The sequence below is a fragment of the Panicum virgatum genome, chromosome 9N (genome assembly GCF_016808335.1).
Source record: "Panicum virgatum strain AP13 chromosome 9N, P.virgatum_v5, whole genome shotgun sequence".
Classification (NCBI taxonomy): Eukaryota; Viridiplantae; Streptophyta; class Magnoliopsida; order Poales; family Poaceae; genus Panicum; species Panicum virgatum.
Window position 1 is genome coordinate 3,115,240 of NC_053153.1, and position 138,637 is coordinate 3,253,876.

The following is a 138,637-nucleotide window of genomic DNA, read 5'->3' on the forward strand; positions in this document are numbered from 1 at the left end:
TGTGTGTACTACCGTTATGGTGGGGGTGAAGGTGTTATATTGTGCTTGCATGTCGATGACATACTTATATTTGGGACTAGCACTGCTGTGATTAATGAGATCAAGTCTTTCCTATTTTGGTGTTTTGATATGAAAGACTTAGGTCCAGGCTGTCCATCAGATGTAATTCTGAATATTAAGTTGATTAAAAATGAGAATGGGATTACATTGAGTCAATCTCATTATACAGAGAAGGTTCTTAGCCGTTTTGGCTTTGCATACTGTAAAGTCGCTCCAACTCCCTACGACGCAAGTGTGAAATTTCGAAAATTCAAAGGACAGGGAAGAGATCAATGAGATATTCTCAAATAATTGGATCCCTTATGTATTTAGCTGGTGCGACCAGACCAGACATCTCTTATGCTGTGAGTAAACTGAGCCGGTTCACATCAAACCCAGGAGATGATCATTGGAAAGCACTCGAGCGAGTGTGTCGTTATCTGAGATGTACTTCAGATTATGAAATTCACTACTCGGGATACCCAGCTGTGTTAGAGGGGTATAGTGATTCCAATTGGATCTCTGATGCGGACGAGATCAAAGCTACTAGTGGCTATATATTCACTCTAACAGGTGTTGTAGTTGAGTGGAGGTCATACAAACAAACAGTCTTGACAAAATCAACAGCTGAAGCAGAACTTGTAGCACTAGAACTGCCACTAGTGAGGCTGAATGGCTTAGAGAGCTGATTATGGACTTGACTTTGCTTGAGAAGCCGGTACCACCCATCCTAATGTATTGCGATAACCAATCAATGCTAGCTCAGGTTATGAATACAAAGGATAATTGCAAGTCCAACAAGCATATTAAGCGAAGGTTTAAAACTGCCAGAAAAATGAGAAACTCCAGAGTAATAGCTGTGAGCTATGTGAAAACTGAAAATAATCTGGCAGACCCTTTCACAAAGGGATTATCACAGAATGTGATATATGTGATGTCTAAGGACATGGGTATGAGGACCATTTGAGTATGTTACACCACAATGGTAACCTATCCTATGTGATCGGAGATCCCATGAAGTAGGAAATAGGAAAAACAAGTTGATGGTATAACTCAAAGAGTACATTAAAAATAATAAAAATGTACCCATGTCCAAATGACAACTATAGTACTCTTTACTGCTTGGAAGGATGGCATTAAGCCTTAATGTTCTCCATTGAAAAGATATCAGCCAGCAGGATATTCTTGAAGGGGAACACCTACGTGAGTCTAACTGTAGGTCGCAGTTCTTGAGACAGGGCGCTCTCATTGAAAACTCACTAAAAGATATGGGAGTAGACCGTTAATGCTCCGGATAGGCGAGGTTGTTTTGGCAGCCAAGTATCAGTTGTGATTTCAGGTGAAATCTGTCCACATATGACTGAGAATTCAAGGCCTAGTCCATTCTTCAGTTGTGGAAAGATGAATCTTGTTATTCTAGATATTAGTTCAACCCGTATGGGACTCATAAAGAAAAATTGGTATATTAACGATGATACAACATATTTTAATGATCCTTTTGTCCTTCATTTCTTATTTTGGAATTGGTGGGGGGTTGTTGGAATTTGGTCCATTTATGACCCATTCAAGAGAATTCCAAAGCAACATATGGCTGGTTGGTATAGTCCCATACTACTAGTACAAATAAGTGGACACCAATTTAAATATTAGAGCAATTTCCATGCATTGAATGGAGCAGCCAAGAGATAGCATGTGTAAGGTTTTGCTAAACACACACCAACACGTGCGCGTGTATCCGCGTCTTTTCGCGTGTTTATCCGCGTGACTTGTGACTTGCGACGTGCGGTTGTGTGGCTGTAACTCAGCCAATATTTTGCCACTTGTGTCTCTCACATTTGAACCGCTGTGCATTGATTAGGCGCTAATCAATGGCCGGTTAATTCCATAATACCCAGCAAATTGCCATGATCATTCTGAATATGCTTTAATGTCTTTTATGGGCGTCATCAAAGAGAAAATGGCTCCTTGAAGGCAATCACGCCTATATAAGTGGACTGAAAATATTCAGGAAAATCCCTCTCAATTTCCTGCCATTCTATCGAGCTGCTGGATCTTGGCCCTTTTCTTGGCGTGCACCGAGGAGAAGGGTGAGCGGTATCTCTGAACCCTTGCCGTCGTGAAGCCTGCACGAGGGGCGGTAATAAGATTTATGGGCAGCGCAACTGCGTGACCGCTCGAGACCGATCAACTATGTTCTGCACTGCTACAATCTGCACTGCATCGTCTTTTCACGAGAATGGAGCACTAATCGGTAAGAGTAATCGAATTTAGCATGAGTATGTTTCAGCTCGTTTTACTCTGTCAGTGTTCAATTCTATTGGAGATAGCATTAGCACAGTTACTTCTATTTTACCTCAAATTGAAATCTGATCTCTTTAAACGCATATTTCCAACATTGGAGAGCAACCACCGTACTCGCCGTAGATCGGGCCGCCCAACAACTCCATGGTGAACTGAACGTTCTCCAGAAACTGGTCCATGGTGAACTAGGTGTTCGCGGAGCAGCTACCATACTCGTGGTACCCCTGGCCACCCAACAAGCCGTCCATGGTGTTCAGCTGATGCTGCTGCTCCTCGGCCACCAGGTTGTTCTACTGAAGCTGCTCCTCCTCAGCTGTGGTCACCAGTGTGTGTTCTGCTGAAACTAATTCACCTCGGCTGTCACCATGGTGTTCTGCTGAACCTGCTCCTCCTCAGTTGGGAACAGAGACTCATAATCTATGCCCACTGGCATCGTCAAGTACTGGTCGTCAGTAAGCAAGAGCTCCTTCATCTGGATTGTAGAAGGAAAACTTCACAGGTCCGGTGGTTCTGAGATTGTAGAAGGAATATCTGGATTAAAAGCCAACTGTAGAATTACAAAGAGGTGGATATGAATTGACAAATTAAAGACCAACTGCAGAACAATTAAATTCTAGATTGTGGCGGTAAGCACATTATAAATCCATGCTAGAATATCACCAATATACAAACACATTGATGACCTGAGACTAATGAACACAATAATAAGTATGAAAATAAACATGTACCATCGAAAAGAATAACATAAATGAATAGATCGAGACACAATGTTTGTTAACGAGGTTCGGCCAATTTGACCTACATCCCCGGGGCAATGACTACGGGCGCTCCTCCCCGAAAACAACACCACCACCGAGTCGTCTTTTACATCGCACTGCTTGTGCCCTTGTATTTACTAAGCTACACTTGCGCATCAAAACTTGCGTGCAGCTAAGGGCACATGCATCAGTTGGTTCTAGCCATTGCGACACATCAGAATCAGAAGGCGAGGCCCTCAAAGAAGCCAGCATCAGGCGGTGCCATTGCTGTCGGCGTTCCGTAGCATCCGCTGGATCTGCTGAACAACTCGTCCATGGTGACCTGGGTGCTCCAGGAGCAACCTCCGTACTCGCCGTACCCTGGGCCGCCCAACAAGCCGTCCATGGTGAACGGGGTGTTCTGCTGAAGCTGCTCCTCCTCGGGTGTCACCAGTGTGTTCTGCTGGCTCTGCTCCTCCTCGGCTGCCACCAGGGCCAGAGTGTTCTGCAGAAGCTGCTCGCCTGTCACCAGCGTGTCCTGCTCCTCCTCGGCTGGGAACAGGGACTCGTAATCTACGCACACTGGCATCGGCATGCCCATCTGGTCGTCAGTAAGCAAGGGCTCCTGCATCTGATGGTAGAATTCCTGATCCACGAAGGAGTAGTTACTGGCGCAGGTCTGCGCGTGGCTGATCTTGCTCGGCCGCGCCTGAGGGTGGTCGGCGGTCGCCTTTCTCTTGGAGGCAGAAGAGCACTGGGCCGCCGCCTGCTCGGACGAGGTGGGGACGTGGGGTTGGTGGATGTCGACGACGACGCCTTCAACTTCCCCTTGGCGAGAGAGGATGACGAGCGATAAACCTTGCACAGCACGTGGCCATCGCCGCCTGCTTCTTCATCGTATTCAGTCATACACCATCCCAAACGGTTGAACGATCTGCTCGAGCCCTCCTTGCGTCCGTAGGATAGGTTGCACAGCGTGGCGCCGGCCAGACCCTTGACGGGCTTCGGGCGCGTCTCCGAGTGCCAGCACGCGTCGCCGCCGGCGATGGCGCGCTGCCTGTGCCCGCTTGGTTTTCCTTGGGTGTTCTTGTACCGCTTGGGGCAGTAGAAGTACCATACGCTGCTGTAGCCTTCGTCTCCGGCGAGGTCGGTTCCCGGCACCGGCTCCAGGTTGGCGACGAGGTCCGCCGGGGCGGCGGAGCAGACGTCGACGCGGTGGACGAAGGTGAAGTCGACGGCGCCGGAGCGCAGGCCGCGCAGGAGCGCGACGGACGACGCGTCGTCGGCCGCGGCCATGTCTCGCGCTCTCGAGTTCTGGCGAGAGAGGCGGAGAGGGGAGGGAAGATGGAGATCGCAGGTGAATGTGTGTGGCGCAAGGCCAGTGTTTGTTCATAAAAGAGTTGGATGGCGCGTACTCGACCGTGTACAAACAGCAGTGGCGTCGATCTCAATCTACAGGCTGTCGTGGGTTAGTAATCGTAGTCGGACCCTGTACAAACAATGGAGGAAGGGAGTTTCCGCAAAACACGCGAGGAGATGAAACGACAAAGCGGAGAAAGAGCCAGGTCGGTACAAGAAAGACAGAGAGGAGGGGATCCCAGCCGTCGTGCTCGCTGTCAGGAGTTCAGCATTCTGAAGATCCGTACTTCTCGTGAATCAATAAAGTTTGCCTAAAGTCTCAAAAAAAAGAAAAAAAACGAGTTCAGCGTTCTGAAGATCCATACTTCTGTTCATGCAAGGTTCAGTTTCGTCAGAAACTATTGCATTCAGGCCGTGTTTGGTTAATGTGATGAAATTTTTTTCACAAAAAGACAAATGTATGTATGGAGTATTAAATGAAGTTTATTTGCGAAATCTTTTCACAGATGAGTATAACTTTTCGAGACGAATCTAATGGGCCAAGTTCCATCATGATTGGCTACAGTGATGCTACAGTAACCGCGTCTAATCATTCCCTAATCGTACGTTCAAAGACACCATTAGCTAAAGTAACTGCTACAGTATCTAATTGTGGAGTTAGTTTTATCATTAGACTTCATTTAATACTCCTAATTAATGGTCAAAGGGCCGAAAAGTTTTCATAAAAAAAATTTTGGGGGCAACCAAACACGCCCTCAGTTTTTTCAGGTTTGGGGAAAGCAGAGCAAAATCGGCGTCCACCGCCCGCTAATTTTTCTTCTCGAGACGCTAATGGGCCGTCCGTATAGTGGGCCTCCATCATGAACTGAGACGCTAATGGGCCGTAAGCAAACGGCCATGGTGACGCTGGTTTGGGGGCTTTTTTCATTTTTATATTTAAAAAAATAAAATTTCAAAAATATATGACAAATAGAGAAATTTTCAAAAATGGGTGCATGTCGCCGACAGGGGCCTGTCGCCCATCCAGTTGGTGACAGGACCTAAATGTAAAAAAAAATTAGGTCCTGCCACTTAGGGCGCATTAAATAGTGAACTTGTAAAATCAATATAAAATCGTAGAAAACTCAAAAAAATACAAACTCAACTGTTATGGATTCTATGTAATAAGATCTACAACTTTTGTTACATAAAGTTTTTCATTGGATCAATGTATATTGCTCTATTTTAAATACCAGTTTAATACACTTTTATTTAAATCTCAAGATCCATCCTTTGGATGCATGTCATCTTTGGGCACAGTGTTGAATATGGTGAGCATAGGCTTGTGCAAAATTGGTAGACCCAGCAAACATTTCTAGAATAAGTTTTTAAATTAGATCTTGCAATATGTCTAGTTTAAATGGGTTATTTGTCCATGCTGCTATGCTGAGTTTTAGAAGCCATAACTTTTACAATACTATTATTTTATTTTCTAAGAGCTATAGAAAAAGTTTGGTAAATTTTAGATAAGCACAACTAGACCAAATGAATTATTTCAGATTTTTCTAGGTACAAAAACTATTTTTCTTGATTTAGTGCATTTACCTTAGTCATAATTCATTTGGTCCAGTTGTGCTTACCTAAAATTTACCAAAATTTTTCTATAGCTCTTAGGAAATAAAATAAGGGTACTGTAAAAGTTATGGCTCCTAAAACTCAGTATAGCAGCATGGATAAATAACTCATTTAAACTAGATATATTGCAAGATCTAATTTAAAATCTTATTCTAGAAGTGTTTTTTGGGCCTACCAATTTTAAACAAGCCTATACTCACCACATGAAACACTCTGGCCAAAGATGGCATGCATCCAAACGATGGATCTTGATATTTAAATAAAAGTGAATTAAACTGGTATTTAAAATAGAGCAAGATACATTGATCAAATGAAAAACTTTATATAATAAAAGTTGTAGATATTGTTTCATATAATCCATAACAGTTGAGTTTGTATTTTTCTGATTTTTCTATAATTTTATATCGATTTTACAAGTTCACTGTTTAATGCACCCTGGGCACCAGGGCCTAAATGTAAAAATTTTTTTACATTTAGGTCATGTCGCCAACTGGATGGGCGACAGGCCCCTGTCGCCCATTAGGGGGGCGACAGGCACCCATTTTTGAAAATTTTCCTATTCGGCATATATTTTTGAAATTTTGTTTTTTTAATATAAAAATGAAAAAAATCGCCTGGTTTGGACTTGGTCACCGATGATCCGGCCGCTCCCCCAGGCGCGCGTCGAGCTGAGCCGAGTCCACGCCGTCGCCTGCCCTCCTGCCGGCCACGCTCGCCGCACGGCGCACGGCCGGGCAGGGTCGGCTTCGGCTCGGCCTCCTGTGCTCCTGGCCGCTTGTAACCTGTCTGACAAGTGGACGGGGTCAGCTCGGCCGGCGTGGAGCACTTGCATCGGCCAGCGTGGCGCGGTGCGTATACATGAGCGGCCAGGTGCACGGCGTCGACGCAGTTGTCCGGCGGCGGCCCACATCAGAGCACGCGACCGGTGGGGTGCGCCGCGGGCGCGCGTGGTGGAGCGGCGGCGGAAGGAGGCTTGCAAAGCGGGATGCGTCCGCGCACGGCGCCGTGCTGCTGGGCATGGACCTGTGTAGTGGCATGCGCGTGGCCTCCTCGACGGTGCCATGGAGGTGCGGCTGGCGGCGGCCTGCGCCGGGGGCCTGCTCGACGGCAGTGGAGGGAGGCTGCGAGGAGGCAACATGATGACGCGAGATGGCCGCGGCGCAGGGAGGCACGGCGGCAATACCGGCCCCGGAAATGCTACTATGCTTTGCCGGGATGTGGGCACGCAGCCGGGACGGGATTCTCAGGGCGAAAGCCTGCCGGCGGCGATGACGACGGTACCCGAGGGCGTCGTTCCCCTGTTGTGGGCGTCATCTTGAGCCCGTCCCTGCGGCGTAGTTTCTCTGGGTGAAAACCCTGTCCACTCGTGGGACGAGCGACGGCGGCGCCATTGGCTTCGTTACCTTCTTGGAGGCGTCGTTGGTGGAGACCCATCTTGGCTAGCCGGTGGATGCCTTAACGGTGGCTTGGCAGGGCGGCTCGATGCAAGGGGCAAGATCGAAGGGGGTTGTTGGATTCAGCGGTGGCGACCGAAATCATGTTGGAGGCCAGGGGTTGTCGTATGAGCGTTGGTTTTGGGCTGCTTGCAGCGGACCGCGGCGGCTGGCATTGCCTGGCAATCGTCAGTGCGGCGTGGGACTGCGTCGAAGGACGACGCTTGCGGCACCAACGTCATGGGACAATTTGGCTTGCAGCAGACTACGGCGGGTCGTTCAGCTTTGCTCGGCGATTTCGGTGTGGTACATCGTCGGAAGACAGCGCTAGCGACAACTTGGTTTCCTACCATGGCAGCGGTGGCTGGTACGCGGTCTTCGCAACGAGATGCTGTCGTCCGGAGGATGTGGTTCGGCTGTCGATGGAGATCGTGGAAGCGGGGCACCATTGTTCTTCATCCTGGTGGCGACATTATAAACGAATCCGCGACTCAGAGTACTGTGGCGGAAGTGGCGAGGCCCTGGCGTGCGGTGTCTTCGGCGAGGCGACTAGAGCGAGGAGGAGTCCAACGGCGGATGTGGCGAGGCCCCCGCGTGTTGTGTTTTCGTGGCGGCGTCTGCGAGGCGGCCTACGTGCGGTCCGGGTTCGGTGATTCCACCCTGCCAGTTGACGTACGATGTTGCAATGGCACTACGGCAGCAGGTCCCGCATGGCGGTGGTCTTCTCGGTGCGGTGCTGTCCGTTCCTTTCGTTTCCCTATCGATTTGGGGCCATGGCTCGACGGTGACTTCAGAAGATGAAAAAGATTGTTAGCTGCCGCGGCTATGCTTCTTTTCTGCCTCTGTTGCCTTGTGTATTGTCTGAGTCGATGTCCCAATCCGATCGGACTGAGTTGTCTCGTTTTTGACATGTGGTGTGGCTTGTGTCGACGTCCCAATCCGACCAGGCTGAGTTGAGTTTGGCGTGTGTTGAGGTCCCAATCCAATCCGCCGGTGTTGTTACCGTGACGTTTTTCTTTTTTCCTGATTATGGCCTCCCAGGGACATAATCTTGTATTTTTTCTGCTATATCAATAGAAACACACTCGTCAAGTGTTTCGTTCAAAAAAACATTAGCGTCGGCGGATGCGCTTGCGCACCAGGCTGCCGACCGGACGGACCGACCAGGCGACCAGATTCGTGCCGGCACGAACGGCGACTGTGTTCTGCATACGCGGCCGCACCACGACCGGCCAGGATTAAGAATTCTGGATCTGCGGATTCTCGCGCAGGCATGAACCGGCTTGTCGCCGACAGGACAAAGATTCGCCCACGAGCGAGCGAAATTAAAGTGTGTTAATTTCGCTCAGGGACTCGGCATCACAAAGTTCCAGGTACCCAACCCGGTCAGTCACGAACAGGACGTTGTCTCGTGGCGTGGGATTGCACGGCAAGAAACCAGAGGGCTACTTCCAGTTCCAGCCATGAAGTTGGGAGGACTCGCTGACTAGAAGGCTTCTCTTCCCAGACATGGCGCAAGCCGCAAGGCACGCGCTAACGTGCATGACGATTCAAGCTTCGTATGGTACTAGCTAGGAAACGGGACGTCAGTGCTAAGACGGCCGTGCCATGTTCAGACACCAGTCAATTGAGAATGCAGGCCTCCGGTCTCCGGATTTGAATTTACATATATTTTATTCGAAAGCAGTTGCATTTTAGCTCAAGTGAGAGCTGAACTTCGGATTACAACACACTAATGCATGCTAATTGCTAACTCATCGATGTTCAACGAATAGCACTGACGGCTAGTTGGCGAGTGGATGAAAGTACGAAACAACGCAGGGCGCTAATAAGCAAGTGAGCTGACCCCCAATGGATCATCGATCAAACCGCGTTTTCCATCATGGCCCTGAACTCGCGGAAGCTGATCCTGCCGTCGCCGTCGGCGTCGTGCGCGGCGATCATCCTCCGGCAGTCCTCCGGGCGCGCGCCCTCGGGCATCCCGAGCCGCCGCATCACGTTCCACAGCTCGCCGGCGCCCACGAAGCCGTCCTCGTCGCGATCGAACACGTAGAACGCCTCCCGCAGCTCGGCCTCGCTGGCGACCTTGGTCTCCAGCAGGTCGTCCACCGCCCACGCCGCCTCGCACCCGCCGCACGCCGCCCCCGCGTCGTCGGCCCCGCCGCCGCCGGGCGACAGCAGCCCGAGCCTCTCCATCACCGCCGCCACGTCGCGCCGCGACGCGCCCCTGCTCCGAGCGCACCGCTCGCAATGCCGCGGATCAGGTGCGACCACGCCGCCGCCGCTGTCGTCCTCCTCGTCGAGCACGACGCTGTCGTCGCGGGCGAGGAGCCGCACGACCGCCCGCGACGCGGAGCGTATGCCCCTGCTCGCCGAGGCGACGTTGTCGACCAGAGGCTGGATCTGGACGAGGAGCATGATCAGGAAAGATGACACCGACATGGCGAGGCCGCTGTGCAGATCAATCGTCGGCACCAGATCCCACATGTTCCGCCGCACCTTGTGAGAATAATGGATGGTTCCCGATCGAACTCGACTCCTAGCTCTTTGTGCAAGTAAGTCGACCTTGATCGAGCGAGCGAGGCACCTCCTGCGTGTGTTACTTCGTGGCTTCCACACGCATCCTGACTCTGTATTTATAGCTGCTGCCCGCTAATAGCTGGGGTAGAGTTAGATAGGATTAGCCGTCAAGGATAAAGCGACACCACCGTGCATGCGTCGCAAGAAGGAAGTTCGCGGCAATCGGGCGCGAATGATGAGCAAACAAACACCTCTCAGGGCGTCGTCGTTTTGTACCTGCCGTGCCGGTTCATTGGATTCCTGCCGGCACCAAGTTCTCGATGCTTTCCTACTGACTTAGGTGCTGGGGCTGCAGCGCACCGCGAACCAGGCAGAGGCAGGCGCGCGTTTCAAGTTAGGGCTCGAAGTTTCCCGGCAGATTCTGCGGCCACAGATGGCATGGCACGGCACGGCACGGATCACGTCCCCTTTCGTACGCCGAGGAAATAAAAACTCTGCTAGATCGAGTAGAGTGCTCGGTGTCCGCTCCGAAAAAGCCGTCGCGCACCGGTCTGCACGCCTGGTGCTCAGAGCTCAGCTCACTCACGAGTAGTCGCAAGGTCGCCCGGAGTTGCTGCTCCTGCTCCGCGTCCGAGCCGGTGCGGTTGGGCCACGGCCATTGGTCCGCCGGAAAGTCGATGACGCTTCCATCATTTTCCGTCGTTCTTGACCAAAAAAAAAAAGATGATGCAATTTCAGCTGTTAGTACTTAGTAGCCAGCAAGGGTACCCAGGCCGCGCTCGAGTCAAGTAGTCAACTCGCCCCTGGTCGCCGCGCTGCGCTTGAAGGACACTGGAGCTGGGAGAAACGTAACTGATGGCGCCCTGCTAGGACGCAGCGATCTAATATAGGCCTTGTTTAGGACCACGAGCAGAAGCGCGACGCGTAAACGCCAACGCGGCCGGAACATCGCTTCTGCGATTTTTCCTTGCGCAGTTGAAACTTCCGCTTTTTGCCTCGGGGGCGTTCCTCAAACGCGCGTCAGACGCAACCTGTTTGGCGGGATTATTTCCGCGTTTAACATTTAAGCGTTGCGAACGCGGTCCCAAACAAGGCCATAGTTGCACTTGCCTCTCCATTTCTTTTTCTTGACCTGGCCAGGCGACCCGTTCTCGCTCATTGGTGGTACGGCCACTAGACACTAGTAAAATGCAGCTACACTACAACCGACAGGCAATTTTGCGATCTGCATCTCTGGTTCTACGGGTGTCGCTACTTTACAGTAGTTTTCGTTATCCTCGAGCAGGAAATTGTCAAGAAATTTGGGAACAGGCAAGTTTGTTGAAGTGGATGGGAAGTCTCCGTTTACTAATCAGTAGCCATCATCACAGGTCACGGATGAGATGAGGCCGAACCTCAAAAGGAATTGGATCTCGAAAAGCTTAAAGCTATCATGAACTAGTCGTTAACAATCTAGATGTGAGTGTACATGCGTCGTGAGTGTCTGAATTGTACTGTATAATTTAAAAAAACAATCTAAATCTTGTACCTAACAATTATCTCAACCAAAACCACGAAATTGAAACAGCTGCTCCTGGAAACGGCTCATATGCAAAACGTTAAGATCCCCGCGCACACTTGGACTTGTAGGAGTGGTTCACACGAAATTTCACCCCAACCATGTCGGGTACAGTTATCGTCTCACACGCACGAAGAGCGGCTTCGTCGTTGCCCTGGCTGACTTGACGTCTTGACCGACCCATGGGTCTTCCAGGGACCAAGTGGGGAATGGGCTGGGCTACATACTTGCACCAGAAAAGGACAACTCTCCCGCCAATTCTATCCATCTTCCACTAGATTTTTAATAGATATATCTTCCACTATTTGAAATTCGTGCAACATATAGGATTGCATCTGATACCAGTAGTGAGCACAGCAGCGCCAGCATGCGCCGAGCGGGCGGAACGGAGCAGATATGGAGCAGCATAAGTGGAGGGATGTGGTTGGAAAGCTAACAAAGTTCCAAACTTCAAATCATAGTTTCTCTTAAACCATATATCCGATTTACATTCCATTTGAACCAAAATATTCTTTAAAAGCAATGGAGTAAAATAAGATATAATATAATATTTTATTCTTTATTTTAAATTTTAACATATTGATATACTTCCTCCGTTCCAAAATAAGTGCAATTCTAAGAATGAGCATGCAAACTAATGTTAGGATTTTACAAAAATATCATTTGTCTTTTGTGAGGAGTGGATGAGGTGGTAATTGTCTTTTGTAAGAATCTTTCGGAAATTGTCTTGTGTTTTGTGGTAAGTAGGTCAAAGTTGTAACTTTTGTGGGACAAATTTTGAACTCTATAGTTGCAATTATTTTGGGATGGAGGGAGTACTATCTTAACATTTTTGAATTGGTCATTTCAACATATGTAGTATACTATTTCAACATTTAATCTAAAATGTTGAATTAGTTTTATCCAAAGTGAAGGATTAATCTTTTTAGGATGTTGAGCCCATTCGAACAAAATGTTGAAGATGGTATTACAAGAATTAGAATAGAAAAATAGAAAGAAACTACTAGAGAGAAGCAAAGCACCTCATCAGTTCATGGTTGAGCCTTCCAGCATTGATGGCGGGCAGAGTACTAGAGAGATCAACGGCCTCCTGCTTTGCACTGGCTGCATGCGCGCGCACGTGCAGCTGCACGCTGGGGCGTACACGAACCCCTAACCCTCCGGCTGCAATCCGTTCCCCGTTTTTTCTCTCGCGCGCGTGGTGACGGCGCGGCGGCGCTACACGGCCACCACCGCGACGGCGACCTCCTCTCATCCGACGTCCACGCTCTGCGCCGCCTTGTCACCGGTAAGCGCCGCCCTCTTCGTCCTTCCCCTTCGCTCTTTCTCACGCTGCGCCCTAAAATCCTAATCCTAGCCGCCGTTACCCTAGAGCAGCACGGCGGCTCATCCACTTCTCTCCCAGCTCTCCAATTCCCCAATATCACACATCACAAACCCTAGCGCTCACCATGTCCACCCCCAAGATCGCGCTGGAGTCGAGATCCTCACTCGAGTCTGCAATGGTCGGAGGCGGCAAGACTCCGCGGGAGCGCATCCTCCTGCTACTACAGGACTACATCGGCTCGGTCGAGAAGTGTACGCGAAAGATCTGGGTTTGGGAGGGCAGGTCAATGACGCACCGCGAGGTCACTTATGTACCAGTCCTCTACAAGATCTTCGATGAGATCCTCGTCTACGCTGCCGACAATAAGCAGCGCGACCCGAGCATGGACTCCCTCTCCGTGGGGATCGATGTGTCCGACTGCCGCATTTGTGTCTACTACAGCGGTCAAGGCATCCCGATTGAGCGTCACCTGGAAGATGGTGTATACATGTCGGAGATGATCTCCGGCGACCTCAGCAACTGCGAAGATATTGCCGGCGGGAGGAACAGCTACGGGGTCAAGCTGGCCAACTTATTCTCCACGGAGTTCATCATCGAGACTGTCGACAGCCGCCTTTAGAAGAAGTACAAGCAGGTGACATACTTTGGCTGTCCCCTTCAGGTTTCATCACATTCTTGTTCTTAGTTTTCGGGATACTAGAATCGCACCTGAATTCCAAAGGCTTCTATTTTTTTTCTTATATTTCACAATCTATCCACATTATTCCTTTTTTTAGTATTTCATGGGTCCAAAAAACACTAAAAGGAACAAAATGAGAACTATAAATATCCTCCCTCCCTCACCAATATCAGTTTTTTTGTTTTTTAGGGGTCAACAATACACCAGACTACCAAAAATACTGTCGATTAGGGTAGAGAGAGGGATTGGATCCCCTTCATTTGGGTGTGAGGAAGGTGTATTTTGGTGATTACCCTAATTGGTGATGGGATTGGTAATCTGCTGGAGACTCCCATCATCAGTAGGACAGTTTTTTGGTATTACCTTAGGTAATGGATATGAGTAATCTGCTGGATATCTCTTAGAGTTCTTTCAATCCAGTAGTTGATATATATATATATATATATATATATATATATATATATATATATATATATATATATATATATATATATATATATGTTTTTCAGTAGAATTATTGATCATAAAAGATATGGTATTAGACCCAGCGACATAGTTTATGTTCACAAAAGATCTGGTCCTCAGCCAAGAGAATGCGAGGACCTAGCTGATGCCTAGGGTCACGAGGCTGGGTGCACCAAGATCACTTGATCACCCATGGTGTGACAGTGCGCGGCACAGTAAAGGCCATCATCAATGCCACTTTCCTTCATGCACCTGACATTTTCATGCTGAAGCCACGCCAAATGAACTTTGCCCTGCTCTGGTAGACCAGTTAGTTAGGTGCTGAATGTATAGTTCAGTGTGCATATTGACCCCCTTTTTTGTTGAGGGTGTCATGAACTTTTGCCCAAAATTCAGCAAACCTTCCCCATCTGAACTTATGGATGAGATATTAGAACAATCATGTGGGCTAGATGCGGCTGGAGGAATCCATGGTTCATAGGCGCAGATTAATAATCTCAACCGTAGGAAAGTAGTACGGAGCAGACTTATGTGATTCAATATTTTTACCGTTTAGGGACATCCTTCCATTCACATACAGGGCATAGTGACACTTTCGGATATTTTGCAGATTTTCTCTGAGAATATGGGAAAGAAGTCAGAGCCTGAGATCACAACTAGCTTGCTGGGGGCTAATTGGACAATGATCACATTCAGGCCTGACCATAGTCACAAAGTTCCTGGGTCGACCGGGTCGAGGAACGGGGTCGAGGGTCGAGGGTCGTCACTTTATGAAATTGTGGTACGAAGGGGGTATACCTCTGTGGAACGATAAATTATTATGTGGAACGTGACCCTGATTCATCCGGGTCGATATTTTCGGGTCGATGTGTCTTTAAAAAGACAAAAACTATATATGTGCTACTAATGAAGAAACTAATTTGCACAAGCATATAAGAAATGTATAAAAAGAGTACGTTTAGACCATAGTACACGTACTCGGCTCATTATCTAACAAAAACCACACCCTTAACCTTCTTATCCCAATTAAATCTGCTAGTAATAGGGCTGCGACCCCTCTCAAACCGGGACACGATCCAATCTTGAATGGGACACTGACCCTCTTTGACCCCGACCCTCGAATCGGAACGGCGTTCCCGGGTCGTGGGACGAGGCATCGACCCCGAATCCTGTGACTATGGGCCTGACCTTACCAAGTTTCACATGACCCACCTTGATGATGATATCATGGCCCTCATGAGAAAGAGAGTTGTTGATATGGTAGGCTTTCTAGGCATGACCGTACAGGTTATGTTTAATGGCCAGACGGTTCAACGGTTGGAGAGCTTTCCAGATTCCGTCTATCCATATCTTCGCACTGCTTCCATAGGCAGATATGGACTCCCAAGGTTTGGTGATAATTTTTCAAACAAACATCAGTTTGAATGTTGTTATGTCTGCAAGTTGAAGCTCATACAAATTGTGTCTCTAATCATTTGAGCTTTTCTTTCTTTCAGGGTCTGCCAACGGTTTAATGATCAGTTGGAGGTGTGTGTGACTCGAAGTGAAGGAACTTTCCAGCAGGTAAATGTGGGTTGGTGGGTTTATGAGCAAGTAGCGTATCATGATGTGTTTACAGTTACAACTTAAACAATTTTTTGTGTTCCAGGTCAGCTTTGTAAACAAATTTGCAACTACTGAAGGGGGGACTCATGTAGATTATGTGTCACACAAGATTGTTGCCGGTGTTGTGAGGATCTGTAACAAGCACTTCGAGATTGAAGAGTCAGAGGTTAAGAGACATTTATGGGTCTTCATTAATGCGGTCATCGATAATCCGAGTTTCAATTCACCGACCAGGGATGCCTTGGCCACTCCTCAAGAGAGCTTTGATTCAAGCTGTGAGCTTTCTCATCAGTTTCTCAGCAATGGTATGTGATGTTCTAGTGGCCTTGACTGTTGAAATTTTGCTATCTATACCACTCATTTCTTTATACTATTGCAGTTTTTCAGTGCATCATTGGCGGACTATCTCCCCATACCTGGAATGGATCATCAGAAGATAAGAAGGCTCAGGAAGAAAAGAGCGCTCATCAGCGCAAGAAAGCATCAGTCTGAGATAGGCTATTGTGGTTTGAGTTGTTAGGAGATCAAGTCAGTAGGTTGGTTATCTGATGGATGGATTAGAGGTGGTATTAGGTAGCCGGCTATATAATGCCAGGCCTGGAGATGAATGGTGCAAGGATTAATTCAGCAGATGAGTGCTGTCCTTGCATAAACATTGTTATATTTTCTGAGGTATCCAACCATACAGGACTGTCGGTTGCATGCAATTGAACGAGATAAATCATAAATCTGCAGTGCAATTTCTGTTTGTCTTTTTATGGGATTTTTTAAAGAAACCCGGTGACTAAACAAGCAGAACAAGCTGGCTGCATTGTAGTAGCGTTCAAAATAGAATGCAAACTTCACCATCTTGCACTTAGGGGGGCATTTGGTACGCTTGCCGGCTTGCTCACCTCCCCTTGCCTAGCGAGGCTGGCCTCCACCAAGTCAATCTGGCTCTCCCAAGGCAAAAACTTGCCCGCACAGACTCAAGGCACAGTACAACATAAGATAAAGGAACAGAGTGCAGAGTCTGGAACTCATTACTGTCTGGTGCTGCGGTGTACATTTCTGGCTCTTCAACAAAAATGCCTGCTGATGTTATAGCTGCACTAGAAGAAGTAATCTGTAAAGAACATGGTGTCAAAAAAGAGGACGCCTCAAAATGGCTCAGGGATCTAGAAAGGGTTGGTAGATTTAACATCGAAACTTGGTCATAGGTGATTTTTTTTATAATAAGGTCATAGTTGATAGTTGTGATGCTTCTGAAAACGATGGGTCTAGGACACACATTGGCAATGCTGCATCGTTTATTCTAGCTTTATTCCTTCTATTATTCCATATGTCTCATGACATGAATCCTTTGTTTTTTTTTAATGGTGAAGATGTGCCACAGGCACGGCGTCATGCACCGAGACCTTAAACCAGAGAACTTCTTATTTGCAAACAAGGAGAGTTCCCTGTTCCCCTCTGAAAGCAATTGATTTTGGGCTGTCCGTGTTCTTCAGGCCTGGTACGTTTCGCTGATAAATGAGCAATCACTTACTATTTGAACAAATTGCATTTGTTGCGCCTACATAAAATAAGAAAGTGAAGTGTCTTCAAGTATTTTTTCCTTTGTAATTTGCGCCGATGCATTTTATTGGAAATATGCTACACATTTCTTATACAAGAAAGCTCAATAGTTGCTTACGTCTTCTATTGGCTTCTCTGCTTCCATATGCAGGTGAACGATTTACTGAAATCGTAGGTAGTCCTTACTACATGGCTCCAGAGGTTTTAAAGCGAAACTATGGCCCTGAAGTTGATGTCTGGAGTGCTGGAGTGATACTTTTCATACTTCTTTGTGGTGTACCACCATTTTGGGCATGTATTTTCACCCTCTTATCTACAATGCATACATTTTTAATGGTAAGTTAGAACACCATTATAATCCTATAGTTGTGATGCTGTGCAGAAACTGAACAGGGAGTAGCACAAGCAATACGATCTGTGGTAGATTTCAAAAGAGAGCCATGGTCCAGAGTATCTGAGCCTGCTAAAGATCTTGTCAGGAGGATGCTAGAACCGGATCCACACACTCGGTTTACTGCAGCACAAGTACTTGGTAAGCATCACCATCACCTGTTCCAATTGAATCATCTATTTGGTTAGGTCTTGCTCCCTGCACTGCCCCTTCCGTCAGCACAGCATTCTCACATCCGGCTAAACCAGCCCCTAAAAAATGCATAGCATTTCTTAGTTACCATAAGCTCAAATAAAAATGTTGTACTACTCCACTACGGGTACTCAAAAAAAGAACAGTGGCCGAAGCTCTGGCAGACCATACTTGGGTTTCTGACATAAGGGCTGCTTTAAGTCAGAACGGCCTCATGGAATACCTCGAGCTTTGGGAACACGCTTTCAGAGTTTCATCTCAACAATTCAGATGACATACATCAATGGAAGTTTGAAAGCTCAGGTATTTTCTCTTCAAGATCAGCCTACAGAGCCTTCTTTGTTGGAACCGTGCAGGTTGAGCCTTGGAAAAGATAGTGGAAGGCTTGGGTTCCTAACAAATGCAAGAACTTTTTGTGGCTTGCTATCCGCAATCGCTATTGGACAGCTGATCAATTACAAAAAAAAGGGACTTCCGCACCCTGATCAGTGTCCCCTTTGTGACCAAGAGGATGAAACCGCCCAACATCTGCTCACCGTGTCTTGTGCCCACAACTTACAACCTTTGAACCTAGCTAGTTTTGTGCCCACTCGTTGAACTTTATCCTTTGCAGATTGGTGGAGGAAATCAGCAAGGAAAGTACAGAAGCAACAAGGAAAGGGCTTCAAATTGTTAGGTGTTCTAGAATCTCTAGCTCAAATGGAACCACAAAGGTCGCATGAAATCCAAACCTTGGTCACTATGACCTCTCATATTCATCTTTCTTCTTTCTTGCCTCTGTTCTTCTTCTTGTTCTAGCTGGCTAGGGCCTCGGGAAGCCCCTATGTATGTGTCTGTGTGCATGTCGGTGGTGCTTCCCCGGTAATGGCAACGTGAGCATGATCGGGTGCTTGAACGGGGTACCACCCCTTCTTTTATATCGCTGCTCACCGGGGGGAACCGACATCCCTAGGTCGGTTCCCGTCCCCGATCAGGACGGGTACGGGATGGAAACATCCCGTTCTCTTATCTTCATTTATTTATTCATTAATTGCTTTATTGTACATTCACTGTTAAGCTTACTGTTTAAGCTTTACAGATCATCATCTAACATTCACCCCCTTGATCGTAAGGCTTAAACTTATAAGTCCATTTTCAACAAAATGACGCACCAAGACAAAAAGATTGCAATGGTGAATCATAAATACCATTGAACCCAGTTGCTATAGTACGCCACCTCATATCAAATGAACTTCTTTAACTTAGGAGCTCCAAAACTTATTCCTTATGCTTATAGAAAACTTACGGACTCACATTTCAAAAGATGGTACACCAGATCAATCAATCACTGCAGTCAATTAAGTACCACAGGACTAAGTGACCATGGTTCCCATTCAAAATCAAAGTAACTCCTCTTAGGCTTATGGGGAGATGGGGTTATAATAGTTCCTGAGTGCAGTTAGTTTTCCTTTTATATATATAAAACATATACATTTATCCTCATATATTTATTCTTATGTGCATGCACCTTTTAAAAGAGGAAAGAAAAACAACATATTTCCAGAATCATAACTTGTCCCTTAGTAATAGGCTGCCTTTTATTTCTTATGCCGGCAATTTATTAGCCAAGCCTCTAAACATGATGCTCAATCTTTAGGACTTATGTCACATCACTTAATGCTTACATATTGAGCACCATAATCTTAGAACTTATTTTATGCTCAACACTTATGACAAACTTAATTTGTCAAGCACCACTTAGTCTTAAACATAGTTTATGTAGGCCTTGAATATTCATATTTGATTCTGGATTCAATCTTTCACAATGTCTTAGGTCTGGGAATACCTCTCGACATGTTAGTCGATCCAAAATTGCACTCTTTCGTTTAATAATTTCCGGGATAAATTGCTTAAAGCAATTTCTTATCTTTAAAATGATATGGATCAGGGACACAAATCCATATTTGACGGTGTACTATTCAAAACATGCCACAATTTAACTTGCATCTTTAATGATGCTTTTATGGAAAGTATTGGTTGAAGCCTTCCACATATGACTTCTCCCACAAGAGTGTTGACAATACTTTATGTGGAATTTTTTCTAGTATCAACACTTCTTGTAGCATAATTGTCCAAAATATTGGACTCTTTACTTGTGGACATGTAATATAATACCTTTGCATTTATGCCAATAAGGCAAAGTGTTCTTAATTGATTTTTCCAGAGGTCGAGTCCTGGACTTATTTCCCAGATATCCCGGACCTTTTAAGGATACTTAGGGCCTTTTATAACTTAAGTAAACACATAATACTTACGTCTGCCACAACATAAGCAAACTTATTGCCCTTAATGGGAATCAACCCATTTTCTGGACCTTTATCTTGGTGAACATTATTGTTCAAAACTTAAGAGATATCCCCAAGACAATCTTAGTATCCAGATGAAAGAAAATCTGGATTTTATGTACACAATATCCCTATTGTTTAAAACTTAATTAAATAACTTATTTCTCATTGTATTTATGTATCATTTATGGACTTCAATAGTTTTTCAAATGATGAGCAACAAATGTCATCAATTCTTTATATCTTATATAACATAATCAATCCCTTTCATTTTAAGTGGGATTGATCAAAGATCTTCATGTGGGCTTAAAAGCACCACAAGGAGCTAAAGCAAGTATTCATAAGTGAGCTTAGCTAATTTTCTTTTAATATTATTTTTCCTTGCTTTAGAGCTCCCTTCTAATTTTCAACTTAGTGACATTAGTGGTGAGATATGATACTGAAATAGTATCCAGTTCTAAGGCTAACATATAGCTCATGGTAAGAATAACATTGTTAATTAAATGATACATAAGAAACTAACACATGATAAACTTATCTTAATATTTTGTCAATATTTAATTCTTACCTGACATAAAGAAGTGGAAAATGCTTTCTTAATGAAAGTTCCACTCTCCCCCTAGAAATGTGGACTATACAATAGTACCATATTTCGAAGAACTTTCATAGCCTTTTATTAATATATATTCTAAGTAAAAATACCTATTCCAACATATAAGAACAATATGAATGTATACATTGGAAATAAACATAATTTTATTCCAACAGAAACAAATTATCTTTCTTTCCATAAATACAATTCTTTAAAACTTAGTATTTTACTTACTTAGAGACTCATCTTATTACCTTAGTCTCATTTTCTTTGATCATAATTATGCCCAGAGGCATATCACATTATCTTATCCTTATTGATACACAATGAGGAAAATAACTCACCATTAATGTCAAATGTGTTTTTAACATAACTTATCTTGAGGATTGCTCCCCCTGATTCTTACGTTTATCTAGAATTGAGGGATTGCTCCCCTTTATTCTGATATTTGTTTTAGATATAAACTCCTTTCATTACTCCGATTCAAAATCAGCTTTGGCCAAAAGATGAACCGGAATAACAAAATTTTGTAGTCACACATTCACCAATCAGCTTTGGCCAGAATGATGAACGTATGCCACACTTAACCAGAGTGTTATTTCTTTTGCAGCGGAAACTTTATTGAAAATGACTCATATGCATTGACATAATTTCTTATTATTCATATCACTCAATATTAGCTTAATCTGTTAAAACTTAGTTTATGATTATGCCCACAATTGCTTAAGAGCTCGCAACTTAGTAACTCAATTAATCTTAGTGACACATAACCATAAACAATTTTGGTCAGTATATAGTCATGAGTCACAAAAGTAATCATAATCTTCGAAGTGAGAATGACATATGACTACAAACAACTTTTAGTCAGTATATAGCCACAAGTCAATTAATCATGATATCCCGAGACTCTTTTAAGCAAATATGCATTTATCAGAGGACATCTTTATTAAAATAAACTCAATTTGTCCTCATATATTACTTTAGTATTCTCATCAACATTATTTGTGGCTCAATTAAGAAAATATTCAAAAGCCAGCTTTAAGATTTATGTCCAAAATTGAACTCACTAAGTATGCATGGCTTAAGAATAATATACTTTATTAATAAATTAAATCATGATGATCCATGATTGTAAAACCTGGGCCTGGGCCGGGAAAGCGCCGCGCCCGCCGGCCTCCCGCCGGCCCGCTCTACGGCCGCGCGCGCCAGCCGTCGGATCAGATCCGACGGCCCGTGTATCGCCCCCCGCCGTATAAAAGCAGCGTCGGCCGTGCACCCCCAAACCCTAATCTTCATTTTCTCCCTCCCTCTCTCTCTCTCTTCTCTCCGACAGCTAGTGCGAGCGACGGCGGCGAGCGGCGCGGAGCGCCTCGCCGGCGCCGAGAGAGGGAGACGGCAACACCGAGCTCCGCTCGCCGGAGTTGCGTGCCACAGATGCGGGCACACAGCTCCATCGAGCGTTGCTCGACGGTGCCCTAAGGGCACCTCACCGGCCGCGTGTAGATCCGCAGCAGCGGCGACGGCGAACTTCAGATCCGACCGGTGACCGGTCACCTCGGCCACATGGCGTGTGAGGGGTCGGCGCTGGTCGGTGCGGGGGGGTCGTGAGGCCGCTCGGGACCAGGTCCGACGTGCGCTCGCCATTCGCGACGGCCATGGCGGCGGCCATGGCGACGGTGGTGGCCATGCCGGCCCTTAAGGTAAGCCCCCCGACCTCCTCTTTAGTTCATAGGGTTAGGGTTTCTTAGGGTTTGGGGATTTTCTTAGGGTTAGGGTTTCGGCAGTGGGATTTGGGGGGTTTCTTTAGTGGATTAGAGTTTCGGGCTGCATGATTTGGGCGAAAAACATTATGACAGAGGCATGAACTTGTGCAATTAGAGTGCACAGAGCTCTAATTGGGCTCCAATTGATGCTAACCCATGCTCTAGATGCCATTGTTAGGTGTTCTAGGATCTCTAGCTCAAATGGAACCACAAAGGTCGCATGAAATCCATACCTTGGTCACTAGGACCTCTCATCTTCATCTTTCTTCTTTCTTGCCTCTGTTCTTCTTCTTGTTCTAGCTGGCTAGGGCCTCGTGAAGCCCCTGTATATGTGTCTATGTGCATGTCGGTGGTGCTTCCCCGGTAATGGCAACGTGAGCATGATCGGGTGCTTGAACGGGGTACCACCCCTTCTTTTATATCGCTGCTCACCAGGGGGAACCGACATCCCTAGGTCAGTTCCCGTCCCCGATCAGGACGGGTACGGGATGGAAACATCCCGTTCTCTTATCTTCATTTATTTCTTCATTAATTGTTTTACTGTACATTCACTGTTAAGCTTACTGTTTAAGCTTTACAGGTCATCATCTAACACAAATCTCTTGTCATTCTTGGTGCATGGATCCTCTGGAAACACAGGAATGCCTGTGTGTTTGATGGATCTGCTCCGAGCATCCCGACCGCTCTACAGGCCTTCAAAGATGAATCTCATTTATGGGTAGTAAGGGGAGCTAAAGGGCTTCTTGGTCTGGGGCTGGGAAGTGCTGCCTAGGTGTGTTTTAGTGTGATCCTTTGATCCCTTGTCAGGTTCTTTCTTTGTTTCTGTAACAGTCCTCTCTAGGAAAAACTTTTTCTCCTCTCATCACTCTGATCCAAGGTGGTGAGCTGGACTTGTAATTGGATCATTCTCTTCTTAATACAATGATACGCAGCTCTCCAGCGTATTCGAGAAAAAAAATGTTCTACTACACATTCATCACTGTGTTGTTATTATTACTGACCCACCTAGATACAGATTCAGAATCTTTTCTTCTTTAGTGCAACAATGGCCTGCTCTCCTACTGTTCGAAGGGGAGAGGGGGGGGGTGGATTCAAATTATAACCCAATATGCAGCCTAAATAGTTCCCAAACTCTGAAAGCTACACAATGCTTAAAAAAAGATGAATGGATTCTGGTTCCCTCTCATTCAAATTATCTCCTATCAGCAGTCAGTAGCCTATTGCTGATTACTTGCTTAACAACCACAGAAAAATTGATAACTGCAGGAGGCACAATAAAATATCTGAATGACAGGAATATGAAGTCAAACCATGCCTCTAAAGATAATCACATCATACAAGGATTGCACAAAATAAACTCCATTTGAATTAAAAGGCAAAACAATCGTATCACAGTTATCAATCGAAAAATCACCTCAGCTATGTTAACAAGTTCATTCCATAAATTCATCACAATGCTGTTTAATAACTGACACAAGATATCTTGATTAAAAAGAGTTCACAGTTTCTTCCATGTTTCAATTACCTGATGCTATCGAAGAGTGCAGCCACAATGGGCATGATGGTAATGGGTAATAATAGTCCTGCGTACAAAATTTATAGTCGTTTGGTGTTATTGTTGACGCAGAATTAGCCAACACAGAAGCGCGAGAACGCGCAGGATTGCAATGATCGCAACCAAACGAAGTACCCCGGCGACCGGTCAGACCGGTCACGCCAACCAGTCAGACCGGTTGGGCGCAGAGCAGCTTTGCGAAGACCTAGGGCCGCAAGCTTGGGAGGGACCCCGTCGGAGCTCGCAGATCTATGTTTGCCTTGCAGTCGGCAGGCCACCCAAGACGTCCTTGAAAAAGTCGTAGAGATGAGCAAAGAACAACACGAGATTGGAAAAGTTAGGGTTTGAGAAAAAAAAGTAAATAGTAGATTGATTTGATTTGATTGGGTAGAAGGACCTCAATCGGCCTGGCCTTTATATTTATAGGTCGGGGAGGACGTACCCCTTCTAAATCGAGTTACAAAAGAACTCTACAAAGCAAATCTAACCAGACTCAGATTACACATGACCAGACTGGTCTGACCGGTTGGCCCGACCGGTCAGACTGGTCGGCCTCGCACCTTGCCAATTTTGGCTGCCAACAGTAATATACTGATTGCTACATTCCTTGGTTGGCTGTAAAGATTAAATTGATATTATTTCGTGACAACGAAGAAAAGGATATATCATCAACAAGATATAAAGATCAAAGCATATACCTGAAGAATAGGAGGGATGGACCCGGACACATTCTGTCCACCTAAAGAAAAGATAGCACGAAAATGAAAACATTAGGAACAGGTGCACTCGATATAGAAATAACTAACATTATAATAATGCCATAAATAACTTTCAACTTAAAATAAGGTCGGTACTTCTGATAGAGATATTTAAAAGGAAACTTAGCAACTCTATCCATGCACAAAATAACAGGGCATCAGCGAACTAACCCCCCCCCCCCCCCCCCTAGCATGCCATGAGCACTCATACACATGCATAAATGCATCTGAATGTCATTTTCATTCCAGTTTCAAGCAAAAAAAAAAATCCTGAATCAATCGTCAATACTATTGAATTATGACAATGCATACTTGTGGAATATTCTAGAATATTTTGGAAAGCATAAAAGAGAAGATATTTGCCATGGAAGAATCTGGAATTGTTTCTTCATGGCAAAGTAAAGAAGAGTCTAGAACCTAGATATTTATGTATGGTAAGAAATATCTAGATATTAGGATAAGTATGAGAATATTCTAGAGTTGGATATTTTGGTTAGAATAGTGTGGAATGTTGCCACGTGGCAACATCATAGAGATCGTGTACTAGTATAAATAGGGGTGCCACCCCTCCCCCAAGTGCTATGACTTGGAGTGTCATTTGAGTCCTAGGTAGCATGGTAAGGTTGTCATGGTGTGAGTGTAGGTGTGTCATGGTGAGTCATAGGATAGCCACATAAAGAGACATAAAGAGTGTAAGTGTTATCTGTTGTATCATGTTGAGTTATGAATAAAGGTTTGAGTTCCCTTGTAAGTGTTAGTCTCCCAGTTTCTAAGTACTTAGTGTATAAGTTGTGATCTATCGTAGGTTGGCTCTGCCACCCGGAATCACAAAGGGTCTAGGGTTCATCGTAGGAAGGATCTGCCTCCCGGAAGCAGTTTTATTTGTTGGTAGGCTCTGCCACCTGGAAGCGAAAAGACAGACCTTATACACTAAGCAGCTAGAAATTAAAAAGGCTAACCGACTCTAGGGTGAGTTGGTGTGTTTTGGGTGTAAGTTCTGTGCATAGTGGGTATTAGGGGCACCTCGATTCCCAATAAATACATAAGAGCAGCTGAATGATATTGATTTGAAAATTCAAAATAGAATGACAAAGGGCAATCATGATTGAAGGCATAGGTATCAATGCCAGGAAAAATACTTAGCTAATCAGTATGAACTTGACGGGGGTGTAAACTCGGGACCCCTGACGGGCTTGACTCGTGCAGGGACAGCCCAACCAGTCTCCTGGGCCGGATGCTGCGCGGCCCACCAACCGGCGTAGGCAGTTGCCTTCCTTCATAAGCCAACACGGCTGGAGCCCGACCTCCTGGGACACGTGGAAGCTTCCCGACCTAGCGCCCTGGGTCAGAGCCGTACCGGACGACCCGGGCCGTGCGCTCCAAGATTGCCGCCCCGTCTGACAAGCGTGCCGGTCAAGACAGGCCCCCGCACAGGCTCCACGACGCATATTCCCCTTATCTCGCGGCGTAGACATAGGCTACAGGGCTCTCTGACAGAGGGATAGCGCCGCCTGTGCGGGCCCTGCGACACTATGGGAGAGGGCGTCAACGGACGTCGCCTCCCGTGCTGTAATGATGGTCGCCCCTGCGCACCACTCCATTACGCCAGCGAGCGTGACCGGATGTCCCCTGCCTGGCCTCGGTAAGGTACCCCTCACCGGGCGTGCTGTCCTACGGGTAGGGGCTACGCAAGGAAGATGTGAGGTAGCCCTGCAGGTAAGGAGCATAGGCCTAGACGGATAAGACCGGAGGTGATCCCCGAGCGACCATCCGAGTGACCAGGCCATCCCGACTGGCCTAGGATGGGACAACGCTTGGACAACTTGTTGCCCAAGAAAACCAACCGGACTCAAGCCTCCCCACTCCCGACTGACCGAGTGGGCCTCGACGACTGACAAGGACGAAGGACTCCCAGACGGAGCCCAGACACAACGCTAAATATATGCAAATGGGGGCCCCACCTTGGACTATAAAAGGGAAAGCCCCCCACGTAGGAGAGGGTTGGACTCCCAAGGGTTCGACACCGCTTGACACCGTTTGTAAGCTCCCCTCAGAACTTTTGAGCACCCGGGCTCGAGAGCAATAGAGCAAGAACACCATCCCACATACTGGACGTAGGGCATTTTTGGCCCAAACCAGTCTAAATCCTCGAGTCTTTGCGTGCTAGACCATATCCGATCAAGCGCACAACAAACGAGCAATCGACTAGTTTAGTAGTCGCTCATTTCCCGCAGCGACAGAACTACTAATACACAAGACAACAAGACAACAGTACATCAACCCCCACCACCCCACCAACCCCCCACCCACCCACCCCACACCACCACACACAAACTAACCCAAAGCTCACACCACGCGTGCATGCCATACCAGTTCAAAATAAATAAACATGCTTGCTTCAATTACCTACATGTAAGAACAGTGGATTGGAATTCATGGAAAAGAAAGAGTTTCCCCAGTTACCTGATGAATCTGAATTCAAGTAATTGGACAAGTCACAGGGTATGTAAGTTGTTTTTGAAAAGAGAGTTCTGTAAGTTGTTTTTGAAAAGAGAGTTCTTCGAGAGAGAACTGGTGAAACATCTTCAAGTGTCCGACTCTTGATGTCAAACATCATAACACAAAAATCTTGGTCCATTTGTTTGACCTTAGAAGTCATGTAAAATGAATTGCTACCATCCGTACTGAGGGTCGGGACAGATGTTTACAATGTCTTCAATGTAGTATCGCTGCCCCCAAACTCATGCAAAAAAAAGCAATATGAACTGGGTTGTTCACAATGATGTCCTTGACATCAACCAAACAATATTTGTGCCAAGCAGTTGATGATAGGGTCCTGCTCCATATGATGAGTCTCCAACCTAGGTACTTGTAGATCACCTCTTCCATGTCCTCCTCTGAGTCTTGCAGCAAATCATTGGATGATACATCGACCGGTAATATGTCATGAACTGACTTTCTTTCCTTGATCACGGGCATCCATTGGGCTTTGAAACCATCTCCGCAGAAAACAACATCACGGACTGGTTGTTCGGCCGGGAGCAACTTGGGCAATGGGATCAACTGGTATGTGGGCTTGTCCATAAACACGTCACAGACCAGAATACCATTCAAGAGATTGACAAATGCGAGCTTACTTCCTCCAACAGATATCACCTTTCCTACATTTGATATACGGCGATTTCCAAGAGCCAGCATGTTCTTGGTCCATGTGCCCCGCTCGGATTGGAACACATGGAGCTCGTGCGCGAGCTGTCCTTCGACCAACCTGAAACCAAGCGCAGCCAAGACGAAGCCATTGCCATTACCGTTGCTGCCACCACGGAGGAAGCCGACGGATGCCATGACCCGAACTCCGTCGAGGTAATTGCTGATGTCTCGCAGATGTTCAAATGAGGGCCGGCGCCCGCGCCCTACTCGATCTTGGAGCCGCAGGCGAAGCCGACGCTGATTAGGGCGAGATCATCCACCGAGTGGAGGATGCGCGGCTTCCCGAGGAAGTCAAATTTCTCCGTCAGGCCGGGACAGTGGACGCGGAAGTGCGAAAGGCCCGGCGGATCGGCGGCGAAGAAAGAGACCTTCACGAGTTACCCTGAGCTCGTCTGGGCCTCGGGTGTGGTCGTCGGGTTCCCGCGACTCTCGTCGTCGATGTCCGCCTCCGCGTCAAGCAAGACCCAGGTGGGGAAGCTGGATGTCCGCCTCCTCGTCATGGATTGCTCGATCGATCGGTGCTTGGGCCTACCCAAAAATTATGAACCCTTTTTTAAAAGGGTTGTTTGTAGTGTAAACAAGGGTGGTTTGGTACATTCCCTTCGCACCAATTTAGATCGGTTCCGATTAACAAAATAGATGGCTTCTTCCCCATCACCTGAAGGCCAGCCGGCGGCCGCTGCACGCTCCTCCACCGGCAGCCCATCCACTTGGTGCCACCGCAGTGGAGTTCCCCAACCGCCACCGCTCCCATGGCCTTGCTGCCGTAGGGGCTCGCTGTCAGGACATCACAGCGCGCTGGGGCTCTGCACCCTGGGCCTCCGTGTCACCGTGTGCTTCTACTACGCCCGTAGGCTCGCCAATACGCAGTCGTTCTTCTCATACCTTGGAAGTTGGAATCCATCCTCCAACTGGCCAGGTCTAGGCAGTGCGGGCACCGAAGGAGATGCGGCGGCAAGAGCCTGGGCGCCGCCGGCAGCGTGGGAGATGCATCAAAGAGAGTCGTTAATTAATATGTGCCGGCCGTCGATCAAACGTATTACACGCAAGGATTGGGTTTGGTGAATCGAACATACGAGCAGACACACCAAATGAAACTACTAAAATACCCTTTGCCTTATTTTTAGAGGCAGTTCCTGGCCCACAAAATTATAGGTTCTGGTTCTACATCTTAGTTCTTCGTAATAGGTTCCTTTCACTTTTAACCTTTGGATCTGGATTCTTGGACGGCTCTTAAAATTTCCAAGCACCATAAAATTTCTCGAATCTTAATTGTTGATGTGTCTGCATTATGTTTTGGCTGACATGAACCAGACATGCCCTAAAATTCTCATTGAGTTACACAGAAGGACTAGATGATTACCTTAGTTTGGTTGTCTGCTCAAATGAGTTTGTATGCATGTCTATTAAATCGAAATATGATGCTTGAAATTGACCATGAGTTTACTAACTGTATGTTTCAAATTATTCTGTCATTGCTTTTCTGGCAATGTCGAATGAATGGGCAGAACATCCATGGTTACATAACTCTAAAAAGATGCCAGACATTTCTCTCGGTGATGCTGTCCAAGCAAGGCTGCAGCAATTTGCTGCAATGAACAAGTTAAAAGAAGTACTAACGGTAGGGATTACTGCATGTTGGTAAAAAAAAAAGTTATCAACTTTCCTTATTGAACAGAAATTAGTATATATATATTTTTTTGCATAAAAAGTGCATTCTAAAGTAACTTAATTTTATTCTTAAACATCTGCAGGTAATTGCTGAGCATATGTCTGTCGAGGGAGCAGCTGACATAAAATGGATGTGAACAAGAATGGCAAGCTAACATTCGAGGAATTCAAGGCTGGGCTTAAAAAACTTGGAAACCAAATGCCTGACTCAGACCTTCGGATAATAATGGATGCCGTGAGTTGCTTATGAAAGATGCTGTGAGATGCTTGTGTGAGTTGCAGGTAATTACTTTAAATGCTCTGCAAGCTGGTGTTGATAAAAATGGGACCCTGGACTACGCGGAATTTGTGACTGTCTGTTCATGTGAGGAAAATAGGAAATGACAAACACATTCAAAAGGCCTTCACATACTTCGACCAGGATAAGAGTGGATACACTGAAATTGAAGAAAGAGTGACCGTTCGGGGTAATAGCACCTCGGCGCTGCGAATAATGGCACCGAGCTAGGCGCTGCGGATAATGGCACCGAGCTCGGCGTTGCGGATCTCAGCGCCGAGCGGTAACCTTTCGCGACGAATCTAATGACAGTAATTAATTCTTGATTAGCTACAATGATGCTGCAATGACCATGCTGTAATTACGCGGTCAAAAATCTCATTAGATTCGTCAGAGTTTCTAGCGCAAAATTCTAAAGTTGGTTTTGTAGACTGCCTTTAGAATTCTAGGAAACCAAACAAGATCAATAGTTCACTGGCGGCATGGTCAATGGTTCTGTAGAAAATAGCGAGATCTAACGAGAATTCAGAACCCAGCCAATACTCCACAACACTTGTGCTGAAACTTGTGACGTTCAGTTATTCTAACAAATTTCTCGAACACTGAAGAGCTGAATCAATGGCCCTAATCTGTAACTGGAATATTATGGTACAGCAAACAAAGTTTTTGGGCCAAAAACACATAGTATTGATTGACAATACCCCATGAATGGCCGTACTGGCTAGTGAGTCTACAAAAACAAATTGTGATCATCTATTCAGCCAAAGCCAGCTAAACAGATCGTGCATATCCAAAGCATTCCACTTGCCACCCAAAATTCGGTACCTCCAAATTGTGACCTTCAAAGGCCCAAGCACAGCTATCACCAGAATGAATCTGACGATGAACGGACCACAGCTAACTCATGATTATACCACAAAAAGGAGCAATACCTCAGACATCACCTGACTGGCCCAACTACAGCAAAATGCTGTTTTGGCGACCTCCTTTGATCAAAATAGAACACGAATGCCCTTGGACCTAGCTGTAACAGACAAACCCTTTTCATGTCGTATCTTATGACAACGGAAGAGCCAAAAAAGGAACAAATGACCTAACCAAAAGATACCAGATTATCCTCAAGTGTGACATTCAGGCCATATGAGGCAGCACCAGCAACCTTCCACCAACTCCATAACACAATGGAGTGTGAGTAACGAGGATCCGTAAAAGGCCCTTCCCTCCACAGAAATTATCTAGACAGAAGGGATTCCCACAGTAAAAACATAGAGCGCAATGTCACTGCTTACATAAGCCAAACAGCTAGCAGAGGAGATTAGTCTTACATTGATCACACTCTCAACTAAACTGGCAGCCGACTGATGCATGTTGAAGCCTTCAGGAGATGGTACGCACACTAGAGGCTAACTTTTATTTAAGATAAGTAAACATAGCAAGCACTAGCACACTACAAGCCACATAGTTTTCAGAAAAGAGAATAGAATATCTTGTCTTCTGGGGGTGCCAATTCAGAGATATGTACAGAAACTACAATATAAAGATGCCAGTCTCACATTTCAGATCACCTTCACCATACTGCAAGCCTGCATCCGGCGGTGTCTGCAATTTAGATGAAACTACTGAAGTTATCAAGCCCATCAATAAAAGGGTTGCTCTTACCATTGTTCATATCAATATGGTCGCAGTATTTATCATTACCTTCAGGTCTCAGAAGAGTGTGGAGCACTTTCATCATCAGATGGCGAGGATGGATCAGAGAAGAGTGCGCTCAAAGCAGAGAAGATAGGACTATCTGAATGGTTATCTCCATTACGGTTAGTACTTTCTGTATCACTACTGCTTGCAGCAACATTGTCTCCATCGCCGTTCATGGCCCCGGCACTGCTGGCTGATTCACATGGGTTCTTCGTCTCCTCAGTAGGCAACTGAAATCGACAAATTGGGCAAGAACTGTGAAGCTCCAGCCATGGAAGGATGCACTGACAGTGGAATTTATGCTGACAGGGCATCTGCTTTGCTTCTGCTCCCATCTCAAAATCCTCAAGACAGACTGAACAACCCAACACTTCCTTGATGTTCACAGTTGGCAATGCAGCTACCGCCTCCTTCTTGGCAGGTGGTGTGCCAGAACGATTGAGATCACTCTCTGCCAAACGCTGCAACAGAATATCTAAGCCAGGACCAAGAAAGTAATCCGCAGCTGATACACCAGAACTTGTGTTGCTTGATTCCTCTTGGTTGTCATCGCGTCCAAACGTTCCTTGGAGAATGATGGCCTCATTGTTAGAGTTGATCAGTATTAGGCTTTCTGTCCTCTCTCTCCCACGATTGCTCAGCCTCTCTATTGCCCTCTGCCTCTCCACCCTCCTCTCGACAGCCTGCCTCTCTGCCCTCTGCCTCTCCCTTCTTTCTCTCTCCATATCTCTCTCTGTATCACTGTCAGTGTCATCCAAGCCCCTCATGTCATCACGCATAGTTTGAATCAGCCTGGCAAGCGCTGACGAGGGCATCCTCCTTCGCCTCCTACTGAATAGTTCAAACTCACGGTCTGAATCATCCTCTTCATCATCCTCATCAGCATCAGCATCTTCCATGGCCTCCCTCCTGAGTCTTGATCTGCGCGAGGAACCCCCCAGCATACCAAAAAGCAGCGGAGCCAAAACGGAGAGGGAGCGATCAGACCTTGTGTTTGTAGCTGGTTCAAAGCCTTCAGATTCCATCTCTTCCACAAACCCACCCTCACAGCTAGGACACTTCATTTCCGGCATAGGATCGATCACCTCCTCACACATGTGGCACCAATACCTAACTCCCTGGTCTTCATCCATCTTGAAACAAACTCTCTTGACACTCTCTGTTTCGCTTCAGCAGTATCTTCCAGTCCTAATTCACCCCTGAATACTTATAGCAACCATCAAAAGCTCTACCGCGTCAAGGAGATGTCTTCCTTCCCTGGTCTGAGAAAGTTATCCTTGTCACCCTGAAACAAATTTCCCCATGAGCATCTGTACTTATTTACAAGAACGAAAACACGCACGCAAAGATTAAGGTACTAACAGATCTACCAAAAGAAAGGTAAACCAGTTGCAAACCTAATCCCACTGAACAAGCAATAAAGGAAGGATATTTCTAGGAAACTTTCTACACGAGCATCTGCAACTAAAGCACATATGCCTTCATTCAGGAGCACGAAACCTAGTACAAAAACACAGACCAAGCAAAGAGCAGACCCCAGTTCCCCAGGTTTCAGCGAAACTGGGGGGCCAAGCAATCAAAACCCACCCTACTCCACCAGCACTACTCTAACGCCGCAGAATCTCACGCCAGAACCGAATCAAAGCAAGCAAGAGCACGGATCTACGCAGCGGCCTCATCTAAACCTACCGCTTCCAAAAGCGACGAAACTAGATGAAAGGGATCAGGCGAAACAGCAGCTCGGAAATCCGAAATTTGAAGAGGGGAGGAGGGGGGGGGGCGGAACAATTACCTCGCAGCGTCGCGGTGCGGGATTTCACTTCAGGCCATGATCCCCCCGCGCGGCGCGCCCGGCGTCGAGGACGAGGAGCAGTTCGAGTGGCAGGGTGGAGACCTGGAGCGGACGGGGGATAAGTTTTTTTTTTTTTTTTGAGAAGCGGACGGGGGATAAGCTGTGCAGAGAGGAAACCACGCGGAAGGTCCCGGATTCGCGAGCTGAGTAGTGAGTACTACTACTCCGTAGTTTGTTTGGGCTAATCGTGATTTGGGGTGTGCTTATCGCCCCTACAACGCCAATATTTTACACATTTGACCCTGATTAAAACTTATTTACAGAGGCGATGGGTCTGGAAGGGTACTTGAGTAAATAGATTAATTGGCCCTAGACTTTTTTTTCTTCTCCTTTTTCCCCAAAGTCCAAACAGTACATTCTGGATCTCGAGGCCATACGCGCTGCAATTGAAGGTTGCGCCACGATCAACCAACCATGTTTTTTCTTCCTCGGTTTGACGCGTGGCGTCCACGTGGCTGCGGGCGACAAAAGAAAAAGAACACCTCATTGCTCACCCAATTGAGTACTGCGATATGCCGATATTCCTGAGGGCCTGCTTCGTCTATTTAGCATAACTCCGGCTACTCTAAAAACAAATCTAATTTCAACTTATTTAAGTGATTTTTCTGACAGAGCTAAAACCGTTTTGAAAATATTTGATAAAGCAGCTTCTTCTAACTACTTAATATAAATTAAAAAAGTCAAATGATCATACTATCCTATCTAATTTTTTTCTCAATTCTTCCAATTTATTTATTTTGTCCTTCTCTTCCATTCATCATTCTTCTTATCCGCTCATCATATCCATCCCGTGCAAGCCGGTACGGGGCCGTTCCGGCCTCGCCGCCTGCGCTCGCGCCCCGCAGCGGCTATGCCCACAGCCGGCCGTCTTGGCTCCGGCCGCGCGCTCCTCGTTGCCGGCCGCCTCGACACCCGGCCGTGCGCTCCTCTTCGTCGGCCACCTCCTCCGCCTTGAGCTAGCTCACTCCGGCGGCCTGCACCTCAACCTCGCGCCAACGGCTGTCGCCTCTTGCGCCTCAGTTATGTCAGAGTTCGATGGCTGCGCTGCGCCCACGTGGCAGTTTTTAGTTCCCCTGGCGCCGTGGGATTCGCCGATTCCGCTTGAGTTGACTTTCAGTCCGAGACGGAATCAGGTCTGCACGTGGTAGACGATGCGTACGGTGCGCGGAAGAATCTGCTGCCACGTTCGATTAGCAAAATTATACCGTGATTTTTTTTTTAGAACGGGCAGATGAGCCAAAGCTAAACCATACGGAGTACATGGACAGCACAACATGAAAGATACTAACAAGTGTTGATGGACTCTTCAAGGAAATGTGGGGGCATGCGTGCAATCTGCATACGAGCTTCAGTGGTGGAGAAGCAAAGCGGCTCACGGTCATGTGACCCGCCAAGTGGTCCATTATATTTTGTCCCTTCGAGTACAGTATCATGTAATATAGCAAAAATCTTTGTGTCTTTCTAGAGAGAAATTAAAAACATGCTCCAATAAATAAGAATGAAAAAACCAAAGGAAATAGGGGAGTAAGCTTGTGCTGTGAGCATTTTGCTCTGTGGAAATGATTCAGATTATGTATCCTTCGGAGATTCATGGGGTCATTTGCTCCACTGAAAAGAAGGGGAGTGTGCTGTGGGAGGTGGCTCTATAAAAATAGTCTCGGAAATACCGATAGCAGTTTATTTATTTATTTTTTTAAAAAAACATCCACTAGTAGTTTTTGCAGCCCCAAGAGCTGGGGCCCCACAGCCCAACTACTTTGACATCATGCCCCCTGAGATTGGCCGAGACCTTTGGATTCTAGACTTCCATCGAATCAGAAAAGAGCAGGAGAGATTGGCTACAGCCTTGACTTTTGCTTAGTGCCCTCCAGCAACTTGTCAAACGCTAGTAGTAAAAAACGACACTTTACTGACCCGGATCATCCATGCATTTGGGGTGATCCCTCCCTAGTTTCGAAGCATGTGTTTGGTTCCGAGACTTTGTGGGATAGGTTGAACCCGTCCTACTGTGGTCTTGTTTAGATGCAAAAAGTTTTAGGTGTAAAGTACTGTAGCATTTTCATTTATATTTGGTAATTATTGTCCTGTCATGAGTTAATTAGGCTCAAAAGATTAGTCTCGCAAATTATAGTCAAATTGTGTAATTAGTTATTTTATTTAACTACATTTAATACTTCATGCATGCGTTCAAAAATTCGATTTGACGGGGAATCTTGTAAAGTTTTGAAATTTTGAGTGCATCTAAACATGGCGTTTTTTTGTCAGGTTGAACTCATGTAATATTTGGTTAGAGGGTTGGGTTGATTCTAATTTTGTGTTTGGTTCCAAGTCTACACACGTGGATTGAGGTTACCGTTTCTAGCACCGTTAGCAACTATTTTTTTTGCGGGGCCCACATGTCAATCTCACTGCTCATCTTCCTCCTCCCTTTCCTTCTTCCTCTCCCTCCTTTCTTCCTCCTACTAGAGCTAGCTTCTGTTCGGTCCCCTGCGCGCCTCCCTGCCGACCACCGCGCCCCCGCCCCCACGCGCCTCCCCCGCCAGCCGTTGCGCCTCCCCCTGCGCACCAAGGCTTAGCGCCGCCTGGTGCCGCTCGCCACGGCATCGATGCCTTCCTCCTGCCCCTACTCCTTCTCGACCAAGACAAGCTCGGTGGCGCCGCCCCTTCCGCCACCACAGGCTCAGTGGCACCGCCCCTTGCCCGTGTGCCGCGCCGTCTCTGCCCGGCCACAGCAAGCTCGGCGGCACCCCTGCCCCTGACTGAGCCGCGGGCCGCGTCCAGCACCCCGCCGGTCCAACTGCGGCTCGCCGCCACCCAGCACCCCTCCCGCGCTCCGCGCCGTCCCTGCCCAGCCACGGCAGGCTCGGCGGTGGCCCTACCCTGCCTGAGCCAAGGGCCGCGCCTAGCTCCCCGCCGGTCCGACTGCGGCTCGCCGCTGCCCAGCACCCCTCCCGCGCGGCCGAGAGCCTAGCCTCGCCCTGCTCCCAGCCACAGCCTTGCCTTGCCTCCCCTCGTGCTGACGGCGCGGACGGCGTCGAAGTGGGTCGGGATGGTCCGCTCGATTTGGTCAGACCATCACGACCTACATCTGAGAGGCATATTTCCTGTAGGAATGAACTCAATCCACCTCTCGTTGTAACCAAACGCGGGTCCAAGTATATCAGACCCATTCTCAACCCACTTCAGACCCACCCCAACCAAACACACCCGAAGAGAACCAGTAGGAGAACCCACCTAGTTCGAAGATGCAACTACCTGTCGCACGCACACCTACTGGCAGCGAGGCTGGCGAAACAGTGAAAGCAACGCATCCGCACGGCTACCAGACTCTCCTCCGGCACCAAACAGCCTGCCTGGTGGCTGCGAACAGACACCGACCGCATCGCAACAGGCAGCAGCGTCCAAGACGCGTCCACAGGCGAGCATTCGCCGTCGTCGTCCTCCTCCTCTAGTGCTCCGCCAAAGATGCAGTACAAGATACAGAGGAAAAGCGCGTGCCAAGATGCAGTACAGGAAACAGAGGCCCTGTTTAGATCACAACCTGTAAACCCCGTAAACGCAAAAAAAACGTCACATCGAATATTTGGACATATGCATGGAGTATTAAATGAAATCTATTTACAAAACTTTTTGCATGGATCGGCTGTAAATCGCGAGACGAATCTAATGAGCCTACTTAATCTATGATTTGTAACAGTTATGCTACAGTAACCATCTGCTAATTATAAATTAATCATGGATTAATTAGCATCATTAGATTCGTCTCGCGATTTACAACCCATATGTGAAAAAAGTTTTGTAAATAGATTTCAGTTAGTACTTCAAATTAGTAAGATTCCATCGCAAAAAATTTTTGCGTTCCATCTAAATACGCCCAGAGGAAAAGGGCGTGCCTGCCTGACGTTCATGTTCTGCAGCAACTGCAAGGTAGGCTGTGTTTAGATCTGTAAAATAGTGGGAAAAATGATCACATCGGACACTGTAGCACTTTTCGTTTGTTTGTGGTAATTGTTGTCCTACCAAGACCTAACTAGACTCAAAAGATTCGTCTCATCGTGTACATCAAAATTATACAATTAGTTTTTTTATTTACCTACATTTAATGCTCCATGCATGAGGCAAGAGATTTGATGTGATAGGTGAATAGTGAAGTTTGGAGAGAGAAAATTTGTAACTAAACACAGCCGCAGATGCAAAGGAAAGGAGGGAGGGTCCCAAGTGCCCCCCGAGGGCTAGTTTGGAAGCGCATTTCCCCACCGGGATCCCCGTGATTTCCCGGGGTGTGAAACCCGCGGGGCGAGGAATTGCAGCCCACTTCCCTGCGTTTTCCACGGGGAAGATATCCAAGACACGTGAGGCCGGGAGTGCTTCCCCGGTTCCTCGACCCCTCGCTTCTCGTCGTCACTGTCTTCACTCGTGAGTCACCATGCCGCCGCCGCCGCCTCCTCCCAAGCGACCTCACCCTCCGTCTCCCAAGCGCCCCCCCCCCCCTCCGCTGTCTTGTCCGCGAGCAAGACCCCCACCCCGACACCAGCACTTCGGCCTTCGTCCGCATCTCCTCCCGAACTCCGCCATGAATGAGATCCCCGCGCGCCGCTGTCGTGGATCCACCCTCCGCCCCTCTATCATGGCCTTTGCTGTGCCTCTCTTGCGAGCCTGCACCTCCTCCTCTGCTTGGTGAGTCCGGCACCTTCGCCTCCGCTCGCATCTCCTTGGCCGCTAGGGTTTCTTCTCACATCACTTCCCGGTTCTTGTAGATATTGGAGAGGAAGAATTGCAGGCATGCATCCACTAGCGGAGACGACCTGATGGATTTGGTCCTAGGCGTGGGCGATTCAAGGATCTTGTCCAGCTGTAGCACTTGAGCGCGACCGGTGGATCGTCAAGATCCACAAGGTAAGCTTGCTGCTCCCTCGAGTCACATTGTTTGTTTGCTTTTCAAATTGCTGCTTGTGATTCATGTTCAAATCTGCTTCTCCTCTCGTTTATTTGATTCATTCAGATCTGCTCGTGATTTTGTTCCTTTTATTTATTTGTTCAAGCATATGTGCTTGATTTACTTGCTCATGGATACCACCAACGCTACCACTAAATCAGAAGAAAATGCCAAGATCTATTTCTATAATATTATTTTTTGTCCATGAGTCTGTTATCAACTTGGGGACCAATTTATATGTGTCGTGGGGTTTCTAGGGGTACCCACAGCCGGGTGACGGACCGCACCCGCCTATTCCCAGTGAGGGAGTACTCGGGGAAGCACTAGGCGATGGGGCTGAATCTACGCTGCGAGAGGGACTCAAGAACACACGATTTAGAGTGGTTCGGGCCGCCCCGGAGCGTAATACCCTACGTCCACTGGGAGATGTATTGTTCTTGGTGGTGTGAATGAACCTATCCTCTGCTGGCCTTGGCTCCCACCCAGCCTGAGGTTTTCTAGCGGCGCCCCCTCCTTTTATAGACCAAGGGGGGAGCGGATACATTGGACGTTGGGGCCCCGACAGGTGGGCCCAACGTGACTGTGCAGCATACTGCGCAGAGTACTCAAACGGCTACAGTAGTTGCGAATCTTTCCTCCGATATGCTTCCGCACACTGTTGCCCTTCTGACTCAGGGGGGTCTTCTCTTGTCCCGTCAGCTAGGTGCCCATTGGAGTAACGTAGCTTACGGCGTGGCCTGCTGAGGCTATTATGTAGGCGTCATAATGGGTGAAGCCGAGCAGTCACATCCTTCTGTCATGGCAGACTGGCAGGCGCGGAGTGGGCGGCGCCAGCGGCTCCACTACGCATCTTGGTAATACGCGATCAATAGCCCCCTGGTCAAGGAATCGCCTCGGCTTCTGCTGCATCAATGCGGACGTCCACCTACCACAATGAATGCAGCGGTGGGTGAGGCTTAGTACAGAGACCAAGCGGCCTTGTCCCTGTAGACACGTGTCGGCTCCGGACCGTCCCGAGGCAGGGCGTCGACTTCTTCCCTCAAAGAGGGGTCCGGTCACTATACAGGTGGTCCAGGACCCCATGAGGGGTCCGGGACTCCGCGGGGGTCCGGACTCCTCAGGAGGTCCGGAGCCCCAGCTGCTTGCGTTTGAGTGCCTGCCTCTCCCAGGACACGTGGCGTCTCCGGACCTTCCCCAGTCGTGGAACGGTTCCGGATTGTTGTCGGGAGAACAGGACTTCGGACCGCAGGGGTCCAGCTGTTTGGATGTAGTCAAGGATAACTACAAAGGCCCTTGCCTAGACACAGCAAGAGGGGTACCCCAGTCCTGGGGTACCGACAGTGGCCCCCGGGCCCACCTCGGGAGAGGTACGAACCCGTGGGTGGGCCACTGTCGTGATGTGTTTCCACGCAAGCTCGATTGCGTTGGTGTGCTCGTGCAGAGAGCGGGTGCTCCGGACCCCTGAGGCCGGTACACCTGTTGCCAGGTTCGGGTACTAGAGCGCTCTCCTCAGGGCGACGAGGGTGTAGGCTTAGGGTACAGAACCAAGCTAAGCGGCTACACAGACCTCGGATCGCTCAGGGAGCAAGCACCACTTCCCGGACCCGGCACTTGGAGCCACCGTGGCGAGCGGTCTCCGCCGGAGTGGGCCACCGGAGTGGACTTGGAGCGACCGTGGCGAGCGGTCTCATAGTATGTTACCGGACCTCATAGTAAGGTGCAAAGAAACCAAACCTTATACTAGAAGAGAGCCCGGGACCTCTAAAGACAGCAGTCCTGGATGCTAGAGTACTTGTAACAGGGTAGTGAAGTACATAAACTTAGGGTACATTACCAAGCTAAGCTACGCGGATCTCTCTACCCCAGGATACAAATACCACCTCTCCAGAGCAGGTCCTTAGGGGTCCGGACTGCCTTCCAGCTAGAAGGGGTGTCTTCACCTGACCACAAGCCAGCAACTTAACTTGGATTGTTAGCAACAAGGGAAACTCCGTTCAAGAGGAAAGAATAGTTAAACCAAGGCGAATAAATGTAATCAGGATGGAGCCTAGGTAAACTGAGGAAGAAAATCTCCTTTATTATTGTGGTTGTCACGGTATACATCAGAGGTCGGGATTACGAGGTCGGACCTCCACCGCTCCGGACCGCTTTTTGCCTGTTTGTGCGATAGGGCCAGAGGTCGGGTTTACAAGGTCGGACCTTGACCGCTCTGGACACACACGTAGGTGCCACGTTTTTACAAAGGAGGAACTCTCTCTTAGTCTTTTCTTAGGAGTAACCTACGGCTGCATGCTATACAGCGTGTCCTTCTCCGGTTGGAAGTGGTGCGACCACTCCCGAATTCTTCATAGTCGTCGGAGGCGAAGGCGCCCTGGATGTGCCTGAACCGCATCATCCAGCATCACCTCGGGAGCTCGGGGGACCCCTCCTTGCCTAAGAGCTGTCACATGCTTACATGGCATGAGACAAATTCTTTGGCTTTGAATGGGAGAGGCCCCCAGCCGTCGTCGTCGTCTGCCGATGGAAACCAGACGCGCTTGCACAGCAGATGGACCGGACGTGGAGCGCGGAGAGGTGCGGTCGTTCGCCGGCTTGTCCTTGGTGCTAGCGCCAGGGGTCCCCGCGCCTGGCGACGGGGCCTTGTCTGCAGCAGCACCGAGCTACGCTGAGGCGGATCTCCGGTGCTGGCGACGGCAGGACGACACGGCCAACTTCCTCCGGGATAGTCGTCGGCTCCGGGCTCCATGTTGAGAGGAAGCCTTGAGCCGACGTCATGCCGCCGGAGGGGAAGGATGGCCATTGCTTGAGAGAAAACCTTGAGCCGACACCGGGATGGCGCGGGGCGGCATGCGACAGGCGTCGCCCCCGCGCACCACCGTGCCGGCTCTGAGGCGTCGCAGTGGCGACGCACAGTAGGCGCAGCTGCCGTGCACCGTCGCACCGAGGGCGCTGGCGCCCCAGTGCCACAGCATGCGGCGTGGGTGACGCCCTGCCTTCCTTCATCTTCTTGTTCGTCGTTGCAAAGGATGAACACGGCCCTAGAAGCCTGAAGATCCAGCCAACGCCTGTCGTCCCCCCGGACGGCGTCAAAATGTCGTGGGGTTTCTAGGGGTACCCACAGCCGGGTGACGGAGTGCACCCGCCTATTCCCAGTGAGGGAGTACTCGGGGAAGCACTAGGCGATGGGGCTGAATCTACGCTGCGAGAGGGACTCAAGAACACACGATTTAGAGTGGTTCGGGCCGCCCCGGAGCGTAATACCCTACGTCCACTGGGAGATGTATTGTTCTTGGTGGTGTGAATGAACCTATCCTCTGCTGGCCTTGGCTCCCACCCAGCCTGAGGTTTTCTAGCGGCGCCCCCTCCTTTTATAGACCAAGGGGGGAGCGGATACATTGGACGTTGGGGCCCCGACAGGTGGGCCCAACGTGACTGTGCAGCATACTGCGCAGAGTACTCAAACGGCTACAGTAGTTGCGAATCTTTCCTCCGATATGCTTCCGCACACTGTTGCCCTTCTGACTCAGGGGGGTCTTCTCTTGTCCCGTCAGCTAGGTGCCCGTTGGAGTAACGTAGCTTACGGCGTGGCCTGCTGAGGCTATTATGTAGGCGTCATAATGGGTGAAGCCGAGCAGTCACATCCTTCTGTCATGGCAGACTGGCAGGCGCGGAGTGGGCGGCGCCAGCGGCTCCACTACGCGTCTTGGTAATACGCGATCAATAGCCCCCTGGTCAAGGAATCGCCTCGGCTTCTGCTGCATCAATGCGGACGTCCACCTACCACAATGAATGCAGCGGTGGGTGAGGCTTAGTACGGAGACCCAGCGGCCTTGTCCCTGTAGACACGTGTCGGCTCCGGACCGCCCCGAGGCAGGGCGTCGACTTCTTCCCTCAGAGAGGGGTCCGGTCACTATACAGGTGGTCCAGGACCCCATGAGGGGTCCGGGACTCCGCGGGGGTCCGGACTCCTCAGGAGGTCCGGAGCCCCAGCTGCTTGCGTTTAAGTGCCTGCCTCTCCCAGGACACGTGGCGTCTCCGGACCTTCCCCAGTCGTGGAACGGTTCCGGATTGTTGTCGGGAGAACAGGACTTCGGACCGCAGGGGTCCAGCTGTTTGGATGTAGTCAATGATAACTACAAAGGCCCTTGCCTAGACACAGCAAGAGGTGGTACCCCAATCCTGGGGTACCGACAATATGTGTTTGTACACCAAGTTATTACCAATTCAATGGCCTGAAGAAGGCTAGTACTTACTAATTTTGACGCATACAATTTCTTTTTTACTTATTAAATGACTCTACTCTTCACCAACAGTACACTAGAACAATGGTTGTCCTATCATCTTGGCTGTGGTTATGTGAGTCTGCAGCTATGTTACACTGATACGGATACACCACACTGTTGGCGTATCCGTGCAACGAAGGTCTGCAGTATCAACATTTCATACCAAAAAAATACAGTACTAACTACTGAAAACAGAGGCTGCAAGATCGGTTTTCTGGAATCCAGTTGACATTTGTTGATGTCTTTCTGTAATAAAAAGAAAAATTGGTTCATACAAAGAAGCTGCAAGTTGTTGACTAGTTATTGGACAGATCCATTTTGCCTGATTATTAGATGTAGCAGTAATTATTTTCAAGTTTATGAATTGTTTAGTATATCTGCAGTTTTTTGTTGCTTGTCACATGCAGACTTTGGCTCTTATAAGTTCACAGTACATTTTGACTACTAAACACCTTGTTTTGTACAAACTGGTTATTGGCAATTGTTATGAATGCATACATTTAGATATCTAATTTTTGAAAGTGGAGTTTAAAAGGAGCCAAACAAGCAAAACTTTGGAAGCTCTGAATGAAAAGCGTGATGAGGAATTTTGTTTTGAGAAGTGTGCTGAACAAGTGGATTCTATGAATTAATTAACAAATGAGAAGTCATGCTGTTGAGCTATTTGAATCTGATACAAACATAGAAGTATTAATGAAGACCAAAAATCCTGATGTTCAACTAATTTGGCCAAATAGAAAAATCAGGTATGTCTCTTTGAATATGCTCCATGTACTTAATTAAACTGAGCCATGTGTCAATTTGGGTAGAAACAATAATGTCTGTTCTTTATAAAGATTCTGTTTAGTTGCAGTGATTAAGGTTCTTGATGCATATTCAGTTCAGTCGTACTTTGGAGCAGTGTGTAGCTGTTCTTGTCTCCATGGTAGCATGGATGATATAGCAGTAGCGGTTCATGCTTTTAATTGTTAGTGTTTTGATTAGTTGAATGCATAACCATTCTTTGAAGATTTGTATCATTACTTCTTCACCAGTGCTTTGGGAATTATTTAATTAAAGAAAATTTGCTTTGTGTTACTTTGCAGATTGGTGAAAGTTGATTATTGTGTTGCTGGTGACTTTGGGTTCACAGATATTGGTGCTTGAGTTCTTCCTAGTGTCTGAATTTTGTTCCAGTTTGAAAATGGTCAAATAAATGGCTCATGTCTCATTTTATTTTGTATTATCTATCTGGGTATGTGCATGGACATGGCCATATGTATTCCATTCATCTTGGTTGGGTAGTATATCCTGCTATTATGAAGGACACGTGATCATTTTGTTGCTATGTTTCTCCCCTGAATTTTTCTTAATTTTCTGAATCCTTCTAATGTTCCTATACATGGAATTGTTTAGAAAAAAGTGAGAAGCAAGCAAATGATATCTGTTCTGGAACTGGAATTGTATATAGCGGAAAGTGAGCTGCAAGTAAATATATGCTATATTTATATAGCAAATGCTGGATAGTGCAAAACAACGGGGGACGTCTGAACGCTGCCAAACAATGACGGGGGACGTGGGGAGCGGCACCCAGGGAAGCACAGGGAATTAACTAACCACAAAAATCCCCCTTGGGGGTTATATTCCCTGGGTTACTAGCCCTTTACTCCCAAACTAAGCTTGATGAAGACTTGACTACTCGACCATGACCCGTTTGCAGTGGTCACGCTGATAATTCCAGCAGCTGTGTTTTGAACTTTTGATATGAACAATGTATCGGACTATCGGCTGTTTTCTTGCGTTCCCTGACGTGGCAAGAACTACACTGCTGTGTTTTTTTTCAGCGAACGGTACTGAAATCCGTTTTCCATTTTTGTTTTGTTTTTCAGAGCTAAGATTCCTTTTGTTTCGGTAAGATAAACCTTTGATGTGCACATTTTACACCGCGAGGCGCGAGCCTTTGTGGACTAGATGATCGAATATGTTAAAGCACTACAGTTGTGCTTGCTACCTGTTTGTGTTCACCAGAGGGAAATCATCTGACAGTAGGGATGTAAATTGGTGATTCTTTTAGATGCTCTTCAACTTTCTTTAATTTAAAATTTTGTATTGCTCCTTCAAAATAAAATCTAAATTCGAAGAAGTAGTACAAAATATTGAACTAATAAATATTAAAGGACCAACTAAGGGTCAGCAATTAACACCCATACGACGCAACCATATACTGCAAAATTTGGAGGCCAGACACCTGACAGAGTGATCACCGCCGCAACGAGCAGCCAAACACGGTCGAAGAAAAAAAAAAGAGCGAACCCGAAATGTTGGCCCAGGCCTATCGTGAATTCATGATTGGCAAGTAAGAAAAGCCCAGACTAGATTGTTAAAAGGCCCAGGCCCAGCCCACACCGTATCCGTCCGGTGCGCGACCGCACGGGGACCAGGCGGTCCCAGCGACTGCGAGACAGCCAGGCAAGCCACGCCAGCCGTCAGATCGCACATCCACGACCGTCGGGCATCGGCCGCCGTGTTCCTCTATCCCCGTGCCGTGCTCTGCGCCTCACTGTCCCTTCCCCCGAACACCTTTTCCTTCTCCCTCCTCTCTCTGCCAGGGTTTAAGTTATCGACGGGTCTGGCCAAACTGGCGGGCTCCGGTACCGGTATACTAGACCGGTTTGGACGGCCAAACTGACGGGCTCCGGTACCGGTATACCAGACCGGTTTGGACGGCCAAACCGGTCGAAGTCAAATTTGAATTTAAAATCCTCTGTGTAAACGGTTCGTACCGGTATACCGATCGGTTTGACCGGTTTACCGGCCGGTTTGACTGGTAACCGATCGGTTTGACTGGTAACCGACCAAATTCAAATTTTTTCTTTTTTGGTTTAAAATTCAAATGCCCGCAAAGTATACTAAATGAATGTTTATATAACATGTTTTAGTCTAAATGAACCCTCCAACCCTCTTTTGTACTACTTTTACATTGTATTTGTATACATTTGTATGCATGTTTTTTTGTTTAACTTCAAATCCCCGCAAACTATACTAAATGAACGAATTTTTGAAAAAAATTGACACCATTAGATTCATCGCATCTTGAAATATTTTTAGGAATTTTTTTGAGAATTTTTTTATTTCTTTGAATTTAAATTTTGAATTTAGGCCGGTTTGGTACCGTCTCCAACCAGAACCGGGCCGGACCGGTTTGACCGGTCAAACCAGACCGGTTCCACCGGTTTGGTGAACCCTGCTCTCTGCTCGTTGGTCGAGCAGCCCTGCGGCCCTGCCCTTCTCCTCCCATCCCCATTCAACCCAAAACCAAAAGGGTTAATTGGATCCATGCCATTACAATTTTGCAAGTTCTCAGATCTGCCATTATAATTCACCTATTTCGAACGATGCCATTACAATTCTTATATTCTCTGAGACATGCCATTTTATACGTATTTGATGCCCTCGGACCCACCTGCAGGTGCTCATATTACCGTATAGACCAAAATACCCCTGCTGCTATAATTCTCTCACTCCACTCACACATAGCCTGCCCCACATGTCATCCCCTTCCTCCGAACGCGTCGCCGCCCCTGCTCCGCACGAGCGACGCCGTGCCGCGCTTCCGCCCCTGCTTCGCGCCGCCACCGGGCCGCGCTCCGCACAGCGCCGCGCCGCCGTGCCACGCCTCTGCCCCTGCTCCGCGCACGCCGCGCCACCGCCGTGTCCTGAAGCGCGAGATGCAGCGGAAGCACCCGCTCCTGGAAATGCCAGCAGCCTCCTCGCCGTCCGGTTCCTCACTCGGCTCCTCGCCCGCCTCCGCCGCGGCCGACGCGTTGCCGGCGGAGAACGGCTCCAGCGGCCGGGCGGAGCCGCTCCAGAGGGACGAGGTCGTCCGGCGCCTGCGCATGCTGCGACAGCCGGCCACGCTCTTCGGGGAGGACGCCGTTGTGCGCCCGCGCCGCCTCCACGACGTGCTCGAGGACCTCGTCGCGCTCGCCGACGTCGACGCGACTCGCCAACCCCCTCCCCGCCGCCCACAACCGCCGGAGCGCCGCCTCCGATGCACACCGTCGGAGCTGTAGGCGTCGGTGATCCGCGACCTGGTGCTCCTCTCCTGCGTCGGCCTCCGCCCCGTGCTCGTCCATGGTGGCGGGCCCGATATCAACTCCTGGCTGGCGCGCGTCGGCGTGGAGCTGCAATTCCGCAACGGGCTCAGCGTGACGGACGCGGTCACCATGGAGGTCGTGGAGATGGTGCTGGTCGGCAAGGTCAACAAGCTGCTCATCTCCCTCATCAGCCTCGCGGGGGCCACCGCCGTTGGCCTCTGCGGCAAGGACGCGCGCCTCCTCACCGCTCGGCCCTCCCGCGACGCGGCCTCCCTCGGCTTCGTCGGCGAGGTGACGCGCGTCGACCCCTACGTGCTTGTAACACCCCAGGTGTTAATCACCTGTAGTTATGGTTAATTGTGTATTTGATATCATTGTTAACACTAACCTTGCATGCATAAAATCTTTTAATTACATTTTTTGCTAGTTGTTAATACATGAAATGATGGCTAGTTTTCAAATTCAATGTAAAATGCTTTGAAAATAACTTTTAAATTCTTACTCAATTGAAATTTTGCATAAAAACAAAGTTGTAGAGTTTTAAACGGTGAACAACTTTCATGTTGGTGGTTTTTCAAGTTGCCACGCAAAAACTTGAGAAGAATTTGCATTTTTGAAAAGGGCCATATTTTGAATTTTGCAAGAGTTTAATTTTTTTTTAAAGTAGGCTTCAAATGAAAATGTGCCTGAAACGAAAGTTGTAGATCTCGAAATTTTAAGCAAGTTTGGTATTCACAAGTTTTTCAATTGAGACCATAAAATAGGAGAAAGATTGAGTTTACAAACTGAAATTTTGAACTTCAGTATAATTACAAAACTGCCATTGCACCATCTCGTCTCTTTCCTCTCTCTGTCTCACGCCGTGAAGGCACCGCGCGCCGCCGTTCTCGACGTTTGTGTCACGCGTCGCGCGCGCCGGCGATCCTCGTCCTCTGTGCGCCATCCTTATCCGCTCGCGATGCCAATCCTCGTTTCCCCCTCCCCTTCTTCTTCCTCGCGCGCGGGTCAAGCTGAGCGTGAGCAGAGCCGTCGCCGGCGTCGATTCCGGCCGCCCCTCGCCATCCCACCTCGCTTCCCTGCGCCCAGAGCCGCACAACTTCACCCCGCACCTCCTCCGCTCCTTCCCCAAACCCATTTGAGCTTTCCTCGGCCGAATCGACCACCTCCCCGCCGGCCGCCATTGATGGCCGCTCGGACCTCCGCCCCCTTCCGTCGAGCTCCACCTTCCGGCCCTCCTCCGTCCGATTCGAGTGCGCGGTGAGCTTTCCCACGCTCCCCTCATCCTCCCCGGCCCCTTTCCTCTTCAACTCCAACGCCATGCTGCCCGGAACGCCGCCGCGCCGCCGTGGTCGCCGGGATATGCCGCCGGCGCACGCCGCGGGCTGCTCCTGCGCGGGCCCGGGCTCCCCCGCCGCGCGCCTCGGGGCCGCAGGGCTTCCCTGGCCGCCGTGCTGCCCTGCCCCGCCACCGCCTTGGTCCATCGCCGGCGAGCCAGGCACGTCACGCCGCCATCCATGGCCCTGGTGGCCATGGCGTGGCTGTGCTGCCGTGCGGCTACTGTAGTTTTGTCAAATGAATTTGTTTCATTTCATGTGAACTTTCTTATTTGAGCATTAGTTTTTGTTCTATATTAAATACAAGTTTATTAGAGCTTTAATTAGATCTCTAGTTCTATACATTGCATGGCTGCCATTTTTGGTCAGTGTGTTGCACGTTAGATTATTAGACTTGCGTAAAAGTTTCATGGACATTTGACATGCCTAGCTATCAGTTTAGTTAAAACTTGCTTTATGCTTTGTTTTTTTTGTACATGCTGCTTAACTTTGTTTCATTAGCTAAAACTGTTACAGTACCTTTAAAAGTTTAGTAATTTTTTTAGATAACTAGAACTTAGTACATCTGTCGAGAAAAATGAATCTTGTTAAATACAGCTATAACTTGCTATATTTATCATGCTCTGTATGTTCCTGTTTTAATTCTGAAAAAAAATTACTGTAACCTCATCTTAGGGTAGCCAACACTCAGTTAAAAGTTTATTACCAGCACCTGCATAGTTTGGCCTGTGCAAGTCAATTTGTTTTCTTGCAGTGGCTGTGTAAAATGTTTTTCCTACTTTTTCTACTTCTTGAAACTTACTGAATTTTTTTTACAGTAGGTTGTTAGCTAAGTTATGCTTGCTGTGTAAAAATTTCGTGACCAGAGGGTAAGTGTAACCTTACTTGGCTATTTCTGCATATTTTAACTAGTATTTGTTGATTTGTTTGTCTTGTTTAAATAACTGGGTTTTGAAAACCACACCTAGTTCTTTTTATGAACTAAAACATGTTAGATTCTACTGTAGCGAAAATGACCTCTCATGCCATATTTCAATATAATGTTTTGGCGATTGATGACACACACAACACTTGGACTAATATGATTGTTAAGATGACTATTCTTAGGCTTTTAGGTTCAAGTGATGACAAAGAGAAGAGAGGCGTAGCAAGGCCCGAAGGACAAGAATCGAAGAAACTGTGAAGAAATTCAATACACCGGTTGAACCGACGTTAAGGAAAAGACACACGCCGGTGTAATTGTCCAGAAGCTGGAAACTGAAGATACACTCACCGGATTAACCGACGTTGAAGAAAATGCATACGTCGGTGCATTGCCAAACGAAGACCGATGAAAATACATACACCGGTTGAACCGACGATGCATCGGTCAATTGCATCGGTTCAGTTGTCCAGAGAGGTGGTTTTTGGAGGAACGTGAAGAAGTTACAATCACCGGTTAAACCGACGCTAATTTTACATACACCGGTTGATTGCATCGGTTAAACCGGCGATACACCGGTTAATTGCTAACGGCTAGTTTTTCACGTAGCAGTTTACATACACCTTTTAAACCGATGATGGCTTTTGGGGTACGTCGGATTAACCGGCGTTACGCAGTTTTCTGGCAGCTTTTCTCCAATGGCTATATTTGCTTGTGCTGCCTATAAATACCCCCAAGGCCGGGTCATTTGAGAGTGCTGGAGTTCAAGGAAGTATACAAGAGCTAAAGATCATCTCCAACCACCATAGAGCTTCATTGTATATCATATAAGCTTAAGCACACTTGTGAGAGTGCTTAGTGCTTGTAATAGGGATTAGTTCTTGCGAGAGCTCCCTTGAGAGAAGTCTTGCTGCGGCAAGCAACTTGTGATCCGTCGTGTGACCCTCCGTCTTGGTGTGGAGTGGCAACGACACTTTGTGCGGGGGAAGAGGAGGCCCCCTCCTTGGTGGAGAAGCTCCGTAGTGGATTTCGGCCGGGTGACCGAGAGAGACGGTGGCGGTGCACGAGACTCGGTGTCTTGTGGGCACTTGCCTTTGCTTGCCGGCATCGCCATTGGTGGCGTAGTGCAAGACGGTGATCGGAAGAGCCTCGGTGTCCCGTGGACGTAGGCGTTTATGCCGAACCACGTTACATGACCGTGTCTACTCGGGAGTTTGCATTCCTCTTGCACTTACCTCTTTACTTACCGCATTACGTTTCCGCACTTACTCTACCTTGCATACCGTTACTTTCCTAGTTAGTTTGATTAGGATTAGCTAGGTTGCAAGTCTTTTTAGGGGTAAGTAGAGAGTAGCATAGATAAACCTTAGTCATAACTAGCATGCGTAGGACGTGTTAGGTTTATCTTATGCAAGTAGTTTGAGCCCTAGGATAGAAAAGCGATTAGCGACCCTATTCACCCCCTCCCCCTCTAGGGTCGGACACCCCGGTGATCCTTACATCTACTCTATAAACGGTTGCCCATTAAAATAGAGTTGATAATGCTGTACCACTTAACCTAAGTTGTTGGATTACAACTCTATAGTGTTTTAATCTTAACTTGTTATCATCATCCACTCATGCATGTGCATTTCATATAGACACGACTACTCTCACCGATGGTACGTACGAGCTGGTGCCTGAAGCGGAAGAAGGTCCCGGAGAAGCTCAAGTGAACTTCGCCGACGCCGTCGAGAACCCGAACCCGACTCCAGAAGCCTCGAAAACTAACTTAGCTCAAGAAGGCAAGCCCCGGAGCATAACCCTTAATTTTAGTATTCAATGTTTATTATATAATTATTGTGCATTTACGTTTCTAGGAGTTGATTGGAACTGTTGATGCACGATCCCTAGGTTTCCTCAGTTTCTCTACTATTGTGCAGGTCGTTAGTACTTCTATGCTTAATTAGGACTCGGTAGAAGTCGAGTGATTCCTGTCACTCGCGAGCTATAGGTCCTTGCTACTTATGGCAAAGTGGTTTGAGAATGAATCTGTGAGAAAAGAAGAATGGAGATCGGGCGGAGAGGAAATTGGATTATGGATATGGAATGTATGGAAAGTGGACCTCCGCCTGTGTCGATTAAGGACCGTACTATTGTTGGCACATTGATCGAGGATTGAACAGTACTAACCACATGCCGGAAGTAGGAGGTAGTCGAAACCGGTAAGCTAATTACCTGATTTGCAACGATACTTTGAACTGCGACCTGCTACTCTGGGAGTGGAATGATGGCGGATGATGGAATGTATGTCGCCTTTGGGTTCTCTGGGAGTTCGCCGTGAGGGGCCCATTCACCCGGGTTTTGCAGGCGTGGTTCAGACGTCGGGGCAATGATGAGAACAGTTGACATATGTGGTCCGGCGTGGCTGCATGTGTCGTGTGAGTTAGGTCCACCTTGCAAGGTTTAATCGGATCGATTCGCCGTGACTCGCGGTTATGAGAGCCTTGATCTCTCTGTCACATCGTAGTAAACAAATGGAACGAGAATGACAATGTGATGAGATATGTTTGTGTTACTCTTGGAAAAATATAACGTGATACACCATGTTTGCTCTAAATGTTTATGCAAACCTAGTTGATATTTGTACATTAAATTTGAGCTAAAATATTGAAAGTAAGGACTCACTATTAGTCGCTTTTCAGCAAAACAAGCTCCAGAGCCAAAAAGCCATGCATGTCTAGATAATGGGCTAAGTATACCCTTAGTCGGGTAAGCCTTGCTGAGTATTAGTATACTCAGAGTTTGTTGTTACCATATTTTCAGGTATTTTATTGTTGGTGGGAGCTGACCAGGATTCACGTCGGTGGGCTCGATGTGACATCCTCCCGACTTCGTAGATCTCGTGGTTTTCAAACTGAACTTCTTTTCTAAATTTCCGCAACACTTTTAACTCTGATAACTTTTATTTAAACTTATTGTAATACTTTGCTTTGTAAACTTAATTTTGAGAACTTTAGTCTGCTTGTAATCATCTGTGCTCGTTTTCGTGCGAGACTTCCGGTGTTTTCGATCCTTAACCCAGCAGGCTGCCGGATTACACCGTTTTAAGTGTGCGGTGGCTTGATTAATATTTAAAATGATAGTTAGCGCACTTAAGCCGGTTTAATTTAGGCGGTTCTGTTACAGCGCTCCACCCAATCATCGCGTCGGGCCACATGCCCACATCTTGGTCATCGCCACCGTGGCCGCGGACGAGGCCGGGCAGGCCTACAACATCAATGCGGACACGGCGGCCGGGGAGATCGCGGCGGCGGTCGGTGCCGAGAAGCTGCTGCTACTCATAGACGTGTCCGGGATCCTCGCGGACCGCGACGACCCCGGGAGCCTGGTGAGGGAGGTGGACGCCGCCAAGGTGCGGCGGATGATTGCGGAGGGGAAGGTAGGCGGTGGGATGATACCCAAGGTTGAGTGCTGCGTCCGCGCCAGCGCGCAGGGTGTGCGCACCGCCAGCATCATCGACGGCCGCGTCTCGCACTCGCTGCTGCTCGAGATCCGAACCCCGGCCGTCGCCAACGCGCTCCTCACCGCCTACGCCCGGTGCGGCGACCTCCCCGTCACGCTCGCGTGCTCCCACCTCGCCGGGAACCCGCGCCTCGGCCGCGAGGCGCACACGTTCACCCTCAAGAGCGGGCTTCTGGACGGCGACGAACGGTGGAGCAGAGCAGGGGCATGACGACGAGCAGAGGAAATGAGAAGAGGGGAGAAAAAAGGACAGAGGAAAGAGATGACATGTGGGGCCGGCAGTCTGTGAGTGGGGTGAGAGAATCATAGTAGGGCATTTTGGTCTATACGGTAGTATAGGCACCTGCAGGTGGATCCGAGGGCATTAAATACGTATAAAATGGCATGTCTCAGAGAAGATGTGAATTGTAATGATATCGTTTAGAATAGGTGAATTGTAATGATAGATCAGAAAACTTGCAAAATTATAATGGCATGCATCCAATTAACCCAAACCAAAACCCTCGCAAAACCTCTCCCCACCCCCACCTCCGCCATTTTCAACCGGGCGGCGACAACCGCCACCGCCACCTCGCCCTCCAATGCGGCAGTAGCTCCGCCGCCTCACCCAGCGAAGCGATGGCCCTCTCCGCCGCGCTCCGCGTCCCGCTCCCGCGCCTCCTCTTCCTCGGCCCCTCCGCCTCCGTCCTCCGCGCCGCATCCCGCCGCCGCACCGCTGCGGCCCCCGCGGCCGCACTCCGCTTCCTCACCTCCTCGTCCCCCAGGTCCGCGCCCTTCTCCTCGCGATCCGCGCGCCCCCTCCGCTCTCGCCGGCGCGACCGTGACGGCGATGGGCGCGCGGCGGCAGCCGGCGGGGGCGTGGGCGGCGGCGGGGAGGGCGACGGAGGGGGCGTGGCGGTCAAGGAACGGGTTGTGCCCGTGGAGCTGCACAAGGAGGCCACGGAGGCATACATGGCGTACGCCATGTCCGTACTGCTCGGCCGCGCGCTCCCTGACGTCCGCGACGGGCTCAAGCCCGTGCACCGCAGGATACTGTGAGCTCTCGCCCTTCTCTTCCCTTTCGGCAAAACTGCTCACAAGCTAACTCCCGGTGTCCCTGTTTGTTAATATAAGCTATGTCGAACCTGATGTGGGTTTAGAAGCTTGCACTCATTAGTTTTAACAATTTTGTTAACATCACGTTATATTGGAATTATGTGTGACATAAGCTTTTGAGTTGTACAGACTGCTTAAATGCTATTGTGATTGGTGGGAGAATGGAAAACTCTACAACACACACGGATATGGAATAGGGAGGCCAGTTAGTGTTCATAGTTTGCTTTCAGAAAGTTTACATTATAGTTACAGCCCATGCTATAGCTGTGAAGTGCACCTAGATGGCTAGATATGTCTCGTTTCTTTTTTTTCACTTGTGTGTTGGATAGTTGTGAAATATCTTTAATTGTTCAATTCAAGGGAGATGCTATTTAGACATGGATACTCTACTAAATCATTTAGGAGAGGCCTCTTTGGTCCATGCAGCATTATCAACTTGTCTATGCCTCATTTGGAATGTGGGAATTCCATGGAAACAATACTTTTTTCCATTGCAATCACTTTGGCAAATAACTACGTCATATCTCGTATGACTTTCTTCTGGAAAGTCTTACCTGGTCTTAGACTACCCTTCTCAACAATGCAGGGTGGTTGTTATGACCTGTATTCTGGATATTACCCTCTTCTGAAACAGTTTCATGTTTATTTACCATCTAAATGTCTTACCCTAACAATTCTGATTGTTATCACTAGAGCTTATTGTCAAGAAACTTGCAAGACACATACAACACTATTCATATAACCGACTAGCTCTTACATTTTACTGCATAGTTCGCCTCTGGTCCTTTTACTGTTCTTATTCCATCCCATTTGGGTGATTTCTAAAATCTGTCTGCAGCTATGCCATGCATGAGATGGGTCTTGCGTCTCGTAGGCCATTCAGAAAATGTGCCAGAGTTGTTGGTGAGGTATGCAAGCAGGAACTTGTATTCATTATCTAATTCTGGGAGATTCAAATCGCATTATGTGTTTTTATCTTCTCTGCTGCATTACACTTTCAGTTTTGAAAAAAAAAAGCTTATCTCCACCTCCCTGGGCGTAGGTTGGGACTTTGCCAAGGAGTGCAAACCAAAATTGTTCTGTTTGCGTGCACATGGGTGGGTTTAGTCATCAACTCCAATGGAAAAGAGGCACACTATTTATCAACCTCTTAGTATGGATAAACTCTGATTTTATGGTCTGTATGCATGTTGTGTTGTCTTGAGCTGGCGGTCCTCCCTTCAGAAGACAGCAGTGATATTAATAAAATGTCAACACCTTCAAATTCAAATATCTATGTTAATAAATATCTGGGAACTTAGTCTGTCTTAAATCCCAAAACTTGCCCAAAGATTTCAGAATAAGATCTTGAGGTGTTTTGCTGGTAGGCATGCTGCCTCAGTTAGTTGGCTCAAAAGGACATTGATTCTTCGTTTCTAAGTTAGATTCAATATTTGGTTGGGCAATGGCAGAACACCTGCTAACTCATTGATATTTGGTGATGAAATCGCATAGGGTACAATTTGGAAGTCCACCTAGTGGCGTTAGATGGCCTTCACAAAAGGAGTAGTGATAGTGTGAACTTGTGATGTGAAGGAACTTGCATTTGTATCTTAATTCACTATGATTTTATGATTATTTTTTTTGCATTTTTTACTGATCATTTTTTATGTGAGCCTGGTCGACTTGATTTCAATTGTGACATGGAGGACATGAAACCTTGTGGTCAGATAATGTTACAGGGAGGGTGACATTCATAAACTAAAACCATCATCCAACTTTTCGTTAGCTTTCAAAACTATGGAGTTGTATATGTGTATCTGTCTGCCTTATATAAAACTGCAGCTTTCAGCGATACCTTTTTTGCCTGTTTGGTATACCCTCGTTGATTTTTCCTTGTTTTTGCAGGTACTAGGTAAGTTTCATCCTCATGGAGATACAGCTGTATATGATAGCTTGGTGAGGATGGCTCAGGTAAAATACTATGGAAGTTATTTGATCAATGAGCCGGTGCATTGTTTATCTGTTTACAGGAGAGACATCAAGTAAGGTCTAAACTGAATAAAAATAGTACTCTGTGGTCAGCTCTTTGCATCAAAGCTCTTAATATAATTCCTGGCACCCTATCAGTTAATATGAAAAGAACAGTAACAGTTTACTTCATTCTAGACAGAGCCTTACAAGTCGCATTCTACTTAAATGTTTCATTTATATTTTTGCTACCAATGTTATTGGGACAATCCGTAGTCTACTATTTTGCATCCCAGTTTCCGATAATGTTTGTTGGAACTCAATAATTTTAAGGTATTCCAACTTGAGTTTTCACATATCCATCCTGCATACGATTCAAGTTATTATGCCTGATTTTCACATTTTTGTAAACTACAAGCTTCTCCTCCTTTTTTGACATGCTATCTTGCAGGATTTTTCGATGAGGTACCCGCTTGTACAAGGACATGGAAATTTTGGCTCGATAGATGCAGATCCTCCTGCTGCAATGCGATACACAGAGTGCCGCTTGGATGTAAATTAATTTGAATTTTGTTTACTCAGATAGCATCAGAAATATTTTATTTGCATAAGAATTGTCTGAAATATTTGTTAGAACTTAATTATGTTCTGCTAAGTTTGTTGATTATGCACTTCATTCATCCCTACTAAGAATATCTGAACGCCATTTTGTCCCTAAACACTGCAATTTATTTTTCTGGATGGGAATAAACACTAAAAATTGTTCATATTAAACACTATTGCCTGAAACAATGAACCTCGATATATCAAATCATTTTTATATTGTCTATTTGTCTATTAGAAAAGCTCTACTGCAGAATGACATTCTTATTTTTGTGCAGCCACTATCAGAAGCCATGTTCTTGACTGATCTGGAGCTGAATACAGTATATCTTTTCACTTTTGATGTCTTTCTCTGTGAGCTGTTGCATGAGATTCTGTTTTTCCCATCCGTTTCATGCTGCTTTTTGTTATTTTACAGGTTGATTTCGTACCCAACTTTGATAACTCACAGAAGGAGCCATCTCTGCTGCCAGCTCGTGTTCCATCTCTATTGTTGAATGGTTCTTCTGGGATTGCGGTATGTGTTTGTATTCACTTTATACACGTGCTACTAAGTCAGACATTTATTTATGCAAAAATGGGATTCTTTCGGTTGTTTAAATTGTTTCAGGTCGGAATGGCAACAAACATTCCTCCTCATAATCTGGGGGAGCTTGTTGATGCACTTTCTGTTATAATTCAAAACCCTGAAGCCACAGTGAGTAACTTGTACCATATATCATTATGAGTTCAGTATTATGTACGCCTGTTTGTATGCATGATATTATTACCACTTTTCATATCTCGTCGCAAAATCATTGGAATTATGTTGTTGACTGTGAAAGTAACATTAGCAGAACAGTAATCTCTAGTTTTAGTTTGTTTGCTATAGATGACTGTCACGTGTTCAGATGACTAGGCCACATGGGTATATGATTAGCACTTGAGCTCGTCCAGTTATGTGCACTTTTGTGTTCTGTTTCTTAACTGCATTTTTGTGCTCTGTTTCTTAACTGCACTTTTTTGTTCTGTTTCTTTCATATGAAAGCTCCAAGAACTACTGGAATGCATGCCTGGTCCTGACTTCCCTACAGGAGGGATAATCCTAGGAAATCAAGGGTACAATATTTTCTTTTTTATCCTGTCATTCTCTTCGACTTCTGTGGTAACCCTTTGTTCTGTGTATCCAATCCCTGCCCCTCCCCTTAAATAGTATTTTGGAAGCCTATAAATCTGGACGTGGCCGAATTGTTGTGAGAGGAAAGACTGACATATTAACCATTGATGAAAAAAGCAAGAGCACAGCTATAATCATTAAAGAGGTATGAGTTAGGGATCTTGTGTTTGGAGCTGTGTCTCTGACATCTCTTTACTTGTTCTTTTGGCAGTTCTCTATACCTGCTTAGTCGCTGGAGGGCATGCACTTTCTAATTTCTACATTTGCATGCAGATTCCATACCAAGCTAACAAAGCCACTCTCGTGGAAAAGATAGCTGAACTTGTTGAAGAGAAGGTAATTTCATTTGGGGCAGATTTAGTTGTCTGGTTTGTCTTAACCCGAGCCTATTCTATGATGAATTTAAGATATTTCGAGTACCATGATTGAGGCATTAAAAATTCTACTCTTATTGTATTTCTCAAGTGCAGGTGTTGGAAGGTATAAGTGATATCCGGGATGAAAGTGACCGCACTGGAATGCGTGTAGTAATTGAGGTTTGTGCCACCCTTTTTCATTTCTATCTGTTGTGTTGAGGTTATCTCTTTTGGTTACGACTGAGCTTCCTTGAGTACTGGGCTTTTAATGTTCTTTTTGTTGATGTGTAATACTTATTTTTTCCCTTATACCGTGCTTCAGCTGAAAAGAAGTGCAGATCCTGCCATTGTCCTGAACAACTTGTATCGTCATACAGCTCTGCAGTCTAGCTTTAGCTGCAACATGGTAGCGTAAGTACACTTAAAACTATTTTTGAAATTCAGTAATAATATTATTTGTACATTTGGTCTTGTGTTCTATTGCAAATAGGGAAACAACTTATTCATATGGTGCTTGCAATTTGTACATTTTCTTGATGTTGCTACCACAAAAAGACATGGCAGTGAACAGAAAATTTTCTTATCTTTATTTCATTCAGAAACGACTGTGCTATCCTGTTTTATAGGATAATAATATTATTTCTACATGCTAGTTAAATGCTACAGTTCTTGAATCAAATAAATATCTCTTCCTCTTCTTGCTTTTAAATTTGTAATGAGAATTATCATCCTAATGTTTAATGCTCAAAATCTGTGTCATGAGGGAACAGCAAAATTTAACTACATTTGAAATGATGTACTTGCAACAGAATAATTTTGGATTCAGTTAATCGGAAACTAGAAAATGTTTCAATGCTCTCATGTTAACATATCTAGCTTCAAGAGTACCAACACCTTGATATCTACACAATTAAATACATAATTTTTAAAAAAAACAAAAATAATTGTTTCGCCAAAAGAGCAGACGAAATTGTAGTAACCACCTGTAGGTACTTCGCCTCATTCAAATACATTTGTGAAATATGTCAGTAAAGCCGCCATAAGATAATTAGCACTACATCCTATAGAAAAAGCTTGTAGATTTCTGCGTATTTGTCATTGAACAGTCTTGGAATCATGATGCTAGCTATTTACGTAAGGCAAAAGCTGGCATTGATGGTCTCATATCCACCCCTTATGGCACTTGTAAAATATCATAGATGCTGATCTTCATCTTTGAGCTCTTCTAAATCTTCTGATTGAAATGACGACACTAAATTATTCTCATATTGCTAACTGTAGGAAAGTAGGATGCGTATAATGTGGTCGATGTATTGCATTGAGCCCCTTGGGCGGTATATATAGGAGTACACGGCTTGGAGGGCAAGTAGCCTCTCCTAGAGATAAGGAAGGTTATCCTGGGATTACAATCAATCCTAAACTAACCATATCCGGAGTTGCCTAATATACTCTAACATCCCCCCCGCAGTCGTAGCGGTAGCAACACGAACGGTCAGACTGGAGAACAATGGAGACATACCCCCCTACAGTTGGAACGCCGGTGCGAAAGCTTTGACTGGAGACTCATGCAGATGATAGCCCTTTAGTGCCGGAGTAGCCGAAGTCGAGGTGGACGTGGTCGAAGCCGTGGAGGGGGCACGGTGGAGGGGGCGCGGGTCGAAGCGTCGTCGAGGTGCTCGAGTACACAAACTCTGCAGCTTCTGGCCGAAGACAGCAGCAGGACGGTGCGGCGGATGACGATGGTAGACGGCGCGGTTTGCGACTTAGGTCACGCTCAGGATAGGGGTGCCGACGGCGCAGGTTGCAGCAAGTGTCGCTCTCAGATCAGGGGTGGCAACGACGTCTTCCTTCAGGAACATCGGCGGCGATGTCCGCGTGAGAACGGCTGGAGGCGCGGAGGCGGATCGAGCGCCTTCTTGACGAAGACAGGCAGCGAGTGGCGCCACCGCCTGAAAAGGCGACGACACCGGTAGGGTGGCTTGATCACGAACGTCGTCGCTGCAGCCTGGAGGGCGCAGCAACAAGCTCGTCCTTCGGGAGTGTCGACGATGAACGGCGACGAACAACAGGGCGACGCAAACCCGATCTCTGATCGGGAAAAAAAGAAACACAGCAGCAGGAGGACCATGTGTACATCTCGGGTGCCCCTAGCGATTAGCCCCTCCTTCACCCTCATCCTTATCTCCCCACGCAAGAGAGAGAAAGGCAGGCAGTGTAGAGCAAACCAGCGGCACTCGACGACGGCCACCTACGCAGAAGCAGCGGCCCCCACGGCGGCGCCTGGTGGCCTCCATGTTGACGCCCGGTGGCCCCACGCGGAGCAGCCCTGGACGCGGGCGGCGACCGCCCGCGCGGAGGGGGCGGCCCGCATCCACGCGCTCGGCTGCAGCCACACGCGAGGAGGCAGCGGCGCCCACGGCGGCCCCCATCCGCGCGCCCGGCGGCTGGCTCCACACGAAGCGGCCCTGGACGCGGACGGCGCCCGCCCGCGCGGAGGGGGCGGCCCGCATCCATGCGCTCGGCGGCAGCCACACGCGAGGATGCAGCGGCACCCACGGCGGCCCCCATCCGCGCGCCCGGCGGCTGGCTCCACACGGAGCGGCCCTGGACGCGGACGGCGCCTGCCCGCGCGGAGGGGCCGGCCCGCATCCATGCTCTTGGCGGCGGTCACCCGCGAGGAGTTAGGGCCCTCTGCTGCTGCGAAACCACGACGGCGCGGCGGATTAGAGCGATCCGCGCGCATCCTACTAGGGCGCGGCCCCCGGTGGAGATCGATCTCCCCGGGGGCGGCGGCGGAAGCCTAGGTCAAAACCCTAACTCGTGATACCATGTAGGAAAGTAGGATGCGTATAATGTGGTCGATATATTGCATTGAGCCCCTTGGGCGGTATATATAGGAGTACACGACTTGGAGGGCAAGTAGCCTCTCCTAGAGATAAGGAAGGTTATCCTGGGATTACAATCAATCCTAAACTAACCATATCCGGAGTTGCCTAATATACTCTAACACTAACATTGCAACTTAGGACAGGATCCACTTTGCATTTTCAATTCTCATGTCTTGTTTATTCTTCTTGATCTGTACAGTATACTTGATGGACAGCCAAAGTTAATGGGACTGAAAGAAATTCTTCAGGTGCTGTTATGTTAATTAATTAATCAATAATTGTTATTATTTTTGCACAGAATCATGTATGTTGATTTTACAAGTTGCATGCTGATGTGTTATATCTTATGTGGGGCTTGTTTTAATAACCAAGTAAAGGACATAAAACTTAAAATACCTTGAAACCAACTAGCATTGGATACATTTATATACATAATCTTCAAGATTTCATCTTTGATAAATAAAAAACAGATGTAGCTGTATCTGTCAAGGAGCTAGCATCCTGCAGTGCAGCCCAACGTTTTTGTTAGTTGACTTTTACCTCAGAATAAAGTGTCTAGCAACAGTAGGTGGTCTATGCCACTTGTTTTCAATGCATTTGTGGAGGGCCCATATAGCAATTTCAATACTAATTACATTCACTGTTAGATATTAGGTATTCAAATGGAGTGTATGTTAACTGCAAGGGATGTTTTGTTTGTCACCAGTACTTAAATAGCAAGGGCCACAGAACTGATGGGTTCAAGCTGAGCCTATATCATGTTCCTAACAAGTGTGTACTTGACATCTCCACACTAATGTCATAGCCTTTACTGCTTATATTTGCATTTGATCATTTTCTTAAACATATGTTACATTTCCTGTACATAGTCTGTGGTTGCTGGCATAATCTTTATGAACCTCAGATTTAATTGCCCATTTTAAGCTTTGTGTCTGCTTCAGGCGTTCCTCGACTTTCGATGTTCTGTTATCGAAAGGCGTGCAAGATTTAAGCTTTCACAAGCCCTAGAAAGAAAACATATTGTGGAGGTAAATTGATTTAGGTCGCTTAGCTTCTTTGGACATTGAAAGGTCGATGATTTATTTACTTTGTGCAGGGCATTGTTGTTGGCCTCGACAATTTGGATGTTGTGATTCAAATAACACGAGAAACTTCAAACCATGCTGCAGCAACAGAAGCTTTAGTCAAGGGTAACTAAGCTAGTTGCCTTAAACTTTGCTCCAATGAAGCAAATTGCTTAAGGAATTCTAAGTCCTTGATGTTCCATGATGGAGTCAAGCAATTTTTTCCTCTTAACTATGGACAATCTAAACCTGCGCAGTTTTCCATTCAATGTCCCTTGGACATTAAAACTTGACACACAAAAAACCTGATGATAGAGAGATCATAAAATACTATAACAGATTTGTTTCATTTTCGTATATTTAATCTGAAATTACATATGCAGGATTTGGTCTTTCTGAGAAGCAAGCTGATGCTCTGTTGGACATCACACTAAGGAAGCTTACTTTCCTTGAGGTTTCTGCTTTTGAATTTTAGTATTTGCAGTAATTTGGTTAAAGTCGGTTCCTATTTCTCCTACCTGAAGGAACTAAACGGACCTCGTATTTTTGCAGCGGAAAAAGTTTGTTGATGAAGCTAAAACTTTGTCAGAGGAAATTTCTAAGTTAAATGACCTTCTGTCAAGCAAGAAGCTTATCTTCCAGGTTCGACATTTCCAACCATTTACAAACATTTCAATTCATTCTGTATGCACGTTTATCTGCTGTATATATAGCATATTATCTTCTGAACTGAATGAACACCTTTCTTGAGAATTGGAGGATTGCAAATGATTTAACATGGGTCTAATACTTTGTGTGCAATCTGCAATGTTAGTAAATAATCGCTGTAACTTGAAAGGACATGATACTTGGCCATAAAATTGGCTGTTTTCCCATTATCTTACCATAAGCCGCTGCCCACCAGGCTCTGGATAAAGGACTTAAACAAGTGCTACTGTACAGTAGGTTTTACTAAAGCACTAAGCTGTGTCATTTACAACCGTTCATTGTTTTATTATGAAATTGTTTGATCAACGTTACATGCTCGTTATTGTTCTTCCTTGATTGATGTTGCTGCATTGCTTTTATGGAGAACATAATTGATGAGGAACCAATGTTTTTGCTTCTATCTTTGATGCTATTTTACCTTTTTCCCTATTGAACATAGTTGGAGGCTTGGAGCAAATTCGAGGCTCCATGAAGTCAACACATCTTCACGTAGTTTCTGTTAATGTGCTTTAGTTCTTACACTCATGTTATTGAACACTGTTTTCGAGTCCTTTGTATAAGAGTATATCTGTGTTGTTAATAACTTATCTTGATCCTGACTTTGTATTTCTGATCTTAATTGTTCATCCTGTTGTTTTAGCTTATTCATCAAGAAGCTGCTGATTTGAAAAACAAGTTTTCTACACCCCGACGTTCTTTGATAGATGATTCAGTTAACATTGAAGTTGATGATATTGACATCATTCCAAACGAGGAAATGCTTTTGGTGCGAACATTTGTCCATTCTTACATTCGTGTTATCCAACATAGTTTTATCATTAATCATTAGTCCATTTTGTTTTTTGTTTTTGTCTCACTTCAACTGATCAAACATCTATCACCTGAAGATTCTTAGTGAGAAAGGCTATGTGAAGCGGATGAACCCCAACACATTCAATTTGCAAAATCGAGGAACCATAGGAAAATCTGTTGGAAAGATGCGAATGAATGACACTGCATCTGATTTCATTGTCTGCCAGACACATGATCATGTTCTTTATTTCAGGTATGTGAACCAGGAGAAATTTCTTAATACATTGCCTTCTTAATGAGTACATCTTTTAGCATCTTTGGAATTTCTTTACTGTTAAGGTTTCTATGATGAGATTAAATCCATTTTACATAAGGTACATTAATTTCTCAACTAGAAAGGATCTTGAACCTACAAGTTATACTCCTGTAATTTGTTTGTTGCTTTTGACAGTTTACTTGGATGTCTTGTACTCAAGTGAATATATATTTCTCAACTCTCATGCAATTGTCATGGTGTTTATTCTCAGTGACAAGGGCATAGTATACTCAGCACGTGCTTATAAGATACCAGAATCTACGAGAACTGCTACTGGAACTCCTTTGGTACAGGTACAGTGATAAATGTTAATTTGGACTAATGAAACTCAGGAGCTGATATGCTGACCTTTGCTACTTCGTCATTGTTTAGCTGCTACCATTATCCGATGGAGAACGAATAACCTCCATCATTCCTGTGAGTGAATTTGGTGAAGACCAATATCTAGTGATGCTCACCGTTAATGGCTACATCAAGAAAGTTCCTCTTAATGCTTTTTCATCGATCAGATCTTCAGGGATCATATCAATTCAACTGGTATACCCTCTCATGTGCTTGCATCTCTTACACATAGCATACTTTTGGGTCATTGTTAAAATGTGGTACAACTTTTTATTCAATAATTGGCAAATGTTAGGTTCCTGGTGATGAGCTCAAATGGGTCCGTCGCTGTGGCAATGATGACCTGGTTGCATTGGCTTCACAAAAGGGGAAGGTTATAGTCAACTCATGCGATAAGGTAGGCTACAAACAAACATACATCTCGGTGATAAACTGATAATTGTATTGGTTGGTATGTTATTTACCCAATGGGAACTACTAGCAGGTTTATATTTTAAGTGTAGCTCCTTGGGATAAGCATTAAGTAATATCACAAAAAGTACACTTTTCCGGTAAACTATCAATCATTACCTTTTTTTCATTTTACAAATGATTTTGATGTCAAAGTAGCAATTATGTATAGGGTATCAGTAAATTCAGTTTTTTATGTCATTCAAATATGTTTGCATGACCACATGTGGATGTGCCTGCCATTTTTGGGTTGCTCTTAAATTATTTTCTTATATATTATTTACTATGCTTTACCCAGATTCGTCCCCTGGGAAGGAATACAAGGGGTGCTGGTGCGATGAAGCTAAAAGAAGGTGATAAGATGGCAGCCATGGATATAATTCCATCAACAGTGGACAAAATGCCTGAAAGTTATAGCAGCAGGTAATTTCATATATAGTTTCGGTCTTTGGGAAATTATCTAGTAACTGGCAGTGCCTAATATGGGTTTATAAAGTTTTATTAAAAAGAACAGACCCAGTGCTGGTAGCTCCCACGTGAGTGGGGTCTAGGGGCAGGAATAACTGAGGCAAGCCTTTCCCCTGCATGCAGGGAGGCCGCGTCGAACCTAGGACCTTTTGGCTCAGTGGGGTGACTTTAACCACTGCGCGAGGCCTGTCCTTCGGTTTATAAAATTTTATTAGCTTTACAAAATGTGAGAAGAGTTTGACCATATTCTAAATCCTGAAAAATCCTTAACCAACCTTTTGCTTTCCTCAGAATTGGTTTACTGTTCATTAAACTTAGTTTCTACTTCCTGTTTCAAAGTCATATTAGTTTATGTATCTTCTCAGTTTGGATAATTCCTGTACTCTAGTACTGAACAATTTTGTTGTTAAATTATGAACGGCCACTCCAGGGTCAGAGATCGGAGTCCTCCATGGCTGCTTTTTATAGCTGAAAATGGTATTGGGAAACGGGTGCCCTTAAATGCATTCCGGCAATCAAGATTCAACGTTGTAGGTTTGGTAGGCTACAAGGTATAGTTAGCTTTTGCTCATCAGTTCATAAGTATTCTAAAAAAGTTCATAAGTATTCTAAAATCAGTGCTTTTGACTTGAAAACTTATTATAATGATGCATGGTTACTTTCTTGCTTCTTATGTACATTAAGAACCTTGATGTGCTTTGAAAGTTGAGGTGTGTGTTATATCATGCTATTTGACCTGATCAATCTGTTATGTTCTATTTTGTCTTTGCAGCTTCCAGCAGATTGTCGCTTAGCCGCTGTATTTGTTGCTGGTCTTTCACTCGGTGGTACAATTTCTCAACTTGTTCCCCTTTTTCATTGTTTTTATCTGTGTTACCCGGACACCCGTGTCTTAATTTTTTTGCCGAGTCAGATACCCCGCACCCGTGTCGGATTCCGACACCCGTGTCGGATTCCAAGTGTTATTTGCCGTGTCCCAAAAAATTCTAACGAATCGGACACCTGCACCCGAGTCGGATATCGACACCCGCACCCGTGTCCATGTAACACTGGTTTTTATTTGCTTAACCACACACTGTTTCATACACCCATCATGACATTTGCTGTTGCCTGTGAATTCAATCGTAGATGATGGTGAAAGTGATGAGCAGGTTGTTTTAGTTAGCCAGAGCGGCACTGTAAACAGAATCAAGGTTAAAGATATATCCATCCAGTCTCGTTATGCGAGGTGAGTTAGATGCTATATAAAAGCCTGTAGTTTATTCGATTCTTTTCGAGTTAGATACTGTGATAATAGTTAATTTGTTTTTTCGGACTTTACTTTTTATGTTGCCCAATTGTTTCATCATGCTCTACTTTTGTTGGGCAACCCAGGGGAGTAATTCTGATGAGGCTGGAGCATGCTGGAAAGACACAGTCAGCTTCACTGATATCTGCAGCGGCAGCAGAAGTCGCTGAAGATTAATCTTGCTCCCAAGAGGCAAGTAGTTAGTCTAAAGTTAAAGCCCTGGGTGTGCACCGCATGGCAATACATTGAGCATGCATTTGAGGTTAATCCTGTCACCAGTAGGATTCAGTGATTTAGTTCCCACGCCAAAGGCTGGCGCAGTTAGTAGCTGATGATTTGGTGGATAGATCTCCTGTGGCCATTAACCTGTCAAGAGATGTAGGTTTTGTCAACACAGTATTCATGCGATGTGTGGTGGATGTAAAATGGCACGTTGGCTTGCAAAATTTTACCCCTCTACGGTATTTCCTCTTGGATTGGCCTTGGCTCCGATAAAATATAAGTTTCGGATGTGTTCATTGAACGTCTTAATATTTCTCGTTTCATCAAGGCAAAGAGCAATTATCAGCCACCTGAAAGGTCGAACCGAGTTCAGCATGTTTAAATTTGGCATAATTGGTTCCAAGACAATCCTTGTTACAGTCGAAATCTTTACAAGCCAGATTTGTGTTGGATTTAGCATGGCAAAAGCTGCATTTTTGCTTCAGTTATGTAGGTGAAAGAAACGTGACCCAAGCTGAAGTGGCATGCAGCCGCACATTTTTTTTCCAGGACACATATGGAGTATGGAAGAATGAAGAATCTCAAAAACATTAGGGAGCACGAAAAAAATCTCGTAACGCAACGTGATACTGCATACTGGCACGCATTCCTCCAACCAATTAGCTCAACGGAACTCTTTTAGCTGTTTGGTTCGAAACATCTCAAGACCCAAATTACACAAAAACAATTTAACTGTTAAATCTTAACCAAAGCTCAATAACTATTGAGCTCAGGGCATACACCTTACATACGGGAATAGCAACCCAACCTAATATCCAGAAATATCATCCAAAAGCTCCTAGATGATCCAAACCTCTTGACAACTTAGGACTGCAAGGTAATCAAACAGACAAGATGAGCAAAGCAACCAACAATTTCTGTGAAAATGACATCACATTCAACTGGCATAATTGTTTGCGGTCACTACTTAGAATGTTTAGCGTACCTTGCTGGCAATGTTGCTGGACAGCCAGTCCAGGCCTTCATACAATCCCTCACCAGTTGTAGCACAGGTGCTTTGAATGTACCTGTCAGCAAGATTAAAGTCGTCGATAAGTCCTCAGCTGTACTATGTCAAGCAGAAGTGCAGAAATACAACACTGATGATCGTTTCTATTACCAGTGACGCTGGCGAAGTGAATGCAGTCCAAGCTTATCAGTAATCTCAGCAGCGTTCATAGCATTTGGAAGATCTTGCTTGTTAGCAAACACAAGCAAAACAGCATCGCGTAACTCATCCTGCAATCAGTAACATATCCATTGCTGTGAGCACACAACCACATACCAGTGGAAAGATTCTTTAAGAGCACAGGGATTTACCTCATTCAGCATTCGGTGGAGCTCATCCCTGGCTTCAACAACACGGTCCCTATCGTTGCTGTCCACAACGAAGATGAGACCCTGTGTGTTCTGGAAGTAATGCCTCCACAGCGGCCTGATCTGTTTTCAGGCGATGTGAATTAAAATTTAATAGTTGAGAGAAATACAACTAACCAATTTTAAAATAAAATTGAGGAAGATAAAACAGAGGAAGGTATACTGTATTTTTCATAGCGAAAAAGAGGCACACCAAGCAATATAAAACCATCCATTGGAAAAAAAAAATCAGCACGACATATCGGTAACAATGCTATAGAATGAAGTGGCTAGACAAGCATAATTTCCAAATGGAAGTTGCAGAGCATATAATCTCCATACCTTGTCCTGACCCCCGACATCCCAGACAGTGAAGCTGATGTTCTTGTACTCCACAGTTTCAACATTGAATCCTGTATTTGAAAGTCGGCCAATGTTGAGAAAAGGAGATCACAGAATGTCACAACTTACAATTCATGTTTGGGCGAAGCTACTTCTCGACAAGAGCAGTTTGGTTTCAAGAGAACAGTTTTAAAAGGGTATGTCGTGTCAAAGCATGAAAGCAAGTATTAATTTGCCGATAGATATTATTCTTCACTTTACTGTATTCCAGTAAATCTGGTGTACATTGGAATGGGCATAACTTCCCATCTGTGAGCTAAAGCGGCTTTTGTCTGTTCATTAGCTGTTTCAATAATGGAGAGATCTCTGATCTAGCTGAGGTGCTAAATCTCCTATGTCGTGTCAAGCAAGTATTATTTGTGAGAACGTGAAATCTGCATCTACCAGGCATTTGTCAATAGCTATGATTCTTCATTTTATTGTATTCAAGCAGATTCGCTGTTCATCGCAATGACATAACTTCATATCAGCTCCATTTGTCGTTGGAATAATTAAGTGATCACAGCTACCAACAACTTGTGCTCTAGCTGATTAGGTCGAGGCAAAATGCGTCCATGCTTTCTATGAACAGAAATGTTAATTACTCTTGTTTAACAGTTTAGTGTCCAGGGTTGTTTTTTTCAAAAATGGTCAAAATGGTGAGCTGTAATATAGAAATTCAGTTTCCATCAAACTAAGTGGCGGTGGGATTACGCAATCGTTATTTGGAAGGTTTGTCCTGAATTGCAATACTGCAGTCCACAACCAACCTTAATCCAAACATATATTTACGACGCGATGCTCACATAGGCTGAAGCTTACCGATGGTGGGGATGGTGGTCACGATCTCGCCGAGCTTGAGCTTGTAGAGGATGGTGGTCTTTCCGGCGGCGTCGAGCCCCACCATGAGGATCCGCATCTCCTTCTTGGCGAACAGCCGACTGAACAGCTTGGTGAACGTGAGCCCCATCTCTTCCCTCTCGCCTGCAGCGTCGAACTCAAAATCAGAATGATCAATCCATCGCCCGTCCCTCCCACGGGCTCAGGCCGCTAGATCTACGCGCACGGCACCCAGATCCACCTCGGGAACGAGCAACCGCTGAACCTTCCACCGCAGCTCGCGAATCCAACGACCCGACACGAGATCCGCCAGGCGGATCTACAGACAGCCACGCGCGCGCAAACGCACGAGGAGAAGAGAACATTCGCCTAGATCTCGGACGCAGAGGAGCGATCCTCCACGGGGAAGAGCTGGTGGGTGGGAAGGGCGAAGGCTCACCTTTTCGGCGGATCCGATTCGCGGTGAGATCGCCGGCGACGCAGCCGGGGACGGGGGAGGCACCGGCCGGAGGCGGGGAAGGAGAGGCGCTCGGGTGGTTGTTGCTTCTGGCGGAGGTGCGCGTCTCGCCTATTTTATAGAGAAAATTCGATTCATGCCACCACAACTCCGTGAAACAATATGAGATCTAATTTTAAAAAATTGGAGTGGCATAGATCCAACTCACCCTATTTTATACGGGGCCAGAGGAGCGAGCCCACCATTGTGCCGCGGGGTCGCGTCAACCGAACGCGTCTCACCTCCACCGCAGCTACACGAGGAAAAACACTTTTGGAAGCGTGACGCGGATCAGAGGGAGAATTTGGCAAAATTTGTGTTACTCGTAGGGACTGTACTGTTTTTGACTTTTTACGATAACAAACTGGAGTGTACTGTTTTTGCATGCTTGTGTAACATATGCTATGAAGTATGAGATAAACAAATATGAGCTACAGTGAAAACTCACGAGCTTTTTGTTTTTGATATGTCTAACGCGGAAAAAATATTCCACGTGGGTATGGTTAAGTTAAAGGCGTCATCCCATAACGCAAGCCATATTTGCATATATTTTCACTCACAGTCCCACCATTATCTCTCGACTTTCTAAACTTTTCTGTTAGATAAACATTATTATCTCTCAATTTTCTAGGCTTTTCCATATTAAAGAAACACCCTAGATCATTAGTTCCGATTTCCTCACCCGGGACTAAAGGGTCTTTGCAGTGAAATAAAAAAATTACTCCATACCTAATAGATTTTGAATCCGCTTTTTGCCTCGTGCATAGCTCCTTACCACCCCATCTACACAACACATACGACACTACTTGGGATGCTTTTTTAGAAAAACAAATTGTGACACCTACCAACTAGAAATAAAGGGTCTTTTAGTCCCGGTTGATGTTACCAGCCGGAAATAAATTGTTTAGACCTTTATTAGTTCCGGATTGTAACACTAACCGGGACTAAAATTAATCTCGGCATCGGATCCGACGGCGGTCGGGACAAATATGCAGAACCGAAGGCCCTTTCTGTACCAGTGAAACATTGCTATAAAGATAAGTTAGGTACTTCAACTTTCTATACTTCTTTTTCTATTAAAAAACATTACCATTAGACGACTTAGTTATCCAGTGAATATTTTCTCTTACACAAACTAGTAGTGCCCATGTGCGGCACGCACATATTTTAAAATCAAGAGATTTCTAGCATAAGTCCATATGCGACATCTTATGTTCAAAAAATTTAACAAACAATAATTTTATATTTATGATAAAGATGTATGCACCATAAGGACTTTTAACTTCCATTAGACAAAAAATACATGTACTTATACAAGCAATTTTTAAAAATGTACATCTCAATGTTATTAGTATCTCCTAAATTACCAGGCTTCATACTCTAACAACATCCAACGTATTCACCATTTTCATGGTTATCTGAATCCAGGAGGAACATCAAGACCTTATTATTAACGGCTATGCACCTTTCCCGACTTCTATACTCCCAAACCAAGCCAATTTGAGAAAGAGCAAATAAGACTACAAAAAATTTCCATCCGAAAACTGATGGCCAATCTTCCTTTTTTCCATTCATCGTCATCCCTCTTTCCAAGTGTTTGTGGCATCAAAAGTCAACAAATACAACACATAATCAGGTAGTTTTTAGACAAAATTTCATACCAAAATGCATCACCCAGTCTAAAATTTCATAATTACATTAAATCGGCATTCAATCTAAGTAATGTGCTTGCCTGGTCAATAAATCTGTACCTATTTGTGGTATGGATAAAAACTTGGTATGCTCTTTTGCAGGTATAATTCCATCCAAAGGGAAACCTGTTGCATAAAGCCATAAACCAAATACAATTAGTTACAGTACTGTATAAGAGGAAAAATCTTAATAATAGAATATCAGCAGGCAGGCAATAAAATGATTCGATAGGGTAGGAATGAACATCATAGGTTGTATCACAGAAAGTTTGGGGGACATCATTAATTATTCAAATGATCAAGCTAACATCAAGTACACTATTGATCTAGAAGTATTGCGATAACTTGGGCCAATTGCCATTAAGCTAGCAATTGTAAAGTCAATTATTGATGTTGGTTTTGAGTTTTTTACCATGTTTAGCTCAGCTGGCTTCAGAAGGACATGCATTGATTAACCTAACAGTCCTGCGTTTTCTCATAGTATAAACTTTCAGTTCATCTAGATTTACATATACTGGCGAAAAACTCATGCATGTGCCACAACTCCCTAGGTATGTTGAGGAATAGACTAAGTAATTTATAACATCATTACTGCAATCAGAAGCAAATGTTAACAGGATGAAATTGCACTACTGGCCGTAGCAGAAAACTCATGCCTTTGTGGGCAGTTGTTGTAGGCTAACAGTAATTAATATTAGTATAAAGATAAGTAATGCCCCACAAGAATGGGTATCAACTCATCGACGGGACTTACTTGATTCAAAGAAATTTGGGGAGTTTCATACTCAGCCACCACAAAGACAAACACCTACAATCATCCAATGAAAGAAGTTAAGCAATAGAAGCAGGAGAGCATTCTTATGTTCTGTTTGGATAATTTCCATTATGTTTTCCACAGTATCATTGCATGAGAATAGAAAAGTAATATAAATTACAGTTACCCCAGAATTCAAAGGCAAAGATTCACACATGATCTTAGACACTAAAGAGACAAGTACTTCCTATGTCCGAGGATTTTTATTCCCGTTACTTTACAGTTTCCAGTAAATCCTATATTTCAGTAGATCTTGTATAAGCCGATACCATACTTTCTAGTAGACTAAAATTTAGAAATTGAACGGAAACAATGAACACCGAGGGGCAAGGGAATGAAGAACTCCAAATACACATTACTTGTTTTGTGTTCCACGTGAACAGAGATGAAAGGTCTGTCGAGATGTTCAGCGTCATGCTAATCTGAAAAACAACAAAGACACCAGTTGTAACAAATTCTCGGTATAAGCAATCTCCTGCTGGTTTTGGTCAATTTGCAGAGCACAAAAGGGTGCAGTGATCATTTACCTCGTTGTTGCCTTCTAATAGAGAGACATATTGTTGTGATTTTGAAAGCAAATATGACAGCCAAAATGAAAAGGGCTCCTGAATTTACGTTCCAGCCAATTTTACTGGAACTTCTAGTGCAGCTGACAGACCCATGGAAAAAATTCTTATCAAAATAACAAACAGGTACGCAACATTTGATCCAATTTGGATCAAGCTGTTCAAATAAAATAATTTAGTATATACGCTTATATGATATGGCTGCAATTTATGAGGACAAAAATTAACGTTGCCCATATAACGAAATGCAATAATCCTAGCATGTCCTTTCTGGATGTGCTCCTTACTTGCACCTATCAATCACATTGCAGTACTCTTTGAGGCAATCATTTAAACTAAAATCAAGCAGCCTCTATAGCACAACATGCATGGGATGCAGGTGTGTACATATAAGCAGCCTACATGGTAATCCATCTCGCAGTTTATCATTTACCTGTCACTGAGCTTGGCCCTTCTCATTTTTTCCCCTACAAGCTTTAGATATTGGGCTACCAGAAGATCTTGACCTTAAATTGCAAATTGCAATAGCAATTACAGAACTGATGACTGGATACAATAATGCAATATGCACCTAACTTGCCAGGTGAAATAAAAGCCTAACCGTTTATTACTACCCACTTCCTTGAAGATATCACCGGTTATTACATAGCTGCCAACTTCCACACTGTTAAAACAAGTGGAGAAATGATTAGAAATTCTGGATCTCCATGGGTAAAACTTCCCAGTTGCTACCTTGTTTCAACCAAACAAACAAAATCATTCACAAAATTAATCAGAAAAATTTAGCAACAAGTAAGTCACATATCTCTCCCCACATGCGGTGACCTCCTTTTGGCAGAAAGGACAGAAAAATAGTATTAGCTAAAGAGTTAAATACACCAGCGGCCCTCGAACTTGTCCCCAGGTGCCATTTAGGTCCACAAACTCGCAAAATCGAAATCTTACACCTTGAACTTGTTAAGTTGTGCCACTTAGGTCCATACCTCTTGATATGGCGCCATGTGGCTTGAATATATGCAAAAAACTCCTCCAAAATTGCTATCTTCTACATTCACCCCCTCCCCCTCCCATTCTATCTCTTTCTCTCCCCCCACGCCTCCCCTGCTTCCTCTGTCAGTGCGCCGCCGCCTTGGAGCTAGCCGCTGGCCACGCCCTCCAGCACCGAAGCCCACCCGGCGTGCGTCACGAAGGCGCCCACGGACGCGTGGCGCAGCACGGCCACTTGCGGCGCCCAGGGGACCACGAGGCCTGCGCCGGCGGCCGTGGCGCGGGCCAGGAACCCCGCGGGCAGGAGCGGCCACGAGTCCTCGCGCAGGGACCACAGGAACGGCGCGCCGGAGGACTCCAGCCCGGCCGCCATCTCTCGGATCTCGTCGGGGCGCGGCGACGCCACCGTGCCGAAGCTGACGTACGCCACGGAGCGCGCCGGGTGGGCGTCGAGCCAGGCGAGGCAGCCGTGCGGGTCGCCGGCTGCTTGCGATGCGGCGTCGGTGGTGTCCTTGGGGAGGAGGAGGTGGTAGGGGCCGAGCGGGAGGCAGTTCGGGAGCGTCTCGTCGAGAGCTGCGGTGACGTCGGGCGGGTCCAGGCCCGGGAAAGTATCGAGTGCCACGGCGGCGGCGGCACGCGGGAGTAGCTGCCCCATGCGGTGGACAAGGCGGCTGATGACGTAGTTGAAGTCGCCGGAGACGACGCCGTCGGGGAGGTCGCCGACGCGGTAGCTGCCGAGGCCCGGGTGCGAGACCAGCAGCTCATCCGCCCTGCTCGCGGCTGCGACGGCGCAAATGCAAACGCAAAGCCGTTGGTCAAGGTGAGGTCTTATCGAACCTACCGGATGCAAATAAGAGAAGATAAGAGAGGATTCGGCGAACGCACCCTGGTCGCCGACGTCCGCCCGCAGCGCGTCGGTGCGGAGGTGCGTCAGGAGCGCGCACGACGCGGCCGTCCACACCGGCACCCACGGCGCCCCCGCCGCGGCTGCCGCCTCCGCCGCGGGCCACACGAACGCGTCCCCGACCACGCAGCTCACCTTGGCGCCGCCCGCCGCGGCGCGGGCCACCTGCAGCCCAGCCTTCACCCCCGCCGGCCTCCGTGGCGGCCATGAACAGGTCCATCTGCCGCGGCATCGGCACCGGCACGGCGCCCTTCGTCGCGGGCGGCCCGGCGCCGTCCGGGACCTCCACGAAGCGCAGGTTTCCCGGGAGCTCGGCGCCGGCCGCCCGGCCGAGCTGCGCGATGGAGCCCACGGTGGAGAGGAACGAGAGCGTGGATCCGCCCCGTCCTTGGCGCATCGCGACATCGAGCGGAGGAGCTGAGTCGGCGGGGCCGGCACACGCGCTCGGTGGCGGAGCCACCGGAGCAGTGAGTGGGAGGGGGCGGCAGAGGGAGCAGGGAGGGGTAGGGGCGGCGGAGGGAGCTAGGAGGGGGAGAGCGCGGCGGAGGGCGCAGGGGAGGAAGCGGCGAAGGGCGCATGGAAGGGAAGATGATAAAACTTAAGGGCATTTTTGCATATATTCATGCCCCTTGAAAGGATATGGACCTAAGTGGCACAACTTAACAAGTTCAGGGTGCCAGATTTCGATTTTGCGAGTTCGTGGACCTAAGTGGCACCTGGAGACAAGTTCGAGGGCCGCTGGTGTATTTAACTCTTAGCTAAATTACCCCAAATTAAACTTATAATTTTCTATGTTACTATTATCTAAAAGCTGCACACAGTCATGAGTGATAGGGATCTCAAGATGGAAGAACCACGGCCTTTGGGCGGCCATTGAAAATTAGTAATGACAATCACGAAAGGAAGTTATAAAGCGGGATATTAGATCATCGAGCAGTGAGCACAGGTTGTTCATCATCATCAGTCGATCCATACATTTTCCTTGCAGTGCCATCCATGTCGAGCTGCATAGCCGTTGTGCATGCCGTGGCTGCTGCCATCATGTTGACGGTGCGGCCATCTGAAGCAGCGAGGTAAACTGGTGCGTCAGGCACAACGGACGCCGACGCGCTCCGATTCCCCGGGCAGCCGGGCAGCAGGGCCCGCAGTCCCATCTTCCCTGGCTTCCCCAGAGGGAGACCGTCGCCGCCAGCGTCCAATATAGTGACCTGGTGGTGTGGGAAGGGAGGAATCGATGGACCATCGGTCTGACCTGGGGTTGGAGGATGACCGGGACGCTTCCCGCGGGAAGGCCCCGCAGCTCGCGGCCGGGAGGTCGTCGAGCATGCCGAGGAACCAGTCGTCGTCGGCAGAGGAGGGGGAGGAGGATCTGCGCGTTCGTAGGAGGTCGGCGCACGGGGGGTGCGCAGCGCCCGCAGCTCGCCTGTCTCCCAGCGCCGCCTGCGGCCGCTGCCATCTCCGCGCGATGCGCGCGTCCACTCACCGCCCGTCGCGGGCCTTCGCGCTGCCGCGGCGGCGCCGGCGGGGGAGGAGCGCCCGGGGAGGGGAGCAGCTGCGGGGAAGGGGAGGGGACTGGGGACCCACGCCGGGGAGGGGAGGGGAACTAGGGAAAGAGAGAGTAGGGGTGCCGTGGAGGGGAAGGGAACTGGGGAAGGGAACCGAGGAAGGAGAGAGGAGCAGCGCCGGGGTGGGGAGGGGAAGAGAGGGGAGCAGCGCCGGGGTGGGGAGGGGAAGAGAGGGGAGCAGCGTGTGATTGACGGAGTGGGTACCGCAGGCGGGTATGTGGAGGCGCGGTGAAAAAAAATGGGAGTCGATGGGAGGGAGCGCGGGGATTGCACGGGAGGGGGCGACGATTTCGGCCTGCCAGATCCCTGTCAAACATTTGGTGCTTCTAGGTGGACCCAAAAGTGGGGTTTGTGAGGTGGGTATGGAGGTTAGTCTTGGTGAGAATTGTTTCAATTGTCATGGATCCTTATGGTATAGATAAAGCATCATACCGCATTGATCTTATGAGAGAAATGTGGATTTGTATGCGTGTAATTGTTTCCCTCCTCTAATATCAGGGTCATTTTCTCCATCAATTGTTTATGAATTATTTTGAGTCTATGATTTTTAATCTTTCCAGTAATATCATCAAGAAGTCGCACTTCAATTAATCTTTATTTGAGAAATCTTTCTTGTTTGTTTTGCATTATAACATTTGAACTTCTGATGTGTCACCAAATCTTGTCCCACAATACGAAGGATAAGGTCGATATCTACGGTTCGAGTTCAATAGATAAGAGCACGCAAGGTAATCTACTGCACCATCTATTTTAAATTGTCAAATGTTAAGTTTTACCCCAAGGTATATTTCTCAACCTTTGATTAAGTATATATTACAAAATATAAGCATCTACAGTATTAGTTTCATAAATCCTTGCTAGGTATTATAGATGTTATTATATTTTTCTATGAATTTGATTAAAATTATAAAAGTCTGATTTAGAGCAAAACTAAACATCCTATGTTCTGAAACGTTTATTATTTTTGAAATAAGTAAAGTTACAATAATTTGAAATTTGTTTTTAGCGTAATCTAACTGTACTCTCGTAAAAAAAGTAAGAGCATCTCCAAGAGTTTCCAATTTCTCTTCCTCATCCTTCTTTTTTTTTGGGAAAAGACAAAAAAAACTAGTCTTCAATGATTCCCTATTATAATTTTTCATCTTCTAACAATTGGTAAATTGAACTCTTTTATGCGTAAAAATACGCACTACTTCGGACTCCCGATCGCCCTCCCTCCATCTTTTTTTCGCGCGGGCTTCTTCCTCACGCCGCCACTCCTTCGCGCCATCTCGTCAACAACAAGCTACGCCGCCGTCGCCGCCACCGTTCAGGTCTGTTCTTTTAGTTTTTCCTGTGCTTGGCCGCCCAGCCCTTACCGCTGTCATGATGGGTGGTTCCTGGCTGCGCTGCTGCTGCTGGCTTCAATCAAGACGGGCGGCGGCAGCAAAGTGCTTGAGCCTGCTTCGATGGTAAGGGCAGCAGCAGCAAGTGCTGGCTTCGATTAGGGGGCACTGGCAGCAAGCGCTGGTACTTTTCAGGGAGGGCATCGGCAGGTGGTGGCTCCAGGTAGGGGCGGCGGCCGGCGGCCGGAAGAGCCGGCGCGCGACGATACCACGGGATTATCACATATGTGGGGTCATAATTTCTCATTTTTAGGAAGTAAAAATAGAAAATTATTGGAGATTGATTTTTTTTGCCTACCCATATCTATTTGGAGAGTTGGCAAATAATAAAATTTAGGGGAAAATATGAGACACTCTTGGCACATACACATACCTAATTCAGAAGAGTTTTTGCACTGTACTTTTCATGTCAAGAAAGATTTACTATGGCGGTACAATACCACCACTCCTGCCGCGCTACAATACAACGCAAATGCACACGCGCCGTAGCAGCGTCGATCTCTTTCCGCGCCCATAAACAGGGCTCCTCCGGAACCGGACTCTCCCCTCCCCGAGCAATCGCAATTCCCCTGGAACTAAACCCCCCCGCACACAACACGAACACGAGCGCAGCCTTCTCCGATCGTTGGACGCCATGGTGATCGTCAGCGCCGTCGACGAGCTCGCCAGCAGTCACCCCCACGCGGCTGCCGGTTCCGCCGGACGCGCTTCTCAACCGCCGGCGAGCAATCCTGAACCGCTGCTCTTCGACAACCTTTTTTGGGGGGCGGCAGCGTACCCTGCTGCTGCGGGCACGGCGGCTTGGAGCCCTCATCCGCCGTATGCGTCAACGTCCGCCACCTCCGGCGGGTTCGACCCCTCGTCCTCGCCGCTGCTCTCCGGATCCATGATGGACCCCTTCTCTGCGCAGCTACCACCGCTGCGTGTTGTGCCGCCGGCAATGGCGGAGCCATCCTACTACTACCACCAGCCAACCATGCTGGGGTTCCTGCCGCACTTTGCGCCCGGACCCTTTGCTCAAGGTGCCATTGCCGCACCGCCGCCGGTGCTGGTGCCGATGCAGACCACGAGCGTGGAGCCGGCCTACTACTACCCGCAAGCCCAGGGGGCAGCCGGAGAAGAAGCTGCAACCGTTCATCATGCGGTTCCAGAAGCGCAGAAGGCTCAGGAAACCACCGCACCCACCCCTCAGCGTCGCGGCCGGCCTCGCAAAACCGCCGCCGCCGCCTCTAAGCCCGTGTTCAAGGCGCCCAAGAAGCGTGCCACGGCTCGAAGCAACCGAGCCGCATCGCAGCAGGCAGCAACCTCTGCCACCAACGACTTGGCTACGATTGTTGGCCAAGCTCTGGTCCAGAAACCAGAGCAGGCAGCCAGTGTTGCCGCTGCATCCACCTCCGACGCCGCCCAGGCTGCCCCGTGCAGAAACCCAACGCCGCCGCTCTGCCAGGAACAATGGCGGCCGCAATCGACCTGCAGCAGCAGTCTAGGCGCAGGGGGTCAAGCAGCTGCGGTGGTCGCCGGGCAGCAGGAGGTGACGCTGCCATACGCATACGCGGAAACCTCCGCCGCAGGCGTGCGGTTCCGGCCGACGGACGAGGACCTCATCTTCTTCCTCAGGCTGAAGCACGCCGGTCGAGAGATCCCCGTCGGCTTCTTCAAGGATTTCGATGTCTACCAAGCAAGCCCTGAGGCAAGCAAAGGTCAGAGTCAAACAACCTCTCGATCTCGATGCAATTGGAAGAAGCTAGATAGATTAGCGCGCGTGCCAGCTGCCGACCTCTCTGTTTGCTTTCTATCTTGCAGCCGCGTGCGAGGTCGTGGACGGCGACGGGTGCTGGTACGCGTTCTCGCCGAGGGACCGGAAGTACAAGAACGGCGGCCGGCCTCAGAGGAGCGTCGTCGAGGCGGACGGCCAGCAGCTGGGCTACTGGAAGTCCAACACCAAGCTGGCCCAAGTGCTCACCAGTGGCGAAGACGAGGGCAAGAAGGTGGTGACTGGGAACGTGACGTCGCTCACCTTCCATGTCGGCCACCAGCCCCACGGGAGGCAGACGCCATGGAAGATGAAGGAGTACGCCATCCCGGACAACGAGCACGCGCCTGATGGCTCCGCCATGCGGGTAACGGCACACTTCTTTTTTTTTTTTGCTCCGGTTTCCTGCATTTATACAGATGATAACCTGCATTGGCATTGGCTCCGGTTTCCTTTTTCTCTGCAGCTCAATGACTGGGTGGTTTGCAAGCTGTTCTACAAAGAACGAGTCATCTCTGCTCGGAAGAAAAAAAATCAATCGGGTGAGGATGGTAAGAATGTCGACCAGGCAGGAGGAGAACAAGGAACGCAGATGGTGTCTACTGACGTGCAGACTCATGGAGACTTTGAGCAAGACCTGTGTGTAGTGGACTACCCCGGATATGATGATGCATTTGCATAGCAAACTAATGATGCCAATTGCAACATTTTACACCGGCAATCATCATAAGCTCCCTGTCATGCATATATGTAAATCTCTATCTAGGATACTGTAATCACTATTTGTGTGTGGAAGCCATTTTGAGATGTAGCATTGTACAATGCTGTATGATCTGCATGTCTGTGTATGCCATGCTGCTAGAGAAGAGATTTGAGTATGCAGCACCTTTTTTGCTTTCACATTTTCTTCAGAGAAAATTAAATCAAAACACCAGGCCCTGCTTTAAGGCGCTGGTCACCACGAACATTGTGGCTGACTGAGATTCTTGGTGGCAAATGGCCATCACCGACTCTGTAGCATAGCTGCAGCCAAATAAAACCTTCTTCAGCTTAGTCGAGGTCGAGAGAGAGTATGAGACCCCCTGCCTCCTCTGAAAACAAAAATAAATGAAAAGCATAGCAGACTGACGGCGACGATTCGCATATCAGAGGAAATTGGGATTAAATAAACTGTGAAAAAAGAAAGGAGAGGAAGGTAACTGCACCAATATGGTTGGCCAGGGGAGAGGAGATCCAATTTCGGTGGAGCATGCATCAAAAGGAAGTTTTTTTTTAAAAAAATCAAAAGGAAGTAAGTGAAGAAGGCCGGTCATTAGGTATTTAGGTGGGCCGGGCTTGTGATCCATGGGCCTCGACGCTCGCGGCCCACCAGTTCCAACACCAAACCCTAACCAGGAAGCCGACTCGGCGCTCGCCGAATCTGGAGGTAGCACGGCGGGGGGAGAGACGAGAAGAAGCCTCAAGGAAGAGGACGCTGAAGGCGAGCGAGTGGGGAGGGAAGAAGATGAAGGTCCGCGCGTCGGTGAAGCGGCTGTGCGGGTTCTGCAAGGTGGTGAAGCGCCGGGGCATCGTCTTCATCCACTGCACCGCCAACCCCAAGCACAAGCAGCGCCAGGGCTTCTCCACCCTCGCCGAAGCCGCCGCATCATGCACCCACCTGCCCCCGCCCCCGCCACCGCATGCCAGCAGCACCGCAGCCGCCGCAGCGTTCGCGGAGTAAGACGACCCCCTTCCCGCCCGCAATTTTTCCCTTTTGCTAGGTACCCGTTTTGTTATCGAGCAGTTCCTGTGTCTCCAACGTGTTACTGATAACTGGCCGAATTAGGTTTCCGTTTAGAGTTGAAGGTCGGATTTGTTCCGGGTGTTTAGTCCTAGTGAAGAATACTTGGCCATGGTTCTGTTAAATATCGAGGCTAACAAGATGCTCATCTGGGTCCTGAAATTGACTACCTAGGATGCCAAGTGCTCTCCCAAACTCGCAATCTGGTGTGTTGCCCTTCACCCAAATGACTACTAGTTTCAAGCCTCTCTTAGAAGACAGTAAAGTTACCTGACATAGTTTGTATTTAGATGGCCTGTGATTGTAATAGTCTTCCTTGGCTGGTCAAATCCTGTTGATTTCTTATCGGTCATTCCAGTGCATATTCTAGCAAAAGTTTGTGTTCTAGATCGGTCATTGAACAACTTACTGGTAAAGTTACAATTGTCATGACGTTGGATAGAGTACCAGTTCTTTTTTTTTTGCACGATCATGAGATGTAAACTGAATTATTTGACTTGTACACCATTGTCTATATTTGTCTTGGGAATTTGCTTCCATTTTTATGCTTGTTCATTGGAGCTTTCAGGATCATGATTATATACCGCTCCTTTGCTGCCTTTATTATATGATAATCTCTACTATTCAAATGAAGTATTTAGAAAGGAGTTGCAATACTTTAATACTTTTGTCAAGATAACAGGACAGCTTGGTGTATTTCCCTTGATGGCTTGGCTTTGTATGCACTTATGTTTGTGGAAAATAATGTTCCACTACTATGTCTTCCTTGCTCAACAACTTGTTTTAGGCAAGTACAATGTTGCCAAATTTGACTTTAGTTGGTCTGTTTTGTAGTGCTGCCAAGGTAGCTAGACAAGAGATGTTTACAAAATTCAATTGGCCTCTGGGTTTAGCTGCCCTGCTCAAGAATGGCGAAAAATAATGTGTCTGCTCTACTATACGCTGACGATTCAGAAACAGATTTGGCACTTTGATATCAAGTGAAAGTTTGTAGCCAAAACTTGAAGATGTATCATCATGATGTATTTTGCAGTCACTACTAGTCAGTTGAGTTGGTCCTGTGGTGAAATAATATCAGCACATATTGTTACGCGCCTCAATATGTTTGCTTGTTCGAACAAAATTTATTACACATTTGAAGAAAACTGACATACATGACTGCTATCTTGCTGGATGGTTCGTCTGCAGTATATGATGGCACGGAAATTCTTCAGCGTTCTGTTCAATGTTGCGTAATGCCGTGTAAAAAAATTGTGTTCTTGTATTTGATCGAAGAAAGCTAATACTCTTGACTTCGCTATTTATCTTGTTTGTGTGCTTATTGTGTTTCTCATCTAAAGATTGCACGTAGACAAGAGTCACATTGGTTGCCACAGCACCACAAAATTGGATGTTGTACGGGTAAACATCATTTAAACCAACAGGCAATTTTAAAGAATTTGACAACACATTCCATGCAACCCTATGTTCAGAAATTCTACCGAAGCTCATACTGTGGTCGGCGAAACAATCATCATTGCAATTGCAACACTCAAATGGCGAAATTCAGAAAACCTGATGACTACATGCCCAAAGAAAAACTGTAGCCTTGCTTTGGCACCTAAGCAAGGTTCAGTCTCGGAGTCTCTATCCTGAAACATTCAGGATTGAGTTTTGCTGAAGGAAAAATATCGGTCATAAACGTCTGATTGAACTGTCTGTCCAACCACATTATTTTGAAAATCACAAATTAGCACCAGGGGCAGGACTGCAAGAGTCAGCTGAAAACTCACAAAATTTGGCAACGAGCACACAACGAATTGAACACTGATAAAGGGCATACCATCTTCATTCTATTTAATCCTTCAATGGTCACCCGCACATATCATGGAAACCCGCATATTTAACAGCACAGCCATGCTACTCCCAGAGTCTCGCTACAGATCAACAATTCAAGCTTCTTCATCAGTGCATTGATCCATTCCTCTTGTTTTTGGTAGAATTAAACATTCACGCGTGCAATTAGAAAAGCACGCAAGTAGAACAGGCACTGAAGCACACCTAATGGTTCATGATAAGCACATATCTATTCAGCTGTGATGGTCAAAGCATAACAACACAGTAATTGGTAACACTGGATGAGACATAGCACAGCTCTACCAATTCGTTCCCTCTGATTGCTCTTCTCCAGACAAGCGACCGCAGAGGCAATAATACCCCTGGTCGCTCAGTCGCTGGATCCGGGGCCGGAGGTCTTGGACCCGACTCCATACTTCTCCTGGAGCCTGGTGATCTCCTCCTCCTTCTTCTTGACGTCGGACTTCTTGGACATCTTGGCTGGCTGGTAGTAGAGCACGATGAGGTAGCGGTTGGCGACGTTGAAGCCGGAGAGGTGGTCGACGGCGTTCTTGGCGTCGTAGATGTCCTCGTAGACGACGTAGGCGGTGCCGCGCGTGTCCTTGGCGTTGCCCAGCCGGATCTGCCGGATGGCGCCGTACTTGCCGAAGATGTCGTACATCTCCTCGCTCGAGATGTTGAAGGGCAGGTTCCGCACGTAGAGCACCCGGTTCACCTCCGGCGGGAGACGCGCATTCCCCTTCCGCAGGCCCGCCGCCGCCATCGCCGACGCGCCGAGCTCGCCTAGGGTTTGGCGGATTTGGTGGGGTTTCTCAGATTTCCTCTCTCGAGTCTTCGTTGCCTTATTGGAGGTGGAGCCGGCGCACGGGATCGATTAGTCACCGACATGTGGCCCTCGATTTACAGGTGGGACCCACATGTCGGTGTCGGATCTGAAGTTTCCATCGCGAATCTTGACGCATAATAAACGCGAGCCGAGCCGCCACCTCGGTTTCATCAGCTTGGCTGCGCCTGACCCGCGAATCCCCGGCGACCGCCCTCGCAGCTTCCTCCGCCGGTTGCCGGCTGGCCTCGAACCTGCGAGAAGCTTCCGGCGCCGGCCCACCGAGAACCGCAATGGCGTCCGCCGGCGGAGCGGCCATCTCGGCGGGGCCCACGCCGCCGTCGGCGACGGCGACGGCGGTGGAGTGGCACCAGCGGCCGCCGAACCCGAAGAACCCGGTGGTATTCTTCGACGTCACCATTGGGTCCATCCCCGCCGGCCGCATCAAGATGGAGCTCTTCGCCGACATCGCCCCCAAGACCGCCGAGAACTTCCGGTAATGACTTAAACCCTCTATTAGCCGTAAACCCTAGGTTCCATGCGTTCCATTCTTCTGCCGCTAATGTGTTTGAGCACTTTGGTAGATCTCTAATCGTGTTGCTTTGTTGATTTCAGGCAGTTCTGCACTGGCGAGCACAGGTACGAGACTTCCGGCAATTTGTTATCTTCCTGGATGTGGGCTTATTCTGAGGCTAATTCTGCTAATCTGGCTCTAACCTCATGTTAAATCATATAGGCTACACGTATAAGTTTTCGTCCGAGTTTCTATTTACTGATATTTGTAATGTTTAGCATGATCGTATGATTGGGAGACTATCATCTTTGTAAGGAAAGAGTTGGTATGAGCGAATTTTCTATATTTTCTTCTTCTTTTTTTGAAAACAAGGCAGCAATATATTAATTTAACAAGTCGTTAGAGAGGATAGTTCGGATAGGTTCCGGTGCATCATTAGACCACAGCAAACCGGCACTTTGATGAGCTAATCTAGCTATTACATGAGCTGCCTCGTCACATCCTCTAGGGACATGGATGAAAACAAAAGATGTCCCTGTAACTAAATTCTTAATGTCTCTAATAATGGGACCAACCAGGGATCTATCCATCTCAGGAGCTTTAATCTTTCTAACAACATTTAAGCAATCAGAGGCCACTATAACATGCTGGAGATTGTAAAGGAAAGAGTATGACTGATGTGAAGTTGAGTTTATATGGGGGATGTTTTTCAGCACTTGAATTTTCAGGCATACTAGCTGATTTTCAGGCAAGTGTATGGATTTGGGTCTTTAGGAAGTGCACAAGTGTGGCATGGCAACTTAGCACTGCTCTGAGACTGGGACGAATAATTTTCCCATGGGTGCAATGTATCACATTTTTTAAAGCTATAGTTTGAAGATGGGTATTGTGACTGTGGCATAGGAGTGTGAATTGGTCTAGGAAAATTGGGTTCTTTGTGCTTTTATAGCTGTTGGTGGTTGCTATTTGATTAGTGGCTTGATGAGGATGCAAGCACGTATTGATTCAGCAATTATAAAGTTATTTTGCAGAACACAGTCCGGTATATGATTTCTAATCCTTAGTTTTGATTTTGGTTGCAGAAAAAATGGTTTACCACAAGGTTTTAAGGGCTGTCAATTCCATAGAGTGATCAAAGATTTCATGATTCAGGGTGGTGACTTCTTGAAGGTTTGTCTGCCGCACACTAATAGCTTCAGCCATCAATACTAAGTATAGATATTAACCCAGTGTCATCCTAGAACTAAGCGTGTGTACTTATGTATGTATAATTGTACATATGTTAATAATCGAGGGAGAATCTGATACATAATTTTACTTTGCTTTGGACCCTTCTGGAGATATATTAGGGACTCTTCTGGAGATTTTGTTTTCGAGTAATTAACTGCTTTTAGTAATCTCCATGCAGAAATTGGAATTACTTGATAAAATTCGACATAAACTAAGCCTACTGTTTTATGTCCTCCAGAATGATGGTACTGGATGCATATCAATCTACGGTGCCAAATTTGATGATGAGAATTTTATTGCAAAGCATACGGGGCCTGGACTGCTCTCAATGGTATTCATTCTTTCCACCTAGTTTTTTCAATTGAAATGCTATCAGACTTTCAGAGAATACTTTTTATAACTTCTCTTTGTTAGCTTTGGATATATTTCTTGGACTAAATTGTTGTTAGATTTGTATTTGTAGCCTTCCATAGTTGCACACATGCCTTCGAAATTTTTACCTTTTTTTTGTGGGGATCATCATGTGAGCATAAAGAATGACTACGCCCTCTGTCCATATTACCATTAATATGCTTAATTTATGGGATCTAGTACCAGTGCACTATTTCTTGCCATTTGCTAACATATTTTGTAATCTGTGCATAGTATTAGCCAACTGAAATAATTATATGGACTGTTTCTATTGTTTTGCTTGTTTTACATTATTGTTCCACAGCAATCACAGTGGTGGTACGTTAGATCAGCAACTCTGTGCAAGTCATGGTGATTGGTGATTTTTGTCTGTCCCATCCTTCCATGAATAACACTTTTTTTTTGTTCTCATCACTAATCAGTTGGCTTTTGTTTTTTTTCCTCATCTAAATGGTTGCTTTTAAGTATAACTGGTCACACTTTCTTTCTATTTCAAAGCTCGTCTGATGTTCCATCTAGCTTATATCATATGATATCAACACTTAGCAGTTGTTCCCTGTTTTTTTGCAGGCAAACAGTGGTGCTAACTCTAATGGATCTCAGGTACATTCGCAATTGCATTCTCAAAAATTTTATGAAAGCCTTTATGCCTGACTGCAAATTTATTCTGCAATAAGTTTGAAGTAATTTTATTGAGTACTGTAGTATTCTTTTCAAATTGTATGTTTTTGATAGGTTGGCGACGCCTTTGCCCTTTGCCTTCAGTGTCATGTTTATATTAAAGAAAAGGCAGTCCATTCTAGTTGTGTTTTCTTGTCTACTCCCCCACCCAGTTAGAAATACCTGATGAAAACCTTATTTTCTTTCCTGTGCTTGCAGTTCTTTATAACTTGTGCAAAGTGTGACTGGCTGGACAACAAACATGTGGTCTTTGGGGTATGATTACTCAATTCAAATATTCTTTTGTTACCAAACATCAGGCAATTGGTTTTTAGAATATTATGGCAAGTAGATGTATATACCTTATTAGTTTGGAGAGAATAAAATGTGAACCAAAAAACAAATGTGTTTTGGAGGTTCTTTATGTAAAGCCTCAAGGCTAGCTGGTGGCTGTTGTACTTTATTTTTTCCCTGTCTTTTTGTCTATCACAATGTGATTTTAATGCTTTGGATTGTTATATGTGAACCAGAGAGTGCTTGGGGATGGTCTACTTGTTCTGAGGAAGATTGAAAATGTTGCCACTGGACCGAACAACCGACCAAAGCTTGCCTGCATTATAAGCGAGTGTGGTGAAATGTAACGTGATCCCTGAATGCAGCTAACCGTGCACTCTTGATGCTGCTGATGCGTAGACACTGTTTGGTTGATGAAAGCACTGGAGGAGTGGAGACAATGAAGCATGTCAAAATCGATGCTGATCGAGTTGTACCGTTTCTGCGCAATCTGTAGAACAATATTCGAAACAAGAAATTAATGTTCCTGTTTGACATGGGAGCTGGGCCTTCTCCCTTCTGTTGTTCTGAGCATGTTTGATTCTACTGTTTCTGCTTTAGTTATCAAATAGTTGTCGGCTCTTCCACGATTCAGGAAGCAAAGCAAACCAAATTTGACCCCACTCTGGCCGGCTGGCCCTGGAATTGAGAAAACAAAACTTGTTGCTTGTTCTGATCTCTGTCCATGGTACCAGGAACAAATCGAGAATATAGTTTACTTGTGTGATTCAGTCGCTTAATTGTTGGTTGATAAGTTGCAACCTGCAAGTGGGTTGCCATGAACAAACAGGTCATCAGAGCCTCAGAGGCCGAGGAATCCACAGGTGTCAGGAATTCTGGAGTGAGTCATACTTCTATATTCCATATCATTGCTTCTGACAGAACATTTTCCACGAGGATAACATACTCTGGAATGCCAAACTATGCCGTTTACTTGCACCCCTGACCACCTGCTCTGTTGTCACAAACCAAGTCCTTTGTACGTGCGCTCCATTATGTCGTGCTCCCGTTTTAAGGTCCCGGACCCCAACAAGTCCTTTGATCGTCAGCACGTCCTCTTGCAGTCTTCCCGCCCTCCGGCTTGCCAACCATGGCGCGCACGACGCCGTCGAGCCCGCTGTCGCGCGCCACACCGCCGCTCTCCCCGACGGCCGGCGGCACCCCGAGCCGCCTGGCCGTCGCGCCGGCCTCCCCGTCCACCCCGCAGTGCGCCATCCCGGCATCGCCGCACACGCTGGGCTGGGGCGGGGCCAGGCCGGGCGCGTCCACCCCGCCGCCGATCACGCTCCGGCAGCCGTCGTCAGAGAAGCGCGCGCCCGCCGCCGTCCGGAAGCCGTCGCGGGCGCTCCGCGCGCTGATCCGGTCGCTGCCCATCGTCTCGCCCGCCGCTTGCCGCCCGGCGTCCGCGCTCCCGCGGCGCTACACCAAGCCGCACGACGGCCACGGCGGCAGCGACGGCACGCGCGTCACCGGCACGTTCTACGGCCACCGCCGCGCACGCGTCACCCTCGCCGTGCAGGAGCGCCCCGGCAGCCTCCCGTCACTCGTGCTCGAGATCGGCGTGCCCACTGGCCACTGGGAAGCTCATGCAGGAGCTCTCCGCCGGTGGCCACGTCCGCGTCGCCCTCGAGTGCGAGAAGAAGTCCAAGAAGTCGTCACAGCCGGATGGCAGCGGCGCCGGCGGCAATGTGAGCCTGCTGGAGGAGGCGATGTGGACGGCGTACGTGAACGGGCGGCGCGTCGGGTACGCGGTGCGGCGGGAGGCCTCGGAGGGCGACCTCGCGGTCATGCAGCTTCTGAGCACGGTGTCGGTGGGCGCCGGCGTGCTGCCCGGGGACGTGGTGGACGCGCCGGCCGGGGCGGAGGCCGACGGCGAGGTGGCGTACATGCGCGCGGGATTCGACAGGGTGATCGGAAGCAAGGATTCGGAGTCGTTTTACATGGTCAACCCGGAGGGGGGCGCCGGCGGTGGCACGGAGCTGAGCATATTCCTTGTCAGGGTGTAGGCGTGCACAGACTACAGAGTGTTTCTTCTCTGTTTTTCGTTCAGGGATAGTGCACATGAATCTCCGGATTAGGCGTTTGTTTTCAGACTTTCAGTTGAATGGGGGATTGTAGATGGATCATCGAACTTCTATTCTTTCTTGTTTGGTTTAAGAGATGGATCATCGAACTTTTTAGTATATAAATGGTGTACTTAGCATAAATATGGTGAATGAGATTATCCCACCAATATGTGTCGTTCGCTAGCATAGCACAAAAGCATTGCCTCATGAATTGGTTATGTAGTATGTCACATCTAAAAAATAGAAACATGTACCTCCCAAACACCGTAACAAATCTCATTAATCAGTAATATAATATCGACGTCTGTAATATTGGTTTTGAATTTGAATATGACTATATGAGTGCGCATGACATGTATTTTCCACTTCATTAAAGATGTCCATGCTTTCGCCTCAACCTTTGTCCCAGTGGCGTAGGACATATCAAAATTAAGGTGTGGCGCAGCTGGACTTACGGAGTTCCAAGTCTCGATTTATAGGGTGCTACTAGGGAAATATATATGAGAAAGCTAGAATAGAAAGCAGAGAAGGTGTTCTTAGGAAAATCAAGATATGGCAGATGCCACACCTTGCCATATCGAGTCCTCCGCCACTGCTCTGTCCACCGAGCTAAATTGTTCGTAAGACTGTAATGTGTTTTCCACTTTACTACGAGTCGCGTATTCGGAGTTTCGTGGATGAAGTCCACCAACCATCAATTTTGCCTTAAATTCGTGCTTCTGCGGTGCTTATGTATGAATGTGCAAAGAATTCTAGTACCATATTCAGTATGTTAGCTGATTATAAGAGAGTAGCTAAAGCCAATTATGTAGGAATAAGCAACAAAGGTGAAATCAAATGTGGTGTCACTCACGGCTTATTATGTGAATATTTATATTTTCTCGATCATGTTTGCATTCTTATTGCCAAAATGAATACTCCTAGAGGCAAACAAGTTTAAGAGCACGGTTCAAGTTTTAAGCCTTTTGGCGCCATTTTTTTTAAAAAAATTGTAATATGGGACATTCCATTTATTCTTGCATGGTCTCGGATTTGACACTATCGGGTATCCAAGCAATATTTTTGGATCGTCACATTAGTTCTTTTGTTCCATGTTTCTATTGATCTGAATTCCCGATTAGCAGTTAACAACGCAAAGTTTGCTAGGAGGTGCGGCCGGACAAGCCTCAACCGACTCCTTGCCGTGAGGTTCTCTTCTCAGAATACCAAGACACCCCAAGGACGTCAACGCAAAACACCCGGGAAAGAAAGAGACGGCGACATGGCCTAGCAAAGAAGCGAAGCGGGCGGGCAGGCGGGCGTGAGGAGGGAGAAGGGGGCGGGAAGGGATAGTGTCTCGCGGCGCGTGGTGGGAGCGGAAGCGAGCAGCGCGCAGGCAGAGAGGAGATGGGAGAAATTACGCGTCGCCCAGCACCAGCACGCGCCCCCCACCCCCACCCGCGCGCGCTCCTCCCCTCCCTCCCTCGCGCTCCTCGCTCGGCTGGCTCCTCACCCGCGTCATCCCCCCTTCCCGTCTTCCCCTCCACCTCGTCACGCCGCACGGGCCCGGCCCAAATACCCTCGCCCTCGCCTCCCACCCCTCGCGCTCTCGCCACAAACCCTAACCCTAGCTCCCCACCGGCTCGCCGCCGCCCCGGTCCGCCGTCGGCCCGCTCCGTCCGAGGTAAGGCGCACCGCCCCCGCCCATGCTCCGGTCCCGTCCTCCTAGGTTTGGTTTGGTTTGCGCTCGCCGCAGCGGGTGGCTGGCCGGGGTTGCGTTTGCTGCTCGCGCTTCACTGGTCCACTGCGCGTCGGGTACTTGCGCTGCTTGATTTCTCCGGGTGCGGAGGGTTTTGGGGGAGCTCGAGGGGTTTTGATGAATCTTCGCGGTGCGGTTCCAAGGTGCTCGTCGGCGTTCGCTTCCGCTATCACTCCCGCGCGCCCGCCCGCCAGCTTCTCTCGGTGGTGCGTCTTGCGTGGTGCACTGGTCCTTCATTTTTGAATTTCTGGGGTTTCTCGGTCTATGCTCTCGCTTTCATGGTCGGCGGTTTGCGGGTATATAGTATTCTGGTTCGCTTGTGCACGATTTGATTGCCAACAGTTGCTCTGGTCTGATGAGTCGGTTATCTGATGCTTCGGTTTCACGGTAGCGGCTTGTTTCCATGTCCCAGTAGTTGTAATGCTGCGTTCTTATACACGCAGGTCGCGAAGTTGGCTAGTGTAACGGTGAATTCAGCTGGAGTTCAGCGTGTGTGGCTATGGAGGGGCGCGGGAACCCTCCGCTTAGCACCACTGAAGCAGTGATAAAGAAGCCAAGGAGTGTTGCATCAAGGAAGCCGAGGTCCACGGAGCAACTCGCCTCTGAGTACAATGGCATGTATGCGCCGTCTCGGTACGTTTCCCATGACGATGACACCGGCATTGAAGCCGGCGGGCATCGGAGGAAAGAGCTATACCTAAATAGCCCTGAGATGAAGAGCTCCGCAGCTCATAAGAATGACGTGTCAAGGAAGTTAAGAAGGGAGGACAGATCCGAAGGAGACTATGATGGCCACAGTCGGAGCAGCAAATCAAAGGATGCTGCCAAGCATGGTAGTGATGGTGTTCTTGCACTGGAATGTAACGTGAAAAGCTCTGGATCCCCCCCGGATAACCCACAGTTGGTCCCGAGGGATGCAAGTGTGCCTGGTGAGAATAGGTTGAGAAAAGTAAAGCTCAAAGTTGGCGGGATTACTCGAACCATACATCCAAAAACCGTCCAAGAAGCGGGTCCTGCCACGTCGGATGGCTTTTCTCATCGGCACAAGCACAAGGTTTGTTTTATGTGCTTACTGGATAAGAGTGCGTGTGTGTGAGAAATTCTAATGTACTTTCGCATCGTTAATTCTCACCTGATTTTTGCCCAGTATTTAATTTACTTTACAATTCTGACTGAGTAGGCATATCGTATATTCTTAGATAGTTTAGCACATCCCTTCACCCCTCAGTTAGTATTGACATATAATTTTGGGAGAGAATTGGATACATATCAGAATGGCACCAAAACTTTCTAGGTTTTGATATATGTGATACGATTTTGCTGGTCCAGTTTAATGCCATTAAAGTTTGCCAAACTTATTCAATATACAGATATTTCCAGCTCCCTTTTCCTTCCGTTAACAACTGTATACAGCCTCCTTTTCATAACCGACACCATCCCCATCGGTACAGCAACTCCTCATTCCTCTCGTGCACAGTAAGGCCTAGATCCTTCCTGACCGGCTGACCCCTTTGGCAGCTTCTTCCATCTCTGGTCCTGTGCAATCCGCACACAGTATTCTTGCTGGCCTTCTAGGGGTCACTTGCAAGTCTACCGCACCCCATTTCCTGTTGTCCCCACCATCAGGAGAGATGCCGCAGGGCTCGGTGAGCAGGGGTGCGAGAGGGGGCCGCGGAAGGAGCCAGAGCAGGGGCGGTGGTAGGAGAAAGGTGGGAAGTGAAACCCTGGCCTGGTTGAATCTGGTATTCCTTTCTGCATCTTTCGCGCCCCACGGAGAAAGATCGATTTCTGCCAACAATCTCTGGTGGATGATATCTTGAAGATCTGAAACTTTGTTGGTCAGATCTGGCCATCTGGGCCATTTGGCCAACACAGCTATAATCATATAAAATCTTTTCATATGTTGGTTATCTTTTCTCAGTATATCTTCACTGCTAGAGTGTGTGATTTTAGTTTCAGTTTCATGCTCTTGCCCATGGTTTTTTGCAATGTTGTGTTTGTTCTTATGTATCCTGTTGACTTGGATGGTAATTGTGAGTTGGGATTCTTATTTTCTACCAGTAGCTGAAGATACATTATGTCAGTAGTTCTGTATTTGATCTTTGTTCATCGTAGTAGTATTCATTTGTTGTCCCTTTTTAAAAAAATTAGGATTCTGGTGGGCACACAAGCAAAGATACTCATGGCACTCGTGTTGAAGGAAAACACGACAATAGGCATGACATTTCACCATCATCTGACCTTGTTCGCAAGAGCAAAAGGATTTCTAAGAAGAAAGCACTTGATGGAGATTCTGATGATGAAGATGGTGAATTACGCTATCTGGAAAAACTTAGAGGGGCTAAAGTTGCACCAGATCCTATGACCACTGGCCATGGAGCTTATGATGATTCCGCTGATGATGGTCTCAGGAAAAAGAATTTGTCCAAGGTTTCTAAAAACAAGAGCACCCCATATGAAGTGGATGAGGACTTTACAATGTCACGATTTGGCAAGGATGGCAGGAAGAAGTCGCAATTAGGGGATGGCAATGAATCTATTGAAGAGGAGGAATCTGACATTGATGAAAAGGTTGGGCCAAAGGAAGTTGATTCACCTTCAGATGTGAAGATTGAAACTCCTGGTCTTACGACAAGACAGCGAGCCCTTCAAGGCAGGGGTGGGCATGGAGAAAGTCTGATTGAATTTCCTGATGGATTACCAGCTGCTTCATCAAGAAGTAAATTCTTAGTTTATCTTTTGAGCTTTTTTTTTGTTGATATTTAACATTGCTGCCTCAGACATTGTGATAATGGCATCATTAATTATGTTACAGAGCAAAAGGAGAAGCTTTCAGAAGTGGAGATACAAGCCAAAAAAGCAGAAGCTGCACAGAGGCGTAAGATGCAAGTTGAGAAGGCAGAGAAGGAACAACAGGTTTACATCTGTTCTTATTTATAGTTTCATATGTTTTTTCTGTTCCGTTGGGTGGTGCAATTTTACAAACTCCAATTGTACAGGCTGAAGCAGTGAGGAAGATATTAGGTTTAGATTCTGAGAAGAAAAAGGAAGAGAAGAAGCTTAAAGAACGGGAGGAGAAGGTATAAATTCCTAAAGGATTTCAGTAGCTGCATCTGTCTATTTGCTGCAATGAATTCATCTTTTGCATTCTCTCTGGTCCAGGAAAAACAAGCAAGGTTAGAAGAATACAGGAAAAACTGTGTCCAGACTGTCATGGGCCCAACCGGAACTGTCATTACATTCCCTGAGAGTATGGGGCTTCCAAGCATATTCAACTCCAAGCCTGTCAGGTTATATACAATGCTATTAATTATCTCTCTGCATTCAATCATTTCAACTGCAGCATCTGCAGGTTGATCACTTTTTGCAGGCTTACTGTTACTTACCTGATTGATTTCATTTCATCAGCTATCCACCTCCAAGGGAGAAGTGCGCAGGCCCAAATTGCACAAACCCATACAAGTACCGGGACTCCAAGACAAGGGTTCCACTCTGCAGCCTGGCATGCTACAAGGCTGTCCAGGGACGTCCTGTCCAAGGGAGTGAAGCTGCCCAAGGAAGTGCTGCTGCTCAGGGAAGTGTCGCTACCCAGGGAAGTGATGTGGCCCAGGGAAGTGATGCAGCCCAGGGAAGTGTCGCTGACAAGGGAAGTGATGCTGACAAGGGAAGTGATGCGGCCCAGGGAAGTGCTGGAAAGCAAGCATGAAGAACCTAGTTACCTGACGTGATGCAACCATGACCGTCAGTAGGCTGGAGAAGTGTATGTCGACATGGCCAGCTCGCTGGTGTGTTGTTTTTGTGGTTTCCATGGTAGTAGTTTAACAATCAACTTGACAATGGATGGGGTGACTGCCGGTTTCCTTCTGCCCTTCGAGCTGGGCGTCGTATTGGTGGTGGTGGATCTAGTTGTTATCTTGTGGTTAGTGTATGATACTAGTAGTCGAGAAAGAAGAAAAAAAAGTTGTACAGTATTGCTCTCGTGCTTGCGCGGCTCGTTGGGTTGCCCAGCTTTGGTCTTGAGCTGTGGCCGTTATGTTTTTCTGACGCTTGTTGTGGTGGCCGACCTGGGCGCGGGGTTTCGCCAGGTTCAAATCGGTCGCAGGCTTGTGATGTTGACTATTGCAAGGCAGTGTGGTTTGTGCATGTGCTCCAGGTCTTCCTGTTGTTGAGAAACAATGGGTCGAATTCGGGAGCACCTGCTCAGGGCCATGACGCTGATGGTGTGGTGTCCAGTCCTCGCCGGACTGGTCGCCGGCTGGCTACGCTGAGGAGCTTGCAGTGCCGCCGTTGCTGAGGCGGCCGGACTGCCAGCCGGCGGCGGCGGAGAGGCGAACCGTTATGAAGAGCATGGCTGTTTCTGTTGACTATTTTGAGGTGGGCCGCCTGTTATGGCCTATTTTTGGATGGGCCGTAAGTTTAATTTTTGAGCCCGCAGGGCTAATAAGAAGAATAGCAGCCCATCTGCGTTCTCTCAGTTGGGCTGAGCGGACCAAAAGGAAGCTGGCATGGGCTGTTTTTAGGTGCTGCACGCGCTCAGACAATCTGACAGTAGCGCGCGGGGGGGGGGGGGGGGGGGGGGGCAAAAAAGAAGAAACAGTTGTGACGAGACGAGCGTACTCGATGGACGGACTGACAGCACGTCACGGTCGGCGCCCGCTGACCCACCCGGCCCTGTCCTCCAAAGCTGTCAACAACGCTCAGCAGCGTGGACCAGCGAGTCCACTCCACAGGCGACAAGATTTTGGGGCGATCCGCCAGACCTGCCTGCCCGCGTGTTGACCTCCGAAACCTCTCGTCCGGCGCTCTGACTTTTTCCCACCGCGCCCTGCCGCTGCAATCAACGCCATGCCCCAAAGCGATGGCCGGACGCCGACGACGACGCTGCTCCTCCTCCTCCTCCATCTCCATGCCCCCGTGAGGTGAGCCCATGAGTGCACGCAGGGCCGGGCCAGCGGCAACTTTTCCATGGATGCCCTGCGAAAGCCGTGGCACCTCGCCACTTCGCTCGGCTGCTGAACTGAAAAGAATGACATCTTTGCATCGACCTGCCTGCAAGCAATCGGCAAGCAAGATCACTCGCTGCTCGATCGCTCCCTCTCTTTCCGTGGACAAGGAACGGTCACCATCTGACGGTCGCGTGGGGCACGAGGCGCGGGTTGGTGATCATCTCTTTTCCCGGCCATGTTCACCGCTGGATCCCCCGCGGGGCGAGTGCCCGGCCGTGACTGTGGCTCAGTACAGTACCTCGCCCCCGGACCTCCCTGCCCGTGTTCAGAGCCTGCCGTGGCAATTCAGCTACTGTGCTAAAGCTAGCACCTGGCAGTGGTGTGGTCTGATTCCCTTTCTTGTTCAGAGGATAACAGTGCTGGTTGTTCAGGGTAAACAGTTGGTAAATGGTGCCTGTTCTTGGGTGCTTTCTCTAAGCTATAAGCTACAGGACAGAGCGTGTACTTGCTTCCATCGTGTTCCAGAGGGAGAAAAAAAAGGAGCTGTAGATCATCCTGTCCTGTTGGAAAGTGGCTTTTGGCCCCTTTTTTCTTTCCTCTTTTCCTTTTTGCAACATTGCGTGGCTCTCACTGACAGTGTATAGTAATACAACAAGTATACAGCCGCCGGCCACAGCCTGGTGCGCCGCACACGATCCGAGGACCAGCTGCTTTATGGTTTTGGACATTTCATCCATTCAGTCACTCAGGTTGCTTGGTTTTGGAGGCTAAACTTTAGATTATGTCACATCCAAAATTTTTTTGATATTTATTAATATTAAATAAAATCTGATTACAAAACTAACTGCAGTACACTGGGGTTAAATTGCGAGGCGAATCTAATGAGGTATATTAATTCGTAGTTAGCGGGTGTTACTGTAGCATCACTGTAGTAAATTATGGGTTGATTAGACTCATTAGATTCGTCTCGCAAATTAGCACCCATCTGTCAAAAAGGTTTTATAAATAAAATTTATTTGATATTCCTAAATGATAAGATTCTTTTTGATGTAACAGGGCTAAAAAAACTGATGGAAACAAACAAGGCCTCACTCATGACTGATAGCAGCAAGCAAAGATCCCTAGCTTGTGCCCTGCTGCCTCTTCAGTTCTTTACACTGCTGCTCCTGCTGCGAGTATAATTTTTTTTACTGCTGGATCGGGGGACAGGAGACATGGAAGCATTGCACAGGTAGACTCTGATCTCGGCTGGCTGGCTTCTCGTCTTTTCATCCCTCTCTCTCTGTCTCGGAGCATAGCTAGCGAGCGGGCATTCTCTGACCCTGCTCTTTTGCCCCATCTTTTGCCCTCCGCCCATGATAGCCCATCTCACACGGTTAATCATGGCCTCTCAAGCGCGCATGTCAAAAGCCACCCTACTTATTGCCGCGCCTTTTCACTTTCATCCCAGAGTAATTGAGTAACTCTCGCACACCACACTGCCGGCTGCCTGCCTGCTCCCACCATTTGACTAGCTACCAGTGGATGTTACAAGATTTACACCTTGATCAAATCAGTTTTGATTATATTTGTATCCGTTTTCATATTTTTTTTATCAAGAGAAGAGTAAATATTTCAACTTTTTTTGTATACACATTATTTGTATATTTTTATATGAGCGACCAACCATATGATACATTAAGCTGTGCCACTGGCTTATAGCCATGTGCGCTTTGACCTGCGCATTAGCACTAGCTATCGCAAAAGTTTAGTAGGAGAAAAGATGGCTTTTAGCTAGTTTCCCAAGGAGGAGTGAGTACCAAGAGCGAGATGGATGGAGAAGAGCTTATCATCAGCTCATGCATCATTTGGAAAGCTAGAGGCCTTTGCGTTGCTGTAAATTGTGGCGTGTGAAAGGTGGACATGGGCAAAAGGAATGGAAGGGGGGACAAGAAAAGAAAGCGGCAAAGTGGTTAATTGGATGGAGGCTAGGCAAGGCCGTGATTACTACCACTTCACTACTGATTAGAGAGACTGAGAGAGAGAAGGCTACTAGAGAGAGGGCTACTAGAGAGAGCAGCGAGTGGTACCCTTTGGTGCACGCATGAGGTGGACAGGTTGGGGGCACGACGGCATGAGCGTCACGTGTGTGGGCAATCGATCGCTGGATCGTCAGAGTGTTGTACGCGCAGCTAGGTGATGGGGTCGAGCGACCGAGCGAGCGATCGAGGCGCCGGATCGGAGGTAGCCCAGCACGTACAGGTCCGGCCGGCCGCCTGGCCATGGTTGGATTGAAGACGACGACAGCCAAGAAGGAAACAAGAGACAGAGCGGCGCTCCGCTTGTTGGTTGGGCAAAGGGAACGATTGCAAGCGGCCCCCCTCTCCCTCTCCTTGCATTGCTGACACAGCCCACAGCACGCGTGCCCCGGATCCTCTACACACCTTCAGCCTAGCTTCACCATCTCTCTCTCTGACCACCGCACACATTCATTGGCACTACCTCCTCTCTCTCTCTGTGGCTGTGTTTAGATCCCTAAAATAATGGTAAAAAGAGTCACATCGAACACGGTAGCACACTATAGCACTTTTCATTTGTTTGCGCTAATTGTTATCCTATCATGACCTAACTAGGCTCAAAAAATTCGACTCGTCGTGTACATCAAAACTATGCAATTAGTTTTTTTATTTATCTACATTTAATACTTCATGCATGAGATAAAAAATTTGATGTGATAGGTGAATAGTAAAGTTTAGAGAGAGAAATTTTTAGAAGTGAACACAGACTGTGCAGCAGGGCTGCAAACCCCGCACCCTGCAGCCCTGCCCGGATGATGGACGCGTGGCAGCGCTTTCAAATCCAACGGAGAGGACCAGGAACGGCTCGACTTCAGCATTTTGACGGGTAGGCTTAGGACCCGCAAGCTTAGATGGCTCGGCTCCTTCGGCTTGGTTGCAGCCGGGGCTACGGGTTCCTTCGTCCAGCCTCAAATCTCCTCTTCATTACTTGCAGCTCGGGTGGCAAGGCCGGACGCGGCGGTGGGAGGTGGCCGCGGGCAACGCAGGGTCCGGTGGCCGTGCAGCGAGGAGGGGAGGCAGCTGCCAGCGTCGCGTGGCCGGGAGGAGGGGAGGTGGCCGCGGGCGAGGCGGGGCCGGACGACTGGTCGTGGAGGCGGTGCTCTGTTCCTGCACAATTTGAATCCTCATGCCGATTGGGAATTCATGCCCAGATTGTCTGCTTCTTCGTTCATCCATGCTATTGGGATCAAATATGATCTCTTGGAACAAAATGTTCAAATCCATTCATGGCCCAGCTACAGCATCAAGGCTTTTGGGCATACTAGCAAGGCTAGCTATTTTTGTAGAACACAAAGAAATTATCTGCAACAGGCTCCACCGTGGGGATCGCAACGGCGACAGTCGATGAATTAGAGTCCCATCGCATCGCCTGCATCTTCCAGCTGCATGGTGGTGGCGGCGTACACGTTGGGAAGGAGAAGCGACCAGCGCGAGCCGGAAGCCGAGATGTTGCAGAGGGAAGCCCAGCCGTTGTTGCCTATCTGCGTGGGACGTCGCTGCCGAGCCGAGGACGCCTACTGTTAGATCTCCACGCGGCAGCAATCCGGAGGGGGCTGCAGCTAGCACTCGCTGTTTGCAGCCCTGCTCCACGGAATTTTTTTTTCCGGGGGGAGAGGCCCATGGAGCCAGGTTCTATATATGCGTGTGTTCTGCCCAGTATTTATTCTGTAGGAGTAACTATAGAAGTAGATAATAAAAATGAACTCATGTTTGCTAGCTCCTACATGAGGATAGAGAGAGATGAGCCATAATAAGGAAGAAGCCTGCCTGGCCTAGCCTGTGTGACCTTCATCACTGTGGATCCATGCTGCCGCACGCATTGCCGTTTCACGGATGTGCAGAGCGGAGCTGCTGGTACATTCCATGCTACAACGGGCACATGAAACGAAGGGCGTCGTTAGGCGTGCGCGCGTATCGGAGCACCAAACTGCAGATCGGAGCAGCCGCACGAACCACACACAACGAGAGAGAGAGAGAGAGAGAGAGAGAGAGAGAGAGAGAGAGGAGAGAGAGAGAGAGGAGAGAGGAGAGAGAGGAGAGAGAGGAGAGAGAGAGAGAGAGAGAGAGAGAGGAGATGAGAGAGAGAGAGGAGAGAGAGAGAGAGAGAGAGAGAGAGAGAGAGAGAGAGAGAGATGCAGCATGGTCCCCCGGGCGATGGCGAGGGTGAGGCCGGCCCTCGCCATGGTAGGCCTGTCTACTCGATCTCCTTCCTCGCACGCTTCCTTTGTACCTACGCGGCTGCCAATCCAACAACTCCATCGATTCATCTCTCTGCATATGCATGCCTTCTCACTGAAGGAGTTCAAAAAAATGACTGACGCAACATAAATCTCATTTGGGGATGTTAATTGGTGACCCTAGCATTAGGTGCACCTCCAACCCTACTTAGTTTAAAATTTTGTACTACTTTTCCAATTTAAAATCTCAATTTGAAAAAATAGTACAAAATTTTGAACTAAGAAGGGTTGGAGGTGCACTTAAAAGTCACCAATTAACACCTCTAATCTCATTGATGTGTGTGATGTACATTTATACATGCTCAGAGGCTGTTAGCCACGTCTAACCAACTAACAACCAAGAGCTAAGTCAGCTAATACAAGGCACGAACAAGTCAATTCAGTTACACGCAAAATCAGTTACCAACACTTACCATCAGTTGATCGAGCTCTCTAGCTCATATCCACTATACCATTTGCAAGACTAGCTCACATGCATGCATGCTCACCAGCCAAAGGGATATTGTTCGTTCTGAAGTTGAAAGTGCTAGTAGTTGCTTGTTTGGTGTGGTTAGTGGTTACCATACCCTGATCAAGTACTAGATGATGGTCCATGTTGCATGACTCCATTCACAGCAATAGCCATAGTATGATGACCACACAGAACTAGTGATCGAGCGATCACTTGTTGCATGTTGGGGAGTGTGTGTGTGTGTGTGTGTGTGTGTGTGTGTGTGTGTGAGAGAGAGAGAGAGAGAGAGAGAGAGAGAGAGAGAGAGAGAGAGAGAGAGAGAGAGAGAGAGAGTATGCCTAATAAGCTCGATGGATCGGCCGCCAGGGCCAAGCTAGCAAAAGGGCTGGAGAGCATGCATGCCACAAAAAGACAGTAACGTGTGATCCGATCGATTATTGGCAGCTAATCGATACCACGCATACACTTGAACTCTTAGATAAGCATGGGATTCCCTGTTGGAGAAGGAAATAGGGTTGTAGCTAGATACAATCGACAGATATTGCTAACCAATAATAACCATACCTATTTCTAAAGCAAGGATTGTTTCCTTGGTCCATTTTGGGCTTAGGCCGCATTTTGTTTTGTGGACCTTCCTTGGTCTGTCACTCGGAATCCTAATTGGAAACTAGTTAAATCAATCCGAATAATTCTAATCGAACTAGGATAATTAATACCCCGCGTATAGACAATCAAATTTCGTAGCAAACTAGCAACACATGGGTATATATGCTAGTAACCATAAATTGCACATGCTAGAATTCGGGTCACATAGAACAACTACGCTGTCAACCCATGCTCTCGCATGGACTAATTAGAATTAATATAAAAATAAGACTTACAGCTAATAATTATAATTATATATCTCACACTTTTTTCAGCAATTAAATATTCTAACACATACTCTAAATACATATTTATTATTATTCAGTTACAGCAGACTTCATTTTGCATCATAGGCTTCTATGTGTGTTTGATATGTATTTAATTGAACTATTTATTTGTGAATTGGTATTCTTATCTCTTTCATCATAAATGAATACATGGTCACACTATCGTGCATAGTATTTTTATATAAACAATAATATAATAATATAACTGATAATAGAAATAGTAATTTAGATTTTTTATATTGGTACACTCTAATATTTTGTTATAATTATATAATTTACATTCAAATTTAGGGATTACTTTAACTTTTAATAATAACATAATTGGATAATTTATATACAAATTTAGGGGATTATTTGTATTATTTTCATAATGGCATAGTTGGGTAATTTACACGAAGATTAGGGTTTACTTTAGATTTTTTTATGATGACAGATGTGAGTAATTTAGATACATGTTTAGGAGGTTACTTTAGTAGAGGTAGGTTATTTATTAGAAAAAATAATAGATCCAATGACTATTATGATTAGAGTTGTCAGCTTGATGGCCGGATCGGATGTTTCTTGTGAGAATTTCTAGGACTCTAGTTTTTTAGAGTGCCCACCTATGATCCTAGGTGGTTTTATGTGGAGGCTTCAAAAGAGTCCCCAATTAGTAATGGTGATGGAGAGAGAGAGAGTGTTTAAGGTTGTGGAGTACCGAACCTGTAACTATGGTGAACTGGATAGAACTAGTTAATATGAAGAGGAACTAGGCACGCCGAACAGAGTACAAATAAAGAAAACGGTTCACAATGTTTATAACAATTTCATTTCTCTAACATAAACTATCTAGCTTATTGTTGTTTAACTATTGATCTGATCGGAGTTAGCGACCAATCACTAGCCATGCTAGTGCATGTATAGTTAACTACGTACGGCATGCACTGATGTGTCCAACTAGCTGCTGAGTCAAATGTGCGAGGATTTGACTTGAACCCTAACTGATGCTATTACCACTTGCTAGCTAGCTAGCTATAGAAGAGTGCCTTTTTTCTCTCTCTCTAAAACATATCATCACGAGGATTTCATTCTAGCTACTTGCCGAGTCACATCAACGGTTTGGATATTTTTCAGTTGGACTACTACTATTGTGCGAAATATACGCGGGATCTAAGATACACGCATCGTATAACCAACGCTGTCTGCCTTCCAAAAGATAGTCAGAGATAGCAGCGGATTACAGACAGCAACATGTACTACCACACAAGTCAGTGAAGTCACTCACAGATAGATCCATCATCCATGCATGCAAGAGAGAGAATTTTAAGCTCATTAATATATTCGTTTACTTTTTTATTTATATCTCAATTTATATTATTATAACATTATTCACTACTGAGCATGCATTCCGTTCTCTGTTGGGAGGTCGGATCAAATCATGAAAACTTCTGCCATGCATGCCCTGGTCCCTGACAGTTACATGTAGTGTCGTACAGACATTTTTGTTTATTTATTATTTATTTATTTATTTATTTTGCTCGCTAGCTAGTAGAATATCTCGATGTAGAAACCTGTGCTCCTGCTCTGCTCTGAAAAGATTGGAACTAGCAACATGCTGGTACTACATTTGCAGATGCAGCAGCCTTTCTATACGTTTTCTTGTGAGTGCCTGCAGTCATTAATTATAGCTTGCATCGTTTAGTTCCAAAAAAAATTGCGCAGTATCCGTCACATCGAATTTTCGGACACATGCATGAAGTATTAAATATAGTTGAAATAAATAACTAATTATATAGTCTCACTGATTCCTACGAGATGAATCTAATGATGCTAATTAATTCATGGTTGGACATTAATTATCAAATAACAACGAAATGTGCTACAGTAGCCAAATCCAAACTTTTTTACCAACTAAACACCCCCTCAATATTGCTTGATTCCATTCCTCTCTCTCTATTTATATATATGTATGTATAAATAAACTAATTTTTTTTGTTCCTCTATAACCAAGCTGCAGTGCTGTACTATATACCATATCTAGTGGCTAATGTCCAGAAAGCAACCAGTAGTACAAGCAATGGATATGCATGTGACATGTGAGAACGAGGAAGGGTTGCCATTGCAAGCCACAGCAACCAGCTAGTGTGGGCAGAAAAGCACGTCACAGCAGTGCCCTTGTTCAAAGCTGATCAGTTACAACCTCTCCTTTTGTCCCCACCCAAGTGCCATCCTGGCCTTTTGCTTTTGCCTCAGCGAGGCAATGCAGGACACGACGACCATATGAGAATGGATTGAGAGCCGTAGCATCACAGTGTAGCCATAGCCTGACATGGAGATCTCCTCCTCCATTCCCAAAAGCAATAATGCAACAAAGAGGAGCAACACAATGCAATGCAAGATTACAAAAGGAAACCAGCAAGAAACAAAAGCTCACCACCTTCTTCAATTTCCCCCTTTCCCCAGACACACACAGTGGCAGCATATACAACTAACTCCTCCACATCATCCATCTCCTAGCATATATTAGCATGCAAGGCGCCATGCATGCATGCATGTACTGTCATGAGAGCGCTCACTGCATGATGCCTCACTGTGCCCTGCACCCACAAGCAATCATTGGCTGCTCCTGGCTCCTCCCATCTTCACCATTCAGACATGACATGCACCCTCCAGATCATCCATTCCAAGTTCCAGTGTTCCAGTCACAAGAGTAGTGAGGCATGAAGCTATCTAGAGGCTAGAGCTTGAATGAGTTTCGTACAAACATCTTGAATGGTGAACAGGACTTTTGGCATGCTTGGATATATAGCTGCACAACCTGATCCAGAATGCAAAAATGGACATGTGCAGATGTTGCTTGAACTTGATTGTGAATGGAAAAAGAAACTTGTGATCTTATTATTAAGCTTCCAAAATATATATATTGTGCTTAATAACTACTTGTTGGGTAGGTAACAACTAACAAGCAAGTCCTGCAGTTTTGCATTATATTTGTGCTGCCTGATCACTACTCTTGTTATTCATGGGCTGGGTTTGCAATGGCTTTGGAACAACATTGATTCTCAAGCTCAAGCAAACCCTAGCAGTACCACCATACTAGCTAGTATTTTTTTTCTTCCTAATGGCATCTCAAGAAGAGCCATGCATGCATGAGGGAGAAGAAGAGACCTAGCAACTCATTATATTAGCACAAGCACACAAAACTAAACATGGAGATGGAGCTAGTACCATGACATGAGCATGCAATTAGCTATTTGATCGAGCTATGGCCGAATGATCATCAGCCGGCCGGCCGGCCGCCGGCGTGCTAGGCTGCCGCTTGCATGTTCGTGTCCGAGACACGTCGCCTCTTTGGTCGGTCGCCGCCTCCAGCTCCCGGCCTCTCCACCAGAGCCCTCAGGGCCTCCTTGATGAAGTCGCCGCCGCCGTTGCTCTCAACGGAGTCCGCCGAGTCAGTGCGGCCATACCCGTCATCGTCTCCCGCAACGCCGCCGCCGTCGACGTTGCGCGCCAGGACGAGCACGTTGCGGACGCGGCCGCCGAGGGTGGCCATCTCGGCGCGGAGCGTGCGGAGGCGGAGCGCGCGCAGCGTCTCGATGAGCTCCGGCAGGAGGTCGGAGCGGTCGTCGCAGCAGACCGAGGCCTCGAACACGGCGCCGCCGCCCGACGCGAGCACCACGATCTCGTCGTGCTCCGTGGGGAACAGGTGCGCCGGCGCCGCCTCCCCGACTCCGGCCACCCGCTGCTTCAGGTCCCGCACCCTCTCCACTGCCTTCGCCAGCAGCGACGCCTTGTCTATCTGGACACACACAACAAGCAAGGCAACCAAACCCCATCAGCAAAATGAACCATCTTGCCACAATTCGGCGAGCTAGATGGCTAGATCAAAGCACAAACCCTAGATTAGTTTAGCAACGGATCAATGAATATGCACATGATCATATGCATATTAAGTCTGTGTAAAAGTGAAATAGGAAACATGCATGGTGCTTGGTAAAGAAAGAAGAAGAAGAAGAAGAAGCATGCTCCAATCAAAATCACGAAGAGGAACTATCAAGTAAAGAAAGAGCCCTAGGCTAGCCTCGTGTCATAGGAATAGGAAAGGCTCCATTCTACTTTCCCAATCCCAGCTTTAATCACACCATTAGGTGCTCGTGTACGTCCTGTCTATGGCTGGACAGCAGCTTCAAGCTAGCTGCTGCAAGCTAGATGCCAATTCGATTTCCCTGAGAAATCATCATGAGATTAGCCTCATGCTCATGCACGGCCTGCGTATTTCTTGCAGAAAGATAGATAATCAAGGTAGTAAGAGTTTGTGTTTAAGAAAAACAGTCTTTTTTCCCCTCAGTTGAGCAACAGGGAGATTCAAGAGGAGTGTGTCCGTGCCGTGCCTTGGGGTCGCAGGAGAGGACGTTTCGGAGGCGGTCGAGGTGCGACTTGATCCGCTCGCGCCGGCGCTTCTCGGCCTCGCGGTGGTTGCGCGACGCGGCGAGCGCGCGGTCGTGGGCGGCGGCCGCCGCAGCCGCCGCGGCGGCCTCGTCCTCCTCGGAGTCGGCGGCGCCAGCGCCAGCGCCGTCGGCGGCCGTGGGCCAGATGGAGCCCATGAAGAAGGGCGGCAGCATCGGCAGCACGCCGCGCTCGCCCTGCCGCCCCGCCGCGAGCGCCGACACCTCGGCCGCCGGGAACATGATGCGTGCTCGATCGATCGGGCGCTGGGTGCCGCCGCTTCGTTCTTGCGACGCCCTCACGCCTCCTCGAGTCGCAGATCGAAGAGAGCCGCCCAAGCCAAGCCGCAGCACGCTGCTGAGCGTGAGCGAGCAGCTGGTAGCTACTGCGCAGCTGGTAGTGGTGGTGGTGGTGCGAGTTGTTGCGCTGTGTTATTCCTAGGACTTGGACCGGAAGAGACTAGAGAGAGAGAGAAGCCGAAGCGGATTGATGGATGAGAGATGGGATGGATGGGCGATGAGTGAGAGCCGGCCGGGGAGAAGGAATAAATAAACGAGCAAAGTCTCTGAGGAGAGAGAAAGTGAAGCTCGGCGAGCTGAGTGCTCCATCCAGAGGAGAGAGAAGAGAACGCGTAGTGCTCTAGAGGGAGAAAGGGCGAGAGCCAGAGCCTCCTCGTCGTTGCTCTGCATCTCGTTTGTTGGTAGGCGAGTGGTGGCCCGCATACGTGTTGACCCGTCACGGGGAGAGAGAGAGAACGAGTCCTGCGAGCTAGGGATGCCGCCGAGATCGCCACTGCGGCGCGGCAGCGACCTCCCCTCGTCCCCCGGCCGTCCACGGGGGCCGTTGGACGGCCGGGATGGTGCCGACCTGGTGCCGGGTCGCCGTCGGAGGAGATACAGTGGTGGTGGCGGTGGTGGACGGATCGGGATTGTTTTGTTGTTGACTCTTGTTGCAGCTTTGGGGAATGTTTTGCTTCCTAGCTCTCCAGTCTCCCCTGCATGCTTGGGTTGCACTTCACCTAATTTTGGCACAAAGGAGCAAAGGCAAAAACAAATGAAAAACATTCTCTGAATTTACTAGTTTTAGGGCATTGTGCGTGAGCTGCATCGACAGGGCTGTGGTCGAGTGTTCGACTCTTGTTTAAGCGACACGTGGCACGGATCCAAGCAAAACCAAGTTGAGTTGGACACTTTTTGGGTAAGGACTAAGGAACTTTTTGATGGGTGACTAGCCATGATGCAAAGAAAGCTCATGCTGATGGCGTTCCCCCTTTTGATTTGCCAGAAGCCCAGAACAAGCCAAACTGAAATAAACATATATGCAAAAAAAAAACGAGAGATAGAAGATATCTTACCAGGATGCTGAAAAAAGATCTGAATGTCCATAGAATTGGGCAACTAGGTGAACAGGGACCATAGAATTGGATAGCCAAATTACTGCATTACTCTTTTTGATTAGGCCTTGGTATTGTCATTTCCTTGGAACAGGTGGGGGGGGGGGCAAAAACACAAAATAAATAAAATGAAACAGAAAAGGAAAAGGGTAGACAGGACAGATCTCTGACCAAACTACATAGATGTAACAGAGGTAAACTGCAAGGAAAAGTTGAGAGTGAAAGCTGTTGCCGTATGGTACTGATTAAGTTACTATCATGCTCTGAGGTGTGGGTAATGATTGTACAAGACATAAGTGCTCTACTTGGTAGCCTGTGCAATTATGTTGCTCAATGAGCTTGCCTCCTCCTTTGCGGCTTCCACCAAAGCGTCCTGCAAAAACACACGCTTATTCCACCACGCCATGATAGACAATCACCCCAATCCTTAGTGGCACCCAGTAGTGCATTTCACATGAGCACATGAATATGCATGCTGGCTTATACTTTTCATTGTACTCCCAAGAAATTCAAACAGTTCAACTGGTATATGGACTATCATAAGCAGGTTATAAAAGTTTGTCTCTAGTGAATCCACATGGTTTTTTTTTGAATGGTCACCGGGTGGGGGGGAGCATCCCCACCTGAATTGTATTCAAAAGTGTGGCAGACCACAGATCGAAGGCCTCATTTTTGAGGAAAATGAGACAAAACCCTACAATACTCGGTTAATTTTGGAAAACCGGGCTAAAACCCTGAACCTAGCTAAACTAGGCATACACACTCTAGCACAAGGGTAAATTGTGGCATATCCAGAGATAACAACATCATGTCCTAGCATAAGGACGAAAATACGGCTTAACCGCGAATAACACAACAACGCAACGCAAGCGCCAAGTTGTAGCAGCAATCACCATGCACAAGTTCGAGATGCCCATCTCCGAGACAATGCCTCCAACGAGGACTTGACGTTAAGACGCCAACATTGCTCGATCCGGCCAAGCTGGATCTTGGTTTTCACCTGGAGAAAGAAGGCTACCAAGAGAGTCCATGATAGATGAGGTTCTTCGACGACACCTCCACCGAGGGGTGTGACGCCAAAGGATGCCACCGTCGCCGGCCTAAGCATGAGCTAGGCAGAGCTTTCACCCAGAACCGCCACCGCGTACGGCCCAAGCCATGGCTGCCACCGAACTTGGACGAGGAAGACCATACCTGCATATCCACGAGGAGCAGCAGGACCGGTGGGGGAGCGCAGATCCATGGGCGGTTCAGCCCCCATGCGGGTTCACGCAGCAGCACGATGTGAGGCACCGATGCGCCGGCTACACGCAGCAGCCGCACAACTGCGTCGGTGGACACCCGTGAGTGCTGGCACGCACGCCGGGGCCGCCACCAGCGTGTAAGGTCGCAGTCGGCGTCAGCGGCGCCCACACGCGCTGCGGGCATGCCGCCCGCGGCACGAGCAGCGACGGCGTGCGCGACGGGTGGACTGCGGCCGCCGTCAGCTTGGCGTCGTCGCTGGCGCACGGCTGTTGCTCCGCCCGCACGACGCGGAGGGCGGCCTTTGCTTGCCGGTGGTTGTGGCTATAGACCTCCTCGGATCCGCCCGCCTGGGCCTCGGATCCGGCCACCCCGGCCGCCACCGCGGTGCTCCTGCCGGCATACGAGGCACCTGCCTGGGATCCAGTTGCCGGAGCTCCCGCCGCCACCGAGGCACCCCGGAGGCGCCGGATCCGGCCTCCAGGAAGCCGGGCATGCAGCCCCAGGCCGCCGCCGACGCCTCCAAGCGGGGCGCCGAGCGGACGAGGGAGCCGAGAGAGGCCCCGCCGCCGCCTTCCCAGCAGGCCCCCGGGCTTCCGGTGCCCTGCTCCGGCGGCGGCGAGGTGGAGGGGAGTTCGGGGAGGGGGGGGGGTGGCGCGGCGGCGAGGCTGGGTCGCCGCCCGAGTCGCCTCTGGGCGGAGACAACGCGGGGGGGGGGGGGGGGGGGGGGGGGGTGAATCCACATGGTTGTGTCATGGAAGGCAAGGCACGGTAATAGAAAAAAAAAGGAGAAAAAATAGTTCAGGGTAATATCTGCAGTTAGAAATCCTCATTGCTTTGACTTATTTGCAGAGATATATCACTCCAGTCCATACATTAGCTTACACAGTTATATTCAATTCTCTTGCGAATTCAAGATAAAATATATAAATTACCTGTGTAGTAACTAGGCGCAAAATTGCTTTCTTGTTTGATTCTTGGAGTTCACCAGCAATCAAAATCTCATCCAATATAAAGTAGGCCTGGAAATAAAAAAAAGGTTTAAATGCGTTGCCATTTTAGCAAACTTAGTCAGCAGATATTCGTAAACATATCAAACTCACACCTTATGAAAATTGAATATCAGGTCTAGCTCACAGACCTGCAATGACACAGAAACCAACCATATATCTGGTAAATGATCGAGTCTTGGAACTTGGAAGGTAAGCAAGGATATTGGAGATCTTACATTGCCAAAGTACCGGTCCAATATCTCAACATAGTGATGGATGATTTGAAGAGTTTCCAGTTCATTGTCAGCAGGATCAATGCACATGCAGAAGTAAAGGCTTGCGTATCTGTATTATTTACAGGCATACAATCAGGAATCAATGTTACGATTCACATGAAAAATATTTTCAAGCACCTCACATTCATCTGGTTACTAACTGTCAGGAATGAAGTTTTCATAACAATCATTCAAAAGGATTCCACACCTCTTGTACACAACTCTGTAACCTTGCCAGTCAACAAAATTGCACAGCTTCGGGCCTCTCGTCAGTACGAGCGCACTTATTTCTTTGATTACCTTTTGAATGAAAGCAAATATATGTGGTTGAGTTCTTGTACACCATGGAATGCATACAGTGCAAGATAGGTTCCAGAAAAAAACAATGATAAACTGCAGTGCAAACCTGCTGACATACTCATCCCATACCTTGGATCTCTGTTTCTGTGGATATGGAGTATACCATTTTGTCAGCCTCACCTTCCCCTGCCTGCTGATGAGAAGCACAAAATGTATCTGACAATAAGGTAAAATTGTTGTGTTTTTTCATGGAATTCTCTAGTTCCAGCATGAAAAAGATTTAAAAAAAAAAGGAAATTAAGCTGACAGCCACACTCGAGATCAGCAGGCTTCCTAGCTCATGATGAACGCAATCTCCCAGGTTCAGCTCTCAGCTCTGATCAAGTTCGAAAAACAGAGTGATTTCCTGGACGTATGGGGCCAATTCCCTAATCTTTAAATCCCAAGCAAGCACAACCGCGCAGGCCCGGATCAAGCCCCGTCGCCCAGCCAGCGGCCTCAGCTCGAGAGCACGCGGTGGCTCGCTGGCTCCACTCGGATGCGGCGAACTGCTCGTGCGCGTCCGTCCTTCCGGTCCTCGCTGCGGCGAACTGCTCGTGCTACGGATTTAGCAGGAGAATGGTGGTACAAGGCCTCGCCATTCCGATGGGGAGGGGGAGGGCGGCGGCGGCGGGCGGGCGGGGCGAGATGGCCTGCCGACCAAACCGGGGGATATTTGCAAAACACCAGGGATGTATATGTAAATATTCTGATCGCGATTCTGAATTGCGATCAAAATCTAGGGGAATGTTGAAAATATTCCAGTCCAGCGATACCGCGCCGGCGGCGGCTTCCGCGGCTCCCCGCCGCCGTGCATCGCCCTCGAGCACAGCCCCATGCGCGCCGGCACGGCTCTATAGCCCATCTGGAGATGCTCCCGCAACGGGGCCGGTTGCCGCTGCAGGCTGCCGCAGTTCAAGGTGACATGAAGAAGAGGGTCGGTACTCGGTCGTCCATGGTATACATCAAGCCGCCATGTCCGGCATCCCCAGCTTGGTGCGCGTGAGATCAAGCGCGCGCCGCGGGGCTGCAGAAATGGCTCCCCTCCTCGTCGGCCCGCGCGTTCTTCTTAACTGTCGAACGCGTTCTCGAAAACTGAATCGGCATAAGCTACAGATCTCCGGGATGATCAGGAAGCCTTCCATGGAAAATCATTCATGGTCGCGGATGGGCGGAATTGATCCTCATGAACACAAGCTCAAGGACATAAAAGACAAGGACGCAGTTGGAACAGGATTGCGCGAGGCGGTGGAATACCATGGTTGGACTCTTATCCTTCTCTGAGCAAGATTGAATGGTGGTGCTGAGGATTCGTCGACGGTGATCGCCGCCGCCGGAAGAAACGAGAGGAGGTGCCTTCACGAACAGTTATATTTTCTGTCTTAATAATCCTCCCACTTCGCGGCATGCCCGCAGTCTATGCATGTAGGCCCAATGCGTCCGCGACCGCGAAAACGGGACCACATGGCCACGCCTTTGCCACTAGTGTATCTGATGGCTTCAAAGGGATGGCGACAGCTGGGAATGAGTTCTATTCTTTTTTAAAAGAAAGAAAGAAAGAAACAATGCCTATTTTGTACAAATTTGGTTACCGCTTCAAAAATTGGAAAAATGTTCGTCGAACGACGACGACGAACGACGACGCAGAGTCGCGGAGAAGGGCGGCGGCGAGGCGAGGACGCATTTCGAATAGGATTGAGGCGGTAGATCACCATGATTCGGCCTTATCTTTCCCTGGAGAAGATTGGATGCTGCCATGCTGGTGCTGAGGAGCCGTCGACGGCGATCGCCGCCGCCGCAAGAGACGGCGCGCCCCGGAGGAGAGGAGTTGAGGCCTTCACGTCACGAACGGTTTAATTTTCTTCCTTAATCCTCCCACTTCGCGGCATGGCCGCAGTCTATGCATGTGGGCCCAATGCGTCCACGAAAATGGGACCACATAGCCACGCCTCTGCTAACAACAACATAGTCTTTTTTTTTCCAAGCAAGTTGTGGTAGACTAAAGATGAAACCCAAAAAAATAAAGGTCATGGTTCAGGCACATTGATAGCTAGTCTCCAAGCGCTCCTACTCAAAGCTATCTCTTTAGAGATATTCCAATCTTTAAGGTCTCTCTTAACCGACTCATCCCAAGTCAGTTTAGGTCTACCTCTACCCCTCTTTATATTATCGACCCGCTCAAAAACCCCACTACACACCGGCACCTTAGGAGACCTCCGTTGGACATGTCCAAACCATCTCAGCCGATGTTGGGTAAATTTCTCCTCAATTGGTGCCACTAGCGTTATATAATCGGAGTATTTTCACCATGACCTTATTGCAAATTGATATGATCCTTCTTATATCTGTTCTTTCCTGTAGTCAGTGCATTATCCAAGACATGAAGTACTCCTGAAAGACTTCAACTTTTATTGCACATATCACAAACTGCGAAGCAAAACATGCTAACGCCTGAAAGTAAAGCGAAGCAGTCGGTCACATCTTACAATTTACAGACATTGGATCAAGACAGTTGATGTTACAGCTAAAAGGAAACACTCATCATACAGCTATAACAGGCAAGGCTTTACACTCGCCATTCTCAAGTCAAAACTAGAACTAGGAAGTACCTTCTCTATGGCATCTGTACTGAAAACTTACAGGTTACAACATACAGCATGTATCGGATTCTGGAATGGACCCCACCAATTTTGCATCCTTGCCAATTAGTATGGCATGAACACCCACTACTAAATATCATGCTTTACAGAAATTTAAGCCTCGGAATGGACAAGTTACATGCCTGATGGATATTTCGCACTGCTCGCCTTGAGCTGTAGTTAACATTTCTCATCTGTAATGTGGGCAGTAGCACGTGATGTCATGATTGATGAATGCTCTTTTTTCCAGCTCTGTTCATTTCTGAAGTGACAAAACAGTAGAAATCAGCCTTGACACAGAACAGAGGAACTTCAGTGTGATAAAAAGGCGCTGTTAAAAACTCCACGGTCAACAGAAGATCGTCACATGAGGTGCGCACCAGCCGTGTCTTGGTCACAACTATTCCATGTGCCCGTGTAATTGTCACAATGTTGAGTCTAGTCATAGTTCTTGACTCATGTCATATACATGCTGTTGATGGAAGGATGGCATCTTGATTCGACGGAATGAAGCACAGCGATCTTTCTTCAAAGGGATCAGTTTACCTGAAAATAAACTGCCTATGATCCAGCTTGCTGGCTGCAAGAAAAAATGGGGATCAGATGCATGAAAATGGTAAATTGTGTATAAAACTATTCAAATAAGAAAAGCACTGTCTTGGATTTCCTGGCAATATCAAAGCAAGCCTAAAGCCTTTCAGATGACCACTGATTTTTTTTTTCTTCCTAAAGGTCAACAACTATGCGAATGACTAATATAATTGGTCAAAATGTTTGTAACAAGTTATATTTCTGCATCTACCTACACAGACTAGCATAGACGCACGTGCGACACACACGTAATTAAACAAACTCTAATGACTTTGATGATAAAGTAACTATGCAATTAAATAGATCAAAGCTTAAAATAGTCAGTCTACGGATCCTCATTTGTCCAACTGATTGTTCCTCACGATTGAAGAAAGGTTAGCAAGTGCTAAAATATTAAGCTCAATCTAGACAATACAATCGCTGTCTGGCTTGGGCGTGTTTCACACTAACCAATGCAAACTCTAACTTTATCTCCTTCTCTTGCTTCTCATGCCCCCTATCGTATAAAAACATGGGTTACATAATGATTAAAGGTATCAGCCTACTATCAGGATTAGATGAAATTTTTACACTTCCTCAAAAAGAAAATAGCAAATAAATTAAGAGAAGAATGAAGGGCTAAAACCGCAGATCAAATATTAGAGCCCCAGATACTCTTGAGGAATCGCCGAATGGCGTGGCACGGGTCCATTCGTCGATGGCCTCGCCGGCAAAGTCGAAGAGTCAGGCAGGCCAGACAGCGACGACTTGCTCCCCACGTTGTGTTCATGAAGCTCTATATTCAAGGATAATTTTGTTTTGAAAATCTCGTCATGAGAGACACAATGATGTAACTAAAATTTATTTTGGGTAATAATTTATGGAATGCAATTTTCTTCATTGGATGCACATACTAATCTTGCTTTCTTTTCTTTTCTCGATACGTGAGCCATTGGAGGTCTTTTTGGCCGAGCTGCCCAAGCATGCAGCTGCCGGTTTTTTCCCGTCGGGAGCCTGGCTAGCTGTTGCCTTCTGCGATACGGTTTCCGCTCGCATGCGCTACAAATAGAAGCACCTCTGCGGCGGAACATCTAGGACTGCTGGTTCTTCACGCGCACTATCTTTATTTTATAATGACACGTTAGGACTCCTAGTTCTTCACGCACTATCTTTTTTTTTTATAATGACACGTTAATATTTGAGGTGGCTACAATCGTAAGTACAGGTTTCTGATTCGTCCCGTTTCTTGGTGTGCCATGTGGGAGCCATGTACTATATGTGGGTAGAAGGAGGTGTGGTGAGAAAAGAAATAGCTTTTTGGCAGAAACACTCTCGAACATGCGATTTTTATGAGTCTACCCTCCCTCCCAGTCCCCTCGATCCTGACAAACGGGTCCAGGGTGAGGGGTACGGTGGACCCAATCCAGGTGAGAAATGTTTTCAATTGTTTTCGATCTTTATAGTATAGATAGGACGCAGACATATAAAAATTTAGGTCTACACCATCAAGCTACAGTTGTTCTAGGTTCAATTCTTGTATCTAGAATGGACGTGGTACATTAAACATTGAACTAACCGCTGTCTTTATGTCATGTTCCAAGCCGCAATGGCTTAGATGACGAGATGCACCAGCTTCACTTGCAACAAGAATGATTCCATGTGATGTGCTTCCCTCCTTCAAGCTTTGAACTAATCCCTGAAGAGATACAAAAACTTGCCCACCTCCATGCTGTGTAACATAAATGATATTAGAAGCTATACCACCCGAATGATCACTGGAATGAAATTAGGTTCCTCTCAAAAACTGAAGTGAAATATAAGAAATATCACATTTCACACAATGGGGATACCGTTTGACTGCCAGGCCTCAAACCTAATGGTTTGTTGTTTTTATTATGGATGAAACATACCTTTATAATGTTGGAAAATTTTGAACAGAATCTAATTTTGCCGTGGATCAAGAATCCTACTCCATCAAATATCAATGTGCTGCATTTTGGTTGGAGTGAATGGCCAAATGCTGAACTATGCTTCCGAGCATTCCTTTGTCGAATTAAATACCTAGCAAATGGATATAATAGCAAATGTTGAGCATCAGGGATGAAGATTCATACCATATCAAAAGAAGTTTTAACACATGCAACATTTAAAGCCAAGTCCCATTACTATGTTTGAGAATAAGAATTAAGCAGTTTCAGTATATACTGACCTAAAAGTATCTAGACCAATATACTGGCCTAAAAACATCTGGACTTAAATAGGGTGTAAATTTTTCATACTTGCAGCATGAAAATTAAACAAATGCTTAATTATGCCAGTGTTAGAAAACCATTTTGGATCCGTCACATAACTGCTAGGTAGACTATGATGGTTGACATAACCAAATTAAGTTAGAATGGTCAGGCTTGTTGAATATGATGATGTCTTTCACTTAGAATAGTTTGGCTTGAAATCAAAAGAAAAGGAAAGAAAAGAAGCATGTAAGCCTGAGGTACCAAACAGAAACATTAAAGGACAGCAAAAATCATAGAGGCCATATATAATTTGTAAGTTTGCCTTGAATACTGCAAAGCTATGGAACAATGAATGGTCATGAATAAAGATGAATAGAAATCCAATAATTTTTCATAAGATAGGCATCATACAATTACTATACAGTAGCATCTAACAACATATAGTGATGCTAGAGTTAGCCTTACTTTCCAGGTGGCAACAGGATGCCAGCTTGAAGAGAATCGAAGAGCCAATTGGGATTCAACATCCAGGCATCAATAGCACAGCCATATAAGAACTTAGCTGTTGATACCTGATGCAACAAATGCCTGGAACTATTAATGCAGTATGGTACACATATAAATGGACAATTTAAATGCATCTGACTATATTGTCGACACATAATAACAAATAGATGGCACCAAAAAACTGAAAGGTAAATATATAGCAAACCTTTTTAGGGGAAAGTACAATGGGAGGCTTCCAGCTTGGAAACTCATTCATGTTCATTCGTTTATCACGTGAAAAGGGTGGCACCTTAGAAAGAACATAGCCTTCACATTTTCGTATTAGAGACTCAATTTCTTTTTCCTTCTGATTAGGAAATCCAGTCAACATAATCTCAACTCCTTGAAATGTGGCTTCTTTATTATCAATGCCCTCTTTGGTCTCCAGTGTCTCTTCTCTTCTGCTACCTGATCCTGCAAGGATTCACAAGTGAGGGTTACCAGAAGGAACTAGTGTTTTTCTGGGTATCACTCTCAGGATATATCAGGATATCTCTACTAAAAGACGGGAAACTGGTTGTAAAAAACAAAAACTCACGACTGAATCTGGATTTAGCTGGCACCCTTCTATTGCTCTTGGTTCTTCTGCTACTAAGTTTCACTTCTGAAAATTGGACTCTTTTTCTTTTAAGGCATTGTTCACCAGCATTCAAATTCACTGCTGATCGACAGACCTGTTGCTCTCTGATTTGATCTTCATTGTCATCCTGAAGATATGGCTTCTTAACCGTAGAAAAATATTGCAAGCTTTCAGTTTCGACATTATTTTCTATGAATTGTTTAGCAGCTTGCACTTGCTGTATATTTTTATTTAAAGTAACGGTTGTTAATCTCTCCTGCCGATAAACTGTCAAATGAGCATCAAAATTTGAAGTACTTCCCAATATGTTTGACTTAGGTGATATTGTGCTAAAAGGCCTCAGTGAACTATATATCCTTCGCCTGAATGGAACATCAGGCTCAAGTGATGATTTAACTAAAGGCGTGCAAGATGGACCAGCCTCTCCATCCAGGTCTTGCATCCTAGGATGCATAAATCCTTTCTCTTTTCCTTTACCAAGTTCTCTTTCAGGAGGCAGACATGCAGGACTTTCATTGCCTTCACTCTTTTTGCACACATGAGCCTGGTTACCAGAACCTTCTTGACCTTCACTCTGTTTGTACACAGGGGCCAGGTCACTGGGACCTTCATCGCAAGATATGCTGCATGGAACAATGGAACATAGAGGATCCACATGCGACAAGCTCGAACATACTACTTGACAACACACCTCTTCAGTTTCAGCACCATGATTTTCTTCACGGGAACATTCAGTTCTGCAATAAAAAGATGCTCTTGAAGATGCTGCATTTTCCATTGATGATGCTCTAGACGTAGGACAGCACTCATCAATGCTAATTGACTCAGAAATAAAGCTAGTTTCTTCCTCGAACAAACCCTTTACATGCTTCTTTGTATCAATATTCATCTGTGCAGAAACTCTCCCAACATCCTGAAATAAATGTATGTTTGTAATGAGAATATGAAAGCGAAGATGAAAAAAATACATCACTTGATAAGTTTATTGTCATGTTTTGCATTGATACCACATGGGAACCAAAAAAAAAACTGATTTGTAACAAAGTTACCTCAGCATTGTTTTCAGATGACTCCTTGAGGTCAGTTTTCTTATTTCTTGAGCATGAAAATGTTTTACCTAGAACTGCTTGCTTTACAGAATCTGAGCATGGAGTTGGTTCATTTGGTAGCACATCAGCTGACCGATTGGTTGGGAAAGAATCAGATACATGGTCATCACTATCAGCATTTTGGCTACTGCATCTTTTATTTTGCTCCTCAGATGAACAACTCGCTAAGATGTGTGCATCTGCATCACATGGGGGATGATTAGGATGGGAGTTTTGTTGCTTCAAAACACCTGTGTTCTGGTCTTGAGATGAACAAACCGTATGAACAAGAGACAGGCCAATATCTTGAAATGCACCAACCATTTCAGCATCATCCAATTCTGCGAGCCAATCAGTCTCGTCAAGATCATTTCCTAAGGATCCACAAGCATGTTCTGCCTCCTCAAAGTAAAATTGTTTCCGTGCTTCTTTTACATGTAGAGCAGCTTCTATGGCGGCTGCAGCCAATTTATCGGACTGAGAATCATCAAGTATCATCTCTGCGATAACCATGGCCTCAGATGCAGCAATAGATAGTTCAATCGCATCATTTACATCAGCATTACGGAGCTTCCGAATGTCAACCTTTCCTCTAGAGACATCATGTCTTTTATGTCTGTTTGCATCAAGTGGCTTACAGATTGCCTTGCTAGTCACTTTAAAGACTTCTGTCGGACTATCATCTTGAGGATCTTTATCCTCAAACTGATTCTGAGACACAGCATTGACCTCTTGCTTTTGACCATCTGCAAAAAGGTCCTCTGATGAACCTTTGAGCGTACCAGAGTTTTGCATCTGAGTATTAGCATTGGCTTCAGCTTGGGAGGGTTCTGCAGCACTTTCTGAAGAAAGGCGCAAAGAGAAAGGTAGTGCCTGTAGAGGGGAAGTAATTGAGACGTTATAACACTGCAACACAAAAAGATTTAATATGTGCTGTAGACAGCAAGTACATAATTCATCTATCATCAATCCACATTAGCTATTATTCAATAACTTCAGAAATATGCAATCCAACAAGGTGAATAGCAATCAGTCAGTATGTGATCAAAAGGAACTTAGAAGTCAACTTCACGAAAGTAGCAATAGGCATCAAACTACTAAAAGTTACATGCATGTTTTGGATTGAACAAACATCAGCAGGATAAAAATGTAGTGGAAAACCAAAAACTAAATTCTACTTCTCCCTTCACAAACTTGTGAAACAGATATAGGTAGATAGATTGAGAAAGGGTGCACTCAAGGAACAAAACACTATTATCTCAAGTTTGATATTTACGCAGGACTGAATGCTCGTATACTATTATAATAGCACTGTCAAGGATGAATTTCTCAAAATAAAGAGGAATGACATCTTAATCGTACATTGCTGCTGATTGGTGTACTTCCAGCCATCTCCTCATCTTCTGACAAGCGCAAGATGAACCCACTGTAACCAGCAGCATTTACCGTGGCATTCTGACGCTCCTGAGAAGGATCACCAATAAACACACAGTTCTGCAATTCAAGTAAGAGACCCAGACATCAGATCACAACCGACCGATATTCAGACTGGATTTCACCATTGCCGTTTCCAATCAAATAGGATCTTTTGCTTTTTTTTCCAAACCGGGACTTTGCCCTGATTTCATTACCTTGGTAACGAAATTACAGAGTTCAGAAGTATTGCTAGCAGCACGCTTGTTTACAGAAGAACGAACTTCCTGGAGACAGCACAGAGGGCTGCCAGCCGGAAGCCACCAATATCCCAAAGCATACTAAACAAAAGCTAACTAAATAGGATCTTTTGCTTTGATTTTTAAGAACTCCAGCAATCAAAATAACAGCTCGGAATCGACAAATCTCGCCCAGTTAATGCAGAAATAAGAGTAGCGCACCTGACAAGAAGGCGATGAAACGCCTGTACTGTGAGTCCGGTGTTCGGCGACCGTCAGCGGCCGGTAAGGCTGAAGCCATTGCGGAAGCCAAGCAATATCCTGAAAAACTCGAAGCAATACGGCATGGTTGTCAGAAACTGAATCGTTCCCAAGTACCCGTCCTGTTCTACCCTATCCACGCGAAGGGGGAAATTACAAGCACTCCACCATTCGGCCCAGAAGGGGTGGGGAGCCGGGGCGGGGCGCGGAGCGCTACCTCGGAGAACCGCGGGGAGTGGTAACCGCAGGTCGACATGGCGGCCGGACCGGACAGTCGCCGCCGCCACGGGAGGGAGGGAGGGCCCGGAGGGGCGCAAGCGGCGGGAAGGTCTTCTCGTTTCCTTCAGTTTTTTAATAAACAATTGATTTACAAAATCTCTCCCCGCCACATCTCTCTCTCCCCCCCTAGGTTTCGCGCCAGAATCCACAAGCGCGGGGAAAGGGAGGGAGCTACCTGCCTCCGACTGACAGGTGGGCTCGATGCTAGACCTTGCTATAAGGTTTTTTCCCTTTTTTTTTCCCACTGCCCGAGCGAACGTTTTCCACTGTTAGTGTGTTTAGATCCCAAATTTTACCCCAAAAACATCAAATGTTTGAATATATGTATGAAGTATTAAATGAAGTATATTTATAAAAAATTTTACACGGATGGACTGTAAATTGCGAGACGAATCAAATAAACCTACTTATTTCATAATTTGCAACAGTAATACTACAGTAACTATCTGTTAATTATGATTTAATCATAAATTAAATAGGCTCATTAGATTCATTTTGTGATTTACAACTTATCTGTACAAAAAGTTTTTGTAAATAGATTTTATTTAGTTAGTACTTCTAAATAGTAAGATTTTGTTTTAAAAAATTATGAGGTAAAGATCTAAACACGGCACGGCATGTACAACGGAGAGGCGACCCATCGACATGCAATTTTTTTTGCGAAAACCCACCTCGCAGCTGGCAATTACTGAGGAGAAAGAGCAGCGCCGTCGGCTCGTTCGTCGCCGGCTTGCGCGCGTGGTCCGAGATTGGGCACCGTCTGCCGCGAGCGCTGTACGAAGTGCATCGCGGTGGCGCTCGCCGCCGGGCACCGGGTGCCGCCGCTGCCCGTTGCGCTTCCGCTCGCCGGCTGCCGCGGTCGCGGAACGCGAGGCCACCCACCGTTGCTGCTCGTGAAACGCTTGTGCCACTGCCGTCGCCGTGGTGGTGCACGAGCCGGCCAGCAAGCAGATCAAGATCCGATTTTAGAGAGAAGAGAGAGATCTGGGTACGAGAATGGTAGGAAGCCAAATCAGGGCGGAGCGGCGCGCGGCGAGCAGTGGACGGGCCGGGGTAGCGCCACACGGCAAGAAGTGGATGGGTGGGATACTTCTCTGCCTTGGAGATTTAGAAATTGAGTACTTCTAGAGAAGTAGTGGGATAGAACTAGAGAGATATTGTAAGCAACTTAGAAAAACGATGACGAAAACACGATGTTTATGCGTTCATCAACTGTTACAAAGTTGAAGAGGCTAAAAATTTTATATAACTAAAGTTCATTCATATCTTTATAGCTAGAAGGGCATATAGGATGGTATAGATCTTAGGGTCCGTTTGGATGTAGATATTGGAGCATGAAAATTCAGAATTGACATTCTAGGCATCCAATATCTAGCATTTGGATGATTTTGGAATTGGCATTGGAAACTTTCCCCAATGCCAACCGGTATTCAAAGCACCTGTTGCCTTGCCCTCGATACCGAGCCCTCATCCTCCGTATTACGCTGAATTGGCCTCTGCTCTTCTTCCTCGCGGACTCGCAACAACCCCCGCCGGCCCAACCTCCGCCGCCGAAGCTCCATCCCCAACCTCCGCCGCCGGAACTCCATCCCCAACCTCCGCGGCTGAAACTCCACCGCAGCCTCCTCCGCCTCTTCTCCTTCACGGCCGCGACCCCCTCCTCTTCCTCACGACCGTGGCCCCCTCCTCTTCCCCACGACCGTGGCCCTAACTTCCTGTCCTCGTCTTCCTCGCCGGCGCGGCCCCCTCCTTCCTCGCGGCCGGCTTCCCCTCCTCGTCTTCCTTGCCGGCGCGGCCGGCTTCCCCTCATCGTCTTCCTCGCCGGTGCCCCCTCTCCTCTTCTCCCTTGCGACTGCGGCCCCCTTATTCATCATGACCGACTTCCCATCCTCGACTTCCTCGCTGGCGCAGTCCCCCTCTTCTTCCTCGTGGTCGCGGCCCCCTCCTCTTCTTCCTCGCCGACGCCGCCCCATCTTTTTCCTCGCATCTGCAGCCCTCTCCTCTTCTTCCTCGCCGATGCGGACCCCCTCTTCTTCCTCCTGGCTGCGGCCCCACCTCTCCTTCCTTGCAGCCACCGCGGTTGCTCGCCGGGGCGCCGCCAACAAGTGGTGCTGGATGCACAGGCGGCAGGGAGAGGGCCAATGCCAATCCCATGTTTGTGTATATCCAAACAGGAATTGTATTTGGTTGCTTTCTAAGATTCCAAAAGGCAATTTAATGGTCATACAAACAATTGAATTTGAACCGTTACCCATTTCAATACCATAGGGGATTTGGTATTGAACCCAATTCAATACCATACCCTCCAATATCGACATCCAAATGGAGCAATTGAACAAAAATTATTTTGGTCGACTTTTTTGATCATTTCGGTTTTGTTTCGGTCCTGACCGAAGTGGGTAAATTTCAATGAAATTCGGTCAATTCGGACCTCCCATAACCATGAGACGAGCACGTTGGCGTCGCCCCAGCGCCTGGCGTGCTTGGCGATGGATCCGGCGCGATTGACGCGGTTAGGGAGCCGGTAGTGCACCGGGTGGTCGGAGTTGGACTCCACAAGCAGCTGCGACCAGTAGAAGCGGACCCATGGCCCGACGGCGATCAAATTATCTGCCAATCTGGAGTTCCTACTTCCTACAATTCTCCTCTCCCTCGCACTAACATGTGGGCCTTGAAGTCACTAAATGCGGACTAGAGTATCTAATTATATGCTAACCATCAGATAAAGGACAATTTCTTAGCACGTATGGCAATCTGAGTTATGTAACAGTTTACCCAACACAAAAGCGACCGATTTCTCGTCAAAAAAGTGACCAATTTACAATATTGCCAAACATTGGAGAGAAGAGGACATTCGATCTTATGCAATGTCATGCTCAGAATTTTTTTTTCTGTTCTCATGGTAGAGACTAGAGACCTACACCAAAATTTGTCACAAGACGAGAGCCAAAACGCCCACCAAGCCTTGAAGACAGCTACACAATTACTGCACAAACGCAGGTTCGCTGCTCATCAGAAGGTGCTTGAACGGTTGCTCATGCTCCAAAATCATGAACCCTTCAAGTCTGTCAGAGCGGTCTTGGTGGCAGCAGAAATCACAGCATCTGAAGCGTTGGGCAGGTAATAGTATTTACCTGTGCAGAGCGATACAAAAGGATGCATTCAGACACTTCATCATGAATAAATAGTTTGCAACATTTCGGAAAGACAAAAAAAAAGGAAAATAGTGCCAGTAGCATTAGATGGAGTTGCCATTCCGAGCATACCTTGGGCAACCCTCGCAATTTCCTTGGCAAATCCGGTCGATACAAACTTGTTCTCAGTGTCAATGACAAGAAGCGACATTCCTGCCTTGTATATTTTGCCAGCCACTTCAAGTATCTCATCCTTGGAAAAGGCAATTAAATCATATTAGCTTCAGAGTAGTTAGCATAGACTTTTAAAGAAAGCAATTTGGAATTGGTTTAGACCACGGTGGAAAATTTTGAAGCTAGATACTTCACATATCATACTAGTTTGTAGATATTAGCAAAGGTGTAGTACCTTCAATTCTTTAGAAGAAGGTCTTGGTGCATCTGAAGCAGCAGCAGCTTCTGGATCAGTGGACCTCTTCAGTGATACATTAGCTCTTCCATCGGTGATTGCAACAATCATGATACGTCCGACATCCCCACTCTTCTCAGCATTCAGACCCACTCTGACAGCCTTGAAGAAGAAACCACTGTAACATCATATCTTACATAGCATATAGCATAATTCAAGCAATGCTTAGTTCTTACTGTACTGAGGCCATGAGCTAAGGGAGAACCACCACCACATGGTAGCTTCTCAAGACGTTTCCGGGCCATTGCTATAGATCTTGATGGCGGTAGCAAAACCTCAGCATAATCTCCACGAAAAGGAATAATTGAAACCTGACGCAGATGACAAAACACAAGGATAGGCCGGTCAGGGTCAATCTAAGCATTGATGGTACTGGTATACAAATTATGCACATGACCACAAACACAAAAAGGATGTGATCCAAGGGGAGGCACAATTCAAGGTGACTCGCAGGGTATGCACCATGTAAGTAAATGTGTACCTGATCTCGGCTGGTGTAGCTTTCTGCAAGCAACTTCAATGCTGCACCTTTTGCATTCTGCATACGATTCAGAGCCATGCTACCACTAGCATCCACGACAAATATGACCTGTCAAGAAGTAATTCCAACCAGTGGAGCTGTTAAGTCTCATGAGTAGGCTACCACTGGACAGCCATGTTTGCACCATAACCAGAGCAGACAAAAGCAAACAGGTAGTATAATGCATTGTATTGGAATATCACAAAACATGCAAGCAACATAAATTAAAGAGCCTCGTAGACTGCAAAAGCAACCATACAGAGAATAAGTGACATACCAGAGCACCTGCTTTCCGAGCCATTCTTTTGGCTCTCATGTCAGTCTTTTCAACAAAAACCTTTCTTGCCTTGTCGCTTTCTTTCGCTTTGCGCAGTTTTTGGTACGGTGCAGCTGCTCTAAGCGTGGCATCAACAGCTAATCTCCTTACTGGACCCTACAACAGAAACGATAGTTTATACTGGAGGCCATTTTGTGATAAGGGTACAATCTAGGACAACAAGGTATACATGAGGAAAAAAACAGTATCGGTGCTTAATTTAGCACTAAATGACAAAATAGACCACAATGTACCTTTGGAAGCATAGGCTTTATGTATCGACCCCTATCTTCTGAGAATATGACATTCTTTGCTCGCCCAGCTTTTCCTCGCCGTCTTTGCGCTTGCTGAGCAAAGAAAAGGAGCTTATCATCTACTAAACCACCTTCAGCATCAAATATGAACTCCTCAGGTATCTGCTGATCTTGTTGTTCATTTTCTTCCTCGTCATCCTGTCCATCAAAAAAGCTGTGATCTATGAGAAAAGAAATGAAAAAACGCAGCAAGTTTTATTTTTGTACAATACAATAAATCAACCTCTTGATCGTCCTCTTCCTCCTCATCTTGGTCTTCTGAAGAATCTTGGTTTTCTGGAGGGGGTGGGGGTGGTGGTTGGGGTGGTTGTTCTTGCTGTTGATCTTGTGGGTTATCAGCTAGGATTGAGCGAGGTAGAATGACTAACTCTACCTGCAAGAAGGTGCCAAGCATGTCAAATGTTAAACTTGTTGATAGAACACTTCAGAGTTTTTTCGCACCAATGATGTGTCCTACACAATGCTACTTGCTGATTTATTTTTGATTCATTTGGTACAGTCAAGTAAAGATAAAAATATCTCGAGACAAAATGGGGGTCAAGCTATGAATCAAACAAATATGTGTCGCGTAAATTTCCAATAGGTATCTTACTGTATTACAAAATGAAGAATTTATAGGCATAAGTATACTTAACAGCTTTCTTGAGGTCATCCACAAATACTTTTTCACGTCCTTCCATAGCAGCAAGGCATTTTGCCACTCGAGCAGCATACAACTCAGCACGGTGCCCCTGCAAGTAAGTGTCAGAAACTTGTGTGTTTTGAATTATAATTATGTCCAAACAAACATCGATGTTGTAAAAAAGAAAAAAGAAATTTCACTGCACAAAATAGCACGATCAACACCACACTAGTGTATAGACAACAGTGCAAAGGCGTATAACATGAGGGTTTGGAAATAAACGCCAAAGGAATGGCATCAGCTATTACAACAAGTACTATTTGAATGTGTAAGGTAATAACAGATCTAGGTTGTTGTGACTACAAGTAAACAGCAAGACATGGGACCAACTATACAGAGAGTAAGTCATGATGTTTGTTACAAGAATTCATTTAAGTGCTACAGAGTTTTAAACTCAAGGGACTCTGATATTGAAGCATCCTTGCCCAACAAGTTAACTAACCTGACAACCACCTCGTATAGCTTCCATGACAAGATATTTGAGCTGCTCTGTGCTAATATTGACATCCTTCAGATACTCTCTCGCCAAAATTATCTGTGTGACCATGTGTTCTCCTTGTGAGATGAACAGTACATTGCAAAATTTCCAAATCAAATTAATGTAAAATGTGAAAATCATATGCAAATAGTAGAAATCACACCTTTTTACAGATGTCTTAAAATCGTGGCTATCAAATAGTATAAGGTCTCTGTCATATATAAACTATCATTTCAGAAGCAACAAAATCTAGTCTAGCGTGTAAAAAAAATAAAAATTTGTCACCATTATGAACTTATGCAGTACATTGTTTCCTGGAAAATGCTCAGCAATCAGCATTAACATATCGCACATACAATCGTTGGTGATCCCATCAGGCATAGAGGGATAGCTGATAGAACTAACATTCTAAGGCCCTTTCAATCTTGCATACAACACAAATTCAAGCCCAAATGAAACATACTATCTGAGTTATATCTAAGAACTTCCTGTTACAGGAAGGCTATGTGTTTACTGTTCTACATGGAGTGCTACCTTGTTTAGTTAATAATATGTGGTTCAGACTTCAGAGGAAAAATTACACACATTCCCATCGTTTCATAATAGTGCCATATTCTTTTCATCCAATCCCTTCCTCTGTTTTAATATCATGATTATAAACATTCTCTCATGCGCTATGACACCAATAAACATGTCAGATCTTACATTTTAAAGTCCTGCATTATGTTTAATTTTTTTTTTTGTTTTCATGTGCCATTTGCTTTCCATTGTAACCATGTTTGTTCAATAGCTACCATTCTAATGAGCCCCAAATATATTCTGAGAACTGATTTGCTGAATATCCAGTGTCATGAAGAGAATTGTATGAGTGCAAAAGAAAAAGAAGAACAAGAAGCGAAAAAAGAATGTATGTGTTGATTCGATAAAGGAATACAGCTACAAGCCTGGCTACCTATCTTCATAATTTGGTACCTGAGTTTTTGCAACTTCAGTCTCTTCTTCCACCATTTTGAAAACCTCTTTGCTAGACTCCTGAAACTGTGTTGCAATATCCACAGCTGCAACACGATCATCAAAACTCATTGGAAGATCAGCACTGCATCAACAAACAGTATGGTAATGAGAAAACTATTTGGCTATGGTAGTTCAAGAATGACACAAAAACTTCATTCTGTTTGACTGAATTAGTACATGATAAATAAATAGAAAACAAAAAATTGCAACCAATGCTTGAAAGTCTAAAGTACCTTAAATTAATTGCAATACGATCAAGTAAGTGTTCACGTACAGATCCTTCCTCCGGGTTGTAAGTAGCAATTAGAAGTGGTTTGCAGGGATGACGAAAGCTAATGCCCTCTCTTTCCACAATGTTAACTCCCTCCGTCAAAACATTCAGAAGTAGATTGCTTATGCCATCATCCAATAGATTTATCTCATCAACATAAAGAACACCTCTATGAGCTTCAGCAAGAAGGCCAGGTTGAAACACGGTAGTCCCTGATCTCACAGATGCTTCAACATCAACTGATCCAATAAGCCTATCCTCCGTCACACCAAGTGGGATCTGTCAAGAGGAACAAAGCAGCATTGCTAAGCTTACAATGTTGTGGACAAATAACATCAGTCAGTGTGATATACCTGCACAAAAGGTGTTTTGACAATCTCGGTTTTGACATTACCATCAGCATCATATTGAAGTCGATCAGCTAGACCATCCTCCCATCTGCCATAATCGGAACTCAATAAGATGAGCTGATATGCATTTCAGAAACAAAAAATAAACGGCTTAAGAGATTGTGGTTCAATTAAAAGAAAATTAGTAGAAACACTTGGTAGCATGTAAGATCAATTGGAACAAAAATATTTGAATGACGAAAGAAGTAACCCTTGCAGCACTGTTAGATAAAGTGTTAATAGACATTACTCATCTGGGAAGTTAGGGTCAGCATTTGCTATGGAGCCAACAACCACTTCGATGGGTGGAAGCATAGCATGCAAGCCACGAGCCATCACTGTCTTTGCTGTTCCACGCTTCCCTGAGATGGCAATGCCTCCAATCTCACGATCAATCGCCCCAAGCAGCAGAGCAGTTTTGATAGCATCCTGGGCAGAGACATGATCCCAAACGTCACAACCAAACACGAAAACTTACACAGTTCATACCTCGAAGCAGGAAACCATGGGCAAACAAAAATGCATAGCTCGAAATTAATTTTGTTCTTCTTATTAGCAAAGCTTCACTGTACATTAAATCGTGATATTGTGCTTAATGTTTCCACAAAGACATATAGACGATTTAAATGTGTTTGGCTGGCACAGTTTGGTCTTAAACCTTTTCTGCTGCCACAATTCAACCTAAAACAGAATGGATATATCCACATTGACTCCCAACTCTAGACAAGGCCACACTAGGCTACAGTTGGCGCTCGCACCATAATCTTAACTCAACACAGATTTGAATAGAAATGATTCCAAGGCCAGGTGACCAAATTCATTATCGGAAACGCCAGGAGCACTTGATTCTCTCAACGAAACACCTCTATCCCACTACCACTAATCCGACCACTCGGGAGACAGTACTGCCATTAGTCCACTACCAGTAATCCGACCACGCAATCAGCCGCACCCCGATACAGAACGAAGCGGGGACAGCGATGCATAAGTTCCTCACCTGCCCGACGACGGCAGCCAAGGGGAAGTACTCCCTCCCGTACCCGCGCGCCGCGGCGCTCTTTGCCGCGGCGGGGACGGCGCCGTTGGTGGAGTCGAGGACCTCGGAGGCTGTCGGGGCCGCGGCCGCGCGGCGTGACTCCCGCAGCCGAGAGGCCCGGGATGGGAGGGATACGGCGGCGGAGGGGAATGACGTGACGCGGCGGGGCGGGAGGTGCGGGAGAGAGGTGGAGAGCGCGGTGGCCGTCGCCATGGAGGCCGGTCTCGTGCGTCAGTGCCGTTCGTGTGGGCGTGCGCTATCGCCTCTTCTTATCCTAGTTTTCCAACGGGAATCGCATCGACGCATCTGGGCCGTGCGTTCGGCATGGCGGTTTGAACGAAAGGGTATCAAAATGCCTATTTGGATTATCGGAATTTATATTTTGCAGACAAGAAAAAGTAAAATTTGTATCTATCTACACTGTAAAGAACCAAAACAATTGAGAACAGTTTCCACCCAAAAATTATCACCATACCCCTCACAATGACCCCACATGGCAGGCTCGAAGTGGTAGAAAGTTTTCTAGGAGAAGAAAAAACAGCACTCTACAAAATGTTTCTGCCATTTTTGGCTGTACTTTTTTCACAGGCAAAGAACTGTACCCGCCCCTGTACCCATGGTATGAATTCATCCGATAACCACGTCAGTTTCCTTTTTTCCGTTGCACGTTTCCTTCCTCACGTCAGTTTCCTTTTTTTTTTTACCTTTCACGTTTCCTTCCTTTAGTCAGTCCTTGCTTCTTCTTTCCTTCCTTGAACCCGTCAATCATGCGTACCTCTACGAGCGAATTCATTCTCCAGCACCGTGGCTATTGTCGCACGCGAGCTCGATCTGCCTGGCCATCATCACTAGCGTCTCCCAGCCACCGTCGCGAGTGTCGTCCGGCGACATCAAGACCTCCGAACGGTCACCGTCGGGACCGTCGTCCGGCTACCGTCACGAGGGTCCTCCGGCCACCGCGACGTACTGACACATCGATATCTCCGAATGGCCACCGTCGCGAGTGTCGTCCGGCCACCGTCGGGACCGCCGTCGACCGGCTACCGTCGGGACCGTCCTCCGGCCACCGTCGCGAGCGTCGTCCGGCTACCGCGTCATCCAGCCACATTGAGATCTCCGAACGGACACCGTCGAGAGCGCTCCGGCCACATAGCAATCGCAAACGGTCGTCGACTCGTCGTCTGGCCATCGTCGTGAGCTCCGATCGGCCATTAGCCTCGATCTCTGATCGTCCATCAGCATCGCCCAAGTTGACCAGGTGAGTTTTATACACGTTATCCTTCTTTCTGATGTTCTCGCAATCTCCCAAGAGTACATTGATTTTCACACCGTCGAGAGCGCTCCGGCCACATAGCAATCGCAAACGGTCGTCGTCTGGCCATCGTCGTGAGCTCCGATCGGCCATTAGTCTCGATCTCTGATCGTCCATCAGCATCGCCCAAGTTGACCAGGTGAGTTTTATACACGTACGTTATCTTTCTTTCTGATGTTCTCGCAATCTCCCGAGAGTACATTGATTTTCACACGTAGGGCTAACACGTGTGCAAGCATAAGGATTCTATCACTAATACTGAAGGTATTAGTCATTTGTTGCAAATTGTGATACATGTTTCAGCGTCCACGGAATCCATCACTGACGGCGAACGACACTTACCATCTGTTGACGCTCACTGACGATCATTTCCAGGTGTCAACTTGATCAGAAAATCATGAGAGTTTATATTTCTTACACGCATCTTTATCCAATAAAGTTTCTAAACCACACTTTACTTTTAAGAATATGCAAGTTGTGTTTTCAAGTTAATATGCAGGTTATAAGCACACTTTGGCCCGACATAAAATAACAGAAATTATCAGAGAACCGATTCAGGCTCAGATGGACCAAAAGTGACAAGAACCCAATTCAAACAAGTCAAGACAGGCCAACCCCAGCGTGGATCAAACAAAGAGGCCCAAGACAGCCCACCAGAAGAAGTTGGGGGCGGTTGGTGGCCCGGACAGGCCGACCTGGTCGGCCAACCTGGCCCGTGGGCCCCACCGCCTCAACCAGGGCACGTGGCGCTTTCCCATTGGTCCCCTACGTCGGTTGTGCTGACTTCACCCCGTGGCTCCCTGCTATAAATACAAGGGGGGTGGAGAATAGGGGACACACACCACTCACCTCTTCTCTCTTGCATTCCTTGCATAGTCTTTAGGCTTAGTGGAGTTTAGGAGAAGTTTAGGAGTCATCGAGTCGCCGGTGTTGCTCGAGAGTCGGGTACGGGTTCATCTCTAACTCTCTCTTGTAATATTCGGTTGTTTGTAATAAAATTAGACTATGGTTACCGATATCTGCTTGAAGTATATTCTGAGTTATCGAGTATATGCTTCTTGTCATGGTTGCGTTATCATTCTATGCTTGCATTGTATGATCGCCCTGTACTGGAGATGGTTAGTCTTTTGTTCTTAGAACTCTATCAACTGCTACAGTATTCGTATGATTGCTCTAGTGTGATGTCTACCCAACCGGAGGGTGGGGGCTCCGCGCGGGACACTAGAGTATCCCTTACTACTGTAGACATGCTGTCTAGATTAGCTAAGTGTTGCTAGATGTCAACTATACCCACGGTTTGTAGAGGTAGCCGGCATGTGGTGACAGCCATGTCCGAGCTTTTCAGTAATCCTCCACATTCGGTATGGGGGTAGGAGGTACATAAAGTCGCCGGGGTGTACGGGCTCCTCCCGTCGCTTCGATCTCCCTGTTGTGTAGTTTAATCTCTGACAAAAGTATAGATATAGCTAGCCTAGTACAGCTAACTCGAACTCTGACTTTTACCTTGCTTCCGGCCTAAATCATCTTTTATCTTTCTTTTATTTATTTATCCGAGAGGGTAGTTTGTGTGTGTCACCCTACCTCCTACCATGTTATTATCTTACCCATGTTTATGCATGAGAATATCCAATCTAGATAGAGTTCACCCACTAATCTATATATTCTCTCACTCACCGCCTTCCCTGCAGAAATATAAATGACACCCCGGTATACTCCCGGGTAAAATGCTACAACGGTATTACGTGCGCTTGCGGATTTATTCGTGATTCATGAAATACTGCCACCCTAAATTGGCGTCTGCGGGCGTCATCGCTGGTGACGTTGGTAGGCACCAACACCATCGTAGCTGGCAACAAACTAGCGTGAATTTATGAATCGTCGTCCTCCTCTGGCTGATGTTACAAACACCCAAATTCGTTCAAAGAGATCCAGGTCCGAACATGGTGGAATCGACGAATCATCAGGTATGTTAATGTACTTACCATGCGCCACCTGTTAATGGATCGTCCTCATCCTCTTGTTGATGCATGCATGATTGTGGGCAGGTGCCACAAATTATGATCCCCGGGAGTGCATGCTTAAAAAGAGAAGGGAAAGATATGCCAATATGACTGACGAAGAAAAAGAAAAAAAACGTGCAAAGGCACGCGAGTATTACCACCGAAAGAAATTAACTGATGCTCCTCAAACAATCCATGTCTTAGTCCAAGGTATGATAGACAATTTTGTTCGTTTATGCTTGTTCATAACAGCAACTTTTGGTCAATATTTCATCCCGTGAACCTAATGCTGCAGATTCTGATGCCGGCGGTGACGCACACACAGTTAGAACTGTTGCAGCAGAAAATCATGGTTCCAGCTCATGCGCTCCTAATATAGGACAAGGTATGTTATTGCCACATCACATGTCAGATTTAATGTTGTTAATTATAACTTCAAAATTTGCAGAGCTTGTTGAGCCATGCGCTGTCCCAACTGATGTACCAGCAAACTGTGAGGCTGGTAGGAATAAAGCAAACTGTGAGGCTGGTAAGAGTAAATTCGCTTACATATGATTCGTGTTCAAGCTCTTTTAATAACAAGTTTGTCAAATTCGTGTAGATTTGATGTCCAGTGCAACCCATGATGATCCGCAAGATTGGCTACATCGAAACAATAATTATTCAAGGCAACTATCGGCATCATCAGGTAGTTTGAAAATTTCTAGCATTGTAGCGCCTTTTTGCAATTAGGTAGCATAGTTTTTTTTTCTAATCAAACAAATCATAGGTTGTCTATTTACTGATCATACCATTTCACCTTCAGCCAAAGTCATAGTGCAAGGTTCAAGGAAAAAAATATGCAGATCTTACGGAAGAAGAAAAGGAAAAGAAGCGTGCAAAATCAAGGGAGTATTATCGTAAGAAAATGGGGCACACAACTTTGGACATGCATCAGACTCCGGGATCATATCTAAGTACCATGGGTTAGTCATACTTATATATTGAAAAGAAAAATCATTATTTTTTTGTTGTGAATACTCATGCTTTCAGTCGTACAGAATGCACCTCATGTGATATTATTATCACTCCGGAAGATCGTAAAAGAATGAAGGAAAGGGAAAGATATGCTGAAATGTCAATTGAAGCAAAGCAAATCAAATGTACAAAGGGCAAAGAAACACGGGTGAAAAGAAGCACTATGCTGCAAGGTACAACATTATGGTCTTTTGTGAGTTTACCAATATTCGTGGTTTATGGGATAAGCATTTTGATGCAATGGCTGAGGACTATCACCGCACCCATGCCAGTGATGCATCAGTACTTCAATTAGTGCTCAAGGACATTGCAAATATTGTGAAATCTATGGGCAAGGATATAAATAACTATGGCCTTCCAGAACTACACGAATCAGGTATTAGTTTTCTGCTTTTAGATTGTTGTGTGTATTGTATCAGTTAAACTTGTTCTTTTTTATATTATAGGTGTTTGCATAATATATGTTATCTTCTGAAACCAGTGAATATGCTTTGATTTTAATTAAATATAATGACAGTTATATACTTTCAGTTTTCAATATATAATGCAATAGGTGTGCTTGAGGATACTTATGATATTTTTACCTATGATATTTTTACCTATGATCAAATCCCTGACAACTGATATTGTTTCTCTTTATTTATAAAAACACAGATGATCCATCACGAGACTATTATAGAGAGCTCACTGAAGAGAGGAAGACTGGCTATGATGAGGAGGATTTGAAACTCATAGAAACACTAAATGCCGAGCAGTCTTATGGTTTCAATGAAATATTAGGTCATGTGGTTAATAAAAAGGGAAAGGTTTTCTTTGTTGATGGCCCTGGTGGTACTGGCAAAACGTACTTATATAAGGCATTGTTGGCTAAGGTTCGTTCCCTCGGCGAAATTGCTATTGCAACCGCAACTTCTGGTATTGCAGCGTCCATAATGCCAGGAGGTCGAACAGCTCACTATAGGTTCAAAATACCCATAAAGTTAGGAGATAATTCTATATGCAATTTCACCAAGCAGAGTGGGACAGCCATTTTATTAAGGACAGCTTCTCTAATCATATGGGATGAGGTCGCAATGACACGAAGACAAGCAGTAGAAACACTGGATAGATCATTGCAGGATATAATGGGTTGCATCGAACCTTTCGGAGGCAAGGTTATGGTATTTGGAGGTGATTTCAGACAAGTACTTCCAGTCGTTCCACATGGAATTAGAGCTCAAATAACAGATGCTACACTACTGCGCTTGTACATATGGGAAAACGTGCATAAGGTAAACCTCGTACAGAACATGAGAGCTCAGAGTGATGCCTAGTACTCGGAATTTTTATTGAGAATTGGCAACGGAACCGAAGAAGCGTGCACCAATGATTATGTGCAGCTTTCAGAAGATATATTGATCGAGTATGAATATGATAAGAGCATTGATAAGGTCATTGATCGTGCATTCAGATCTCAAAGGGAACTACTCATCAGCGACATACATGTGAGAGCGCACAATTCTTTCAACACGAAATGAGCATGTTGATGGAATGAATGCTATGATGATTGATAGATTTCCTGGTAAAGAAAAGATTTTCTATAGTCACGACTCTGTTGAAGATGATTCTCATAACCATTACCCTCTTGATTTTCTCAACTCAATCACGCCAAATGGGTTACCACCTCATGAACTTAAGATAAAAAAGAATTGTCCCGTAATTCTTCTTACTGGATCCTCACAGTGGCCTTTGTAATGGTACACGTTTAGTGGTGAGAGCTTTTGAAGATAATGCAATTGACTATGAGATCGTTAATGGTCAACATGCTGGAAATAGGGTTTTTATACCAAGAATACCTCTTTCTCCATCCGAGGACATTACAGTTCCATTCAAATTCAAAAGGAAACAATTTCCTATAAGATTGAGTTTTGTGATGACTATTAACAAGGCTCAGGGTCAAACTATTCCAAATGTTGGAATATACCTCCCGGAACCCGTGTTCTCGCATGATCAACTATATGTTGCATTGTCTAGAGGTGTATCTCGTAGGACAACATGGGTGTTAGCGAAACATAACAAAGAAATTGATCCAAGTGGAAAACGGACTAAAAATATTGTTTACAGAGATGTCTTAGAAGGATAAAACCTTGTAAGTAATTTCCTCATCATTCAAAATTTTAATTTTAAATTTTAAACATTCAATGTAATTTCTTATACTTATTGTTTTATGCCAGATGGGAATGCAAATGACGGATCACTGCTCCTCACATCTCAACGCAGTTAACAGGCCTCGGACCAACGTAACATCTACATCCATTGACATGGTGACAAGTCTTCTATCACATTGTTGTCAAGCGAATTTGTTGTAGCGAATCAGATTGGCTAATGATGCCCAGGCATATCTTCTATGCCATAAATAAATTTTATGTACTTCTTTATTTATTTGATATGAATATCATTGGTGCTATATCATGACATAAGGGAAATTGCGACCTTGACAATTATTTGCCCTGTCGTGATCTATTTGTTTCGAGTGTACATGTCTCCTATGCGGTATAATATGCTATTAATATAATTTGTTTTGTCATGTCGTGATTTATGTAGTGCTGTGTCAAACACGTGCATGCCGCACCTGCACCTTACTAGTAAGAATAAATTTGGCTTCACTAGAAAATTGGTATATTATGTATCAAACAAATTTTATCTATTTATTCAATATAAAACACACTTTTAAGTACGGGTTTAACTATGTTTGCCTAGAAGGGACGGTTTATTTTGGAAGTTAAAGGGAGTATATTTGTAAAGAAAAGCAAGAGAAGGATGTCTTACAAATTATCAGCGTTTGAATTTATATGTTGAAGTGCAAATGGGTGCTTCTTAGGATATCCATTGCCTCTGTTTAATTTAAAAATTGTACTAATTTCTAAAAATAAGCTTTCATTTTGAAAAACTAGTAAAAATTTTGAACTAAAGAGGAATGTCGGATACTTTTGAGGCACCTATTTGCACCCCTAGTCATACGACACAAAGCGGATTGCTGCTGAACACACTATTATAAAATAGCCACTTCAAAAAGAGGATCTGATAGAAAAGCTTGCATTTTTGCATACCTGAATAGGGAATAACACACCCTAAGTCTAGCAACTTTGCTATATGGTTCAAATTTTTTGAGTTTTGATATAACAGTGGATTCTCATGTGTATAATCCTATACAGTAGAAAGCGTATATGGTATTAAAAACAAAAGAAAACTTATACTGTCTGTACCCCCATACTTTATGGTCATAGGCTCATGGCACGACAGCATATTGTGTGGAAAACGGCCTAATAATCCTTGAAGACGATTAAAATTGGTACAATATACATTAGTCTAGTTAAATCACATTTAATATACACTCTTTCATGATTTGGCCTCTATTATCGGGCAAACAAAAAAAATCAAACTTCTCCCTCTATTTGTTAATTTTGAAAATTTTGAGCTTACAGTGCTCATTCCGTATACTAGCTCTGGTAAAAAACATTGTGTATTGTTAATTTTGAAATATTTGAGCTAGATCCATTTATTTGAAATGATAAATTATGAATTAGAAAACTCACGAGTTAATGCTGGAGAGTTATGCGGTGGTTAATACCATATGGGTAATTGAGAAGAGTAATGGGTGATTGGTGATTACTCCCTCCGTCCCACAAAGACTGTTCGTTTAGCTTCAAATTTTATACCACAAAAATTGTTCATGTAAATTATAGTGAAGTTCATCTAATTAAAAAAATATCAAATACCAATGAAAATAATTGTATAGAGAAGGGCATGGAGACAATCAAATGTTTATTTTTTAGTTCCAATGCGTTTGCATTTATAGAGTACCTACGGAATCAAATAAACAGCGCGGTTTTCAATCACAGCTACTATGGTTAATTAGGAGTAACATAGTCATCTTCTACTACTAGTAATATGTCTAAATTTTTCTAAACGAACAGTCTTTGTGAGATAGAGAGAGTAAAACAGAAAATTGATAACTAGTTAAGGGTGCCTTGAATCACTTATCGAAGGAGTCAACCTCATCCCATTCTTACGCACCTGATCACTCGTTGGTACTCTCTTTCTCCCTATATTTTCTGCTGTTAGCATCTTCATCGCTAGCGCTACTCTCATAGTTCTAGCGAGAACAGATCTTCGAAACCCTACAGAAGGTTCTGTATGGGATTGTGGGCAATCAAGTTTTTTTTCGGGGGGAGCGGCTTCATGTGACTGCTCGCTCGCTTCTCAAACGACTACTTCATCTGTATCCCCAACTACTTCATTTACACCTTGGCGGTCTAAACAACTATTCATCTACATTCACGGCTATTTCATCTACATCCCAGTTGTCCGAACGACTACTTCCTGGTGTCCATAGCTAGCTGTGTTCCTCAAGTAAGCATCAAGATCGTCTCGACTACTTTCCGACGGTCATCTGCATTGCAACGACTAAGTTTGACTACATTGAACGGTCCAGACCGACATAATATCCAATTTTGGGAATGGAGCCACCCATACCTCCATCATGGTCCCGCCTCGGGTACATTCTTGTTGGGATCACAGCTTCTTAGATATCCAAACAGGGAGCATGAATAGTATGAAAATGGCAATGAAGGTAGACACTTAATTCTCCAGCAATAACCAGAAAATTCAACCCTTTACACTGTGGAGAGAGGGGGCTATTTATACCTCTAGCCCTCGGCCAGGTTTTCTTAAATTGCCCCCTTCCAACTCATTTACAGCTCACTTACAACCGGTTTTGGGGTAAAATTACAAGGTTAAAGGTGTACAAATCTGACCTTCTCACGTATTCAGGTGTACAAACCCGACATTCTCACGTATTCACGTTTTACACGCACACTTGCATCAAACGAAGGTCTTCGTTTCCTTCGGGAAGCTCCGGAGGTCACGGCCCTAAAGGTTCCGTCAAAGAGCGATCGGCCGTCACCTTCGTTCCCGAAGGCGATCCCCTTACCCGAAGGTCCTGGTCTTCGAGCTTGTGCTTCTGAGCAGCCATTCGTCACCTTCGGCCGCCCGAAGGTGAGATCATTCATTCACCGAAGGTCTTGATCTTCGAGCTTGTGCTTCTGAGTGACCATTTGTCACCTTCGGCCGCCCGAAGGTGATATCCTTCATGACACCGAAGGTTTTGGTCTTTATGCTTGTGCTTCTGAGTGACCATTTGTCACCTTCGGGTATGCTCGCCTTCCTCTCGTTGGAGCCCTGCAAACGAGTTAGGGAGCATTTCCGAGGGTGGGGGCTTGACCCGAAGGTCCAATCCCCAACAGTAGCCCCTCGAGGGCGAGGTCCGAAGCCGACGGTCCGAACCCGCGTTAAAGAAGAAGATTGTGTGTAACCTTCGGGAAGCTCCAGAGGAAAAACGTCTCCCGAACCGTCGGCTGCAACGGTCGTTTGTGCACGTGTCAGACTCCGATTGTGTCGCTTGGGCGGCCGACTTCTCGATTTTATCGTTGGTACTGTTGCTTTCCCCCGCCTATATAAGCGGAGGGGTGGGGGGTAAAAACCTGTGCCCTCTCGAGCTTTGCATACCTTCGACGCTTTCTGCTATAAAGCGTTTTTTCCGAAGGTTCCGCTTTGTGCGTGATCAAGCTGCCCGTTTTTCTCGGTGTAAGTAGGATAGCGGTTCATGGCTCGCACTAAGCAAACAGCGAGGCTAATCGAAGGTTCGTTTGAACCCTTTTTTCTAATATGTCTTTCTTCGTTTTCATGTAGATATGGCATTTATAAAGAGGGCGGTTCTCCGCGCAGACTCTGATCCCGTTGAACACCCCGAAGGATCCGAGGCTTCGCGTCCAGTAGTCCAACAAGAATAGGCCAGCGGAAGTCTGTCTAGGGCGAGCCATCTGTCGACTCTCAGAGTACGATCGATTTCTATGTTTCGAAAGGATATTTTCCCGAGGGAGTGTGTCGCCCTCCTGGCCCGGAGGTTTTCCAAGTGCCTCAGACTGGAGAGGTGATTGTTTTTAAGGATTTTTTTACCGCTGGGTTGCGCATTCCGATGGATCCTGTAGTTCCGAAGCTACTGGAGCCATTCAACGTGAAGCTTCACCATTTCACACCGAACGGGATAGCAACGTTGTCAAAATTTTTGTGGGTTGTGAGGACGTTCGAAGGTGGGGTGTCCGTTGATGCCTTTT

General features: G+C 46.6%; 14 protein-coding genes, 1 long non-coding RNA gene and 4 pseudogenes across 28 annotated transcripts; 9 read left to right on the forward strand and 10 right to left on the reverse strand.

The window, feature by feature from the left end:
• Positions 1–9,110: 9,110 nt before the first annotated feature.
• LOC120691395 (probable calcium-binding protein CML21) lies at positions 9,111–10,342 on the reverse strand. Its single transcript, XM_039974451.1, has one exon. It carries the CDS (start codon positions 9,968–9,970, stop codon positions 9,347–9,349), a length of 624 nt encoding a protein of 207 aa, XP_039830385.1. The 5' UTR covers positions 9,971–10,342; the 3' UTR covers positions 9,111–9,346.
• Positions 10,343–13,012: 2,670 nt separating this feature from the next.
• Positions 13,013–13,507, forward strand: LOC120687304 (DNA topoisomerase 2-like). The gene has a single exon (XM_039969289.1). The coding sequence runs from the start codon at positions 13,013–13,015 to the stop codon at positions 13,505–13,507; it is 495 nt and encodes a 164-aa protein (XP_039825223.1).
• Positions 13,508–15,218: 1,711 nt separating this feature from the next.
• Positions 15,219–16,377, forward strand: LOC120687217 (DNA topoisomerase 2-like). The gene is made up of 4 exons (XM_039969208.1): positions 15,219–15,420; positions 15,529–15,595; positions 15,681–15,942; positions 16,017–16,377. The coding sequence occupies exons 1-4, from the start codon at positions 15,236–15,238 to the stop codon at positions 16,127–16,129; spliced, it is 627 nt and encodes a 208-aa protein (XP_039825142.1). The 5' UTR covers positions 15,219–15,235; the 3' UTR covers positions 16,130–16,377.
• A 615-nt stretch (positions 16,378–16,992) lies between these two features.
• Positions 16,993–30,155, forward strand: LOC120687308 (annotated as a pseudogene).
• A 380-nt stretch (positions 30,156–30,535) lies between these two features.
• On the reverse strand, positions 30,536–33,640 carry LOC120687820 (E3 ubiquitin-protein ligase SIRP1-like). 7 transcript variants are annotated; one of them, XR_005680841.1, is made up of 6 exons: positions 33,412–33,610; positions 31,623–32,904; positions 31,250–31,523; positions 31,033–31,159; positions 30,857–30,948; positions 30,536–30,763 (listed from the first exon to the last, which is right to left on the reverse strand). XR_005680841.1 is itself a non-coding variant. In XM_039969845.1 (3 exons), the coding sequence occupies exon 2, from the start codon at positions 32,750–32,752 to the stop codon at positions 31,625–31,627; it is 1,128 nt and encodes a 375-aa protein (XP_039825779.1). In that variant the 5' UTR covers positions 32,753–32,904; positions 33,412–33,640; the 3' UTR covers positions 30,952–31,523; positions 31,623–31,624. The 7 variants fall into 7 exon arrangements, 2 of the variants coding, with proteins under 2 accessions (XP_039825779.1, XP_039825778.1); XR_005680844.1 differs by having other exon boundaries at positions 30,536–30,948; positions 33,412–33,640; XR_005680845.1 differs by having other exon boundaries at positions 30,857–31,159; positions 33,412–33,640.
• A 12,757-nt stretch (positions 33,641–46,397) lies between these two features.
• On the forward strand, positions 46,398–52,737 carry LOC120687311 (annotated as a pseudogene).
• Positions 52,738–53,052: 315 nt separating this feature from the next.
• Positions 53,053–66,533, forward strand: LOC120688000 (probable DNA gyrase subunit A, chloroplastic/mitochondrial). The gene is made up of 27 exons (XM_039970120.1): positions 53,053–53,560; positions 54,460–54,529; positions 55,509–55,574; positions 56,023–56,124; positions 56,453–56,497; positions 56,593–56,691; positions 56,785–56,871; positions 57,202–57,272; positions 57,367–57,475; positions 57,604–57,666; positions 57,801–57,866; positions 58,009–58,097; positions 60,774–60,822; positions 61,516–61,602; positions 61,671–61,764; positions 62,022–62,092; positions 62,191–62,280; positions 62,987–63,112; positions 63,234–63,391; positions 63,666–63,747; positions 63,827–63,991; positions 64,092–64,193; positions 64,545–64,669; positions 65,145–65,265; positions 65,487–65,541; positions 65,843–65,942; positions 66,089–66,533. The coding sequence occupies exons 1-27, from the start codon at positions 53,145–53,147 to the stop codon at positions 66,177–66,179; spliced, it is 2,799 nt and encodes a 932-aa protein (XP_039826054.1). The 5' UTR covers positions 53,053–53,144; the 3' UTR covers positions 66,180–66,533.
• Positions 66,534–66,838: 305 nt separating this feature from the next.
• LOC120688001 (ADP-ribosylation factor) lies at positions 66,839–69,407 on the reverse strand. The gene is made up of 7 exons (XM_039970121.1): positions 69,280–69,407; positions 68,823–68,984; positions 67,962–68,032; positions 67,584–67,703; positions 67,384–67,502; positions 67,210–67,291; positions 66,839–67,094 (listed from the first exon to the last, which is right to left on the reverse strand). The coding sequence occupies exons 2-7, from the start codon at positions 68,968–68,970 to the stop codon at positions 67,089–67,091; spliced, it is 546 nt and encodes a 181-aa protein (XP_039826055.1). The 5' UTR covers positions 68,971–68,984; positions 69,280–69,407; the 3' UTR covers positions 66,839–67,088.
• Positions 69,408–71,044: 1,637 nt separating this feature from the next.
• On the reverse strand, positions 71,045–72,265 carry LOC120693191. Its single transcript, XR_005682916.1, has 3 exons — positions 72,201–72,265; positions 71,782–71,835; positions 71,045–71,153 (listed from the first exon to the last, which is right to left on the reverse strand). It is a non-coding gene; the product is annotated as an uncharacterized LOC120693191 (long non-coding RNA).
• Positions 72,266–73,542: 1,277 nt separating this feature from the next.
• On the reverse strand, positions 73,543–74,695 carry LOC120687316 (annotated as a pseudogene).
• Positions 74,696–80,366: 5,671 nt separating this feature from the next.
• On the forward strand, positions 80,367–82,085 carry LOC120688034. The gene is made up of 2 exons (XM_039970157.1): positions 80,367–80,717; positions 81,616–82,085. Exons 1-2 carry the CDS (start codon positions 80,506–80,508, stop codon positions 81,701–81,703), a joined length of 300 nt encoding a protein of 99 aa, XP_039826091.1. The 5' UTR covers positions 80,367–80,505; the 3' UTR covers positions 81,704–82,085.
• Positions 82,086–82,698: 613 nt separating this feature from the next.
• Positions 82,699–83,455, reverse strand: LOC120688033 (splicing factor 3B subunit 6-like protein). Its single transcript, XM_039970156.1, has one exon. The coding sequence runs from the start codon at positions 83,378–83,380 to the stop codon at positions 82,988–82,990; it is 393 nt and encodes a 130-aa protein (XP_039826090.1). The 5' UTR covers positions 83,381–83,455; the 3' UTR covers positions 82,699–82,987.
• Positions 83,456–83,591: 136 nt separating this feature from the next.
• LOC120688032 (peptidyl-prolyl cis-trans isomerase CYP22-like) lies at positions 83,592–87,261 on the forward strand. Its single transcript, XM_039970155.1, has 7 exons — positions 83,592–83,936; positions 84,056–84,079; positions 85,037–85,124; positions 85,423–85,515; positions 86,166–86,198; positions 86,475–86,531; positions 86,786–87,261. The coding sequence occupies exons 1-7, from the start codon at positions 83,734–83,736 to the stop codon at positions 86,894–86,896; spliced, it is 609 nt and encodes a 202-aa protein (XP_039826089.1). The 5' UTR covers positions 83,592–83,733; the 3' UTR covers positions 86,897–87,261.
• Positions 87,262–87,678: 417 nt separating this feature from the next.
• Positions 87,679–88,594, forward strand: LOC120687333 (annotated as a pseudogene).
• A 1,421-nt stretch (positions 88,595–90,015) lies between these two features.
• LOC120690608 lies at positions 90,016–94,370 on the forward strand. The gene is made up of 7 exons (XM_039973318.1): positions 90,016–90,317; positions 90,836–91,446; positions 92,544–93,111; positions 93,208–93,308; positions 93,392–93,472; positions 93,555–93,682; positions 93,801–94,370. The coding sequence occupies exons 2-7, from the start codon at positions 90,892–90,894 to the stop codon at positions 94,096–94,098; spliced, it is 1,731 nt and encodes a 576-aa protein (XP_039829252.1). The 5' UTR covers positions 90,016–90,317; positions 90,836–90,891; the 3' UTR covers positions 94,099–94,370.
• A 9,044-nt stretch (positions 94,371–103,414) lies between these two features.
• Positions 103,415–106,100, reverse strand: LOC120692408 (transcription factor bHLH106-like). Its single transcript, XM_039975684.1, has 2 exons — positions 105,386–106,100; positions 103,415–104,793 (listed from the first exon to the last, which is right to left on the reverse strand). The coding sequence occupies exons 1-2, from the start codon at positions 105,680–105,682 to the stop codon at positions 104,302–104,304; spliced, it is 789 nt and encodes a 262-aa protein (XP_039831618.1). The 5' UTR covers positions 105,683–106,100; the 3' UTR covers positions 103,415–104,301.
• An 815-nt stretch (positions 106,101–106,915) lies between these two features.
• Positions 106,916–111,060, reverse strand: LOC120691640 (AP-1 complex subunit sigma-1-like). The gene is made up of 7 exons (XM_039974784.1): positions 110,939–111,060; positions 109,772–109,858; positions 109,551–109,642; positions 109,304–109,412; positions 109,181–109,216; positions 109,011–109,097; positions 106,916–107,206 (listed from the first exon to the last, which is right to left on the reverse strand). Exons 1-7 carry the CDS (start codon positions 110,939–110,941, stop codon positions 107,135–107,137), a joined length of 486 nt encoding a protein of 161 aa, XP_039830718.1. The 5' UTR covers positions 110,942–111,060; the 3' UTR covers positions 106,916–107,134.
• A 1,007-nt stretch (positions 111,061–112,067) lies between these two features.
• Positions 112,068–120,640, reverse strand: LOC120691464. 8 transcript variants are annotated; one of them, XR_005682245.1, is made up of 11 exons: positions 119,469–119,637; positions 119,213–119,311; positions 118,701–118,802; positions 117,300–118,211; positions 116,209–117,163; positions 115,837–116,084; positions 115,590–115,696; positions 114,801–114,951; positions 114,467–114,619; positions 112,701–112,900; positions 112,068–112,582 (listed from the first exon to the last, which is right to left on the reverse strand). XR_005682245.1 is itself a non-coding variant. In XM_039974536.1 (10 exons), exons 1-10 carry the CDS (start codon positions 119,505–119,507, stop codon positions 112,763–112,765), a joined length of 2,934 nt encoding a protein of 977 aa, XP_039830470.1. In that variant the 5' UTR covers positions 119,508–119,647; the 3' UTR covers positions 112,068–112,762. The 8 variants fall into 8 exon arrangements, 1 of the variants encoding a protein (XP_039830470.1); XR_005682243.1 differs by having other exon boundaries at positions 118,701–118,832; XR_005682246.1 differs by lacking the exons at positions 112,068–112,582; positions 119,469–119,637 and adding exons at positions 113,362–113,686; positions 120,202–120,640 and having other exon boundaries at positions 112,763–112,900; positions 118,701–118,832.
• A 1,602-nt stretch (positions 120,641–122,242) lies between these two features.
• On the reverse strand, positions 122,243–128,403 carry LOC120688873 (magnesium-chelatase subunit ChlD, chloroplastic). The gene is made up of 15 exons (XM_039971230.1): positions 128,115–128,403; positions 127,368–127,546; positions 127,082–127,166; positions 126,691–127,007; positions 126,416–126,539; positions 125,408–125,500; positions 124,919–125,014; positions 124,507–124,656; positions 124,224–124,421; positions 123,931–124,086; positions 123,615–123,722; positions 123,310–123,444; positions 123,074–123,235; positions 122,797–122,917; positions 122,243–122,664 (listed from the first exon to the last, which is right to left on the reverse strand). Exons 1-15 carry the CDS (start codon positions 128,364–128,366, stop codon positions 122,579–122,581), a joined length of 2,262 nt encoding a protein of 753 aa, XP_039827164.1. The 5' UTR covers positions 128,367–128,403; the 3' UTR covers positions 122,243–122,578.
• Between the last annotated feature and the right edge of the window lie 10,234 nt (positions 128,404–138,637).

Bases quoted from the DNA above. Each gene is read 5' to 3' on its own strand.
- LOC120690608 (XM_039973318.1), top strand. From the start codon at position 90,892: ATGGAGGGGCGCGGGAACCCTCCGCTTAGCACCACTGAAGCAGTGATA. The intron at 93,112-93,207 runs GTAAATTCTTAG...ATTATGTTACAG, and splicing joins ACCAGCTGCTTCATCAAGAA to AGCAAAAGGAGAAGCTTTCA. The intron at 93,473-93,554 runs GTATAAATTCCT...TCTCTGGTCCAG, and splicing joins TTAAAGAACGGGAGGAGAAG to GAAAAACAAGCAAGGTTAGA.
- LOC120688873 (XM_039971230.1), bottom strand. From the start codon at position 128,366: ATGGCGACGGCCACCGCGCTCTCCACCTCTCTCCCGCACCTCCCGCCC. The intron at 126,540-126,690 runs GTACTTTAGACT...TTGTTGATGCAG, and splicing joins CGTATTGCAATTAATTTAAG to TGCTGATCTTCCAATGAGTT. The intron at 125,015-125,407 runs GTTAGTTAACTT...ACTTACTTGCAG, and splicing joins CTATACGAGGTGGTTGTCAG to GGGCACCGTGCTGAGTTGTA.
- LOC120692408 (XM_039975684.1), bottom strand. From the start codon at position 105,682: ATGTTCCCGGCGGCCGAGGTGTCGGCGCTCGCGGCGGGGCGGCAGGGC. The intron at 104,794-105,385 runs GCACGGCACGGA...GTGTGTGTCCAG, and splicing joins TCCTCTCCTGCGACCCCAAG to ATAGACAAGGCGTCGCTGCT.
- LOC120688034 (XM_039970157.1), top strand. From the start codon at position 80,506: ATGAAGGTCCGCGCGTCGGTGAAGCGGCTGTGCGGGTTCTGCAAGGTG. The intron at 80,718-81,615 runs GTAAGACGACCC...TCTGTTTTGTAG, and splicing joins GCCGCCGCAGCGTTCGCGGA to TGCTGCCAAGGTAGCTAGAC.
- LOC120691464 (XM_039974536.1), bottom strand. From the start codon at position 119,507: ATGTCGACCTGCGGTTACCACTCCCCGCGGTTCTCCGAG. The intron at 118,833-119,212 runs GTGCGCTACTCT...CTTGAATTGCAG, and splicing joins TTTCATCGCCTTCTTGTCAG to AACTGTGTGTTTATTGGTGA. The intron at 112,901-114,466 runs GTTAGTTCAATG...TTTTTCTTGCAG, and splicing joins AACATGACATAAAGACAGCG to CCAGCAAGCTGGATCATAGG.
- LOC120687217 (XM_039969208.1), top strand. From the start codon at position 15,236: ATGACCCACCTTGATGATGATATCATGGCCCTCATGAGAAAGAGAGTT. The intron at 15,421-15,528 runs GTTTGGTGATAA...TCTTTCTTTCAG, and splicing joins GGCAGATATGGACTCCCAAG to GGTCTGCCAACGGTTTAATG. The intron at 15,596-15,680 runs GTAAATGTGGGT...TTTGTGTTCCAG, and splicing joins GTGAAGGAACTTTCCAGCAG to GTCAGCTTTGTAAACAAATT.
- LOC120688001 (XM_039970121.1), bottom strand. From the start codon at position 68,970: ATGGGGCTCACGTTCACCAAGCTGTTCAGTCGGCTGTTCGCCAAGAAG. The intron at 67,704-67,961 runs GTATGGAGATTA...GCCTGAAAACAG, and splicing joins ATGTCGGGGGTCAGGACAAG to ATCAGGCCGCTGTGGAGGCA. The intron at 67,292-67,383 runs GTAATAGAAACG...TCTTGCTGACAG, and splicing joins TCACTTCGCCAGCGTCACTG to GTACATTCAAAGCACCTGTG.
- LOC120688000 (XM_039970120.1), top strand. From the start codon at position 53,145: ATGGCCCTCTCCGCCGCGCTCCGCGTCCCGCTCCCGCGCCTCCTCTTC. The intron at 56,872-57,201 runs GTGAGTAACTTG...TTCATATGAAAG, and splicing joins TTCAAAACCCTGAAGCCACA to CTCCAAGAACTACTGGAATG. The intron at 64,670-65,144 runs GTAATTTCATAT...CGGCCACTCCAG, and splicing joins CCTGAAAGTTATAGCAGCAG to GGTCAGAGATCGGAGTCCTC.
- LOC120691395 (XM_039974451.1), bottom strand. From the start codon at position 9,970: ATGTGGGATCTGGTGCCGACGATTGATCTGCACAGCGGCCTCGCCATG.
- LOC120687304 (XM_039969289.1), top strand. From the start codon at position 13,013: ATGTCCACCCCCAAGATCGCGCTGGAGTCGAGATCCTCACTCGAGTCT.
- LOC120687820 (XM_039969845.1), bottom strand. From the start codon at position 32,752: ATGGATGAAGACCAGGGAGTTAGGTATTGGTGCCACATGTGTGAGGAG.
- LOC120688033 (XM_039970156.1), bottom strand. From the start codon at position 83,380: ATGGCGGCGGCGGGCCTGCGGAAGGGGAATGCGCGTCTCCCGCCGGAG.
- LOC120688032 (XM_039970155.1), top strand. From the start codon at position 83,734: ATGGCGTCCGCCGGCGGAGCGGCCATCTCGGCGGGGCCCACGCCGCCG. The intron at 85,125-85,422 runs GTTTGTCTGCCG...TATGTCCTCCAG, and splicing joins AGGGTGGTGACTTCTTGAAG to AATGATGGTACTGGATGCAT. The intron at 86,532-86,785 runs GTATGATTACTC...TATGTGAACCAG, and splicing joins ACAAACATGTGGTCTTTGGG to AGAGTGCTTGGGGATGGTCT.
- LOC120691640 (XM_039974784.1), bottom strand. The intron at 109,098-109,180 runs GTGTGAGTTTGA...TTTTATTTCCAG, and splicing joins TGATATTCAATTTTCATAAG to GCCTACTTTATATTGGATGA. The intron at 107,207-109,010 runs GTAATTTATATA...GTGTTTTTGCAG, and splicing joins TGCGCCTAGTTACTACACAG to GACGCTTTGGTGGAAGCCGC.